At 42.6% G+C, this 121896-nt stretch overlaps 2 protein-coding genes across 2 annotated transcripts; one reads left to right on the top strand and one right to left on the bottom strand.

The window, feature by feature from the left end:
• Window positions 1-3671: 3671 nt before the first annotated feature.
• On the top strand, window positions 3672-33101 carry LOC311134530 (neuronal acetylcholine receptor subunit alpha-7-like; the record flags this gene model as incomplete). The annotated part of the gene is made up of 10 exons (XM_084168231.1): window positions 3672-3726; window positions 8175-8314; window positions 10361-10405; window positions 12967-13076; window positions 15870-15949; window positions 17309-17476; window positions 18996-19190; window positions 29759-29845; window positions 31491-31600; window positions 32535-33101. 10 exons carry the CDS (start codon window positions 3672-3674, stop codon window positions 33099-33101), a joined length of 1557 nt encoding a protein of 518 aa, XP_084024357.1.
• Window positions 33102-37748: 4647 nt separating this feature from the next.
• LOC311134424 (sperm axonemal maintenance protein CFAP97D1) lies at window positions 37749-70068 on the bottom strand (the record flags this gene model as incomplete). The annotated part of the gene is made up of 5 exons (XM_084168103.1): window positions 37749-37925; window positions 61574-61757; window positions 68350-68468; window positions 69690-69770; window positions 69976-70068. 5 exons carry the CDS (start codon window positions 70066-70068, stop codon window positions 37749-37751), a joined length of 654 nt encoding a protein of 217 aa, XP_084024229.1.
• Window positions 70069-121896: the final 51828 nt, after the last annotated feature.

The raw sequence follows: 121896 nt of genomic DNA, 5'->3' as shown, positions 1-121896 counted from the left end.
TTGCCCTGGCTGTGTGTTTCGGGTTGTTGTCATGCTGGAAGACCCAGCCACGACCCATCTTCAATGCTTTTACTGAGGGAAGGAGGTTGTTGGCCAAGATCTCGCGATACATGGCCCCATCCATCCTCCCCTCAATACGGTGCAGTCGTCCTGTCCCCTTTGCAGAAAAGCATCCCCAAATAATGATGTTCCCACCTCCATGCTTCACGGTTGGGAAGGTGTTCTTGGGGTTGTACTCATCCTTCTTCTTCCTCCAAACACGGCGAGTGGAGTTTAGACCAAAAAGCTCTATTTTTGTCTCATCACACCACATGACCTTCTCCCATTCCTCCTCTGGATCATCCAGATGGTCATTGGCAAACTTCAGACGGGCCTGGACATGCGCTGGCTTGAGCAGGGGGACCTTGCGTGCGCTGCAGGATTTTAATCCATGACGGCGTAGTGTGTTACTAATGGTTTTCTTTGAGACTGTGGTCCCAGCTCTCTTCAGGTCATTGACCAGGTCCTGCCGTGTAGTTCTGGGCTGATCCCTCACCTTCCTCATGATCATTGATGCCCCACGAGATGAGATCTTGCATGGAGCCCCAGACCGAGGGTGATTGACCGTCATCTTGAACTTCTTCCATTTTCTAATAATTGTGCCAACAGTTGTTGCCTTATCACCAAGCTGCTTGCCTATTGTCCTGTAGCCCATCCCAGCCTTGTGCAGGTCTACAATTTTATCCCTGATGTCCTTACACAGCTCTCTGGTCTTGGCCATTGTGGAGAGATTGGAGTCTGTTTGATTGAGTGTGTGGACAGGTGTATTTTATACAGGTAACGAGTTCAAACAGGTGTAGTTAATACAGGTAATGAGTGGAGAACAGGAGGGCTTCTTAAAGAAAAACTAACAGGTCTGTGAGAGCCGGAATTCTTACTGGTTATAGGTGATCAAATACTTATGTCATGCAATAAAATGCAAATTAATTACTTAAAAATCATACAATGTGATTTTCAGGATTTTTGTTTTAGATTCCGTCTCTCACAGTTGAAGTGTAAATATGATTAAAAGTACAGACCTCTACATGCTTTGTAAGTAGGAAAACCTGCAAAATCGGCAGTGTATCAAATACTTGTTCTCCCCACTGTATATATATATATATGTGTGTGTATGTATGTGTGTATGTATGTATGTATGTATGTATGTATGTATGTATGTATGTATGTATGTATGTGTGTGTGTGTGTGTGTGTGTGTGTGTGTGTGTGTGTGTGTGTGTGTGTGTGTGTGTGTGTGTGTGTGTGTGTGTGTGTGTGTGTGTGTGTGTGTGTGTGTGTGTGTGTGTGTGTGTGTGTGTGTGTGTGTGTGTGTGTGTGTGTGTGTGTGTGTGTGTGTGTGTGTGTGTGTGTGTGTGTAAGTTTGCAGAATGTCTACATTTATAGAACTTCCCCTGATTATGTGTTGAAGGAAGAATCAAAAGCGTATGTGAGCCTGCCTGAGATGGAGATGAGATAAAAGCAGCATTTTGTTCTGTGTTGATCTGTCGCTCTACGAAGAGCTTATTTTTTGGATCTGTGAGTTTACAACGTTGAGGTGATGATGAGTCATTTAAGAAGATGATCCCATTATTTCACAATGATTATGTTATGGTTTGTGCTATGCGGGATCCTTGAGACGTCCATACCCTAAACCCTAACCTAATCACAACCCTTACCTAACCATTTTACATTCCAACTTCAATGGGGTAGGGACGGCCCAAGGATTCCAGAAAGCAAGGACCCTTATGGGGATAGCAAGGACCATTATGTTATTAATCCTACGTGTATTAATATGGTTGTCAACAACAGCACCTATTTATTCCAACCTTTAATCTGTTGCTTAGTAACATTTTGACATGTCAGCGGCAGTGCATGCCATTGCTGAAGCCTGAAATTAAACTTTCCTATGCAGTTTTGTTGAAGAGCCTTGCATTGTGGCAAGAGAGTATAACTGAACAAGGGAAGATATTCTATTTTCTCTTTGCGTTTCAGAAGACATAGGCCTGGTTCAATCTTCTCTTTACCAGAGGGACCATTTTCCAGAGAATCACACCAAGTTTGTTTGATAGTTGGAAGTAGGGGGTATCCAGTTTGTTAGTCTACCCAGCAGCAGCCTCCCTCTGCTTGCAAACACAGTTTCATCCTAAGAACTGAAAACTAAAACATGCTTTGAAACACTAGATCACTCTAAACTCTAATATATTGTTTGCATTACTTTACATCTATTAATTGTGTTACAGCAGCATTATGAAAGTTTGTTTTCATACAGGTACCTGTCTGAAATGATCTTATGACTGTGGTAGCTACTCTAAAGTAAACAATTAAATGACAAATACTATCTACCACCGTAATAGCTCCGGAAGTGTTATACTGTAATCCAATATCCAGTAACAAAAAAGCATCTGGATAGTTACAATCCAAACATAAATACCTTATTTATGTACAGTATATACTTAATATATTAAAGGTGCAAATAGATTGGTCAGTGTGACTGATTTATAATTCATTCATTTACTGTTATTATTGGTATTCTCATGTCTAGTATGACATTTGTGAAGCAAAGTAAAGCTGATATTTTACCTACAGCCTTGCTATTGGTTTTGTTGAGTTAATGCATTCAACCACATTGATAGGCACTGCAGAATAAAAAAAATCCAACATGGCTTTGGGGTGTTCAAGCAATGTGTGTGATGAAAAGGGACATATGCATGGGGTTAGTGGACATGTGGGTTAATTGATCTTGAGCAGCCAAGATGAGCTATAGCCTACTTAATGCATGTTTGAGGTGGTCTCACTTCTATTGCAGGAAAATAGCCCAAAGGTTCTACAAACAGATCTCTGGGCGAGACTGTTAAAGAGCTGTCCATGGTTCTGATTAGATACAAAAGGCGCATTCTGTACTTCTACCTCAGTTTTAAAGTATGGAATTGAGTATGGAAAAGAGATGATAAAGTATTATTAGTCAGATGGTGCCTCACACTTTAAAGTTAGTTGTTTCCTTTATGGAAACACATCGTATTTTTACAGGTAGTCATTTGAATTAACAGCCCAGTACAGTGGCTTCTTTCACCTCATAAAGGATACATTTAAGGTATGTGGGATAATTCAACCGCCATAATATTTCATTTTCTCTCGCCATAATTGTTGCGATATTATTCGCTAAACCTACAGGTGATGCAGTGTTTGTGCATTTTTGCAATACACATAGGTAGTCTAGTCATACTCATATTCAATTGGGGTTATAGGCAACCAGAATAGACATAATGTTAATAGTTCCCAGTAAATTATTGTCACACTCTCCTTCTGTATGCCTCCTGGAAATATTAGCTGCCAGTGCGGTTATTCGATGAGTTGCCTCTGCAAGCACAGCACGACTAGTTCTGTCACAGCCATGTGAGTTTAGTGTCGCGATTCGCATTTTCATTTTGGAGGGCTTCAGGGAGCACCCGACCAACCCCTCGGAGCACAAATACAAATCCGTATCTTTGCATGTCAGTCCTCGTTATCAACTATTTTCAACCGTTTGCCACGCGTTGTCTGGAGTGGCCGGTGACTTTTTTGGCGTTTTTGAATTACCGGTGACTGTATAAAAGTGGTCTCGGGACTGTCACATAGCCTAGGCTATCATAGGAGGCACATTTGGTCTGTCATGCAATGGAGGCTCAGAGTTTTACCCTGTATTTACTTACCATCGTCTGCTTGTTCCACGGTAGGCTACCTTGTGCATGTGTTATCATAATGTTATTATAGTGAGATTTTGAAACCTTGCGTTAGGTGTTCATTGCCAATTACTGAGAGGGCTAGTTTTCATTCGGTTATGTGAGAAAATTAGAAGTGTTGCTACTTCTGACATTGTTTTATTAGCCTATATCTAAATAGATTTACGGTATCTTCGGTGTCCCAGTGTTGGGCCAACCATTATTCGGCCATTAACAGCATCAAGGACAAGGTCCCTCACCTGTGTTCACTTTCTCCATGAAACCCTGCGCCTTGCAGCGTTGCCATGTTAGAAATGAGAAATTCCTCATTAATGCGGCTTGCGAAGCAAGAGTCCCCACTTTAAATTTCCGACATACATAGGTATTATTATTCTTTAGCACACTACTCCTCTTACACGTTTAAGCTAAAAACGCTGTTCAAACTTTAAAACGTGCAGACTGGTCTGGATTGAGTTGCTTGCATCAAACTTTTTGGATATCTTTTATACTTTTTAAACTATTAAGCTGTGTTGTCCTCCACAAACTTTCATGGGATTTCCAGCAGTATTCTAAAGGGCCCATGGTGACGTCATGACTCCCAACATTATATTATATTCACTGTAAACAATGTAACCTTTGACACAAATTAGCTACTTTGACCACTTTTCCAAAAACGTACACAAAAAGTGTACTTCTCTGCTATTCAAATCTGAAATCGGAATTAAAATATATTCTACCAATCTAATAATATAGCTGTTTTAGTAACCGCATTAACAAATTATTTTCAAACTTTTTACAAATAACTGACATTTTGACCACTTTTCCAGCACTTTAGACAAAAACGTAAATGGTTTGACATCTTTGCTATTTACATCTGGAATCAGAACAGAATTATCTTCTACCAATCAAAAGTTACAGCTGTTTGTCAGAGTGACGAAAAGTAGCTAGCTAACACCAGCTAACCGCTCTCTCATGTCTCGTCATTAAGCAGCCCAAATGGAGCTGTTGCTATGGATACTCACACACGCAGAGAAGCACATAGGGCAGCGTAGGGAGTGAGGGACAAACGGAGACAATCCGCTACTAATGGAGGAAGTTACTGGATTTGTAATTTCGGGTTGAGCAATAGTAGGGTAGGGCCTGAACATCGCTGACATGGGTAGGGCTCGCTCTCAAATATTATACCTTTCTGCTTTTCTTTTCTTTCAAACTTCTTATCAGTTTCCCGACAGGTTAGACAGAAACTTAGAGGGTATGACTTCTTCCTCTGCTTCACTGCTATTCAAGCTGCAATGGTGATCACTGTTAGCCTAAATAGTTTATTTATTAGATAGAACTACAGCTAGTTATAGTAGGTCTACATACAAACCTATTCTTCTACATCGTGTTTCAACTACCACAAATATTATTTTAAAGAGCTGTCATCACTAGATGCACCATCATATTTCTCTCCCCAAATAATACCCTAAAATGTTCTAATTCCTTATGAGTTCCTCATAAGGGCATCTGACTTCACCTGTGTAAAACGTTTTAAACTTCTTCCGCTACCACAAAAATACTTTAAAAGGTCCAATGCAGCTGTTTTGATCCCATTTCTGGTTAACAATGAAGTACCTTTCTGTGATTATTTACAATCAAAATGGTCAAAATAAACAAAAATAGCTTCTAAGCAAGAATTTTGCTAGGACTGGGACTGGGAGTGTTCTGAGTAGGGAGGGGAAAACTGAAAACTAGCCATTATTGGCAGTTTTCAGGCCTTTCTTATTGGACTGTTAACCAATTTACCGCCTGATGATGTCACCAGGCAAGCCAAGACTCCATCCTACCAAAACAGGTAGAAATTTCAAGTGGTCTTTTGTAAATGTAAAATGTCTTTTCACACAGCTCTAACACTAAAATGGCATTCACATCATTTTCACAATGTCACAGTATTATTCCAACCTCATAGTGTGGAAGTATATACACTATATATACAAAAGTATGTGGACACCCCTTCAAATTAGTGAATTCGGCTATTTTAGCCACATCCGTTGCTGACAGGTGTATAAAATCGAGCACACAGCTATGCAATCTCCATAGACAAACATTGGCAGTGGAATGGCCTTACTGAAGAGCTCAGTGACTCTCAACGTGGCACTGTCATAGGATGCCACCTTTCCAACAAGTCAGTTGGTCAAATTTCTGCCCTGCTAGAGCTGCCCGGTCAACTGTAAGTGCTGTTATTGTGAAGTGGAAACGTCAAGGAGCAACAACGGCTCAGCCGCGAAGTGGTAGGCCACACAAGCTCACAGAACTGGACCGCCGAGTGCAGAAGCATGTAGCGCGTACAAATCGGCTGTCCTCGGTTGCAACACTCACTACTGAGTTCCAAACTGCCTCTGGAAAACGTCAGCACAAGAACTGTTCGTCGGGAGCTTCATCGTCGGGAGCTTCATGAAATGAGTTTCCATGGCCGAGCAGCCGCACACAAGCCTAAGATCACCATACGCAATGCTCACCGCCATTGGACTCTGGAGCAGTGGGAACGCGTTCTGTGGAGTGATGAATCAATCTGATGGACAAATCTGGGTTTGGCGGATGCCAGGATAACGCTACCTGCCCGAATGCATAGTGCCAACTGTAAAGTTTTTGGAGGAGGAATAATGGTCTGGGGCTGTTTTTCATGGTTCGGGCTAGGCCCCTTAGTTCCAGTGAAGGGAAATCTTAACGCTACAGCATACAATGACATTCTAGATGATTCTGTACTTCCAACTTTGTGGCAACAGTTTGGGGAAGGCCCTTTCCTGTTTCAGCATGACAACGCCCCTGTGCAAAAAGTGAGGTCCATACAGAAATGGTTTGTCGAGATCGGTGTGGAAGAATTTGACTGGCCTGCACAGAGCCCTGACCTCAACCCCATCGAACACCTTTGGGATTAATTGGTACGCCAACTGCGAGCCAGGCCTATTCGCCCAACATCAGTGCCTGACCTCACTAATGCTCTTGTGGCTGAATGGAAGCAAGTCCCCACATGAATGTTCCAACATCCAGTGGAAAGCCTTCCCAGAAGAGTGGAGGCTGTTACAGCAGCAAAGGGGGGACCAACTCCATATTAATGCCCATAATTTTGGAATGAGATGTCGACCAGCAGGTGTCCACATACTTTTGGTCATGTTGTGTATCAGCAGGTACAATTTACGCCTCTTAGAGCAAATGAGTGGAAACTGAAAGGTGCAGATCTTCTGCTCACCAATGAAGTGGAAAACTTCCTTTCAATGGTAAATGACGAGGAGAGTATTTGGACTATTTTGGTCTTTTTTTCCCAGCCTGATCTCATAGACTAGACGTAACATAGTAAAAGTAAATTCGGGACACTCACATTTAGGTAATATGTTATGTTTGGTATGGTTATACAAGACAGAAGGTTACTTAAGGCAAGGAGGGGTGGATAGGTGGGCGTATATAACGCGAATGACTAGCAACCCAAAGTTTGCGTGTGTGGATCTCATCATGGACAACTTAAGCATTTTAGCTAATTAGCAACTTTTTATTTACTTGCTACTTTGCAACTACTTAGCATGTTAGCTAACCCTAACCCTAACCTTAACCCTTTTAGCTAACCCTTCCCCTAACCTTAACCCTTTAACCTAATTCCTAACCCTAACCCCTAGCCTAGCTATCTTTAGCCAGCTAGCTAACGTTAGCGTTAGCCACCTAGCTAATGTTAGCCACAACAAATTGGGATTTGTAACATATATGTTTTGTAAATACACAACATATTGTAAGTTTAGCAAATTCGTAACATATTGTACATTTTGAAAATTTGTAACATATCATACGAATTGTAATGTGTAACATATCATATTAAATGGATGATGGACATCCACAAATGAATACATACCATACTAAATGGAGTGTGTCAAATTTACGAATATGAAATGCTCTGAGACCAGGTAATTTTTCCGGACTGCAGTACCTTGCCGTTTGAGCTGTCTTCTCTACAATGTAAGGAGGAGAGACAGACTGATGTGTCTCCAGATACGTGACGCAGATGAGACCGGATGGGGTTCAAGACCAATAACAGACAATAGAGATGATTTTGTTTGTCTTGTTTGTAGTTGTATAACTTTGTATGAAATTGCACATCAGTATCAAATTCCAAAATGTTTGCTGTATCTTAAAGCCTTGAATTTACTGAATGTGTGAAAAATGGACACTACAAAAATAAATGCTCTCTGTTATACTGTTTTATAAAGTTCTTCGGAGTTGGAATCTTATCAGATCTCTGTCCCACTGTGCACATACGTCAGGTCAATGTCTAGTTTTGATTTACATTTGGTTGAGCTTTTATTCCTTTTTCCAGACCGTAACATACAAAATGCAAAAAAAAATGTAAGCGCTGCAAACTGTGGGTGATGGGATGTCAGTGTCTTTGACGCGTGTGTGTGTGTGTGTGTGTGCGGCCATGAATGGCCCCTAGTGTCTCTACAGGGACAGCACCAGCGCAGACTGTACAAGGACCTGATGCGAAACTACAACCCTCTGGAGCGTCCCGTGTTCAATGACTCCCACTCGCTCACCGTACACTTCAGCTTCAGCCTCATGCAGATCATGGATGTGGTGAGTCTGATGAGCCATCTGTCAACACACACACACACACACACACACCCACACACTGTAAGCACGCACTGCAAGAAACACTGACAACATCACCGTAACACAGTGATGGATATATCAGATCTCCCCTCCGTGGCACCAGAGCTGATGTCAAACACACACACATACACACTCGCCCTGTGATAGGATGTGTGAGCCCCATTAACACGGCTCCCTGTGCGGCTGTGTTTCCCGGTCGGTGCTCAGCTCACCCACAGTGCTGCTGAGAGAGGCAGCAGGTCCTTTTCCCCCCTGTGTGTCTGATGCACTCCCCCCTGCCAGGGCACTGCCAGCAGGGGAGCTGAAACAACATACGGTAGCCCTCATCTCTCCACCATTACACCCAGAATCTGACAACACTATGGTCCCTGGGCCCACAGAATACTACTGTTTTTCAAAGTATGTACAGGTATGTTATTGTGGAGATAAGAAAGAGGAAAGTGAGGATGTGTTACAAAGTAGCAGTAGTTCAGGGATTTGAATCCACCCAGTCACAAGCAAACTGTCTTGGCCAAAATCATACTGTTGTGTCAGAAACAGCCTCCCTGCGTAAAATGTATATCAAACTGGTGCTATGGAACTGTCTGTGCGTACTGTAGATCTATAATCTAGATGGGAGGAAAGCACAGGCAGAGAACAGTATACATATGCTGAAATTATCACTTACCATACTATCAGAGATGGAATTGTAAGGGAGCGTGTTTCCCATGTGAAAATCACAGGCAGAGCGTTTTGACAAATGTGACATTAGTGAGTGATTAAAAAAAATCTTATTCCACCCTTTCATGCATACTGTACACTACGACACTACTCTTGCTGCTTCTTTCCTAATAGCACTGTAAGTCCTGTAAAGGCCAAATTGTGTACAGGTTTTTGTTCCAACCCATCTCTAATACACAGTTTTAAGTGATAATCTACTTCAAATACCACAATTAGTTGAATCAGGTGTGTTTGTACTGGGCTGGAACAAAAGTCTGCACCTAATTAACAGTGGTTAATGTAATAACACCATCTATTACATTAAACTTTGTAACAGGGGCCCTCGAGAACAGTTGCCTATCCCTGGTAAATAGCTACACTGAATATTTCATTGTCATTCTTTGTTTCATTCTTTGTTTCACCATTTCTACTCTCAGCTGTTGGTGGAGATTGTGTTTTGGGGGATCCCAGCTGTGTGCTGCATTGGGATTAAATGAAACCCTATTTCGTGCAGTGGGAGCCCTGCTGGATTGGGAAACATTATCCACAATTCACTACACATGCCTGCTCCCATTTACTGCTAGCTAATCACATTTTAGGGTAAAGAGCACATTGCATCCATGATTATACAATATTACAAGGATGATTTAAGATGACGTAAATCATAAAAAATATATTATGAGAAAAAACCCTGTAAGTAGACAAATATACTTTGAAAAGTTCAAAAAATAAGTTGTCATCAAATTAGTCGGTGAGTCCGTGAGCATGAGGGTCATGTTTGCAGCTACTGTAATTGGCCAGTGACCATTTATGGAGCCACACAGGTGAGCCTTCCTGGAACTCCATTGCCAACAGCTGGGGTCTGTGGCGACTGCAGCGTTTGCCCATAAACAGGAAACAAACATATGCATCCACTGGTACAAGTTGAAGTATGCCGCATTACCCACCATCCAGCACCCACAGACCAATAACCTTACCACTGTTTAACAACATTACTTAAGGTCTTTTCACCTCAACCATTGCTTTGGAGCAGCTTGTGTCTTTTAATAGAAATGCTTGGCTGGTGTTGTTATGCAGATGCAGTAGCTACCTGCTTGTGAGAAGATTTAAAATGCAGGACATTTATCAAAGTGATGTTATTCATTGTCATTTGCCCTTTATCGGCAAGCGGCCATATCTAAGACGAATTACAGCTAGCGAAAAGTCCTGTTCCAGCAAGACTTTTATTAAGTGTGGCAGGTGGAGCGACAAATTAGAATATTTTCTAGCATTGGTTGGTGACAGACATTGATTGTGTTTGTATGTTTCCAGGATGAGAAGAACCAGGTCCTGACAACCAACATCTGGTTACAGCTGGTGAGTTCTTTCATCATTCGAACCTTGAATCTAAGAGTATGTGGCATGTGAAGATTTGAGTCAAAACAGATATCAAGACACTTGTCCCCATCACCCCCCTTTCCTTCTCCCGGGAGAGTGTCTTTGTGATCATCAATCCTTCTTTAATCCAGTCAGACATTTAGGCCCACCTGTATATTAATGAACTCTACTAATGCTCCTCAATTACCAAGCAACAGAAATTTGCAGAATTATAGAGAACGTCCTTAGCAGATCTACTACGCCTAACAAGCTTGATGGATGTGTCTGTCAGCTCTGCCCTTTATCCCAAAAACTCCCCCTCCCCCTCCCCCCATCCCATCCCCCTCATCCTTGACAAACCGCCCCTCAGCTCCATCCCCAACCCTCACTGGGATAGAGGAGTGCCACTACATTAAGAAAATGTAGCCGTGCTCTCACAGACCATTGCAGATGGGCTGGCGAGGGCCAAAGGGACAGCGTCTAGAGGGACTCAGAAGAAAACTGTGAATTAAATGTCCATAATAAGTGTAAGCCTTTAGCCAAATTATTTTGTCATTTTTTTCAACTTGGCTCCCAAAGGATCTAAATGAATTGGCTTCTCCCAACCCTAGTATTTTACCTAGATAAATAGCTGTCGGAGAAAAAACTAAAAACTTGCTCAACAGCGAAAAAGGATGTGCAATGGTCGCTCTGCTTCTACTAATACTGCATTTCCCTTTTAGACACTCCTTGTGGAGTTGAAAGGTTCTGTCAGGCTTGTCTGTCAATATGGTGTCAGTTTGAATACGTTTTTGAAGTAAGTCATCAATAACCTTCCCTTTGTTTTTTACTAACAAGCACCTTTATTCTAAATAAAGTATGACAATAATAACAGTAAAGCCATGAATACAAATACTGTAAGTAAACAAGTTGTGTTTTTTTTTTTTTTGGTGGGGGGGGGGGGGTAATTCTTAAACCCATTTCATACAGCTGCTCAATTTTAATTAGCTTTCTTATCAGTAGTAGGAAATCCCAGAATTCTCACGGTCTTACGAAAGTTGTGTTTAAAATTTGGAGAAGCAACTAATCCCTTCCTAACCTCTCACACTCTTCATCCAGTGAGAAAGTTTATTTTATCCCCTCAGGCTCAGCCATACATTTCTCCAGCCCATTCTTTTTGTTAAATTGCCTCCAGTGCGAAGTAGTCTTTTAGCTTAATTTGATTTTAAGGGCTCGATGAATTACCTCGCTCCCTCTCTCAATGTTTTGGAAAGCGATCCGCCCAGGCTTTGGTGCTGGAAGTCTGTATTGTGAGGGGAGAGATGTCGCTATGCCCCGAGCTGTTGGTAGTTTTCAAATGTCAACATCCGTTACCGCAGCTCTTTAAAGGTTTCATGCTGGCAGAGGGAATGATTGAACTTGCATAAATAGCCCACAAGAGAAAAACATGGTCTACAGCGTGTATTCCCATCCCCAGCAGAAGCCTCCTCTCGGGTAATTTATTGTGCATATTTACTGCGCGCCATATTTCTGACAGCATAAAATGAATTTACATGTGGGAATTAAGGAACACTTTTGAGTGAACAGAGATTATTCACTCAGAGGTATTCACTTAGATTTGTTGGATTCCACTTCCCATACACAATTCTCCTGAAGCTGGTTAGCCACAGTGATAAAACAATGCCTTCTGCCACAGGATAAGCCCATTTATATGACCCACTTATGAAGGTAATTATGTAAGTTGAGATAATGATTAGAGAAAGAGAGAGCGAGTCAGTGAGCCTCCAACGAAACTGAGAGATGCTCGCCAGAGTGGGGTTGTGGTGTGCTGCTCAAAAAATGGCCAGAGTTATAGGCTTGTCTTCTGTGTGAGGTCATTCGGTAGAAATACGAGGTCTGGGCAGACCGCTCAAGTCTAATAATACACCTTACCGTGCCTGACCAGCCTTCAGAGTGCAAAGATATTTGACATGGATGTTTCACAGTCATTGGGTATTTGTACTTTTCTGTATGCCTCTCTCTGTTCATTAGCTAGATAACCTTATACAGTTACCCTGTGGGCAGATAATTAGGTCCAGATATACTGAGCATTTGTATCAAGTTCACAGTTCAAACCTGTAGAATGTAGAACATAAATGTCAAATAAAAGTCACAAGAAGGAATAACACAGCATGAAGACATCATTTCAGCTGTCTGTATATCAGACAATATACCACGGGTATGATGCAAAAATACTTGTTTACTGTTCTATTTATGTTGGTAACCAGCTTATTATAATAATAAGGCACGTCGGGGGCTTGCGGTACATGGCCAATATACCACAGCTAAGGGCTGTATCCAGGCACTCCGCTTCTGAACTTATTGCTTAATTGAACCGTATTGCTTAATTGAACCGTATTGCTTAATTGAACCCTATTGCACCTGGTGCAAATTATTATGTAGTTAACCTGGACCATGTCTTACAACACTTGTGTCAATCTCTACAATGGGTAAATAACATACTTGATTATAACATATTAGTGTTAAGTCTTATTATGAACTTCCCCCAGAGTGTTTGCTAACCTATCTATGTGGTCTCCTAGTACTGGACTGACTACTACCTGCAGTGGAACACCACAGACTACCCTGGAGTTACCAATGTCAGGTTCCCTGACACCCAGATATGGAGACCTGACATTCTGCTCTACAACAGGTACGTCATTCTACTCATACATCATGGTCCTGTATTGGGGGATTCATTCAGTGTGTAGGCTAGCTAGCCAGTAACATTTACTGTTATAAGTTGGATGTAAGAGAAGGTGAACCATCATCCATTTGATGCACTTATGTGTGGTGTTTTTTTTAGTCATTCGATGCCATTCATAATTGCTATTCAGCGAACTGAATGTGTTGTATCTTATATCAGAGCCATAATATGTTAAGTACAATTTGCCTGTCATGATTTATTTTTCTTTGTTAAAAACATCAATGTGATGAGAGTGCCTACGCTAGCAGCCGAGGCTAGTCGGGATATGCTTCCTTATGCTGAGCAATTGTTGTGGAGAGCGTTAGGAACGGAACAAAGCTCCATTTGCATTTAGAGAAGGAGGCCTGATCAAAGATGAGCTCCAACAACTTGTCCAATGTATTGATGTCAGTAGTGTAACGAGCGGGGGCGATAGTAGACGCAGAGAATATCGAGGTCCTGAAGAAGGTAGAGACGTTGTAGAGGAACTTTTTAATTAGCACACAATGTTCTACTAAATTGTTCTTCTGTGGAGATGATCAAAGTTATATTTTGCAGATCAGATACAGGCGACAGGTTTATTTGAGAGATATTTAAGTAAATAGAAAAGATGGATAGTTGATGTCTGAGTCAGATGCTGGTAGGCTTATCTTTTTAATGAAGGGTTGCTTTCATCTGTATTGCTGTGACTGTATCTTGCAGTTCTACGGCTAGCTGGAGTAACATGGATTTATGTTGGAGAGAAGCACAGACTGATACATTATCGGAGTGGGGGCACTGTGCAGCTCTTTTTTTGTTTGTGTGTGTGTCTGTCATTGCCATTTCTTAGTTCTGTGAAGCAGCTGAGCCTACTGAATCTGCACGTGCTCGACTCTGCTCATTCACATTCTTATGCAACCTCTTCACTGACGTGTGCGTGCGTGTGTGTGTGCGTGCGTGTGTACGGTGTAGCGTGTGTACACTGTGTTAGTCTATGCCAGGGTTCCCCAACTGCCGGCCCTCAGGAGATTTTATTTGTCCCCCAATGTTTTCTATTGCTGGACTTAAAAGACTAAAAACACCATCAAATCAGCTCCTGTGGAACGGTCGTTAAGATACTAACAGTTTACAGACGGTAGGCAATTAAGGTCACAGTTAGGAAAACTTAGGACACTAAAGAGGCCTTTCTACTGACTCTGAAAAACACCAAAAAAAAGATGCCCAGGGTCCCTGCTCATCTGTGTGAACGTGCCTTAGGCATGCTGCAAGGAGGCATGAGGACTGCAGATGTGGCCAGGGCAATAAATTGCAATGTCCGTACTGTGAGACGCCTAAGACAGCGCTACCGGGAGACAGGACAGACAGCTGATTGTCCTCGCACTGGCAGACCACGTGTAACAACACCTGCACAGGATCGGTACATCCGAACATCACACCTGCGGGACAGGTACAGGATGGCAACAACTGCCCGAGTTACACCAGGAATGCACAATCCCTCCATCAGTGCTCAGACTTTCCGCAATAGGCTGAGAGAGGCTGGACTGAGGGCTTGTAGGCCTGTTTTAAGGCAGGTCCTCACCAGACATCACCGGCAACATCGTCGCCTATGGGCACAACCCACCGTCGCTGGACCAGACAGGATTGGCAAAAAGTGCTCTTCACCTGACGAGTCGCGGTTTTGTCTCACCAGAGGTGATGGTCGGATTCGCGTTTATCGTCGAAGGAATGCGCGTTACACCGAGGCCTGTACTCTGGAGCGGGATCGATTTGGAAGTGGAGGGTCCGTCATGGTCTGGGGCGGTGTGTCACAGCATCATCGGACTGAGCTTGCTGTGCGTTACAGGGAAGACATCCTCCTCCCTCATGTGGTACCCTTCATGCAGGCTCATCCTGACATGACCCTCCAGCATGACAATGCCACCAGCCATACTGCTCGTTCTGTGCGTGATTTCCTGCAAGACAGGAATGTCAGTGTTCTGCTATGGCCAGCCAAGAGCCCGGTTCTCAATCCCATTGAGCACATCTGGGACCTGTTGGATCGGAGGGTGAGGGTTAGGGCCATTCCCATCAGAAATGTCAGGGAAATTGCAGGTGCCTTGGTGGAAGAGTAGGGTAACATCTCACAGCAAGAACTGGCAAATCTGGTGCAGTCCATGAGGAGGAGATGCACTGCAGTACTTAATGCAGCTGGTGGCCACACCAGATACTGACTGTTATTTTTGATTTGACCCCCCCCTTTGTTCAGGGACACATTATTCAATTTCTGTTAGTCACATGTCTGTGGAACTTGTTCAGTTTATGTCTCAGTTGTGGAATCTTGTTATGTTCATACAAATATTTACACAAGTTTGCTGAAAATAAACACAGTTGACAGTGAGAGGACTTTATTCCCACGCATAATAGAGAGATATATATGTGATCGTACACAAATGTAAGCAAGGTTTGAAATTATTATGTTTTAGTCAAACATTATGTCTGTTTGGGCTTCTTGTGGTCAATTTGTAGTCTACACATTTTTTGTATATATGTTCCGGACCCCTGACCATCCACTCAAGAAAAAAGTGGCCCGCGGCTGAATCTAGTTGATGATCCCTGGTCTATGCTATTTGTTTTGCACTATGCTGAATAACTATGATTTACACAGCCCTTGCGCCGGCAGTGACACTCCAGCTCTGCTGAGCGCTTTACGGTCTTGTTTTCCCACTGAAGCTACATGGTTAGGTTTTATGTGCAAATAAAGCGCTGATGGACGCTAACTGCTAATCTGTGTCCAATGCTCAGCGCTGACGAGAGGTTTGACGCCACCTTCCACACCAACGTCCTAGTCAACTCCACAGGCTACTGCCAGTATCTGCCCCCAGGTAAGACCCTACTTAATTTCTCCTAGATCACAGGGGAAGTCCATTCTCCTGATTCTCCCTGCAAAAGCCTCCACTGGTATATATGAGTGGGCCTGGAAATTGTATCAAAATGGTGTAGTGGTCAGGAAATAACCAGGTCAATTTGGTCAGAGAGGTCCCTCTGGGCCAATAAAAGAAGCCATGAAAAGTTACGGATCTGAATGATGATGCAATCACTCTGTGTTCGTTCCAAACTTCCGCTATTCATTTAGTTTTTTTCTGCTCCCACAAACAAAGGCAGTGGTGCCTGTGATGAAGAATCTCCCATATCTAATGGATTAAGTCATGCAGAGCTGATTAACTAGATTCTACACAACGCCATGCCGAATTATAAGACACACCACATGTGAACCATTGTGGGTGTGTGTTGACTGGGGCTGGCTGACACATTGTCTCTGTCTGGAAATGGAGTGCAGTGTAGTCAAATAGCTCCCTATCTGCAAATCAGTCTGTAAATCAGCTTTATGACCTTTAAGAATGTCATTACGACAGGCATTGATTGATCTCAGAGTTATGAGCGAGGCAGAAATAGGATGCGGGGGGGGGGTAATGTCTCTATAAGCTGTCACAACCCTCTCCCATGTCTACCCTAACACCTAGTTTGACCCCATCTTCTCTGACCCAGTAATGTCACCTCCGGGATGTAGCCATAAAAGTCCCTGACAGCATGTCACCAATAGGGGACCAGCAGGACCTACGTGTCAGGAAGGTGATCGCAAAGGGCACCCTGTCTGAGTATCTCCCTCCAGCTGACTGCAGCAATTAGAGAAAAACACAGGGTTGTAACTGACAGAAATCAATAGAGCCACAAACAGCTGCATCACGATAGACAGCGGAAATGAATTACTTTGGGGTCTGGATGGACGAAGAGAGGGGGGTATGCAAAACATGACAGTCGACCCGATATCAACGACTAAGTCATTCAGTTTAATAGGCCATTCACAAATGTCAAGAGAGACCCTTATTGCAGGGAAAAGTAATCCAACATAGGCAGAATGGCTGTGGTGGAAACGCTTTGCAGACGCTTAGAGATTGGGAACAAATTGAATTTCTCCGCCATTCATCTTGTGGGGGATCCAGGGTATGTAAATCAAAGAGCCCTGTCCCAATCCATCATGCTCAGGCTGCTTTGGCTCTGGCTTCGTCTTCCCCTCTCAAATCAACTGTTTTGAAGTTCCCCAGGGCTCCGTTCTTGGCCCCCTTATAATTAGGGAGAATTATTATTATATCCCTGTTTCATCCCATCTTTCCATTCTGTTGACCATTTATTGATATTTGCTTGGGTAACCGTTTATACAATTAAGCAAATTTACTGTTTAGGAATCTTCAAGAGCACATGCTACATCGACGTGCGCTGGTTTCCCTTCGATGTCCAGCGCTGTGACCTCAAGTTTGGCTCGTGGACGTACGGGGGCTGGTCTTTAGACCTGCAGATGATTGAGGCAGATGTGACTGGATACATTGCTAATGGAGAGTGGGACCTCGTGGGTAAGTACAGTCCCGAATGGCAAAGATCCATAGAAAGCACAGAGCTGGGAGTCTGACTCACAAAGTCAAAGAGATAATAAACGCATAACTGAAAGTGTGGATTATGCTCGAAGAAGTTTGAGGTTTGGTTGTATGATTACTATTGAATATATCATACCAGTTTCCTTTATGTAAGAGCTATACTGGACATGGTGTGCAAACTAGGGCAGCTCTGAGGATCCACATTCATTGGAATAAAAAAATTAAGCAGATAGCAGCCATGACTGAACTAATTTTCGAAAGACCAATTGCTTTGATGCCTCTAAAGACATCTGGTTGTTGAGGAATGGGGGGGGTCTGTCTCCAGGCACTGTTTGCCAAATCAACCGGTTTGAAATGCTCTATTATGCAACAAAGCGTGACGGGCAAGTGACATTTCGGTGTCCCTATTTTTTAATTTTTTTAAGCTGAATTCTATTTAGTGTTCGGTTAGTGATCAAACCAAATGTTGTGATGGATTAGACTGTGCAGTAAGCTGCAAAAAATCCGTTCCCGGTATAAATGGTTTTAATTGAATTTGTGATGTACATTTTGTAGCTGTGTTAATGGTGGATGTAATGACGTTCAGATGTAGACATGTCTTTTGCATGTTTCTTTCGCATGCAGAGCTCTATTCAGAATGGGTTATGTTTGCCCCTGCCCTCACCCTCCATAAATGGAACGGTCTAGGAGACCTTGGCTGCCTCCATTTTACATAGACGGAGGAGTCCTATTGGGGGCTAATGATCAACAAAGGCCTGTTCATCGCTCCCTGGGGAGCCAAAACACATTCATGTGCTTCAAAGAGATGGAAATGAAGAAATAGAGAGGGAGAGAGAGAGAAACAAAGAGAGGATGGAGCAAGAGATTATAGAATGTGTCCTTAGGAGACCAACCAATGGAGCATTGAGGCCCCACGAAATAGAAATCACAGGAAGCAATCTGCCGATTTCACCATCAACATGCCCGATTATTACCTCCTATATAGGCATATACACAATCAAAACCAATGTACTAAAGACCATAAGAGTAGTGGAGCATGTAAGAGGACTCTTTCCAATATTCACTCCCTGATGTACTTTCTTGATAACAAGAGGCTAGTCGTTGAAGCCTGTTATTGGTGTGTTCTGGCAGTGATTATGTAAGGGATAATCAACGAGGGGCTATACGTTCTCTGGAAAATAATACAAGACGTGGAAGGTGTGTTAGCGGAGTGGAACAAACCTTCCACGGAGTTGCATTATTTTCCAGAGAACGCATAGAGCCCCTAGTTGATTATCCCTTTTATACCATGGCTATAATTTAACAATGCCAATAATGCTTAACTTCCTAGCTATTGAATTATACCGTGCAATTATACCGTGCGTTATAGGGAAATAATGCACAATCTAGAATGCCCTTCAAGCCAATCAGAAATGAGTATTCAACAATGCCATGGTATAAAATAGGATGCATGTGTGTGTGCATATACTGTATGTCTCTGTCTGTGTGTGTGATGCAGAGGTCCCTGGACGGAGGAACGAACGTTTCTACGACTGCTGTAAGGAGCCTTACCCTGACGTGACCTTCACGGTGGTGATGCGCCGACGCACCCTCTACTACGGCCTCAACCTGCTCATCCCCTGTGTCCTCATCTCCACCCTGGCCCTGCTCGTCTTCCTGCTGCCCGCAGACTCTGGAGAGAAGATCTCACTGGGTGAGACTGGGGAGGGGGTGTGTGTGTGTGTGCGTGCGTGAGAGTGAGAGAGGGACTATACTCCTGCTGCCCGCAGACTCTGGAGAGAAGATCTCACTGGGTGAGACTGGGGAGGGGGTGTGTGTGTGTGTGTGTGCGTGAGAGTGAGAGTGAGAGAGGGACTATACTTGTGAGGACCAGAAGTCCCACAAGAATAGTAAACCAAGACAAATTTGACCAACTGCGGACATTTTGTTGGTCCCCACAAGGTCAAATGCTATTTCTAGGGGGTTTAGGGCTAAGGTTAGAATTACTGTTAGGGTTAGTAGCTAGGGTTAAGGTTAAGGTTAGGTTTTTGTGTTAGGGTAAGGGTACGGTTAAGGGTTAGGGAAAATAGGATTTTGAATGGGACTGAATTTTATGTCCCCACAAGGTTAGCTGCGCAAGACTGTGTGTGTGTGTGTGTGAGAGAGAGAGCGGGAGGGTGGGTGCGTGTGCGTGAAAGGGTGTGTATATGAGGGGTGTCGGTAAGGTACATGACTAAATACCATGAGGCAGAGCACAGGGTTATGCTTTTCTTCATGTGATGAAACAGGGCATGTTAGACAGTGGTGTACCGTACGATTATGGTCTGCTCTGTTGCGTTTGCATGAGTAACATACGGAATGTTTGTGTGTTTGTGTGCCGAATGTGTGGTGTCGCTGAATATTCATGTGTGTTTGTGTCCGTGCGTATGAGGGAAGTAGGTTTATAAAGTAAACACTCTTGACCGGGATTCAGTCTATGCTAGCAGGACTGACACTCAGCCCAAAGGCCGTCTGTTGAATTCTAGGGCAACTAAACGCTGTCCCTTCACTCACCGGACAACCCACTGTCTACATGTCAGAAGAAAATCCTTTATTCATCCACAATGGATTATATTTAACTCTGCATGAATATACTGTCATTACAGAACCAAACTTTATATACAGTAGAGATGTTTATGTATGTGGTATGTGAAGGTTTTTACATATATGGCTCGGTATAATTACTCCTATGCCGTTTTGACTGATGGGCTTGTACCATCTGCAGTTTACTTTTTAAAAAAGTTTCAAAAAGCAATTTTTAAAAGGTATGCCTAAATACATTATTCATGCCAGTTGACTTGGCAGCATCTGATTTCATTTATTTAGGTGGACTGGCTTTACACAGATCCCTACCTACAGTAATACACACAGGCACGCACGCACGCATACACACACACTGCCACACTGAGTTTAAAGAGCATATGTTATCATCACACAGATCGCTTGTGACATGCTTAAGCTGCATCTATAGGCTACAGGTAGCTACACTACAGTACCTAGCCTGGAAACAAACAAAAAAACGACAGTGCATGAAACACAACACATTTAGCCACTGACTATGGGCACAGCCCAGGCTAGCGCCCAATCTTCCCAGTGATGGCAGAGGGGGCCAGGTCCAGATGTGTGTGGGGTGCATCTGTTAGAGCAGTGCTGCAGGGGCCAGTCCCCCAAGACCTCTATGCTTCTGGCTGGGCTGTGGCTATGGGCTGTCTGCTTGCCTGCCTGCCTGCCTGCCTGCCTGTCTGCCTGTCTGCGTGCGTGACTGGGCTTGAGCTTGGGCTGGAGCCTCAGGCCAGGTGAACTGGAAATGTCCTCTCTTGCCTGCCCAGAGAGACCTGGAGATGATTGTGTGTTTTTGTGAATCCGAGTGTGTGTGTGTATGAATCAGCCTACTGCCAGAATGAGTTCAACTACGTATATAATTAATTAATGTTCAAATTCTGTGCGTAGGACATAGGTGTTTAACATGGGTGTGTTTTGTCTTGTAGTGAAATAAATTGTATGCAACAAACCACATCCATGTTATCGTACAATTGATGATAAATACTCTTTACAGGTACTTTTAGATGCTTCTTGTTTTCAGAGTAAGAAACAATAGACTACATACAGTGCCTTCAGAAAGTATTTATACCCCTTGACTTATTCCACATTTTGTTGTGTTACAGCCTGAATTGAAAATTTATTAAATATTTTTTTTAATCTCACCCATCTACAGTCATGGTCAAAAGTTTTGAGAAGTATTGGTCTTCACAAAGTTAGCTGCTTCAGTGTTATGAGATATTTTTGTCAGATGTTACTATGGTATACTGAAGTATAATTACAAGCATTCCATAAGTGTCAAAGGCTTTTATTGACAATTACATTCAGTTTATGCAAAGAGTCAATATTTGCAGTGTTGACCCTTCTTTTTCAAGACCTCTGCAATCCGCCCTGGCATGCTGTCAATTAACTTCTGGGCCACATCCTGACTGATGGCAGCCCATTCTTGCATAATCAATGCTTGGAGTTTGTCAGAATTTGTGGGGTTTTGTTTGCAATCCGCCTCTTGAGGATCGACCACAAGTTCTCAATGGGATTAAGGTCTGGGGAGTTTCCTGGCCATGGACCCAAAATGTCGATGTTTTGTTCCCCGAGCCACTTAGTTATCACTTTTGCCTTATGGCAAGGTGCTCCATCATGCTGGAAAAGGCATTGGTCGTCACCAAACTGTTCTTGGATGGTTGGGAGAAGTTGCTCTCGGAGGATGTGTTGGTACCATTCTTTATTCATGGCTGTGTTCTTAGGCAAAATTGTGAGTGAGCCCACTCTCTTGGCTGAGAAGCAACCCCACACGTGAATGGTCTCAGGATGCTTTACTTTTGGCATGACACAGGACTGATGGTAGCGCTCACCTTGTCTTCTCCGGACACATTTTTTTTCCGGATGCCCCAAACAATCGGAAAGGGGATTCATCAGAGAAAATGACTTTACCCCAGTCCTCAGCAGTCCAATCCCTGTACCTTTTGCAGAATATCAGTCTGTCCCTGATGTTTTTCCTGGAGAGAAGTGGCTTCTTTACTGCCCTTCTTGACACCAGGCCATCCTCCAAAAGTATTCGCCTCACTGTGCGTGCAGATGCACTCATACCTGCCTGCTGCCATTCCTGAGCAAGCGCTCCACTGGTGGTGCCCTGATCCCGCAGTTTAATCAACTTTAGGAGACGGTCCTGGCGCTTGCTGGACTTTCTTGGGCGCCCTGACGCCTTCTCCACAACAATTGAACCTCTCTCCTTGAAGTTCTTGATGATCCGAAAAATGGTTGATTTAGGTGCAATCTTACTAGCAGCAATATCCTTGCCTGTGAAGCCCTTTTTGTGCAAAGCAATGATGACGGCACGTGTTTCCTTGCAGGTAACCATGGTTAACAGAGGAAGAACAATGATTTCAAGCACCACCCTCCTTTTAAAGCTTCCAGTCTGTTATTCTAACTCAATCAGCATGACAGAGTGATCTCCAGCCTTGTCCTCGTCAACACTCTCACCTGTGTTAACGAGAGAATCACTGACATGATGGCAGCTGGTCCTTTTGTGGCAGGGCTGAAATGCAGTGGAAATGTTTTTTGGGGGGATTAAGTTCATTTTCATGGCAAAGAGGGACTGAGGCAGCAGACTTCGTGAAAATTAGTATTTGTGTCATTCTCAAAACTTTTGACCATGACTGTACACACACAATACCCTATAACGGCAAAGTGAAAACATTTTTGAAAGGTTTGCTAATTTATTGAAAATGAAATACAGAAATATCTCATTTACAATAGTATCCACACCCCTGAATCAATACTTTGTAGAAGCACCTTTGGCAGCGATTACATTTGTGAGTCTTTCTGGATAAGTCTCTAAGAGCTTTCCACACTTGGAATGTTCAACATTTGCCCATTATTCTTTTCAAAATTCTTCAAGCTCTGTCAAATTGGTTGTTGATCATTGCTAGACAACCATTTTCAGGTCTAGCCATAGGTTTTTAAGTAGACATAAGTGAAAACTATAACTAGGAAAGCAGACTGAAACAGGTTTTCCTCTAGGATATTGCCTGTGCTTAGCTCTATTCCATTTATTTTGTATCCTGAAAAACACCCCAGTCCTTAACGATTACAACCATACCCATAACATGATACAGCCACCACTATGCTTGAAAATATGGAGAGTGGTACTCCGTAATGTGTTGAATTGGATTTTCCCCAAACATAACACTCTGTATTCAGGAAAAAAAGTTTTTTAACAGTATTACTTTAGTGCCTTGTTGAAAACAGGATGCATGTTTTGAAAAAAAATGTTTTATATATATATATATATAAACAGGCTTCCTTCTTTTCACTCTGTCAATTAGGTTATTATTGTGGAGTAAGTACAATGTTGATCCATCCTCAGTTTTCTCCTATCACAGCCATTCAACTCTGTAACTGTTTTAAAGTCACCATTGGCCTCATGGTGAAATCCCTGAGAGGTCGCTTTCCTCTCCGGTAACTGAGTTAGGAAGGACGCCTGTATCTTTGTAGTGACTGGGTGTATTAATACACCATCCAAAGTATAATTCATATCTTCACCATGATCAAAGGGATATTCAATGTCTGCTTTTTTTTTTACCCATCTACTAGTAGGTGCCTTTCTTTGCGAGGCATTGGAAAATCTCCCTGGTCTTTGAGGTTGAATCTGTGTTTGAAATTCACTGCTCGACTGAGGGACCTTACAGATAATTGTATGTGTGGGGTACAGAGATAAGGTAGTCATTTCAAAATCATGTTAAACACTATTATTGCACACAGAGGGAGTACATGCAACTTATTATGTGACTTGTTAAGCACATTTTTACGCCTGAACATTCTTGCCATATCAAAAGGGTTGAATACTTATTGAGTCAAGACATTTCAGCTTTTCATTTCTAATTAATTTCAAGAAATTTCAAAAAACATAATTCCACTTTGACATTATGTCAAAGTGGAGGCCAATCACAAAAACATCTCAATTTAATCAATTTTAAATTCAGGCTGTAACACAACAACATTAAAAAAATTCAAGAGGTGGGAATACTTTCTGAAAGCACTGTATGTAAACTAAGATGTGGCATAAACATTGCTATAAGGTTTGATAGGATCTGGCACACACACATTGCTTTTCCCTAAACAATTCATCACGCTCACAGTTAATTTAGAGCATATTGAGACAGTATTATAGAAAACTACATTTTGAAGATACTTCAATTAACTACTTTAGCCAGGTCTGCCCACTCTCCCCCTCCCACCTCCTGAATCACTGGATGACTTATGGTCTTGAATCAATATCTGCTGGCAATGAACTGACTTGAAACTCGGAGTCAAACTGCAAGTAACATTTTACGAAGTGACACCACAAGATAGTGTGTGTGTGCGTGCGTCTCTGTGTGTGTGCGTGCTGTGTGGGTGTGTGTGTGTGTGTCTGTCTGCATGCGTGTGTGTGTTTCCATATGTTTTCGTATAAAATGTATCGACTGGATGCATCGAAGAATACAGTAGTGGTTAATGAGAGGAAAGCACTCTATCCATCTTGATCCTTGGATCGCCTGGCTTTATTGATCCTCAGAGTTCATTAGAAAACTTTGGGGAGTGTGCTGCTGGTGAGTCATAGCCCACTGTACACTGAATAAAATAAAGTTCTTAAATGGTTCTTCCTCAGCTCTTAAGGTTCCTTGGAGAACTCTTGCCCAATAAAGAACCTTTGGGTTAAGTGGGGGGTTCTTGATGGGGTAGCTACAGTTCTTCAGAATTCGAAAAGGTTCTTGAAATGTATGGAAGCCTGCAGATGTGTCCCTTTCATAGAACACAGCAAATTGGCCAGTGTTAACTAGTGTTGATTTTTCAGTGTAACCTTTCTAGTGTTGATTCAGGAGTTAAATTATCACTTTAAAGTGTTAAATTAACACACATTGGAAAAAAAAAATATATATATATACAGTGTTGGTGTTAATAACCATAGTTGAACCAAAACCACGCCCATCATTGTCATATTTCCCAGCATGCTCTATTGCAGGTTTGATTTTTAGAAAGGATTGTTTCAATATCTATGTACGTTTTTGCATGTACATTGATTGATTAATAAATTTTCAGCTACTGAAATATAAATAACATACATTTTTCTAAACTATTCCAATCTGTTACTTGGACTTATTGCAACAGTTACTGAAATGGGTGTTCCAGTTTAGATGCTTTAGCTATTCTCATATTTTAGTCTCCCTACCCTAGCAGTCATTCGGAATGCAGGTTGTGGGTGAATAAAAATTCAAAATGTTGGGTATCCCCCACACTGGCTGGATTCCAATTTTGCAAGCCAACATAATGTGACTTGAAGGCCTAATGTGGCCTGTAAACTATGAGTTTCAGGCCACTGTATTAGGGTAAAACTTGGCTCTCAAAATAAGGTATTGTAATGTCTGAAATAATGTAATTTTAATGATAACATATTTACTTGGGATCTAATGGTGAAGGCCATATTACTGAAAATGAATGAATGCAACAACCATGTCTCTGTCACTAGCAAACACAGTCATGGGTGGTACTGGTAACGCTCAAATTCAATCGAAAGGCACCCTGGGAAATATGCAAATAAGGCTATTCAATCCCGGTCCTAGAGGGCCAAAACTTTTCTGCTTCTTCAGAGACCCTAAAATGGTTCCACTATGGCATCGCTCTCAATAACCTTATTTGGTTATTAGGATAAGTATACAGGATAAGTATTTCGTCCCAATTTTTGTATTAGTCTCACACTGTTGGCGGTAGGTGCACCTGATTCAGCTGCCCTGCGGGCCGGGAAGGCGACGTGTTCTCATTTTGAACCATTTCATATGTCTGAAGGTGCAAACATCTTTCCCGGCGGGCCCGGGGGGAGCAAATCAAGTGCACTATAGGCCTACCACTGGCCAATCGGATGGCTCAGATTACCGTGTCTGCAGTAAGGTAGCAGGCGTGAAAGAAAGCGACTGCAAAGTTGATACTGTAAGATTTCTAAACCTTTAAAACCATGACTAGAGAAACTGTCAACGTATACAGCATAGAGCTGCTGCTTTTATGAGTGAGTTCATGTTTAAGTTTTTACTCAGCACTGTCAACACTTTTTATTCAACACTTTTAGAAACCATAAAATGCACGTTCCTCTCTACTTCCACTCACTCTACAACCAGCACTGCAGCTGCAATGAATGAGTAGGAAAGTGTATCGATAGGATTGTGTTGTTATTATTAGCGGCTTGGGTCTTTTTTAATATTGAGGAATATTTCACTTTCTCTGGTCATAGGAGTACAACATGAATTTGTGCATGAGGCAGAAAAAAATGCGATGCGACTCGAGTTTCACCATCAGCTGGAAGATGGTGTCCCTTTTTGGTCAGTGTCAGCAGAGAAAAGGGAGAGCGGAGGGACGTTGAGAGGCGGACCCTCAGTCTGCTGCCCTCTCCCAACGCTGAGACTGATGCAGGCTCCATCAGTGAAATAAAAAAAAGCTAATTGTATGCTCACTCAGATCTATTACCAGTGTGATCATATAGCCTATCTCAAATGTAGAAATATAATTTTTAAAATGTTCTGAGAAGAACAACAATGCATTGGCAGGGCAATTCAAGCAAAGCCAATATGCGGTGATAATGTATTGGGACTATAGCCCACTGCACAAACCTCATTACTACAGTACTGTTTTTAATAGGTGAATGTTGCATAGGCTTACGATGTTTAAGCATTTTGACTCGGAAAGTGATATCAACTCAAAAAAGGTGACCACTGCTCTAGAACATCTAAGTCTTCAGTTAATACAGAATTGTAACACCTTTTGATAATATAAAGTACCAGTCAAAAGTTTGGACACACCTACTCATTCAAGGGTTTTCTTTACTTTTGACTATTTTCTACATTGTAGAGTAATAGTGAAGACATGAAAACTATGAAATAATACATATGGAATCATGTAGTAACCAAAAAAGTGTTAAACAAATCAAGATATATTTTATATATTTATTTTATATATTGAGATTCTTCAAAGTAGCCATCCTTTGCCTTGCTGACAGCTTTGCACACTCTTGGCATTCTCGCAACCAGCTTCATGAGGTAGTCACCTGGAATGCATTTCAATTAACAGGTGTGCCTTCTCAAAAGTTAATTTGTGGAATTTTGTTCCTTCTTAATGCGTTTGAGACAATCAGTTGTGTTGTGACATGGTAGGGGGGGTATACAGAAGATAGCCCTATTTGGTAAAAGACCAAGTCCATATTATGGCAAGAACAGCTCAAATAAGCAAAGAGAAACAACAGTCCATCATTACTTTAAGACATGAAGGTCAGTCAATACTGAACAAGGTTTCTTCAAGTGCAGTCGCAAAAACCATCAAGCACTATGATGAAACTGGCTCTCATGAGGACCGCCACAGGAGTGGAAGACCCAGAATTACCTCTGCTGCAGAGGATAAGTTCATTAGAGTTACCAGCCTCAGAAATTGCAGCCCAAATAAATGCTTCACAGAGTTCAAGTAACAGACACATCTGAAAATCAACTGTTCAGAGGAGACTGTGTGAATCAGGCCTTCATGGTCGAATTGCTGCAAAGAAACCACTAATAAAGGACACCAAAAAGAAGAAGAGATTTGCTTGGGCCAAGAAACACAAGCAATAGACATTAGACCGGTGGAAAATTGTCCTTTGGTCTGGAGTCCAAATCGGAGATTTTTAGTTCCAACCGCCGTGACTTTGTGAGATGCGGTGTGGGTGAACGGATGATCTCCGCATGTGTATTTCCCACCGTAAAGCATGGAGTAGGTGTTATGGTGTGGGGGTGCTTTGCTGGTAACACTGTCTGTGATTTATTTAGTGTGCAAAGCTGTCATCAAGGCAAAGGGTGGCTATTTGAAGTATAAAATATATGTTGATTTGTTTAACACTTTTTTGGTTACTACATGATTCCATATGTGTTATTTCATAGTTTTGATGTCTTCACTATTATTCTACAATGTAGAAAATAGTAAAAATAAAGAAAAACCCTTGAATGAGTAGGTGTGTCCAAACTTTTGACTGGTACTGTATGATGTACTGTACAGTGAGGGAAACAAGTATTTGATCCCCTGCTGATTTTGTACGTTTGCCCGCTGACAAAGACATGATCAGTCTATAATTTTAATGGTAGGTTTATTTGAACAGTGAGAGACAGAATAACAACAAAAAAATCCAGAAAAACGCATGTCAAAAATGTTATAAACTGATTTGCATTTTAATGACGAAAATAAGTATTTGATCCCTCTGCAAAACATGACTTAGTACTTGGTGGCAAAACCCTTGTTGGCAATCACAGAGGTCAGACGTTTCTTGTAGTTGGCCACCAGGTTTGCACACATCTCAGGAGGGATTTTGTTCCACTCCTCTTTGCAGATCTTCTCCAAGTCATTAAGGTTTCGAGGCTGACGTTTGGCAACTCGAACCTTCAGCTCCCTAAACAGATTTTCTATGGGATTAAGGTCTGGAGACTGGCTAGTCCACTCCAGGACCTTAATGTGCTTCTTCTTGAGCCACTCCTTTGTTGCCTTGGCCGTGTGTTTTGGGTCATTGTCATGCTGGAATACCCATCCACAACCCATTTTCAATGCCCTTGCTGAGGGAAGGAGGTTCTCACCCAAGATTTGACGGTACATGGCCCCGTCCATCGTCCCTTTGATGCGGTGAAGTTGTCCTGTCCCCTTAGCAGAAAAACACCCCCAAAGCATAATGTTTCCACCTCCATCTTTGACGGTGGGGATGGTGTTCTTGGGGTCATAGGCAGCATTCCTCCTCCTCCAAACACGGCGAGTTGAGTTGATGCCAAAGAGCTCGATTTTGGTCTCATTTGACCACAACACTTTCACCCAGTTCTCATCTGAATCAATCAGATGTTCATTGGCAAACTTCAGACGGGCTTGTATATGTGCTTTCTTGAGCAGGGGGACCTTGCGGGCGCTGCAGGATTTAAATCCTTCACGGCGTAGTGTGTTACCAATTGTTTTCTTGGTGACTATGGTCCCAGCTGCCTTGAGATCATTGACAAGATCCTCCTGTGTAGTTCTGGGCTGATTCCTCACCGTTCTCATGATCATTGCAACTCCACGAGGTGAGATCTTGCATGGAGCCCCAGGCCGAGGGAGATTGACAGTTATTTTGTGTTTCTTCCATTTGCGAATAATCGCACCAACTGTTGTCACCTTCTCACCAAGTTGCTTGGCGATGGTCTTGTAGCCCATTCCAGCCTTGTGTAGGTCTACAATCTTGTCCCTGACATATTTGGAGAGCTCTTTGGTCTTGGCCATGGTGGAGAGTTTGGAATCTGATTGATTGATTGCTTCTGTGGACAGGTGTCTTTTATACAGGTAACAAGCTGAGATTAGGAGCACTCCCTTTAAGAGTGTGCTCCTAATCTCAGCTCGTTACCTGTGTAAAAGACACCTGGGAGCCAGAAATCTTTCTGATTGAGAGGGAGTCAAATACTTATTTCCCTCATTAAAATACAAATCAATTTATAACATTTTTGACATGCATTTTTCTGGATTTTTTTGTTGTTATTCTGTCTCTCACTGTTCAAATAAACCTACCATTAAAATTATAGACTGATCATTTCAGTGGGCAAACGTACAAAATCAGCAGGGGATCAAATACTTTTTTTCATCACTGTACAGTAGGTTTTGTCTTCTAATGGTCTGTCTGTCTCTCCCTCTCTTTCCTCCTTTCTCCAGGTATCACTGTGCTGCTCTCTCTAACTGTCTTCATGCTCTTGGTAGCTGAGATCATGCCGGCCACATCCGACTCTGTTCCTCTCATAGGTGAGTGCTCAGGGAGACCTTCATCCTCACCCTACTCCTTAATCTATCAATTTTCTAATCTGTCCGTTTCTCTAGCCATCTGTTCTTCTCAGTCATCCATTCATTCCTTTCATCAATCCATCTGTCCCCTCTGTGTCACCACATCCGCAAGACGAACCGGTCATAAATTACCCGAGGTAGAAAGAGCTGATGAAGCAGAAAAAGTGACACACTCCTTTAAAGCGAAACTGGGTGGCACCTCCAAGTTCATTTGTCACATACAGTAGGTCATTAATCGGTTGGACTTATGGGATATAAGTGCGATCACTCACCCATGAAACCTGGGGTGTATTTATAAGCACCAAATGGAGTGAAAACATACTGAAACAGGGAGGGGACTACCTGAAGTTGTTCATTAATAAATGCTTGTTTTTGTTATCCGTTGCAAAACGTTTTACTACGGTGTGCCCTAATGAATACAACGACCCTGACTACTTAGCATCTGAGACCTCCGCGGTCAAGTGGCAGGCAGTCAGGTTAGAGATTTTTTTTTTAAATTGAGTGTTATTTTCTACTGTACCAACAATTGCTGATGGGGCGCACAGTTAGTTAAGCTGAAGTGAGTTGACTAGCATGTGACAGTCTGGCAAGCAAATGGGTCAATTGATGAATGTTACAAGCAAATGAAAAAATGAGACTTGGCGTTGATTGCAGTGCCGCATGGGAGTATAGATTGCGGTCTCTTTTTATAATTTGATTAATATATATATTTTGGTATTGAGCAATGCTCAAAGCAATGGATATGCGTGTGTAATCTTTTCCGCTAATGAATCTGCAGTTCAAGCCCAATGACTCTTCATATTTTTACAATTGACAGATATCTATATTCTTAAACATATTGATATCCTCATGTCAGCTATTTCTCTGCATGCCAGCCGATTGGTTCCACAACATCTTCAAGCTATCCAATAAAGAGAGGCCAGATCCCCCTAACATGATATGATGGCCCATTTAGTCTCTGACTTGAGGAACATATTCAGCTTGCCAGGGCTGGCTCTAACCTAACAGGAGAGAAAGTTAGTTAATTTCTTATTATACTATGTCTGTCCTTGACTGAAGAGGAACATTTGCACTACCAAATTTCGATATTGCACCCTGTGTCACATGGTCTGCGTATAGGGCAAGTCGGCCTTGCAGCTTGCTGTAGCGTTCAGAAGTTAGACTAGAGATAGAAATGTAATAGAAATATAGTATTTTCTGCAGACATCCTTTATTAGCTACATTTCTATCTTCAACATTCTGAACATTGCGACTGACTGAACACCAGGCACGGTTCAAATGCTCACTTATAAATAAATTAATAATCTCAGAGGGGCTCTTTTTAGGGCCATACATCATTATGCAAGACAGTAAACCTCCTGCTGTGTGGCTCAGTTGGTAACAGCGTGGCACACGTAATGCCAAGTTTGCGGGTCCAATTCCCAAAGGGATTACATACACATACTATGTAGGCACTCACTGTACTATAAGTCGCTTTGGATAAAAGCATCTGCTCTGTGGCATATATTAACTGAATATGCCCTTGGTCTCCAGTCATAGTATATCATCTCCTATGATTCCTCTGAGTTAAGCCCTGCCTCTCTCTCTCTGTCTATTTGTATTCCAGCCCAGTACTTTGCCACCACCATGGTCATCGTGGGCCTGTCCGTCATCGCCACCGTCCTGGTCCTCCAGTACCACCATCATGACCCGGACGGAGCCAAAATGCCAAAGTGGGTGAGTCCATATCAGTCTTTCTATCCCTGCCCATTCCCGCGTTCTGCATTCACTCGGAACGCCGAATACACTCGGAATTCCGAATGCTGAAATTCCATTAAGGTAGAATTGGACCTGAAGGTTAAGGGTTCTACATCAGCGGATCAGTGGCTGCTCCTTGCTCTGAGGTGTGTGTGTGTGTGTGGTCAGGGTTAGTAGGCAGTTTGAGCAATTGGCGTGAGAGGAATGCCAATGTGGTTTGAAAAAGAAGGGAGGGGAGGAGAGACTGCTGGCCAGGCTTGAAGGGCAGATGGAAGTGAGTGGAAAGGGCACAGAACTTTGGAAACTGCCCAAAAAACATTGAAAGTTTACTTAACCTGCAGTCAAAATGCATTATGATGCAATTATAAGCCTTAATAGACATGATAAAGGTTCATACATGCTAAAGTGTTACCAGAGGTTATTCCAACACTTTTTCTAGAGCAGGAATGCTAATTTATTATGTACTGTGTGTGTGTGTGTATGTGTGTTGTCATATGTTTTCTGTGATCTGAACTTGTACATATTTTATGGAGCAGATATTAAATGAAATATATATGATATGAAAAATATTGTAGACTGATGTTTTTTCTCAAAAACATGTATAGCTACAGTATACTAAGAGAACATAATCAGAATGAAAAGCCATGTTAAAATTGTCAGCGTCTGTGTTTGAATTGGGTGCTAATGCACAATGCTTGCATAGCGATCATCTCCTGTTCATGTTTCTCGCTGGGGTTGATAATCTATTCTTGTCTCTCCTCCCCCTGGTGTACACAAACACACAAACACTGACACACGCATACACACACACACACTCTCCCTCTCTCTCTCTCTCTCTCTCTCTCTCTCTCTCTCTCTCTCTCTCTCTCTTTCTCTCTCTTGCTCTCTCTCACTCTTACACATCCCCACAAAGACACGCGTGGTGCTCCTGAACTGGTGCGCCTGGTTCCTGCGTATGAAGCGGCCCGGTGAGGAGCGTGTGCGTCTGGCCTGCAACAACAAGCATCCGCGCAACAGCCTCTCCAGTGTGGAGCTCAGTATGAGCCAGGGGACACTCCAGCCCACCAATGGCAACATGCTCTACATCGGCTTCCGGGGCATGGAGGGCATGCACTACAACACCACCCCCGACTCGGGCGTCATCTGCTCCAGGCTGGTGGGGGCGGGGGACGAGGAGGTGCTGCTACCTGGGGCCGGGTTGCCCAACTTGGGCAGCGTGGCAGGCGGCATCGGGGTGGGGGTTGCGAGCCCCGTGGACTCAGACATGTCCAAGATCCTGGAGGAGGTGCGCTACATCGCCAAGCGCTTCCGGGGCCAGGATGAGGATGAGTCGCTGTGCAACGAGTGGAAGTTTGCGGCGTCTGTGATCGACCGGCTGTGCCTGATGGCGTTCTCTGTGTTCACCATCCTCTGCACCATCGGCATCCTCATGTCAGCGCCCAACTTCGTGGAGGCCATCTCCAAAGACTTCTTTACCTGAGCGGGTTGTGTTGTGTTGGGGGATGGGAGGGATGGGGTCACTGTGTGTGGGGGGGGGTGGTATACACATATAAACACGCAAGCACACACACATACAATGTCACACGTACACACACACAATCTCACATATATACACACACACAAACACACACACACATTCCCACTTACACTCACACACGTATTGTATACTGTTTATATCCCAAACACATCTTTACCTATGTCTTATATAAGCTGATTACCCCACTCAGTATTTTCACATATTTTTCACATACATTACTGTATTTAGTGTGGCTATTATAATGGCACAATTTAGAGCAATACAAATGTTTTCATCATCTGTGGTGTGAATCTGTGGTCAATGGAAGTCTTCATCAACGATGACTGTATATTGTCCTCCCGAGTGGCGCAGTGGTCCTGGTTCGAATCCAGGCTCTGTCGTAGCCGGCCGCGGATGTAGAGCATGGCGTTTGCAACGCCAGGGTTGTGGGTTCGATTCCCACGGGGGGCCAGTATGAAAAAAAAAAAATGTATAATAATAATCATATATGCACTCACTAACTGTAAGTCGCTCTGGATAAGAGCGTCTGCTAAATGACTAAAATGTAAATGTATATATTAAGAAGCACATTGGGGATGTTCCAGAAAGCAGGATCATTGAGTTAGCTAGCTAACTGTCATAAATATTCTGAAATCCATAGTTTTGAGAAATATACACTTGAAATTGGCATAGTATATATTAACCAACAATAAAAAACGCATATTCAAGCTGAGCTAAATTAACATAAAATTCAAGAGATATATATGATTGTTAATATGTTAGCTATATAAGTTAATTATTTATTTTATTTTATCACAGGCTATTGGAAGAATACATGGGTCAAAATGTTTGTTCCAAAAAAGGTTGGTGTTTATAACTCATTGTGTAAAATGGAAAAAGTAGTTACCATTGTTTATGCCTTTCAAAGGAAGTCTCTGTAACATGTAACATTCATGCTGAGTTTCTCTCAATCTCAAGCTCGTTTCATAGATTTGCTCGAGTGAATTGAAGAGACTGCCCCAATTGCAAAATGTAGATACATTTTTTTCTTCTGCATTATAAATTCAATTCCCAAGAGAACAGCCATGCCAATAATAATTGTAACATAGTGTTTTGGATTTGTGATTTTTGTGCTATAAATTTTTTTGTTTCACAATTACACTGCTTTGTGTCACTGACCCATTTGACATGCATGGAACCTATGACATTTGACATAAGTGTTTGGGCGAAAAGCGTATAATGAGGGTGTTCAGGTGCGGTGGAGTGATCCCTAGTGTCACCCTGGATCGAAGGACAAGTTCTGCTCGACAACTTCAGGTGTGTATTCACGACGAACCAAATGGAACCAAACGGGAAGGATCAAACTAAATGTGTCCAATAGAAACTCTTGTTTTCATTGGAAACCGTTTTCCGTTGTCAGACATTTTGCTACGGTTTGCTATGTTGTGCAGTAATGAATACACCCCAGGTGATACCTCAATCTGTTTCAAAATGGTTTCATACCTTCTGAATATGACCCTGGCTTAGGTTTTCCATCGCCCTCTGTTCTCCTCAACTGTTCCTCTGTATTGTAAAAGCAATATGGGAGCCTACCGCTCTGCCCATCCACCTTTACCCTTTAACCTTTGTCTTTTATGTGCACTCACATCCATGCCCAGAATACATTTTGATCCATGCACAAAGATAAATGTATTTTTCTAGATGTCACGTGATGTGTATGAAGCCTGCATTCAGTTATTAAAGTTTATATGGATGAAGTGTCACAGGATGGAAGATTTCATTTCTTTTAACATTTTTAAGGATTCGTTTTTTCTTGGACAGAGCAGAGATAGACAGAGAGTGTGTCACAAAGGCAGTGGGCCGGATTCAAACCCACGGCGATACTGGCAAACGTGTGCTGTAGCTGGTGGCACTAACCTAGCGTTTCCCAAACTTGGTCCTCAGGACCCCAAGGGGTGCATGTTTTGGTTTATGCACTAACACTACACAGCTAAATCAAATTATCAAAGCTTGATGATTAGTTTATTATTTTAATCAGCTGTGTAGTGCTAGGGCAAAAACCCCTTGGGGTCATGAGGACTGAGTTTCGGAAATCTTGCACTAACCGCTAGACCACCCAGGCCACAGTATGCCTATTTCTAATTCAACAGAATGTAATTTAGATCTATCTATATAGAAACAGCTATCTATACCTGGCACCCACAGAACACTGATGATCGGGACAGCATTGTCTCGTGTGTGTGTGTGGATCAGACAGTGAGGGGTACTACAGTCTTCTATAATGTCACTACTTGAAACAGACAGGGTCACATTGAATCACTGCTCTCTCCTAATCCGCTCTTGTAAACCTGTTCCATATTTAATCACAGCCACGAAGCCACACTAATGACTTGTTGGAGGAGACACTTTCCTGTCTAGCACACATTCTTACAGAGAACTGTTCTCTGCTGCTCAGACAGCCAGGTACAGTGAAGTACATTAAGGCTGCGTCCCAAATGGCACACTAATTCCTATATAATGCACTACCCTATGGGCCCTGGTCAAAAGTAGTGCACTATATAGGGAAAAGGGTGACATTTGGGACATACAAGTTAATTTACCATGCTTGTTGCCAACGCATTATCATTACTGTCATGCTGTTTATGTGCATCTGGAAACAAGAATTCTCATTAATCAAACTGGTGAGAACCAGGAGAGCAGGAAACTAACATCACAATAAAAAGAGAAGACGAGCTAATAGTAAGCATTGGTTTTAGCCCCACCAGCCAACTCACAGAATGGGTTGCAGTTGTAGCCTTCCGTTTTCACACTAAAAACCAACCCAAACTGCTGGCTCTGATCTTTTCTTTCCACATTCTCCTTTTGAGTTCCTGCAACTATGGTGGATGTGTAACCAGCCCAGCCCAGTACAGCTTAGTTTGGCTCTGCTCAGTTTGGCTCTGCTCAGTTTGGCTCTGCTCAGTTTGGCTCTGTCGTCTACAGGATCAGCCCTAAAAACAAGTGAAGAAATAACCCCGGTAATTCTAACCTTTGGTTTGTTAAGTAAAAATAACAGTACCTTGAACTTGGAAAAATTTAAATTGAAACTGTTCTTTTGAATAGAGGCGTCATAGGAATTCTTCAACTCGGTGGCTTACCGCTTGTGAACATGAGGAGCACACAGACACACACACACATACACACACTCTATACAAGGCCCCTGAGGAGTGACTGTAAATTTAGGGAAGAAAAGCAAAAGTGATAAGACTTGGCCGTCGGACCCATCTACTCTCGGAGGCTGACATCACACAGATGTGTTGGTTATTAATGTCTTATTGGTAGCAAAAAGAGAATGAATGGGCCAGATGGCCAAGCCTTGGGAGGAAAACATACTAAACAATACGAGGACAGAAGCAGACATTTTGGCCCAAGAAGTGTTGTCGGCGCACTTGCCTCTTTATGAAGCCCATTATGCTTGTCGTGAAGACGACGCAGTGTGTGTCCATCCGTCTGTCCATGTGTGTATAGAGAAATATAGGAATCCACAAACCGGCAGACTGGTCCACCTGTGTGTTGGACAGGAGAGCGGTGAAGCCCTGGCAGCTGCTGGGAGAGCTAATAGTGTCATCCTGGGGTCACAGACTGGAGAAGCTGGTTCAAACATTGGCCATTCGCCCAGATGAGGAACGCTGCACTTGGCCTTGTGAGCAAGGCACTTCAACTGAATTGAACTCACTGTGGAAAAAGTAATAAACAACTAGAGGAAACCCATTGGCCCTAGAATATTTACGGTCAAAGCATCTTCCAATGCTTCCCTCACAAACAAATACTTTTATATTTAGTATGATAATGTTACTGTTCCAAAAATACTTATATAAAAATAATAGAACAGGTAACGAAAAAAGGCAGAGGTCCAAAAATGTTATCTTCCAATTAACACTGGATTTAATTATTGGACCTAGACTTGAAAAGGAGAACATCGATAGAGAGAACCCGGTTTCTAATCAATGAGTTTTGGCCCTGGGGCATTCTGTTACATATGGTAGATACATCAGGGACCTTGCTGAAATTCTAGGATTAATTGGTAACTAGTAGGAGCCAAATGGGGTGAGATGCCCCCTCGTTTGTTACCCCCTCTTCGGATCTGGATGTTTCCCCTCCTGGCAAGAAAAGTAATTTGTCTTCAGATAGGTAATATATGTTCTCTCTCTTCTCTCTCTCTTCACTCCCCTGTGTAATTAACAGAGCCCTGCTTTAGGAAATACATATTGCCCTCTCATCAAGACTCATGCATTTGCTGCCATCTAGTGGAGAAGTGCAATGTCAAGGTAGGCGCATACCACCAACTGGCACTCTGGAGTGACGTTTCCCCAAGGTACAGATCTAGGATCAGCTTCCCCTCGCCCAATCCTAACCTTAACCATTAGTGGGGAACATGCAAAACTGACCCAAGATGAGCGTCTAGGGGCAACTTAGCACTACACAACTCACTAGCACACTAACTGACACAAAACATTTCTCGCATAGCACCTCTTTATTAAAAGAGGAATTGATAGCATGAAAGAATACAACATCACAGACTCTTCATTAAAACTAAAAATAATGCTTATTTCAATTGTTTTTTCCACTTCATCATTCATTTGGAGTTTTGGAGTCTTTGTTTCCTTCTGTTTCCTTTTGCTCTTCTTCCTCCTCCTCCTCCTCCTCCTCCTCCTGGTCAGTGTTGGTGTCACTGTAGCTGTTGCTTTCTGAAGACTTCTCACTTTGTCCCGAGTCACTGACCGCAAACTTCACCCTCCGCTTGGATTTCTACTTACAGAAGAAGTAAGGGGACACGAGAACAAAGATATGCATGTAACTTCTTAGTTAGCCTGATGGTCCAGTCTGTTTGTACTTAAGTCGACCTCTCTGTGTTCCTTCATTGTCATGCCAAACATTGCTTGGCATGACAATAGTTTGCTACAGCACGTACAGTATGGGACCAGGCTAGTTCTTACCTACCAATCATTATTAGATATTCCAAACTGCAGGGCTTTCATCTCCCAGGTAGCTAGCTAGCACATTTTAGATTCCAAAAGGTTTTCCAGACTGCCACCTGATATGCTTGTTTGCATTAATGAATTGGAATGTGTAAAAAGGTATCTGCAGCCAACTAAATGATATACACATAGTATTGTTATCCTTAGCAGTTTTTTTGATATATCCTTTATATTCTTTTAAAAGGGAGGTCAATTCTCCCCTTCCTACATGCACAGGCCTCCACTCACACACAAGGAAATACATTCAACATATGCTCGATAAGTATTTGACCTACTGAGTATCACAGGAGGTTGGTGGCACCTTAATTGGGGAGGACAGGCTGGTGGTAATGGCTGGAGTGGAATAAGTGGAATGGTATCAAATACATCAAATACATGGTTTTCATCTGTTTGATGCAATTCCATTAGCTCCGTTCCAGACATTATTATGAGCCGTCCTCCCCTCAGCAGCCTCCACTGATGTGTATACCAAAAATTAGGATCACCTTCCTAATATTGAGTTGCATAATTTTGCTATTTCCTTTCTTCATTGCTCCTTTGCGTTTTCATTTTCGATGTGTGTAAGACCTGTCAATCAAACACAGTGGGTGAGTCTTTGGTAACGTGAGGTGGAAGAGGTTGTCTGTGCTTGCTGGCAACAGGGTCAGTGCTATCCGGGATCCTTGGGACGTCCCTACCCTAAACTCTAACCTTATCCCTTACCTTAACCATAACCCTTACCTAACCATTTGACATTTCAACTTCAATGGGCTAGGGATGTCCCAAGGATACCGGATAGCACGGACCCTGTTGCCAGCAAGCACAGACAACATTGATCATGAGTGTTTTAGGTTTCCATCCAAGCTAACCTTTTTGCATAATTTGTGCTCCTTTTTCACAGGCGGCCCTGTCTCCGTAGCTGATAGAAACCACAAAGGAATATCATCCCCAATGATACTACTAATATTTCTTTACTGACGAAGAATAAGAGGGCTTGTCCCTGAACTGCCTGAAGTGTTCAGTCAAAATTACAGTTACCACTAGTCACATGTTCAATAAGATGTTCTGCAAAAACAATACAGAAATGTTCTTGCTCTCCAATAAGTTTCTTCCAATCGTACAGTATGTTGGAAACTATGGAATCGGTACATCAAAAGTATCATCCCAGCTATTTTGCAATCTGTATGGCACACACATAATACCCCATAATGACAAAGTGAAAACAGGTTTTTAGAAATGTTTGCAAATTTATTAAAAATAGAAAACAGAAATACCTTATTTACATAAGTATTCAGACCCTTTGCCATAAGACTTGAAATTGAGCTCAGGTGCATCCTGTTTCCATTGATCATCTTTGAGATGTTTCTACAACTTGATTGGAGTTCATCCAAATCCAATTGATTGGACATGTTTTGGAAAGGCACACACCTGTCTATATAAGGTCCCACAGTTGACAGTGCATGTCAGAGCAAAAATCAAGCCATGAGGTCGAAGGAATTGTCCGTAGAGCTCCGAGACAGGATTGTGTCGAGGCACAGATCTGGGGAAGGGTACCAAAAAATCTCTGCAGCATTGAAGATCCCCAAGAACACAAGAATACCATTCTTAAATGGACGAAGTTTGGAACCACCAAGACTCTTCCTAGAGCTGGCCGCCCGGCCAAACAGAGCAATCAGGGGAGAAGGGCTTTGGTGAGGGAGGTGACCAAGAACCCGATGGTGACTCAGACAGAGCTCCAGAGGTCCTCTGTGGAGATCGGAGAACCTCCCAGAAGGACAACCATCTCTGCAGCACTCCACCAATCAGGCCGTTATGGTAGAGTGGCCAGATGGAAGCCATTCCTCAGTAAAAGGCACGACAGCCCGCTTGGAGTTTGCCAAAAGGCACCTAAAGGACTCTCAGACCATGAGAAACAATATTCTCTGGTCTGATGAAACCAAGATTGAACTCTTTGGCCTAAATGCCAAGCGTTACGTCTGGAGGAAACCTGGCACCATCCCTACGGTGAAGCATTGTGGTGGCAGCATCATGCTGTGGGGATGTTTTTCAATGTAAAGGGACTGGGAGACTAGTCAGGATCGAGGCAAAGATGAACGGAGCAAATTACAGAGAAATCTTTGATGAAAACCTGCTCCAGAGCGCGCAGGACCTCAGACTGCGGTGAAGGTTCACCTTCCAACAGGACAACGAACCTAAGCACACAGCCAAGACAACGCAGGAGAGGCTTCGGGACAAGTCTCTGAATGTCCTTGAGTGGCCCAGCCAGAGCCCGGACTTGAACCCGATCGAACTTCTCTAGAGAGACCTGAAAATAGCATTGCAGCGACACAACCCATCCAACCTGACAAAGCTTGAGAGGATCTGCAGAGAAGAATGGGAGAAACCCCCCAAATACAGGTGTGCCAAGCTTGTAGCGCCATACCCAAGAAGACTCAAGGCTGTAATTGCTGCCAAAGGTACTGCAACAAAGTACTGAGTAAAGGGTCTGAATACTTATGTAAATGTGATATTTCCGTTTTTAAAAAGCTGTTTTTGCTTCGTCATTATAGGGTATTGTGTGTGGATTGATGAGGGGAAAAATCTATTTTAGAATACGTCTCTAATGTAACAAAATGTGGAAAAAGGCAAGGGGTCTGAATACAGTAGGGGAAAAAAGTATTTAGTCAGCCACCAATTGTGCAAGTTCTCCCACTTAAAAAGATGAGAGAGGCCTGTAATTTTCATCATAGGTACACGTCAACTATGACAGACAAAATGAGAAAAAAATATCCAGAAAATCACATTGTAGGATTTTAAATGATTTTATTTGCAAATTATGGTGGAAAATAAGTTTTTGGTCAATAACAAATGTTTCTCAATACTTTGTTATATACCCTTTGTTGGCAATGACACAGGTCAAACATTTTCTGTAAGTCTTCACAAGGTTTTCACACACTGTTGCTGTTATTTTGGCCCATTCCTCCATGCAGATCTCCTCTAGAGCAGTGATGTTTTGGGGCTGTCGCTGGGCAACACAGACTTTCAACTCCCTCCAAAGATTTTCTATGGGGTTGAGATCTGGAGACTGGCTAGGCCACTCCAGGACCTTGAAATGCTTCTTACGAAGCCACTCCTTCATTGCCCGGGCGGTGTGTTTGGGATCATTGTCATGCTGAAAGACCCAGCCACGTTTCATCTTCAATGCCCTTGCTGATGGAAGGAGGTTTTCACTCAAAATCTCACGATACATGGCCCCATTCATTCTTTCCTTTACACAGATCAGTCGTCCTGGTCCCTTTGCAGAAAAACAGCCCCAAAGCATGATGTTTCCACCCCCATGCTTCACAGTAGGTATGGTGTTCTTTGGATGCAACTCAGCATTCTTTGTCCTCCAAACACGACGAGTTGAGTTTTTACCAAAAAGTTATATTTTGGTTTCATCTGACCATATGACATTCTCCCAATCCTCTTCTGGATCATCCAAATGCACTCTAGCAAACTTCAGACGGGTCTGGACATGTACTGGCTTAAGCAGGGGGACACGTCTTGCACTGCAGGATTTGAGTCCCTGGCGGCGTAGTGTGTTACTGATGGTAGGCTTTGTTACTTTGGTCCCAGCTCTCTGCAGGTCATTCACTAGGTCCCCCCGTGTGGTTCTGGGATTTTTGCTCACCGTTCTTGTGATCATTTTGACCCCACGGGTGTGAGATCTTGCGTGGAGCCCCAGATCGAGGGAGATTATCAGTGGTCTTGTATGTCTTCCATTTCCTAATAATTGCTCCCACAGTTGATTTCTTCAAACCAAGCTGCTTACCTATTGCAGATTCAGTCTTCCCAGCCTGGTGCAGGTCTACAATTTTGTTTCTGGTGTCCTTTGACAGCTCTTTGGTCTTGGCCATAGTGGAGTTTGGAGTGTGACTGTTTGAGGTTGTGGACAGGTGTCTTTTATACTGATAACAAGTTCAAACAGGTGCCATTAATACAGGTAACGAGTGGAGGACAGAGGAGCCTCTTAAAGAAGAAGTTACAGGTCTGTGAGAGCCAGAAATCTTGCTTGTTTGTAGGTGACCAAATACTTATTTTCCACCATAATTTGCAAATAAATTCATAAAAAATCCTACAATGTGATTTTCTGGATTTTTTTTTCTCAATTTGTCTGTCATAGTTGACGTGTACCTATGATGAAAATTACAGGCCTCTCTCATCTTTTTAAGTGGGAGAACTTGCACAATTGGTGGCTGACTAAATACTTTTTTTCCCCACTGTATATCGATGACATCCTGATCTACTTGGCTACCCTGGAGGATCACATTGTTCACGTTCGAGCAGTCCTGAAACGCCTCCTCGCCAACCACCTGTTCGTCAAGGCTGAGAAGTGCCTCTCTCATCTTTTTAAGTGGGAGAACTTGCACAATTGGTGGCTGACTAAATACTTTTTTTCCCCACTGTACATTCCGAATGCACTGTATCCGCCAGTTTTGGCCCTTTATATTGGGCAGACAGACCAGTTCCCTACCTCTTCCCGCTGACACCTGGCTCCTCCATTTTTGGGGTAATATTGTAATCAATTGGTTGTAATTTTCGATTGAGCAGACCTTCCCATACAATTCTGATATCTCCATGAAAGACATACAGTGGCTTGCGAACGTATTCACCCCCCTTGGCATTTTTCCTATTTTGTTGCTTTACAACCTGGAATTAAAATTGATTTTTGGGGGGTTTGTATCATTTGATTTACACAACATGCCTACCACTTTGAAGATGCAAAATATTTTTTTGTGTGAAATAAGACAAAATAACTGAAAACTTGAGCGTGCATAACTATTCACCCCCCCAAAGTCAATATTTTTGTAGATCCACCTTTTGCAGAAATGACAGATGCAAGTCTCTTGGGGTATGTCTCTATAAGCTTGGCACATCTAGCCACGGGGATTTTTGCCCATTCTTCAAGGCAAAACTGCTCCAGCTCCTTCAAGCTGGATGGGTTCCGCTGGTGTAAAGCAATCTTTAAGTCATACCACAGATTCTCAGTTGGATTGAGGTCTGGGCTTTGACTAGGGCATTCCAAGACATTTAAATGTTTTCCCTTAAACCACTCGAGTGTTGCTTTAGCAGTATGCTTAGGGTCATTGTCCTGCTGGAAGGTGAACCTCCGTCCCAGTCTCAAATCTCTGGAAGACTGAAACAGGTTTCCCTCAAGAATTTCCCTTTATTTAGCGCCATCCATCATTCCTTCAATTCTGACCAGTTTCTCAGTCCCTGCCGATGAAAATCATTCCCACAACATGATGCTACCACCACCATGCTTCACTGTGGGGATGATGTTCTCTGGGTGATGAGAGGTGTTGGGTTTGTGCCAGACATAGCATTTTCCTTGATTCCAATTTTAGTCTCATCTGACCAGAGTACCTTCTTCCATATGTTTAGGGAGTCTCCCACATGCCTTTTGGCGAACACCAAACGTGTTTGCTTATTTTTTTCTTCAAGCAATGGCTTTTTTCTGGCCACTCTTCCGTAAAGCCCAGCTCTGTGGAGTGTACGGCTTAAAGTGGTCCTATGGACAGACACTCCAATCTCCGCTGTTGAGCTTTGCAGCTCCTTCAGGGTTATCTTTGGTCTCTTTGTTACCTCTCTGGTTAATGCCCTCCTTGCCTGGTCTGTGACTTTTGGTGGGCGGCCCTCTCTTGGCAGATTTGTTGTGGTGCCACATTCTTTCAATTTTTTTAATGATGGATTTAATGGTGCTCCGTGGGATGTTCAAAGTTTCAGATATTTTTTTATAACCCAACCCTGATCTGTACTTCTCCATAACTTTGTCCCTGACCTGTTTGGAGAGCTCCTTGGTCTTCATGGTGCCGCTTGCTTGGTGGTGCCCCTTGCTTAGTGGGGTTGCAGACTCTGGGGCCTTTCAGAACAGGTGTATGTATACTGAGATCATGTGACACTTAGATTGCACACAGGTGGACTTTATTTAACTAATTATGTGACTTCTGAATGTAATTGGTTGCACCAGATCATATTTAGGGGCTTCATAGCAAAGGGGGTGAATACATATGCACGCACCACTTTTCCGTTATTTATGTTTTTAGAATGTTTTGAACAAGTTATGTTTTTAATTTCACTTCACCAATTTGGACTATTTTGTGTATGTCTATTACATGAAATCCAAATAAATATCAATTTTAATTACAGGTTGTAATGCAACAAAATAGGAAAAATGCCAAGGGGGATGAATACTTTTGCAAGGCACTGTATCTCACTAGGTCAGGGTTTTTTAGTCTCCAAATATCCACTATTTCTAATGTGTCCATAATATTTGTGATCTCCTTAAGGGCACGAGGATGATAGTTTGTAGAGTGATTTCCTTTACAGTCCATTGAGGTACTTAACCCTGTGTTATAGTCTCCCACTATAATGATTTGATCGTTTGTTGCCTATAAATTTAATAGAATGGTATAAATAGTTTAGAAGAAATGTGGATGATCCTGATTTGGACCATATAGATTAATCAACCAAATCGGTTTTTCATCCACTTTCATATTCAAAAGCGTCCACCTTCCTTGCGGATCATTCCTGACTGTTTGCACATTCGGATTGACATTTTTGTTAATTAGTATCATCACACATTTTTTAGATCCTTTTTCCATTACAGAAAATTATAATATCCCAGTCAATTTGCATGGTTGAGTGTCTGTGTGTAACATGAAGTAAGTGTAGCCTTAATATTCAAAATAATAATTGTAATCCATATAGTATCATCATCATAGTTGTTTTAAACATATTCATAGAAAAACACATCCCAGCATTTCCATATTAATTGACATTTCACATGATTATGAAAGAGACATTGGATTACTAGAGAGACGGCTTCACCACAGTACAAATGTATCCCGTACAAGATGTTATTCCCCAACGTCTTCCTGTTCTGATATCTACCCATTGCTTATTGTAAACATATACTGTATAGAAATGTAGACAAAGACATACAAAAGACGGACAAACAAGAAACATATTGAATTATAACAAGTTCTAGACAATAGAGAGAGAGAGGGGAGAGGGAGAGAGAGAAGAGAGAGAAAGAGAGGGCAGAGTGATCAAATGTTTATGAGTGTGCGTCCGTGTGTGTGCGCGAGAGCGTGTAATTGAGTGCGTGCGTGTGTGTGTGTGCATGTATCAACCTCATACTGTTCAGATATTTTACAGTTCCCATAATTTTTTCCGTAACCTGGTGTCCCCGTAGAATTTAGTATAACCATGTTGTTATGGAGCTGTCTTGGAAAAGCTGTCCTTCCATAAAGAGTTTGTCCACAATGAGAAAGGCACGCTGACCCCTCTCCCTCTGTTGCCTCTGAACAGGATACAGTCTCTTGCGACGTTCGTTTATCTCCCGGGGAAATTGATAATTGAGACTGAATTTGGTCACTTTATGTTCCTTCCCCTGCTTTGCATCAGCTCCTTTTGTTGGTAGTGTTCAAATTCTGCGATGATAGGTCGGGGACCCTTGGTCTTGTCTCTCTGAGCTCAAAGTCTGTGCACTCGGTGGGAAACCACCTTGTTTACAGTCTCTAGAGGAACTTTAAAGGTGGACTGCATGAACACTCTCATCGCGCCCTCTGGATTGTTGGATGCATCTTCCCGGAATCCCAGAAAAATAAAATTAAATCACCAATGCTTTGGTTTTGTATGTCTAGTAGTGAATCCGTCATCACCCTGTTTTCCCTGAGTCCATGTTGGAATCGAGGGTTTTTACCTTGGCTGTGAGTGCTTTGTTTTCTCCTAGAAGCATGAGAATTTCACTGTGACTAAACTCCAAGCTCCCCCTCAGCCCTGCTACCACCTCACACAACTTTTCAAGTGTTGCATGGATTCCAGCAACAGCACTAGCCTCTACTTCAACGGTAAGTAAATCGTCCGTGTCTGTAGATGAATCTCTTTTTTTGGTCGGGTTGGAGTTATTTTGTGAGGTAGCTGGATCTATCCGCGATGGAGTATGTGTTTCCTCCATAGCATAAAGCTGCTGGTACTCGTCGATTTCCTTCAGGATCTTGTTGATATCCAGGTTGGCTCAGAACTGCAAGCAGTTGTTGAAACCTTTTTTTTGTTGATAATCTAGAGAATTTGGCAGTGTGTCCAACCCGCTCACAACCGCAGACCACGTGTAACCACGCCAGCCCAGCACCTCCACATCCGGCGTATTCACGTGCAGGATCGTCTGAGACCAGCCAACTGGACAGCTGATGAAACTGTGGGTTTGCACAACCGAAGAAATTCTGCACATATTGTCAGAAACCGTCTCAAGGAAGCTAATCTGTGTGCTCGTTGTCCTTATCAGGGCCTTGACCTGACTGCAGTTCAGCATATATGAGATTTTTTTGTGTTATTTAAGCATTTACATTTGATTTTAAATGTGTTGTACTGGATAGTACCATGGAAATGAAATATCAAACTCACTTTGCTATTTCTTTTTCAAATTGGCAGACATTATGCACACTGAATCATGAAAATGATTATGCAATATATTACATTTTAACAACGAAAGTGATCACCGCGAAGGTAAAGTAAGTGCTCTTCCTTCGAACAACATAGCTATCTACAGCTAACTTTTATCATTGCAATAGGCCATGCAGCTACAGGTGAACTTTGAAGAGCGACTGCCTTCAAAAAGCAACGAATCCCTTTGAAAACGGCCTATGTGGCATCGATGAGTCAGAAACAGTTAGTCTAGTGTGTAAATAATATTTTAGGTCATTAAGTCAGTCTCGTCTAAAACAGAGTTTGGAACATCCGTGTGTCACAACTGGTAAATGAAGGTTTGGTTTTGATTTGACGACGTGCATTTGCCCACTAACATGGGGTGAACAGTTGCAGTGATTGCTCTCTATCCAATAGCATAGACAGTGAAACAGACCTGCCCAACAGCCCGACTTTGTTTACATAAAAAAACACAATGCACATTTTTTTTACTTGAGAAATACTGCATCAAACACCTTAATTAGATGTAAAACTACACAACTAAAACATCCTCGGCAAAAACGTCAAAATGTATTACAGATTTCATGAGTTATCTTAGAATCATTCTGGGGATTTTAAGAAAGTGAAATAGGCTTCCGCGTCTAGAGTGTCTCATGGGGGGCAAACATTGTCACGGATTCTGCCGAGGCTGCTCCTCCTCCTGGTTCGGGCAGGCTTCGGCGTTCGTCGTCCCCGGAGTACTAGCTGCCACCGTTGAATGTTTCTATGTGTGATTGCTTTTGTCTGTCTGTCACACCTGTGTCCGTTTGTGTCTGATTACGTGTTCTATAAGTGCCTGTGTTGTATTGGTTAGGTTGTGTGTTGTTTTCCGCCTGTCCGTAGTGCTGCGTGTTTTGTATTTGTTTTCTTGTTTATTTGTTATACGCATGGTTTGCGTATTGCTCGCCTCGGTTTTGTTGTTGAGGCCGTTTACTGTATTTTTTGCCCAGTGGTTTTCACAGTAAACTTTGTTGGACTAAACTTCGGTGTCCTGCGCCTGACTTCCACACTCCATACACCTCAGCCCTTGACAGAACAACACACCACTATGGAGTCAGCAGGAGCAGTGGCGGCACCCAAGTCGCTGGAGGATCGGATCAGCGACCAAGACACCATGATCCGGCGACTTGGGGCCGCCATGAACGAGGTGTCCAACACTCTGCGCCGGTTGGTTACTGGAGAGGTGCCCACGCCTTCTCACACCATCCCATCACCAACGGCCAGTCCTCCTCTCTCAGCACCGGAACCCAGTGGCGTTCGGCTCTCGCTCCCGAGGGCATATGACGGTTCTGCAGCCGGGTGTCAGGGGTTCCTCCTGCAGGTGGAACTCTACCTGGCTACCATACACCCAACGCCCTCGGGATACGAGAGCGTCTCCGCCCTCATCTCCTGTCTATCCGGCAAGGCGTTGGAGTGGGCCAACGGCGAATGGAGGGGAATAGACGCAGCTACCATCACCTACGCGGAGTTCTCCCGCCGCTTCAGGGCTGTCTTCGATCACCCACCTGAGGGGAAGGCGGCGGGGGAGCGTCTGTTCCACCTCCGACAGGGGAAGAGGAGCGCACAGGAGTTCGCCCTGGAGTTCCGGACTCTAGCGGCGGATGCGGGATGGAATGCGAGGGCCCTCATCGACCATTACCGGTGTAGCCTACGAGAGGACGTTCGTCATGAGCTGGCCTGCAGGGACACCAACCTAGCCTTCGACCAGTTGGTGGACATCTCCATCCGGCTCGACACCCTGCTGGCTACCCGCGGACGTCCCGAGTGGGGGTCGTCCATTCCACCCTCCAGCACCTCCGAGCCGATTCCCATGGAGCTCGGGGGTGCTGGCGCTAGAGAGAGGAGGAGAGAGAACCCGAGGGGGGCCATCCCCTGCACCAACTGTGGCCGTGGAGGACACACCGCGGCCAGGTGCTGGGGAGGGTCTCCTGGGAGAGGGGACAACAGGTCACGCAATGGGGAGTCATTTCAGGTGAGTAGGCGCCCCACTTACCCAGAGCTCTCTGTTGGTCACATGAGTATACCTGTGAGATTTCCACAGGTGGCACCTCATTCCCAGCATAAGGCGCTAGTAGATTCAGGCGCAGCTGGGAATTTTGTTGATCGTGCATTTTGTATTAGGTTATGAATTCCCCTTCGGCCGGTAGAAGCCCCCTTTCCTGTTTTCGCCCTAGACAGCCGGCCGTTGGGGTCGGGGCTGATCAGAGAAGTCACAGCACCACTTAAGATGACGACGCAGGGGGTCATGAGGAGATCATTCAGTTTTATCTGATTGACTCTCCTGCGTATCCCGTGGTGTTGGGGCTTCCCTGGTTAAGCGCCCATGATCCTACCATTGCGTGGCAACAGAGGGCTCTTATGGAGTGGTCTGCCCAGTGTGTAGGGAGATGTCTAGGTGTTTCCTTAGGGGCGACCTCGGTAGAGAGTCCGAACCAAGTGCCCGCAATGCGCATTCCCCCTGAGTATGAGGATTTAGCACTTGTGTTCAGCAAAACGAGGGCAACACGGCTACCACCTCATAGACAGGGGGATTGTGCGATAAATCTCCAAACAGGAGCGGCACTTCCGCGGAGCCGTGTGTATCCCCTGTCTCAAGAGGAGACAGCGGCTATGGAGACTTACATAGCCGAGTCCTTGGCACAGGGATACATACGGTCCTCCACTTCCCCGGTTTCCTCAAGTTTCTTCTTTGTGAAGAAGAAGGACGGGGGTTTGTGCCCGTGTATTGATTACCGTAGTCTCAATCAGATCACGGTTAAGTACAGTTACCCTCTTCCACTGATTGCGACTATGACAGAATCATTACGCGGAGCGCGGTTCTTCACAAAGTTGGATCTCAGGAGCGCGTATAATCTGGTGCGCATTAGGGAGGGGGATGAATGGAAAACTGCATTTAGCACCACCTCGGGTCATTACGAGTATCTCGTCATGCCTTACGGGTTAATGAATGCTCCTTCAGTCTTCCAATCCTTTGTTGACGAGATTTTCCGGGACATGCATGGGCAGGGTGTGGTAGTATACATCGACGACATCCTAGTGTACTCTTCTACACGAGCCGAGCATGTAGCCCTGGTGCGCCGAGTGTTGAGAAGACTGTTGGAGCATGACTTGTATGTCAAGGCAGAGAAATGCCTGTTCTTCCAGGAGTCCGTCTCCTTTTTGGGTTATCGGTTGTCCGCGTCTGGTGTGGAGATAGAGGTAGACCGTGTGTCAGCCGTGCGTAATTGGCAAACTCCAACCACTGTAAAAGAGATGCAGCAGTTCTTGGGTTTTGCTAATTACTACCGGAGGTTTATCCGGGGCTTTGGACAGGTTGCAGCTCCCATTACGTCCCTGCTAAAGGGGGGTCCGGTTCGTTTGCAGTGGTCAGCTGAGGCGGACAGGGCATTTGTCAAACTGAAGAACCTGTTCACCTCGGCCCCGGTGCTGGCGCATCCGGATCCCTCTTTACCATTCCAAGTGGAGGTAGACGCGTCCGAGGCCGGCATTGGGGCAGTCCTGTCGCAACGGTCCGGCATGCCACCTAAGCTCCGCCCCTGTGCGTTCTACTCTAAGAAGCTCAGCTCGGCGGAGCGTAATTATGACGTTGGGGACAGGGAGCTGTTAGCTGTAGTCCAGGCCCTAAAGGTGTGGAGGCATTGGCTTGAGGGGGCTTTCCTCATTCTAACTGATCACCGTAACCTGGAGTACATCCGGGCAGCTAGGAGATTGAACCCTCGTCAGGGTAGGTGGAACATGTTCCTGACCCGGTTTGTTTTTAAGATCACATATATCCCAGGGTCCCAGAACGGTAAGGCAGACGCCCTGTCCCGGCGGTATGACACAGAGGAGAGGTCCATTGAGCCTACTCCCATACTGCCGGAGTCTTGTCTGGTGGCTCCGGTGGTGTGGGAGGTCGATGCGGAGATCGAGCGGGCACTGCGTACCGACCCTACTCCCCCCGAGTGTCCGGTGGGGCGGACGTACGTTCCGCTCGAGGTTCGTGATCGCCTTATTTATTGGGCTCATACATCACCCTCCTCTGGACATCCAGGTATTGGCCGGACAGTGCACTGCCTTAGCGTGAAATACTGGTGGCCAACGTTAGCTAGGGATGTGAGGGTTTATGTCTCCTCCTGCTCGGTGTGCGCCCAGTGTAAGGTGCCTAGACATTTGCCCAGGGGAAAGTTACATCCCCTGCCCGTTCCATAACGACCATGGTCCCACCTCTCGGTGAATTTGGTGACCGACCTACCCCCCTCCCAGGGGAATACCACCATCTTGGTCGTTGTGGATCGGTTTTCCAAGGCCTGTCGTCTCCTCCCAATGCCGGGTCTCCCTACTGCCCTACAGACCGCTGAGGCCCTATTTACCCACGTGTTCCGGCACTATGGGGTCCCCGAGGATATAGTGTCTGACCGAGGTCCCCAGTTCACCTCCAGAGTCTGGGGGGCGTTCATGGAACGCTTGGGGGTCTCGGTGAGCCTTACCTCGGGGTACCACCCAGAAAGCAATGGGCAGGTTGAACGAGTCAACCAGGATGTGGGTAGGTTTCTGAGGTCCTATTGCCAGGACCGGCCGGAGGAGTGGTCTAGGTATATCCCCTGGGCAGAGATGGCCCAGAACTCTCTCCGCCACTCCTCCACCAATTTAACACCTTTCCAGTGTGTTTTAGGTTATCAGCCGGTCCTGGCACCATGGCACGAGAGCCAGATCGAGGCCCCTGCGGTGGATGAGTGGATTTGGCGCTCGGAGGAGACGTGGGACGCTGCCCATGTCCATCTGCAGCGGGCCATCCGTCAACAAAAGGGGAGCGCCGATCGCCACCGCAGTGAGGGACCGGTATACGCACCGGGAGATCGAGTCTGGCTCTCGACTCGAAACCTGCCCCTCCACCTGCCCTGCCGGAAGCTGGGTCGGCGGTTTGTGGGGCCCTTTAAAGTCCTGAGAAGATTGAACGAGGTGTGTTACAGGTTACAATTGCCTATTGAGTACAAGAATATTAACCCCTGGTTCCATGTGTCTCTTCTCAGGCCGGTGGTAGCTGGCCCACTCCAAGAACATGAGATAGGAGAGACCCCTCCGCCCCCTTTGGACATCGAGGGGGTCCCGGCGTACAGAGTCCGGACCATCTTGGACTCGAGGCGCCGGATGGGTGGTCTCCAGTATCTCGTGGAGTGGGAGGGGTACGGTCCGGAGGAACGGTGCTGGGTGCCTAGGAGGGACATCCTAGATCCATCCCTCCTGACGGAGTTCCACCATGGGCATCCCACGCGCCCGGGTCCGCGTCCTCCTGGCCGTCCCCGAGGCCGGGGTCGGCGCACGGCTGGGGCCGCGCGTCAAGGGGGGGGTACTGTCACGGATTCTGCCGAGGCTGCTCCTCCTCCTGGTTCGGGCAGGCTTCGGCGTTCGTCGTCCCCGGAGTACTAGCTGCCACCGTTGAATGTTTCTATGTGTGATTGCTTTTGTCTGTCTGTCACACCTGTGTCCGTTTGTGTCTGATTACGTGTTCTATAAGTGCCTGTGTTGTATTGGTTAGGTTGTGTGTTGTTTTCCGCCTGTCCGTAGTGCTGCGTGTTTTGTATTTGTTTTCTTGTTTATTTGTTATACGCATGGTTTGCGTATTGCTCGCCTCGGTTTTGTTGTTGAGGCCGTTTACTGTATTTTTTGCCCAGTGGTTTTCACAGTAAACTTTGTTGGACTAAACTTCGGTGTCCTGCGCCTGACTTCCACACTCCATACACCCCAGCCCTTGACAAACATCATTAACCAAACGTGGAATCAGTCAGAAAACACACCTCCAAGACTGAAATCTCGTTTTTCAAATGAGCAACAGAAAAACACACGGGCCAATCGGTGTGTTCAGTGGCTCTTTAAGCTAAATTATTTATTTACAGTCTGTGTACGGCATACATTTTACTATTCCATACAACTCAATGGTAAAACGGCCTGTTTCCACAACAATAATATCCTACACTAAATTCCTTAAGTCTTTTGAAGTGTTAAGCAGATGAGACAGTACCTACAGTATTAATCAACACAGCATGTACAAGTCCTCATGTATATACACAGTCATGTTTGCAAAAGACCCAAGTTGCCCCAACACTGAATCCTCATCATCATAATCATCATCATTCAAGTGTTCATCATCCCCAAAACCTCAGTGATGATAGACAGTAGGGCTATTGCATGTCTCATGCAGTAATGGGCAGAGCAGAAAAACTGTCCTCAATTCAGAAAAGTAAGGGAAATGCACTCAGAATGTTGCTGATGATGTTGTCAGGGTTACCCTCATTGGCTGATGTGCAATAAACAGACACTCCCATGAACACCTGTGTGCGCCATTTCAAGTGCAAGGTCATGTCATTTGTCTCTCAGGTTTTGCCTATGCTCTTCACTGACCAGCCTATGTCTTGGTTGTAATTGTTGTCCTGCATGCCTCTCCAAAGGACTTGAATTGCCCTCACATACAGTGGGGAAAAAAAGTATTTAGTCAGCCACCAATTGTGCAAGTTCTCCCACTTAAAAAGATGAGAGAGGCCTGTAATTTTCATCATAGGTACACGTCAACTATGACAGACAAAATGAGAAAAAAAAATCCAGAAAATCACATTGTAGGATTTTTAATGAATTTATTTGCAAATTATGGTGGAAAATAAGTATTTGACTCCAACTCTGTGAGCAACCATGAAAACGTCTCTACAGGATCAGATGACACCTTCTTCAATGCCAGTCTGATGTTGTCCCTGTCAGGACTTTTCATCGACTCAACACATTGCCGCATGCCCAGGTGCTTCATTATGCTCTTGCTTGTAGCCTTGGAAGCTGTAGCTGTGACGGCCAGTACAGGAACTGGTAGGAGTGACCGCAGCTCGCCAACCATTGCACACCACTTCAGAAAAGTTTTGTCTAATCTTGATTATTGTCCAGTCGTGTGGTCCAGTGCTGCAAGGAAATACCTAGTAAAGCTGCAACTGGCCCAAAACAGAGTGGCAGGTCTTGCTCTTCATTGTAATCAGAGGGCTGATATAAATACTATGCATGCCAGTCTCTCTTGGCTAAAAGTTGAGGAGAGACTGACTGCATCACTGCTTCTTTTTAGAAGAAACATGAATGTGTTGAAAATCCCAAATTGTTTGCATAGTCAACTTACACATAGCTCTGACACATACGCTACCCCACCAGACATGCCACCAGGGGTATTTTCACAGTCCCCAAATCCAGAACAAATTTAAGAAAGCATACAGTATTATATAGAGCCATTATTGCATTTAAGTCCGTTCCATCTCATATTGCTCAAATAAACAGTAAACCTGGTTTCAAAAAGCAGATAAAGCAACACCTCACGACGCAATGACTCTCCCCTATTTGACCTAGATAGTTTGTGTGTATGTATTGATATGTAGGCTACGTGTGCCTTTAAAAAAAAAAATTGTAGTTCTGTCCTTGAGCAGTTCTTGTCTATTAATGTTCTTTATTATGTAATATTTCATGTTTGTGTGGACCCCAGGAATTGTACCTGCTGCTAATTGTAAACAGCAGCTAATGGGGATCCTAATAAAATACCAAACATTTACAACAGCAAATTTCAATTAAAAAAATATATAATTTCTGCGTTTTCGTCTTTTGAGCTTCTAGTCATGAAATTTATGCAGCCTACTCAATCACTTTTTATAGCTACTGTTTACAGGCCTCCTGGGCCATATACAGCGTTCCTCACTGAGTTCCCGAAATTCCTATCGGACCTTGTAGTCATGGCCAGTGCTTAATTTGTCAATTTGGAGGTGCCAGAACAAAAAATGAGCCCAAGAGGGGGGTGACCCAGTGTGCTCTGAGGTACTAGAACGCATGAAAAAATAGCTCCTTTATAAAAAAGCATTGCATGCATTATCATGCTTTTGTGTCCTGGCATAGATCAGTACAGTAGAGGCGCTTGCAGAAGTTACATACGAAGAATAATCACAGACCTCTTAGCAAAGAAGCAGAAAAGGGTATTCTTCCCATCCATCAGGCCCTGGTTGAAAATGGGGCTTTGATCCCATGCCCAAATTCTCCCTGTAACACCCCTATTTTACCTGTTAGGAAGCCATCTGGTGAATATCGTTTAATGCAAGATCTTAGAATAGGTAATGATGCTGTTCACGCAAGAGCACCCCTGGTTCCAAACACAGTTACTATTCTTTCCCAAGTTCCCCTGGGAGCGGTTGTTTTTCGGTTATAGATTTGGCTAATGCATTTTTCAGCGTCCCTATTGACCCTGGGTCACAGGATTGGTTCTCTTTTACGTTTCTTGGGAAAAAATAGACTTGGACGGTGATGCCACAAGGCTATGTTGAATCACCTACCATTTTTGCCCAGGAAATAGTGAGGAACCTGGAAGGTTTTATTCCCCCTGCAGGTAGTACTGTGGTTCAATACTTTGATGACCTGTTGGTCTGTTCCTCATCTGAGGAAATCCGTCATTAAGATACTAAGGCATTGTTGATTTTCTTAGCTGAAAATGGTCATAAAGCTTCCCCCTCTAAGATGCAGTTGTGTAGAAGTTCTGTTAAATGTTTGGGTTATGACATTACTTCAGAGGGTTGCACACTCTCTAAAGTGTTACACCCTGATCTGTTTCACCTGTCTTGTGCTTGTCTCCACCCCCCACCAGGTGTCTCCCATTTTCCCCATTATCCCGTGTGTATTTATACCTGCGTTTTCTGTTTGTCTGTTGCCAGTTCATCTTATAAAGATAGGCTTGAGGTGATAAAGTCCCTGCCTAAACCTGTCACTAAGCAGCACATTATGTCGCTGTTGGGAGTGGCTGGCTACTGTCGCCCATGGTTGAAAGACTATGTGGAGACAGTACAGCCTCTGCAGGATTGTATTTATGGCAGAAAGATGGAAATGTCTGAAGTGGTGGAATGGACACCTGAGGTTGAATTAGCCTTGATTAAGTTAAAGCAGGCTCTAATGTCGACCCCCTGTTTGGGTTTGCCTGACCACACCAAACCATTCCATCTTTTTGACTCTGAGAATCATGGGTTTATGTCTGCTGTGTTGACACAATACCACAGAGTTGGCTATAGGCCTGTGGGGTACTACTCTAAGCGTTTAGACACTGTTATCCGAGGCATGGTTTCCTGCCTCCGCTCTGTTGCTGCGGCAACTGAGGCAGTTTTGGCATGTTCTGATATTGTAGCAATGACTGAGCTGATGGTGCATGTTCCCCATGCGGTTCATGCCATTATTACACAGGCTAAAACTGCCCATCTTACACCTGCCAGATTGCTAGATTATCAGAACAGCCTGTTATCAGAACAGCCTCTACTCTCTTCCCTACAGCTGATGCCGGTGAAGAACATGACTGTGAATTGACAATTGAGGTTGACTGTAGCCCTAGGCTTGACCTAAAAGACGTTCCTCTTTTGAATTCGGACTTTGAGTTTTTTGTGGATGGCTCTGCCCAGCGAAATGACAAGGGTGAACCTTTAGTAGGCTATTCTGTTGTCACCGCTGTTCAAACTGTGGAAAGTGCTAGACTTCCCCCTAACTTGTCTGCTCAGGCAGCAGAGTTATTTGGTTTAACCAGTACATGTATTTTGACTAAGGATTGCTCTGTTAATACCTACACTGATAGTAGATATGCATTTGGTATTGTGCACAATTTTGGCATGTTGTGGAAGAATAGAGGATTTTTTACTTCGTCTGGAAAAGCTATTACTCATAGTGATCTTGTCTCCTCTTTGCTGATGGCCATTCAGCTCCCTTCATCTATTGCAGTGGTTAAGTGCCAAGCACACACTTCTGCAAAGGGCAGTGTTTTTCAAGGGAACGCTAAAGCTGATTGTGTGGCCAAGCTGGCTGCTTCCTCTTCTGTTTCCCCCCTTCTACAGATGGCAGCAGTTCCTGTTCCCACTAACCCCTTCTCTCCTAATGATGTTGTTGTTTTGCAGGCAGCAGCTTTTGCGACTGAGAAATGCAGTGGGCTGAACACTGTCACAAGGGCACCTCAGGTATATGGCTTGATGATTCTAATAGACCTGCCATGCCCCGTTGTACTTTACAATATCTTGCTAAGTTGTCACATGGTCAAGACCATGTGTCAAAAGGAGGGATGGTGGATCTTGTAAATAAATATTGGAGTGCAGCAGGATTTACTGTGTTTGCCCCCCAAAAATTGTAAGAAGTGTGTGATCTGTATGACTAATAGTATCCCCGTGTCCCATCCCAGGCCAGATGGCCCCTTTGAGCACTTGATGATGGACTCCATTGAGTTGACCCCTTGTGAGTGGAACAATTATTGTTTGGTGGTTGTTGACATATTTTCAAAATGGATTGAATCTTTTCCTTGCAGGAGAGCCACAGCGGCAGCTGTGGCAAAGGCTCTTCTGAGAGAGATCATACCAAGGTGGGGTCTACCATCAAAAGTCTCCTCTGACAATGGTCGACATTTTGTGAATGAGATTGTTCAGTCCCTGTCAGAGGCTTTACAGGTTGATTTGAGAACCCATTGTGCCTATCATCCTCAATCTGTGGGTGCGGTAGAATGGGCAAACCAAACCCCCAAAACGAAATTGATTAAACTGATTGGTGAAACAAGCCTGACATGGGTGAAAGTGCTTCCATTGGCACTGATGAGCATGAGAGGCAGATCCCACACAGTGACTGGTCTCTCTCCCCATGAGGTGCTGACAGGGCGACCCATGAGAATGACTAACACGCCATTTCCTCAAAACAGGTTGACATTGCAGGGAATGGAAGAAGACATGGTAGCATACTGTGTCTCACTTAACAATGTTCTTAAGACTCTCATCCCATGGGTGAAGGCTTCTCTGCCCAACCTATCAAGAGGAACTGAGCATTGTCTGTGCCCTGGAGACTTCGTGGTGGTAAAAGACTACAGAAGGAATAGCTGGAAGGATCCTTGTTGGAGAGGACCATATCAGGTTTTGCTGACCACCCCAACTGCGGTAAAGGTAGCTGAGAGGGACACCTGGATTCATGTCTCATACTGCAGATGAGTTCCTGCCCCTGAGGAGGATGGCAGGAGTCCCATCCCTTAGGCTGTGTGGCCTGCCTGTCTGGATCTGCACCATTGTGTTGATTGGAACAGTTGGTTGCCCTCCAGTGGGTGACCGATCAGGTGAAGATGAAAGTCCCGAGCCAAAGGGACCACTGCAGACCCGGAGTAGTGGTCCAGAAGGAGAAGTCAGCCAAAGGATAAGAAAAGTAAAAAAGGTCAAGATGAGGGAGGGAATCTGTTCCTCCCTCTCAAGATGAAATGGTGGCAAATGTCACCTCAAATAAGACTTCTTGTTGGGTACCTGGGTTGGGTCCAGTGGGAGTAGGTAAGGGTCTCCCATATGTAGGGGTTCCCTTAGGGGTTGACTTAACTATTCAACTGTCCTCAATTTTGTCATAGGTCAATTCCCTCCCCAAAGAATCCCTACCCCATGACTTATTTTGTGACGTACAATGTTATTGTCAGCCTTGTATATCCTAGACCAAACAATTGCAGTAACCCACCCATCCCTATCGTAGGATCCCTGGTATCCCCCTGGTGTATAGAGGAAATGGGAGTAACCATTTGGGTGAAAATGTTTGTAACTTTACTATGTTGGTTAATGGTAGCAATAACTGCTCTCTTGAAGTACATGATTCTGTTACAGGAGCACCAGGAAATGTGAGTTATACTATTTCTGTCTACAATAAGTATATCACACTGAAAGGAGCCCCAAATGGTACCTACTGGTTGTGTGGCCGATTTGCTTATTATAGTTTACCACCTATGCTACCAGTCAAATGTTTGGACACACCTACTCATTCAAGGGTTTTTCTTCATTTTTAATATTTTCTACATTGCAGAATTATAGTGAAGACATCAAAACTATGAAATAACACTTATGGAATCATGTAGTAACAAAAAAAGTGTTAAACAAATCAAAATATATTTTATATTTGAGATTCTTCAAATAGCCACCCTTTGCCATGATGACAGCTTTTTACACTCTTGGCATTCTCTCAACCAGCTTTTCTTGGGCCAAGAAACACGAGCAACGGACATTAGACCGGTGGAAATGTATCCTTTGGTCTGGAGTCCAAATTTGAGATTTTTGGTTCCAATCGCCATGTCTTTGTGAGACACGGTGTGGGTGAACGGATGATCTCCGCATGTGTATTTCCCACCGTAAAGCATGGAGGAGGAGGTGTTATGGTTAGGGGGTGCTTTGCTGGTGACACTGTCTGTGATTTATTTAGAATTCAAGGCACACTTAACCAGCATGGCTACCACAGAATTCTGCAGCGATACGCCATCCCATCTGGTTTGGGCTTAGTGGGACTATCATTTGTTTTTTAACAGGACAATGGCCCAACACACCTCCAGGCTGTGTAAGGGCTATTTTACCAGGAAGGAGAGTGATGGAGTGCTGCATCAGATGACCTGGCCTCCACAACCCCCCGACCTCAACCCAATTGAGATGGTTTGGGATGAGTCGGACGGCAGAATGAAGGAAAAGCAGCCAACAAGTGCTCAGCATATGTGGGAACTCCTTCAAGACTGTTGGAAAAGCATTCCAGGTGAAGCTGGTTAAGAGAATGCCAAGAGTGTCCAAAGTTATTATTTGTAAGGAAAACAACAACGAAGGCAATTGCGAACGCCAGCCAGAAAATGTGCCAGTTCGTGCAATACTGTGCAAATGTCTGCATACTTGATCTGCGGAAACACTGGGGAAGTGCTTGGGCTCTCATTGAAGAGAGAAGTTTGTCTGGCTCAGTAAAGCCTCAAACATAAATTGTCCGCAACACTGAAATGGGCTACTTCTATTTTTAATTAAAGAGGAGGCGGAACACACCTCAATTCAGACAGTTGTTAGAAAATAAATATTGTTTGAAAATAATTTGAAATTGACAAATTGAAACATAGCCTATAGATAATTAGCAATCAGCGCGTGTTAATAGTCCTGTTGCGTAACAATCACATTTTGGAACAGTGAGTGCATTCTGACATCACATGCATAAAACAACTCATGCTGGGGTGACCGTTAGAGATATTTGTAACTCACGTGTGAAAAGGTTAAAACATTACTCATTGCTTCAAGCCATACCTTGCCACACCCACCAAACAGGATCAAACGTACAGTTGAAGTCGGAAGTTTACATATACCTTAGTCAAATACATTTAAACTCAGTTTTTCACAATTCCTGACATTTAATCCTAGTAAAAACTCCCTGTCTTAGGTCAGTTAGGATCACCACGTTATTTTAAGAATGTGAAATGTCAGAATAATAGTAGACAGAATGATTTATTTAGCACATTCCCATTGGGTCAGAAGTTTACATACACTCAATTAGTATTTGGTAGCATTGCCTTTCAATTGTTTAACTTGGGTCAAACATTTTGGGTAGCCTTCCACAAGCTTCCCACAATAAGTTGGTGGAATTTTGGCCCATTCCTCCTGACAGAGCTGGTGTAACTGAGTCATGTTTGTTGCTCGCACACGCTTTTTCAGTTCTGCCCACACATTTTCTATAGGATTGAGGTCAGGGCTTTGTGATGGCCACTCCAATACCTTGACTTTGTTGTCCTTAAGCCATTTTGCCACAACTTTGGAAGTATGCTTGGGGTCATTGTCCATTTGGAAGACCCATTTGCGACCAAGCTTTAACTTCCTGACTGGTCTTGAGATGTTGCTTCAATATATCCACATAATTTTCCTTCCTCATGATGCCATCTATTTTGTGAAGTGCACCAGTCCCTCATGCAGCAAAGCACCCCCACAGCATGATGCTGCCACCCCCATGCTTCACGGTTGGGATGGTGTTCTTCGGCTTGCAAGCAACCCCCTTTTTCCTCCAAACATAACAATGGTCATTATGGCCAAACAGTTCTATTTTTGTTTCATCAGACCAGAGGACATTTCTCAAAAAAGTACAATCTTTGTCCCCATGTGCAGTTGCAATCCGTAGTTTGGCTTTTTTATGGCGGTTCTGGAGCAGTGGCATCTTCCTTGCTGAGCGGCCTTTCAGGTTATGTCAATATAGGACTCGTTTTACTGTGGATATAGACACTTTTGTACCTGTTTCCTCCAGCATCTTCACAAGGTCCTTTGCTGTTGTTCTGGGATTGATTTGCACTTTTCGCACCAAAGTACGTTCATCTCTAGGAGACAGAACGCGTCTTCTTCGTGAGCGGTATGATGGCTGCGTGGTCCCATGGTGTTTATACTTGCGTACTATTGTTTGTACAGATGACCATGCTACCTTCAGGCGTTTGGAAATTGCTCCCAAGGATGGACCAGACTTGTGGAGGTCTACAACTTTTTTTCTGAGGTCTTGGCTGATTTCTTTTGATTTTCCCATGATGTCAAGCAAAGAGGCACTGAGTTTGAAGGTAGGCCTTGAAATACATCCACAGGTACACCTCCAATTGACTCAAATTATGTAAATTAGCCTATCAGAAGCTTCTAAAGCCATGACATCATTTTCTGGAATTTTCCAAGCTGTTGAAAGGCACAGTCAACTTAGTGTATGTCAACTTCTGACCCACTGGAATTGTGATACAGTGAATTATAAGTGAAATAATCTGTCTGTAAGCAATTGTTGGAAAAATGTATTGTGTCATGCACAAAGTAGATGTCCTAACTGACTTGCCAAAACTATAGTTTGTTAACAAGAAATTTGTGGAGTGGTTGAAAAACGAGTTTTAATGACTCCAACTTAAGTGTATGTAAACTTCCGACTTCAACTGTAGGTCAAAGTCTGTTCAAGAAAGTTTTGGGGAAACGTGTAGTTCAGTACAAAATGATCTGCAACATAGCAAACGTTCAAGCGAACTGAACGCACCTCAGTTTTACAAACAGGAATTCAGGTCAAGTCAGTTTTGCCTGAATCAATTAATGCATGAAAATTCTGCTTCCGGTTTCTCGCCTATCTCAGAGAGGAAAACAATGTTCCTATAAAGGACTTGTATCACATTGATCGCACCTGTTTGTTGGCGACTCCACGAGGGTAACGAGCGATGTCATCACGTCTGCGCTCCACCCTCTCCCAGTCGTCCAACCAGAGCTGGCGACGGTAGTCAGATTCACGGGCCGTGATTCGCTGGTAGATGGCCTGGTTCTGACTAGTCACCTGCAGCAGCTCATGCCTCCTCTTCTCAGCGTTCAGACTACAGGACCGAGAGAGAGACCCAGAATGTTTAGTTCTGTCTTCCACGCATCACTATGTATGCTCAGTGTAAACTACCATCATCCAAGGTACTATGACTTTAGCCAAAGGGTCTGGACCTTTATGGCACAGGAAGTAGTGCACTCATCCTTGACAGAATTTCCTATTGAGCATTTTGTATAGGGCATTGTAACACTTTTAAAGGTATACTCAGTAGAATGGCGTTACCATGAGCAGTACCACAGATATTGTGATGAGCGAGATGCAAGACTTCGCTCTCACACAGTCACACAGCATATCTGCATATGTGCACGGAATCGCTTCACGCTGTTACAGTGTGGTAGCAACGGGACCAAAACAGTGGAGAAGTTTAGTCTTGCGTCAATGCTCTTAGTTGTTGCGGAAATTAACCCACTATACTGTTTACTTTGTTTACCAGCTCAGTGGCCTAGTGGTTAGACTGTCCGCCGTGAAATTGGGGAAGGTTGTGGGTTCGATCCCTGGCCGAGTCATACCAAAGACTCTAAAATTGGACCTGATGCCTCTGCTTGGCACTCAGCATTAAGGAGATGGATTGACTAGCGTCCCTGGGGTGTATTTGTACAGCAAGCTGCCTCACGCTACAGAAACAGGAGATAGGCTTATGGCCCGTTCTGGCTCGGACAAGGCTTACTTGTTATAACACTTTGCTTCAAACAGCATCATGCTGCCTGCTTGTAATGTTTTTATAGTTATAGATGTTTATGGGCAGCGATTAGTACTTATGGCATGCATTATAGAGCATTATGCATAGATCATAACGCATTATGAATGCGCTTGTAATGCATTATGAAAAGGGTATTCACAGGAAGTGTCTAGCAGGAAGCATGACTATCCAAGGGAGTCAGCCAGCCCAATACCAGGTACTGTTCACAGACAGCTCCATCTGCAGCTCAATAATTCAACAAGGGGCCATGTCAAGATTGGTTACATTAATGATTTGATGAGGCAACAGAAGAGTGCACTGGCAAAAATAATTTTCGGAAATCGAGTACGCTTTAAATACCAGGATGTTCTACTCATTTCGGTTTTTCATCTAGTAGAATTTGCTGCACACTTTTCGGGAATTTCTTTTTTTAAATGATCACGTCTATTTAATTGTAACGTTACATATCTGAAAACAGATCTGCAGCTGCATACCATGCCTTTAGCTAGCTACCTGCTTTAGTAGGACTATAGGAGTCCAATAAGACTGGTTCCAAAATCTGATAGGATTTTTCTATTGGATTCTTGTATTAGGATCCTATAAGTTAAAATCCTATAGAATAGAATCCAATAGGAGTCCAATAGGACTGGTTCCAAAATCTGATAGGATTTTTCTATTGGATTCTTGTATTGGAATTCCATAAGATCCTATAAGATTCAATACTATAGGATATAATCCCATAGGAGTCCAATAGGACTGGTTCCAAAATCTGATAGTATTTTTCTATTGGTCATACATATCATTGGTTTTGTACCATTGATTTTGTCATACCCACTGGCGGTCTTAGGACTTCTACCATCATACTCAAATGGCAGGGAAAATTTGGAGCGGTCTCTGTATAAAAGTTGCTGGCCTCACACCTATACATGGATTTGAGAGTCAACTACCACTCAAATAACAGCCAAACCTTGTCAGTGTTTATTTCCTATGGCGGGCCGAGATTCGTTGTCCGCACCCCCACAAAAATCGAATTAGCATAATAAAAAAATCCCCATAAAAATCTGTCAGTTTAAGCTACAGATATCTTTTGCATTGGATGTGTCTCAATCCACCGCATCCACCGATGTCACACTTCTGCATCTGCGGTGAAAGGTGACAGAGCTAGAGCGGTGTTTGTCAGACCATGAGACATCCCGAAAATCGGTCTTCTCACAAAATCGTCTGTAGCGTCCAAACGGATTTGGTCAAGACCCCACAAGCATCTTGGGACTCGTCTAAAGTTGGTACAGCCGATTTGCCAACTTCTGTCTGTAGAGTCCGAACAGTTTGGGCTACACACCCCTCTGTCGAAAGGTGAGACTCTCACAAACACGTACAGTACCAGTCAAGAGTTTGGACAAACCTACTCATTCAAGGGTTTTCTTTATTTTTCCTATTTTCTACATTGTAGAATAATAGTGAAGACATCAAAACTATGAAATAACACATATCGAATCATGTATTAACCAAAAAAGTGTTAAACAAATCAAAATATATTTTATATTTGAGATTCTTCAAATAGCCACCCTTTGCCTTGATGACAGCTTTGCACACTCTTGGCATTCTGTCAACCAGCTTCATGAGGTAGTCACCTGGAATGCATTTCAATTAACAGGTGTGCCTTCTTAAAAGTTAATTTGTGGAATTTCTTTCCTACTTAATGCGTTTGAGCCAATCAGTTGTGTTGTGACAAGGTAGGGGGGTATACAGAAGATAGCCCTATTTGGTAAAAGACCAAGTCCATATTATGGCCAGAACAGCTCAAATAAGCAAAGAGAAATTACAGTCCATCATTACTTTAAAACATGAAGGTCAGTCAATACGGAAAATTTCAAGAATTTTGAAAGTTTCTTCAAGTGCAGTCGCAAAAACCATTAAGCGCTTTGATGAAACTAGCTCTCATGAGGACCGCCACAGGAAAGGAAGACCCAGAGTTACCTCTGTTGCAGAGGATAAGTTCATTAGAGTTACCAGCCTCAGAAATTGCATGTGTAGTTCCCACCATAAAGCATGGAGGAGGAGGTGTGATGTTGTGGGGTGCTTTGCTGGTGACACTGTCTGTGATTTATTTAGAATTCAAGACACACTTAACCAGCATGCTACCACAGCATTCTGCAGTGATACGCCATCCCATCTGGTTTGGGCTTAGTAGGACTATCATTTGTTTTTCAACAGGACAATGATTTGACATTGGGCTATTTATCAAAAGTTATTGTCAACGGGAAGCAGTGACAGTTCATTTTCAACTACAGTTCATTTTCAACTAATGTTTTAGGAATATAAATTGAACTTTCAACGTCCAGTTCCAATAGTATTCTACATAATTAGGTAAAAACTGCTGAATGTGTCTAAAAACATGATGTGATTGACTTATTTTTATGATCTACCAGAAATCATGAAAACAGGTTTGACTCGCCTATAATAAGGTACATATATTCAGCAATAACAAACAAGATAAACATTTCGCATCTGCTATAGCAATACAGTGACTCAAAAATGACATAGAAATGGCAACAACTTAGCTAGCTAGCTAGATAGTCAGCTGACAGGCTAAATGTGTCTAACAGTAGTCTCTTAGCCAGCATAAAATCGAGTGCACAAAATGCTATATAATGACGAAAATATGACTAAAACATTGACTTTGTCAGGAAACAAATACTGTACTCACAGTTTTGCATTCACACACAGTGTAGCTCAGTTGGTAGAGCACGGCGCTTGCAACGCCAGGGTTGTGGGTTCGATTCCCACGGGGAGACAGTATGAGATAAATGTATGCACTCACTAACTATAAGTCGCTCTGGATAAGAGCGTCTGCTAAATGACTAAAATGTAAATGTAAATGAATGATAAAACAGTTTGAATAATAATGTTAGAAAACTGGAGATTCTCTGCAAAGGTTGAGAGCTAAACTTGGGAGTTAATTAACACTGTACGCTTGTGCTAGCTGTGATGTCATCAGTCTTAAAACATTTGACTACAGTGGGCTAAATCAGGGTCATACAGTGTTTCTTGGTGTTCTTAAACAAATCTACTTTGCCGCAAAAGTATACACCTCACACACATGGTTATGGGCTTAAAAAAAGAAGACACCTGTACAATGTCAGATATAGAGTTGAAATGTATTCAGTTTTAAGTTTGCATCTCAATATTACACTTTATATACATCACAGAAGACTGAAATATAACAAAACTGTTTGACATAGAAACTGGATTTTTTCATTTAAAAAAAGAATCATGTTTATTAATTATGAAATAATGAAAAATATTAGTAACATTCCACCCATGAGGCCACTAGGTCATTTGACTGCAGGAAAAGGCTACAGGGACAGGCTTTCTTACAGATGAATAAAACAGAAATGAATATAGAACTGCTGTTCTGGTCAACGAAAATGTTATAATTAATGTTGTTGTATTGTACTGGAACTAATGACAACAAACTATAATTTAATGGGTTCAATTAAGAAAAAAAGTTATAATAGGATTTTGATTGGGGTGCCAGAATCCTAGAAGACTAGTCCAATAGGAAAAACTCCAGGCCCCAGAAAAGACACGTACAAATTTTGCCAGACCACTTTTGAACCTGTGGTGCCACCTCTGCCTTTTGTTAATAAAATACTTTTCCTGCTTACAGATGCCTCTGTACGTAATAAATTATAGTTTTTAATCCCGGTGCTGAGTTAATGCGAGTTAATATGTAGCGGCTAATTGTATAGCTAGTAGGCTATGTGTTTTTAGAGCGACTGAGGTGAATGAAGCTACAGCAACCAATGTGATAATGGCTGGGGTAATTTTTGCTTGTTACTTAAACAAATATCTCTCTGATCTTTTAACTTATCTCTTGAATCTTAAAAGCCCTTAAAATATCTTAAAAACCCATCTAGGGAATGGTGCAGTAAATCAGTGTAAAGTAGTCCTAATGGTGATATTATGGTGCAGTTTATGTTTATCTCACTGTTTAATATACAGTGAGGGAAAAAAGTATTTGATCCCCTGCTGATTTTGTACGTTTGACCACTGACAAAGAAATTATCAGTCTATAATTTTAATGGTAGGTTTATTTGAACAGTGAGAGACAGAATAACAACAACAAAATCCAGAAAAACGCATGTCAAAAATGTTATAAATTGATTTGCATTTTAATGAGGGAAATAAGTATTTGACCCCCTCTCAATCAGAAAGATTTCTGGCTCCCAGGTGTCTTTTATACAGGTAACGAGCTGAGATTAGCAGCACACTCTTAAAGGGAGTGCTCCTAATCTCAGCTTGTTATCTGTATAAAAGACACCTGTCCACAGAAGCAATCAATCAATCAGATTCCAAACTCTCCACCATCGCCAAGACCAAAGAGCTCTCCAAGGATGTCAGGGACAAGATTGTAGACCTACACATGGCTGGAATGGGCTACAAGACCATCACCAAGCAGCTTGGTGAGAAGGTGACAACAGTTGGTGTGATTATTAGCAAATGGAAGAAACACAAAATAACTGTCAATCTCCCTCGGCCCGGGGCTCCATGCAAGATCTCACCTCGTGGAGTTGCAACGATCATGAGAACGGTGAGGAATCAGCCCAGAACTACACGGGAGGATCTTGTCAATGATCTTAAGGCAGCTGGGACCATAGTCACCAAGAAAACAATTGGTAACACACTACGCCGTGAAGGACTGAAATCCTGCAGCGCCCGCAAGGTCCCCCTGCTCAAGAAAGCACATATACATGCCCGTCTGAAGTTTGCCAATGAACATCTGAATGATTCAGAGGAGAACTGGGTGAAAGTATTGTTGTCAGAATGGAGCTCTTTGGCATCAACTCAACTCGCCGTGTTTGGAGGAGGAATGCTGCCTATGACCCCAAGAACACCATCCCCACCGTCAAACATGGAGGTGGAAACATTATGCTTTGGGGGTGTTTTTCTGCTAAGGGGACAGGACAACTTCACCGCATCAAAGGGACGATGGACGGGGCCATGTACCGTCAAATCTTGGGTGAGAACCTCCTTCCCTCAACATGTCAATGACCCAAAAACACACAGCCAAGGCAACAAAGTAGTGGCTCAAGAAGAAGCACATTAAGGTCCTGGAGTGGCCTAGCCAGTCTCCAGACCTTAATCCCATAGAAAATCTGTGGAGGGAGCTGAAGGTTCAAGTTGCCAAACGTCAGCCTCAAAACCTTAATGACTTGGAGAAGATCTGCAAAGAGGAGTGGGACAAAATCCCTCCTGAGATGTGTGCAAACCTGGTGGCCAACTACAAGAAACGTCTGACCTCTGTGATTGCCAACAAGGGTTTTGCCACCAAGTACTAAGTCATGTTTTGCAGAGGGGTCAAATACTTATTTCCCTCATTAAAATGCAAATCAATTCATAACATTTTTGACATGCGTTTTTCTGGATTTTGTTGTTGTTATTCTGTCTCTCACTATTCAAATAAACCTACCATTAAAATTATAGACTGATAATTTCTTTGTCAGTGGGCAAACGTACAAAATCAGCAGGGGATCAAATACTTTTTTCCCTCACTGTATGTGTCAGTGTTGTAATTACAACACTCCCAATCCAATAAACAATTCAATAAATAAATGCAGAACTGAGTATCAGTACACCATTCTGTGAGGCATTATCTACAAAGAGGATTTGATGGATGGACAAGCCTTAAAAATCGTTTCATATTCCACCATATGTTTTCTTTTGACAAAGAATGTCCACAGTTAGTCGTCAAATACTCATTGATCCTATGAATAATGGACTCGACGTTATATAATATCACTGTACAACACAAGAGTATTACATTTCCTATAGAGAGTATTACCATGACACAGTGTCTGAGAGGTTTTTAAAGGTGACTTAACCGTGAAAGGTGAGTAGCCCGTACCTTCTCTCGGGATAATGGTTCCTGTGGTCGACCAGACCTTTGGACCGCACAATGTCAGACAGCTTGGAGGACAGGTGACGGTTGTCTCTCTCGATTGTGACCAGCCTCTCATCTTGTAACTGATTGATAAAAATAGACGTTGTAATGGCAGACATATCTCATTCGAAATATGTCAGATATTGACATTTAACCATATGTCACTTCAGGTGCCAGGTTATATTTCACTATATTATGACATTCTAACCTTGTTGGTAATGACTGTGCTATCAATAGACATTTATGACTGATATATGCATACATTATAATGGTTCAGATATTGAATGCCTACATTAGACACATACACATTGTAGTTGTAATGTAGCGGTTTTACAATTACAGTAGCGGTTTTACAATTACAGTAGCGGTTTTACAATTACAGTAGCGTTTTTACAAAAATGTTATACCCTTGTCTATGGCCATTTGTATGGCTATGATAGATGAAAATATATGTTTGTCTGTATACATGCTTTCACTTTATCTACTGTACTTCTTTCATATACAATCTGCAATTAAACTAAACGTTCTACTGCAATACTTTTTAACCTATAGTAACAATAATGGTGTGATAACACACTGAGTATACAAAACATGCTCTTTCCATGACATAGACTGACTAGGTGAGTCCAGGTGAAAGATATGAACACTTATTATGTCACTTGTTATATCCACTTCAATCAGTGTAGATGAAGGGGAGGAGACAGGTTAAATAAGTTTTTTAAGTCTTGAGACAATTGAGGCATGGATTGTTTATGTGTGCCATTCAGAGGGTGAATGGGCAAGATGAAATATTTAAGTGCCTTTGAACGGGGTATGGTAGTAGGTTCCAGGCGCATCGGTTTGTGTCAAGAACTACAACGCTGCTGGGTTTTTCCCTTCTGTATCAAGAATGGTCCACCACCTAAAGGACATCCAGCCAACTTGACACAACTGTGGGAAGCATTGGAGTCAACATAGGCCAGCATCCCTGTGGAACGCTTTCGACACCTTATAGAGTCCATGCCCCAATGAATCGAGGCTGTTCTGAGGGCAAAAGGCAGGGTTTGCAACTCAATATTATGAAGGTTTTCCTAATGTTTGGTATACTCAGTGTATGTGTATTGCGCTTTTCCATATACTTTATAAACAAATATATTACAATGATTTTTCAACCACCACTGTAAGGCAACATCATCAGCCCATTGTAACCTGTGTGTGTGTGTGTGTGTGTGTGTGTGTGTGTGTGTGTGTGTGTGTGTGTGTGTGTGTGTGTGTGTGTGTGTGTGTGTGTGTGTGTGTGTGTGTGTGTGTGTGTGTCCACTGACCTGGAGTTTCTTGAGTTTCAGCTGAACATGTGCAGGTGTTCTAATGCCCTTAGTGTCCACAATGGGCCTGGCCGTGCTCACCTGGAGGTGATGTTAGGTTAATGTTAGGTTGTTTTGGAAGTTAATGATGTAATCTATTGTTGATTTACGTCATTAATTTGGTGTGTGTAAGTAATGCCTAGGCTGATAATTAACACCTTAATAAATATGCACATGCACGCACATGTATTCACTTGTGTACTCGTCTACAAACACACAAACAAACGGACACACACTTATCTCATACCTTATTCCTATGCTCCTCATAGCTGGTCTGGTCCCACTTCTTCTGCAGGTACTTGTTCGTTGCAGGTTTCAGTGGTTGGTATGCCTTATGCATGTTTCAATTGTGTAGCTCTGGGCTTTCTGGCACTACAGGGCACCTGCCCATAAACCCCCCCCCCCTCCCCCCACACACACACACAAACACACACACACCCCACTCTCCAAGCAGGAGGTCCGACTAAGGCTCGCTCGGCCTAAGGCAGTTACCATGGCGCCATGACTCACCTGTATCTCCCTCACTAATGCTACTGTTTCTAATGTGGGCAGATTGGATGTCAATTAATTATTAGTGGACTGACTTACTCCCCACTGACTTAAATAAAGAGCTGCTCCAATCCAAACACAGGTCCTGAAGGCAATGGCTGCCACTAACATCAATGTCTGTTTAAGAAAAAAAAATTATAAAAATGTATGCACTCACTACTACAAGTAAATCTGGATAAGAGCGTCTGATAAATGATTAAAATGTTAAAGGTTTTACAAACTGGAGGCTAATTAATCAAAAGTCTCAGTTAGAGAGCTTAACACTTGACACATCCACATGACTATGGATGCTATATTTTGTTTAAAAAATAGATTTATGTACCTCAAAATGCATAAGTTGTTTCCACAAAATGCCAAACGGTGAAAGCAATTTCCAATCTAGATTGCTTGAGCACATTTTCCCAAATCATTATTCTCCTTTTCAAAATCGCTACTGTAAGAATATAGATTCTGTTGCAGTTTGGGGTTGTTGAATGAACCAGATCTTAAACCATTAATTTATTTTTATAGCTATGAATCGCTGTGCTACCATTTGTACACATATTGCATTCATATGAAAGCTGTACAGTTATACTGTATGATGAGACCAGTATAGAAGTCCCATCAACCAATACAGCCTCATCATATGCAGAGGGTCCTGACATGTTATTTTCAGTGTTATAGGTTGTTTATGTACAGTTTTAGGAATAGGTAAGTGTTGTAGGCCACAGCCAAACATTACATTTCCACTATATACATCCCACCCCTAGGTGGCAGCAGCCGGCGCCAGCAGGTGCTTGGAGACCATCAGCAAGGCTTGAGAAGAAGTGACTAATTATCATATGTACAGAAACTGCTGCAGTGTTACAATTGTAAAAAGTTTGGACACGTGGCAAGTGTTTGTCGAAGGAATACATATTTAGCAGTTGAAGGGTCAGATGAAGCATGTTGTTGTAATTGTGATGGGAATCACGTTCCCGAGTTCCTGGAGTGCCCTGTAAGTATGAACGAGGTCGCAGTTGCTAGGATCAGGGCTATCCAGCAGGTCTCCTATGTTGAGGCAGTGAAAATAACTGAAGGAGTGAGTAGAGATGAGATGGTAGTGGATGTCCCACAGTCTGCAGTGAATGCCATGCAGGAGAAGGATCCCGACACACTAACAGTGAAGACTTTATTGCATTTATAGAGCAAGTGATAAATTGCACTAGTCAAACAAACAAAAATCTAAGAAGTTAGACATCATTGTGAAGGCGGCAAATAGATTTCTGGATCTCCAGGACTTTAAAGCCATAATGTTACAGAGAATTCCTGGTGTGGTTGGGGCCCGGCGTCTGATGCACTGGGTGAATGGAGAAAAATAAAGTCTGTCGGGCCTGTTTTTTTTGATAAAGAGCAAATATCTACGCATATGAAGCTTGGTTATGTAAGATACGGCGTAAGAGCTTTGTCCCCAAACCACTTCAGTGTAAGAATTGTAAAGGATTTGGCCATGTTTCAAGTGTGTGCGACGAACAGAGTATACTGAAGAACGATGTGTAGAAGGACGACGGTGTTGCAATTGTGGTGGGGATCATGATCCTGAGTTCCTGGAGTGCCCTGTAAGGGTGAAGGAAATTGAGGGGGCAAAAGTTAGAGCGGTCAATCAAATCTCCAACGTGGAAGCGATTAAAAGCATTGAGAAAACGAGTGACGCTAGTGAAGATATGGTAGTCGATACACCACAGCCTGTAGTAAATGTTTGCTGCCAGACAAAAGATACCCTGTGTGTTTAAAAAAGTGGATTTTGTTGCGTTCATTGCCACAGTTATGAACTGTACAGAGCAAGTCTCAAAGAAGGCAAAGAAACTGGACATTATTGTGGCTGTGGCAGAAAAGTTTTTGGGACTCAAGGATTTTACATCTGAAGACCCACCCTCCCAGGTTCCCCTTGAGCCTGTGTAGGGATCAGATCTGTTTTATTTATTTATTTTTAACAGAAAAGTTGTTTGATTTAGTTTATTTTATAAATGTTTTGGTAGTTTTTGGGGAATCCTGTTTCCATCCCGCATAGTAGGTGGCAGGATGCACATTAAACTGTGTGATCGCCAATATACCACAGAAGAAGAAGAAGGTGTAAGTGATTTGCAGGTTATTGAACCAAGTAGTCTCTCTTTCCGGTGGGGTCTTCCTGCGTTTGTTTGAAACCGTTTTGTTATGGGAACATTCGAACCAAAACCCACAGCGGGGCAGGTGGCTTCGTCGCATCATTCTCTGATTGTCGTCAAGTACAAAAAGCAAAAACCGTAATCCGGTAGCTCAGAAATTGAACCTGACGAGAGTGAGGATGAATTACCTGTGGTGGCATGTGCAGAGAAGACCGCCAAGTTCGAGCCTCGCCCTGATGATGACAAAGATGATTCTGACCCTGTGGGAGTGAGATTTTTTGGAGAGAATGGATCCTTGCCTTCTGGCTGATCCATATGTGGTGTCAGGTTGGGTGGAGAAGTGGTTGGGGACTGTTGAATCAGTGAAAGTAACTAAAAGTGGACTTTTTGGTGTTTCTTCCGCCCAGGGGGAGCGGGTGCTCCGCACCAAACTTCTTGGGACAAGACCTGTGACTTGCTTTGCTCTCCAGAGCGGGGCGCCGTTAAAAGAAGTGTGAAATGGGGTGGCATTAAGTGTTGAGGAGGATCAACTGAAATAGAATATTCCTGGTGTCTGTGACGCCCGCCGTTTGGTGTGACACAGACCCGGTGGAGAGCATGGTGTAGTGTATTAGGATTATGTCTTTGTTAATGTTTTTCATGTGGAACTGAACGGATGTTTAACTTAGTTCAAAAGTAGCCATTTGTAGGGTGACGCCCCAGGGGAGACAGGTGATTGGACAGCAGAGGGAGCAACCCATATTTTTGCATTGTTTATAAGTATATGCTGGAGGCAGAGGGGGTGAGAGCAGACATTACAATTCGAGGACACTGCTCTCCGGGTGTCATGACATCCGTCACTTATGCTGAAATCTTGTGATATGAATAAAACTTATGATCAAAGGTTCAGTATGAGCGGACTCCTTTGTTTATCAGCAATAATTGCCAGCATTTACTCGATACTACAAATGGCGTCACGAAAAGGGAAGGACTGCATCTCTTTGTTCCATTCATTGCCGCCAAGCTAACTCGTTCTGAAGTCATGGCTAGATAAGGGTGAGTTTTTTTTTTTTCCTCACCGCTTTGGGAGTTTGTTAGTTTGGATGCTATTTGAGTGTGTACTGGAGAGATGTACCGTTAGAACCGATGTGCTTTATGTTGCTTTATTGCTGAGAACTGGGGGTCTGGCTAATCATTATACATTTCTTTGCACTGGTAGACAGTGCAAAAGAGGGGAGAGTAGGCTTGGAATTTTAGAGCAATCTATGGTAGTGAATGAGGCAGATATTGAGGCAGATAATACAAGGCAGATGTACAAGGCAGATATACGTATACAAAATTAGGGCATTGTGAATCTGAAAAGACCTCGAAACGAGGCCATCATAGGATGGGCCATAAAATCCTCTAACGCATTAGGTGTTGGAGGTCAGTCTGGGACTGGTGTTTTTGGAATATATTCAATTGCATGTTACCGCTCAGCGGGTGGTTGACGAAGCATTTTGTTTGATGTAACCTCTCATAGGATATCCATGAACTCACGGCAGCATAAAGTTAGTGGTAAAGGAAAAATAATTTAGGCACAATGCAGGTTCTTGTTTTTTTTTTTTTTTTTTTTTTTTTTTTTGGGGGGGGGATGGATCATCTTAATATTGCAGATAGATTGTATCTTCTATCAATGTAATTGTCTGCATCACTTCCAATCCCCCATGTTTTTTTTTATTTTTTATATATATATTCCCCTTTATTACTTTTCAACCCCACCATCCTTTCCCTACTTGGAGTAAATTAGTGAACAACAACGCCCAGGCCTCTACTTCCGGTCTATACTTACTATCTACACCTTATGGACAGAGTTAATTTTACAATAATTCTATATCTATATATATATATATATGTATATATATATATATATATATATATATATATATATATATATATATATATATATATATTTATTTATTTATTTTTTTGCTCCTGAACTTCTTCTACTCTCAACCTCTCCGATCATTTTCATGATGTCCATCCGGTTTGCTTCTAAATGCCATATCTTTCTAACTGTGCTCTTTCCCAAAAGCTCCCAACATACAACCTATATACTTATTATGGACACAGTATGCTTACATTATTAGCTATCTTTGTTATTATTTGTTGTTATTTGTTATTAGTCCCATCCTTCAACTCTATTCAATACCTCCCATCTATCTCTTAACACCATCCATATAGGATTTCTATTTGCCATATATATTTCAACCGTACTGTGATGTTTTACAAAAGTTCTGAACATTTCTATTCTCATTGCTTCTACAGATTGTGAATTAAAAATAAACATTTTTGCTAAAAGTATTATTATATTATTGATTGATTGACTATGACTTTTCAGATCACCCAGTAATGCTATCTGCAAGGTTAGTTCCAGGTAAATATTGCAATCCTTTAGCCATTCCTGGACCTGTGTCCAAAAACAAGCTACAAATGGACAGAACCAAAACAAATGATCTAATGATTCTATCTCTTCACAGCAAAATCTGCAGAGCTGGGAAGATTGTATCCCCCATATAAATAACATTCTATTGGTAGCAAGAATTTTATATAATAATTTAAATTGAAAGATTCTAATTTTTGAATCCGGTGTCGTTTTGCGTGTCAGTTCATAAACACTATGCCATGGGATCGGTACGTCAAAGATCTCTTCCCAACTATTTTGCAATCTATATGGGACTGCTGTCAATCCTTTGGTCCTTAAGTGAAACTGATATACTTTTTTATTTATCACAGTTTTCCTTAACCAATTATGTTCTTTAATGCAAGGCCGACAGACAAGTTCCTTACTTTCTCCCCCTTCAACTTTCCTCTTCCACTTTTGCGGTAAGGCTGCAATTATTTGGTTGTAATTTTGGGTAGAGCAGACATTTCCATATGTTTTTGTTAGCTGCATGTGCGACATAACTCCACCAGTCCTACCGATGATATCATTTACGAAGATTATACCTTTTTTAAACATTCTGTCAAAAAATAAAGGTTTTTTGTCAATTAGTATATTTGAATTTAACCACAATATTTGTTGCATTATTTGTTCTGTCGTTTCTGGAGGATTAAATTGAAATTGCAACCAACTTTCTATGGCTTGTTCTATGGCTTGTGACATTTGGGAGATTATTTCCTTTTCAAATAACTGAAAGTGAGAGGTTGTAATCTGAATAAAGGGAAAAAGGCCTTTCTTGAACAGTGGGTGAGACAATCTTACTAATATGCTTGAGAACCAGTTCGGATTTAAGTATAACTTTTGGATGACTGAAGATTTTAGTGATAGGTCTAATGCTTTAATATTTAATAATTTCTGTCCTCCGAATTCATATTCATTATATAAATATGCTCTTTTAATTTTGTCTGGCTTGCCGTTCCAAATAAAATTGAATATTTTTTTCTCATATAATTTAAAAAACTGTTTGCTAGGCGTAGGCAAGACCATAAGCAAATAGGTAAACTGGGATAATACTAAAGAGTTAATCAGGGTGATTTTTCCACAAATTGACAGGTATTTTCCTTTCCATGGTAGTAAGATCTTATCTATTTTTGCTAACTTTCTATTAAAATTTATTGAAGTGAGATCATTTATTTCCTTTGGGATATGTATTCCGAGTATATCTACATCACCATCAGACCATTTTATTGGTAAACTACATGGTAATGTAAAAATTGTATTTTTTAGTGATCCAATACGTAATATAGTACATTTGTCATAATTTGGTTTTAATCCAGAGAGGTTAGAAAATGTATCTAGATCCTCTATGAGGCTGTGGAGGGATTCTAGTTGTGGATCTAAAAGAAAACATGAATCATCTGCGTACAATGACACCTTTGTTTTTAAGCCCTGTATTTCTAATCCTCTGATATTATTATTGGATCTGATTTTAATAGCTAACATCTCGATGGCCACAATAAATAGATATGCCGATAGTGGACAACCTTGTTTCACTCCTCTTGACAGTTTAAAACTTTCTGAGAAATAGCCATTATTTACTATTTTACACCTAGGGTTACTATACATGATTTTGACCCATTTTATAAGAGATTCTCCAAAATTGAAATGCTCCAGGCATTTATATATAAATTCCAGTCGAACTTTATCAAATGCCTTTTCGAAGTCTGCTATGAATAGCAGGCCTGGTTTCCCATATTTTCCATAGTGTTCTATTGTTTCCAATACTTGCCTTATATTATCTCCAATGTATCTTCCATGTAAAAAACCTGTCTGATTAGAATGAATAATATCCGACAATACCTTTTTAATTCTATGTGCTATACATTTTGCTAGGATTTTTGCATCACAACACTGAAGTGTAAGTGGCCTCCAATTTTGTAAATGGACTGGATCTTTATATTTTCCACTTGTATCCTGTTTCAGTAATAATGAGATCAGACCTTCTTCTTGAGTGTCAGATAATCTACCATTTACATAGGAGTGGTTAAAACATGCTAATAACGGTCCTCTTAGTATATCAAAAAAGGTTTGGTATACCTCGATTGGTATGCCATCCAACCCTGGAGTTTTCCCGGACTTAAAGTCTTTAATTGCATCCAGAAGTTCCTCCTCTGTAATTTCACCTTCACATGAGTCTTTCTGTGTGGCTGTTAATTTGACATTATCAATAGAAAAAAAATCTCTACAATTAGCTTCAGTTAGAGGAGATGGAGGCGACTGAAAAGAAAACATATGCTTAAAATACTTTGTTTCTTCCTTCAAAATATCATTAGGTGAATTATGGGTGACTCCGTCAATTGTAACCAGTTTCATTAAGTTCTTTTTGGTAGCATTCCTATGTTGAAGATTAAAAAAGAATTTTGTGCATTTTTCCCCATATTCCATCCAGTTTGCTTTATTTTTATAATATATTACACTTGATCTTTCTTGAATAAGTTTTTCCATTTATTTTTGTTTTTCCTCTAATTTATTCTGAGCCTCTATGTTACAGTTTTTATTGCCATCTATCTGTTCTGTTAGACTTTCTATTTCCTTTCTTAGTATAAACTCTTTTGACCTAAATTGCTTTTGTTTTCGAGATGAGTGTCACGCCCTGGTTCTGGGGACTATGTTATGTTGAGCCAGGGTGTGTAAGTCTATGTTTAATTTTCTATGTTGGTCTGAGTGACTCCCAATCAGAGGCAACGAGTGTCAGCTGGGTGTCTCTGATTGGGAGCCATATTTAACTGCTTGTCTTGCACTTTGTGGTTTGTGGTTTCTTGTTCCGTGTTCAGTCAGTGTTACTGTGGACTTCACGATCGTGTTTTGTTTGTACTTGTGCTTTAACTAATTAAAGTCATGTTCGTTTCACACGCTGCGCCTTGGTCTACTCCTTCTCGTCAAGACGATCAGGACAGAAGAAACCACCTTAACCAGACCAAGCAGCGTGTTCAGGAGCCATCGCTGGCAGATCTCCGTGGCAACCTCGACTGGATCAAGCAGCGGGACGAGGAGAGAGGATGGACGTGGGAGGAGATGATTGCGAGTCTGGCAAGAGGGAGGAGAGACCCCCAGGAAATTTTTAGGGGGGGGCTCACGACGTCGGGCCAGCAGGTGTACGGGTTAGAGCGGTGCAAAGCGTTGGCAGAGAAGGCCGCCAGGTTAGGGGGGCCACTGGGCACAGAGGAGAGGGAAAGTGTGGAGGCACGGCGAGAGGTACTGGGGTGTGTTACCAGTCCGGTCCGGCCCGTTCCTGATCCCTGCGTGGGGCCAGTGGTGTGTGTCCCCAGTACGGTCCGGCCTGTTCCTGCCATTCCCACCAAGTCAGTGGTGCGCGTCGTCAGCCCAGCCCGGCCTGTTCCTGCCATTCCCACCAAGTCAGTGGTGCGCGTCGTCAGCCCGGCCCGGCCTGTTCCTGCCATTCCCACCAAGTCAGTGGTGCGCGTCGTCAGCCCAGCCCGGCCTGTTCCTGCCATTCCCACCAAGTCAGTGGTGTGCGTCGACAGCCCAGCCCGGCCTGTCCCTGCTCCACGCACAAAGCCTACGGTGTGCGTCGACAGCCCAGCCCGGCCCGTTCCTGCTCTCCGCACCAAGTCTGTGGTGCGTGTCGACAGCCCAGCCCGGCCTGTCCCTGCTCCACGCACAAAGCCTACAGTGTGCGTCGACAGCCCAGCCCGGCCTGTTCCTGCTCTCCGCACCAAGTCTGTGGTGCGCGTCGCCAGCCCAGTCCGGCCCATCCAAGCTTCCCGCACCAAGCCAGTGGTGTGCGTCGTCAGCCCTGTCCGGCCCATTCCTGCTCTCCGCACCAAGTCTGTGGTGCGCGTCGCCAGCCCGGTCCGGCCCGTCCAAGCTCCCCGCACCGGGTCAGTGGTGCGCGTCGTCAGCCCGGTCCGGCTCGTTCCTGCTCCCCGCACCAAGTCAGGGGTGCGCTTCGTCAGCCCGGTCCGGCCCGTTCCTCCTCCACGCATCAAGCCAGGGGTGTGCGTCGTCAGTCCAGCACAACCCGTGCCTGGGTCATGTCCGGAGCCGGATCCGCCGCCGAGGCGGAGTGCCCACCCGGTCCCTCCCCTGTTGTGGTTGGTTGGCGCGGCCGGAGTCCGCGCCTTTGGGGGGGGGTACTGTCACGCCCTGGTTCTGGGGACTATGTTATGTTGAGCCAGGGTGTGTAAGTCTATGTTTAATTTTCTATGTTGGTCTGAGTGACTCCCAATCAGAGGCAACGAGTGTCAGCTGGGTGTCTCTGATTGGGAGCCATATTTAACTGCTTGTCTTGCACTTTGTGGTTTGTGGTTTCTTGTTCCGTGTTCAGTCAGTGTTACTGTGGACTTCATGATCGTGTTTTGTTTGTACTTGTGCTTTAACTAATGAAAGTCATGTTCGTTTCACACGCTGCGCCTTGGTCTACTCCTTCTCGTCAAGACGATCAGGACAGAAGAAACCACCTTAACCAGACCAAGCAGCGTGTTCAGGAGCCATCGCTGGCAGATCTCCGTGGCAACCTCGACTGGATCAAGCAGCGGGACGAGGAGAGAGGATGGACGTGGGAGGAGATGATTGCGAGTCTGGCAAGAGGGAGGAGAGACCCCCAGGAAATTTTTAGGGGGGGGCTCACGACGTCGGGCCAGCAGGTTTACGGGTTAGAGCGGTGCAAAGCGTTGGCAGAGAAGGCCGCCAGGTTAGGGGGGCCACTGGGCACAGAGGAGAGGGAAAGTGTGGAGGCACGGCGAGAGGTACTGGGGTGTGTTACCAGTCCGGTCCGGCCCGTTCCTGATCCCTGCGTGGGGCCAGTGGTGTGTGTCCCCAGTACGGTCCGGCCTGTTCCTGCCATTCCCACCAAGTCAGTGGTGCGCGTCGTCAGCCCAGCCCGGCCTGTTCCTGCCATTCCCACCAAGTCAGTGGTGCGCGTCGTCAGCCCGGCCCGGCCTGTTCCTGCCATTCCCACCAAGTCAGTGGTGCGCGTCGTCAGCCCAGCCCGGCCTGTTCCTGCCATTCCCACCAAGTCAGTGGTGTGCGTCGACAGCCCAGCCCGGCCTGTCCCTGCTCCACGCACAAAGCCTACGGTGTGCGTCGACAGCCCAGCCCGGCCCGTTCCTGCTCTCCGCACCAAGTCTGTGGTGCGTGTCGACAGCCCAGCCCGGCCTGTCCCTGCTCCACGCACAAAGCCTACGGTGTGCGTCGACAGCCCAGCCCGGCCCGTTCCTGCTCTCCGCACCAAGTCTGTGGTGCGCGTCGCCAGCCCAGTCCGGCCCATCCAAGCTTCCCGCACCAAGCCAGTGGTGTGCGTCGTCAGCCCTGTCCGGCCCGTTCCTGCTCTCCGCACCAAGTCTGTGGTGCGCGTCGCCAGCCCGGTCCGGCCCGTCCAAGCTCCCCGCACCGGGTCAGTGGTGCGCGTCGTCAGCCCGGTCCGGCTCATTCCTGCTCCCCGCACCAAGTCAGGGGTGCGCTTCGTCAGCCCGGTCCGGCCCGTTCCTCCTCCACGCATCAAGCCAGGGGTGTGCGTCGTCAGTCCAGCACAACCCGTGCCTGGGTCATGTCCGGAGCCGGATCCGCCGCCGAGGCGGAGTGCCCACCCGGTCCCTCCCCTGTTGTGGTTGGTTGGCGCGGCCGGAGTCCGCGCCTTTGGGGGGGGTACTGTCACGCCCTGGTTCTGGGGACTATGTTATGTTGAGCCAGGGTGTGTAAGTCTATGTTTAATTTTCTATGTTGGTCTGAGTGACTCCCAATCAGAGGCAACGAGTGTCAGCTGGGTGTCTCTGATTGGGAGCCATATTTAACTGCTTGTCTTGCACTTTGTGGTTTGTGGTTTCTTGTTCCGTGTTCAGTCAGTGTTACTGTGGACTTCACGATCGTGTTTTGTTTGTACTTGTGCTTTAACTAATTAAAGTCATGTTCGTTTCACACGCTGCGCCTTGGTCTACTCCTTCTCGTCAAGACGATCGTGACAATGAGTACTGAATTGCATGGCCTCTAAAGGCACATTTAAAGGTGTCCCATACAATAAGGGGATTCGCTGTACCTATGTTATGTTGGAAAAAGTCAGTTATAAATTCCTTTGTTCTAATTATAAATAAATTATCATCTAATAGGCTTTGATTAAATTTCCAATATCCTCGCCCACGTGGAAATTCAGTCAGAGTAATGTATATGCCTATTATATGATGGTCCGACCGCATTCTGTCCCCTATCAACACTTTTTTTACTTTTGGTGCCAACGAGAATGAGATAAGAAAGAAGTCAAGACGACTAGCTTGATTCAGTCTCCGCCATGTATATCTCACTATATCAGCATATTTAAGCCTCCATATATCTACTAGTTCTAATGTATCCATGACATTCACAATTTCCTTAAGAGCATGTGGGTGATTGTTTGTGGTGTGATTTCCTTTACGGTCCATTGAGCTATTTAAAACAGTATTATAATCCCCCACCATAATAATATTGTCTTGAGTTGCTTGCAGGCTTGATAATTTATTATATATATTGTCAAAGAATTGTGGATCATCATTATTTGGTCCGTAAAGGTTAATGAGCCATATCTGTTTATGGTCCAATACCATATTTAAAATAATCCATCTACCTTGCGTATCTATTTGGACAATTTGCACATCCGGATCGAAATTACTATTAATTAATATCATCACCCCTTTTGAATTTCTTTGCCCATGGGAGAAGTATATTTCCCCCCCCCCCATTCTTTTTTCCACGCTACTTCATCTCGAATTGTTGAATGAGTTTCCTGTATACAATAGATATTATATTCCTTCTCTTTGAGCCATGTAAATATTGTTCTTCTTTTGTTATTATCAGCTAAGCCATTACAATTATAACTGGCTATACTTATTTCACCATACACCATAATGAGATACAAGTTTCAAGTCTATTTATCATTATAGATGTTTGTAAATTTACCAATAAAAAATAGCGTAATGATTGAGTGTCCATATAGCTGTACCGTGATATTTGCATTGCTACGGAGTAACCCTTCAATTGTTCTCCACTAATTCCCCCGCTAAAGCCCCTCCCCATCCCAAGTTGAGCCGTCATCCCAGTGATCAGCATCCCACCCACGTCCCTCCGTATCCCTAAGGCCCCGAGAGGCCAGGACCCATCCATCGAAAACAGCACACAGTGCCACCCACAAAACAGAAGCAGGTTAACCGCCAAAAGCATTTCCAATGCTTTCACCTCTATATATATATATCTATATAACTATTATTATTTTTTTAATAATGCATATCCTATTTTCCATCATTATCAATTAATATGCGTAATAATGTTGGCAGTTCACGCATAGGATTCTAACATATAACCAGGATTGCCATTGTATTACGTTTAATTCATTGACAAGCAATTATTATCCTAGCAAATAATTCCCGCGGTCCATCCCATACCCCCCCTCCCAACATCCCCCCCCCCCCCCCCACAACAGATGCCAGACAAGCACACATGCACATACTCACATACTCCAACACACTCAACCCCCCTCCTCCACAATCCACCATAAAATCCGATACTCAACGGCTGTTATATCCCAGAGCCCAACTCGAGAAATAACTTGATCTACGAGTGCACATACAGTTAAAGCTGATTGAGAAAGCATGCAGATTGAGCAGAAATTGATAACAATGTGAGATTTGATTAATCTACTTAATCTATGTCAAGTCCTAGGTGATGGAGATCAGATCCACCCTCTTCACCTGAGACACAAACACTCTGATCCCCTGTTGTAACCATTTTCCCAAGCATCTCCATGCGGTCAGACCTTTGATTATTTTGTGCCACCTGGGCCACAATGATAAACCCCCTCTCTGATTGTCCGAGTGTGACCCCCTCCCCATGGGTTACTGCAGCCAGTGTTGCCAGCACTGCCACTACCTGGGTGGGCGTACCCCACCGGAATCCCCACCGGCTAGTTCTTGTTGCATGTTGCACGCCACATGATAAATGCTAATGCTAAATGCTAATGCTAAATGCTGATTGTGTTTCATGCCACATTGTACATAAAGGCTAATGCTAATGCTAAATGCTAATGCTAATTGTGTTGCATGCTACATGCTAACGTGTGACCTTAGAGGGCCATTGCGATGGAATAAAGCCTCTTAAATTATGTTTGTGTGTGTAGAATTCAAGTTCTATGCGTTGTGAGCTCTGTTAAGTGTTATTGTTTGACTATAAGGGGTAAAAGAGAGGAGCTGTAGCAGAATGCTAACGTTCTGTTGTCTGGAAGTCGTATCGTTGAATGTATTGCGCATGCGTTTAATTTTACGACACTACACTACAACACGTTGGAGTTTACGGCACGGGATTATGACACGTTTGATTTTACGGTACTAAACTACAACACATTGTTTACTAAAACTACAGCACGGGGGATTTTGGGTAAATTGGTCATACCTCTGTTGGACTGTGCTGCAGGGGGAGACAGAGACACAGACGAGAGGGAACAAAGAGAAAATATTTGAAAATGAATGGAATCTTCTAGTTGTTAAAGCGGCTGTTGGTTAAAGATGAAACCGGTTTTGTGACCTATTGAATTGATAAATGAGAGAGATATATGTTGACTGATTAAAATAAATAAAATAAAATGACGGATTAAAATAAAATAAAAATGTTATTGAGCTATCTATATTTATTCCTGAGTTGATTCTTAGAGCGAATGTGAACGAAGGAATATTGAATGCTGGAAATAACTCAGTGATTGCATAAACTGCTAAATTCTTTTTCTGTTTCTATGCTCTTTTGTCATATGAGAGGCGATAGGACGAGAGGAGAGAGAGAGAGAGAAAGAGAGGAGGGGCTGGCGTGTACGTGACGCGACAGAGGATCGAGTCAAAAGGTTTCTTTGGTGCTATTCTGTTTACAAAATCTTCCCCTACAGGATATTTGATATTATGACAATTTCACAGAGGCTTGGCAACAGACTGATCAATTTGAATAAAATTTGCATTTTGGAGTTTCTGTGCATCACTTGGGTTGATTGGGGTTGTGTTGGAAATCGAGTACTGACATTATTCTGTAAAATTAAGATAATTAGGTGCTTATAGAGCAAGGGGGTTTATAGGTATTGTAGTGATTGTAGGGTTAGAGGGCTTTATTTTTAGGATTGCTGTGAAGTTGACTACTTGCATTTACTTTCCTGATGGGTTGTGGTAAGATAGCCACTAATTGATAAATTGGTAAGATAGGATATAGAAATAAAAAAAATGTTTTAATTATTCATAATTGTTAATTGATTTTTTAATTGATTTTTTATTTTAATTAAAGATATTTTTTGAATAAAAATTTTAATAGAATTGTTTTAATATTCATATTTTTGTTGATTGTTTGGTTTATATTAATAATTAAAGGGGGGAAGCCATAGGCTATATAGTCTAAAATAAAATAATTCACAATAAAGGAATATAAAAGGGTTGTTACAATGGGGAAAAACGACATCAAGGCTATGAAGGTAATTACACCTGTTGATATAGTACAAAATAGTAATCCTTTAACTAAAGTATTGCTAGGTTATCCGGCAAATGAAACAAAAGTTGCCCTTCATTCTCAAACAAAAACTGATAAAAGATTCCAGCGATAAGATAAACAAAGGTATAGAGAAAAGGCTAAAGGAAGAGAAGGCGACAGAAAAACTAATGGCAGAAGTTAGTACACCTTTCTCACACACGGATTCAGCAAAAAGACACCCACCTTATGAGAAGGAAGTAGAGCTTAGGGATGTTTATCCTCAGCTTCCAGTGATCATCCAGGAGGGTGATTATTGCATCAGAGATGAAGATGAACGAATAATAGATAGAGGACAAGCAGAAACGACCAGAAAGATGAATCCAAAACTCCAGAAGTAAGAAAAACCGAGATGTCTGGAAACTAAGAGAAGAATACAGTGAGGCCAAGGAAAAAGGCCACTAGTAAGAAGATGATGGAAGATGATATTTCGAGGACAGAACTTAGAATATAAGCTGTTGAAGAATCCTGATATGTCAACAACAAGAAAGAACAGGACGAAGAAACTCTCAGAAAACTCAATCAAATACAACTGGTGAGAAGGAGAAGAGAAGCTTTGGTTATGAAGAATCAGGGTGAACCAAATCAACAATCACTGCTACAGCTTCAACTGAACAAGGTCAAATGCAATTGTACCAGCCACCAAGGGCGGTACCAGGTGTTTCATATCCACAGCCAGTTTCTGGACAGACACAGAATTGGAGAGGAAGAGGACGAGAAGCCTTAGAAGGAGGAGGAAGATTTCAGCTACACTTCCAGCAACTTTCAGAAGAGTGTTATAATTGTGGACAGGTTGGTTACTTTACCTGTGAGTGCAATGGGCCAGGAGGAAACAACATAGGACATTTCTGAGGAAGATAAAGGAGCAAGTGAAGATCACCTGTTCTCTAGGTGAACCCTTCAAGGATTCTAGAGTGCCTAGAAGATATGAAGGGGGGTGTCAGCTGATAGCATCGATTAGAGAAGAAGAGAAAATATCTAACAATTGAAGTAAAAACAAAGGACTAGGAGAGGTGAATAGTGGAAAAGCTTTTATCTGTGTTCAGCCTAAAGAGGTTAAACATCTCACTATGTAAAATTAACTAATTAGGATAGAGATTTGAGGTAGTAAAACAGCTAATTACTCTTAAGGAACCAATTGGGCTCTGCTATAAAAATCAAAGAGAAATTAAAATAGACATACTAATATTAGAACATATACCTATTGCATTGTTGGGAAGAGATGCATTGTGTAAACTGTACAATAAGATGTACACTAAACGGCTGTCTGGTAGAAGATTTTAAAAGAATAGGGTTTTTGGGAATCATATTTGCTTGAAAAGATAATATCATAGGAAGGATGAAAAATAAAGTTAAAAGGGGTGACTGTTATTCTGGGTTACATTCCTACACCAAGAGATTTCAGGCTAGGCTAAGGGATGTTTAGTCGTTTGCCAAGTCTGTGTGTAAAGAAGTCAGAAGCAGGTGGGGACTTCCCAATCACATATTCTAAAAATTGGTGGTAAAGGATTTTGTGAATAAATCAGTGGAAAAAGGTTTTTAAAGGTTAGGAGAAAAGATTAGATTAAAAAAGTTAGGAGAACTAGGGTTGAAGGAGCTCTATGGTAGTAAGCTAAGTTTCAAAGTTAGTAGTAAAAGAGAGAACAGTGGTGAAGGACATTTTAGAGTTTAGTGGGAAGATAGATATGGTAGGAGTTTAGATCTCTTAGGAGCAGATGCATTGAGAAAGTATGCGTTGCTGAATGATAAGAGAAGATTGAGGGTGATTGAGTATCTATACTTACAGTTCCCAGCAGGAAGATCAAGGTAATTGTAGGTGTATTTTTTTATAATCAAAAGTTTGAAAGTCAGGGATTAGAGGTAGGACTGAGAGCTAAAAAAAAAAAAGTGACACTAGTGGTGATAGAGGGAAATACAAGTAAGGAGTTAAAAGTCTTAGGGAAAATAGATGAAGTAACAACAATGACATTAACACTTCAGCATATTAAAACAACAGTGAGAAGCAATTTAACTCTTTCAACATTGATAGTTATTAAAGCCATAAATATATCGCATTTGATTATAAGGGAACCAATAGCTCCAGCACCAATTTTAGGGGGAGAAAGACTGTTATTAGGGTTAGGATGGGGACGTTCCTCCCACATGGAGAGATAATTATGGAGAAGAAGTATTGTTGTCAGGACCAGAAGTAGAAGCTGTTGCACCTAGTCAAAGGAGGTATAGTTTGTACAACGATATGAAGTGGAAGAGGGTTATGAGTGATTGTTCATTTATTTTGCGTAATGTTACAGAGAAAGATCAGGGAGAATATGTGTGTACTTATCTAGTGCAAGCATTAAAATTTGTTCCGGTTAAGAATTATTGGTTAAAAGGCTATGTAATTCGTAAAGTGACGCTTATAATGGAAGAGTTGAAGTCTGTTGAAGCTTCCACAGTCACCGAAGGATTCAGGAGGAGTATATTACAGTAGTCACTCCAACAGTAAATAATACACAGAGGATATCGGTAGCTTTCCCACTAGAAGTAGTTAAGGGTGTTAATACATCAACTAAATCAACTACTTTAATGGTAACTTTGAAAGGGATTAATGGTACGACGGCAGTAACAAATGTAGGAAGTATGACACAGACACAAACAACGACTTTTCTGAAATGATACGGATGGAGAGTGCTGTCAATGGTAGTAAGGATAGGGTTAAAATAGGAGAGCAGATAGTGGTAGAGAACAATATAGATTCATCTGAAATAGTGAAGGATACTATCATGGAGGTACAGGATGAGGTCTTTGATTTTAATGACAGACAAGGAGAGGTATCTGATCAGTACCGCTCGTTAGGGAAGAGAGAAACTAAATGGAAGGCATGTGGTTTGATTCTTCTGTTGTGAAAATTAAAGATGGATGGGCAGGTAGGAATCTTTGGTTCCAGCAGCTAGCTCATTCTGTAAGATCAGGGAGGAATCTTGAGGGTCCATGTCTGTTGAGAATTCCAGCACCAGACACGTGGGGTTCGACCTCTATCAAGTATGTGTCAATCTTATGCTTTGTCATGGCTGTTGTATCAGCAACAATCAGTAACAGATAAAATAATGTTGTTGTCAAAACATTTGTTTACGCCTAGGTTTAGGTGTTCTTGGTTAAATGAATTACCCTATGTGAATTTGTTAGATGGGAAGGAAAATCAGGTAACAGCGAACCCTGATGCATTGGTTGTGAAACCATTGAGGGCTAAAATTTGTTTTTGTTCTAATAAAACATATGATGTAAGGGGTATGTTTATGGGAATATCAGATTGTGATGATTATATGATAACTTTGGGTAAGCATGACCTTAAGGGTAGTAATGAGAAATATAATGTTACTTTTTATGTTCCAGGTAGTAAGAACAGCAAGACTTTGATGGTGAAAGATTAGCTTTTGCCTGACAATGTGACTATTGGGAATTTTAGAGATATTTGGAGGGTTTGTGGGGATAAAGCATATATATTCTTACCCTATGGATGGACAGGATGTTGTTACATGTCAACGTTGAAGCTTCCATATGAGGTTTCTACCATTAAAAGAGGGGTAGCACCGGACACAGATAAATCTGAATCTAGGTTTGGAAGTAGGGTGAAAAGGGACATGGCGACATGTCATAGTCTTGAAGCCTATCATTGAAGGATAAGTCTAAGAGAGAAGGGGGGACTTTTTCCATTGTATGGTGTAACATTTTTGGCAGATCATATTGATAATATTACCTATACTTTGATTCCAGATAGTTATAGATGCATTGAAGAATATAAGGGATGCGTTTGGTAGATCTGAAGGAGCTGGATGGTCAGCAAAGACTTGGTTGCAAGATCAGTTAGGCCCAGTAGGAGCAGTGATGGATTACATTTTAATGGCAGTTTTGATAGCACTGTGTGTGATGTTTGTAATTTGTTACTGACCTTTGAGAAAGCTATGATATTGAGATAGGTTGGAGTAGTGATGCCTGGAGACAACACTCAGATGCCGTTGTTGACTGTTCCTGATCTGGATGAAGAGGGACAAGTGGGACTGGATGGAGTATTGATGATAAATATCCTTTTTGATTTTTTGATCATTTTTCAAAAAAAAATCAATATTAGTGTGATTTTAGTATGATGTTATGAATCAAAGGGGGTAAGTGTATGAATGAATCACATTATCCTATTTCATTATTCTATCATTTATATTGATTCATACATCATTTATATATAATTTTTATATTCTTAGTTGATATTGATGTTTAATTTGAAAGTGTTGTTTTGCAAAAGATACTGTTTGGTCTTTTCTTTTCTTCCAGAAGCATTTGGGGGAATATGTAGAGATTGAAATACTCAAACAAGGACAATATGAAGGGACAATATGAAAGGAGAATGACTGGAGGAGATGGAACAAGGAAGGTGTGGAAAGGTTCCCATTCCATCATCAACGATGCATTGGAAGAGGAGACTACGGGGGAGATGAAGTGTAGTGGACTACATTCCAGTGTCTGCAATGAAATATAGACATATTTGCATGTGTAATACATAATTTGTGTCATATTCTTAGGTATTAATTTTTGTAGAATGATATTTGATGTTATTGAATACATGTGGGGAACTTAGATGTTTTTGTTTATTTCGTGAATGCTTAGGGACAGGGAGTCTAGGCAGGGATAGAGGTCCACTATAGGGTCCGATGGGTTGACCAGCCTGAGAGTGGACATTTTGGATAGTATTTTGTTTGCAGGGGCTTACATGTGTATTTAATTGCATCATAGTTTCAAATGCATTGATAAAGATTTATGAATTCATCGGGAGTACCTAGGTGGTTGCCTGGGGCAGAGGGACCGTGAGAGAGAGAATTTTACTGTCTTGATTGATGGATGGATTTGGAACGAAGGTTGCCAGACAGTTTTTCGCTCTCACACTCCATAAAGATTTGTTCATGTTTCATAGTAATGTATTCACACTTCATAAACAGTTATTCATATTTCATGGAAAGGTATTTACACTCTAGAGAAGAATGTTTTTTGGTTTAATGTTAAAGATACTCAATAAGATAAATTGTTACTTGTCATAATCCTGTTTTGTTTGTTTTCGAGACTTTTAGTTCGTCTCGAAGGGGGGAATGTAGTGTATTAGGATTATGTCTTTGTTAATGTTTTTCATGTGGAACTGAACGGATGTTTATTTTAGTTCAAAAGTAGCCATTTGTAGGGTGACACCCCAGGGGAGACAGGTGATTGGACAGCAGAGGGAGCAACCCATATTTTTGCATTGTTTATAAGTATATGCTGGAGGCAGAGGGGGTGAGAGCAGACATTACAATTCGAGGACACTGCTCTCCGGGTGTCATGACGTCCGTCACTTATGCTGAAATCTTGTGATATGAATAAAACTTATGATCAAAGGTTCAGTATGAGCGGACTCCTTTGTTTATCAGCAATAATTGCCAGCATTTACTCGATACTACAATGGTGAAGCAGATAAGACACTGTCTGTCCTGCTGCGTTTTGATGCAGAGTCTTTACCCGACAAAGTCAAGTTAGGATGTTATCCCGTGAGAGCTTGTCTCGTACCCGTTACGGTGTTTTAGGTGTCAAGCTTATGGTCATGTTGTAGCAATTTGAAGGAGGGAGATTCCTAGATGTAAGAAGTGTACAATAGGGCATGAGACAATGGAATGTGCAGTATAGGTGAAAAAATCTGTGTGTATTGAAGTCCCAATGCAGCCGTTTTTATATCAATATAATTTCTGGGTAATAATTAAGTATCTTACTGTAATAGATTTCCATTAAAATTGGCAAAATAATTTTGCTAAAAACTATTTATTAAGCAAGAATTTTGCTAGGATTGTCTGGTCTGAGTGGAGGGAAAAACCAGCTGTTTTTGGCAGAGGTTTGGAACTCTCTTTGTTATTGGTCTATTAACCAATTTGCTGCATGGTGATGTCAGCATGCAAAGTTGAACTCCCGCCCATGCAAACCAGCTGATTAGAAGGTCCTGAGTAGATTGCATTTTTTTACCCACACATTTACAGTGTTAGTTTCATCAGCTGTTGTACAATATGATACAAAACACAGGAAATACTGAATTTTGACTGCACTGGGCCTTTAACTGTAGGGGTACCCATGTTGCCCGAGATCAAACATGTCCAGTGAGAGAAAGGCAGGTTGAGGTTGCCAGGGTCAGAGTAGTACAGAACGTGTCGTATGCTGATGCAGTGAAGAAAGTAGTAGAGAAAGATGGGTCCAGGATCCAAGAGGCTCCCTTTGAGTAGGCCGAGGCCAATTGCGTAATAGGAATAACATGTGCTTCAGTAAGGTGGCTATCAACTGTACCGCAGAAAGGAAACTTAAATCACAGAAAACAGATGTTGTGGTGGCAGCTGCAGAGAAGTACTTGGGTGTAAGAGATTTTACTGCAGAAGAGTTACAAGGTGTGTTACAGAGCGTTTACATTATACAAGCGGCACTCACCTTGCAACGCTAGCCTCATCCTATGTGGGTGCTAACAAGCAACCTAGGTACTGCTACATATCAACAGTTACGGTCTACCAATCCAGAAGGGGTTGGAAGCTATGAAGCTATGTTGACCTTCGATTGGTCACTAGCATTGCGATATCACGGACGATTTTAATAAAGTTCAGTTTTACCCAACTTTAGTCCCGCACTGTTCAGCTCCCTCGCCCATGCTCGCATCGCTCAACGGTCCTCCTGCCCGATGTTTCACCACGCGTGAACGCAATGTAAATGCACACATGCCTCCAATGCTAATGATGTAATCATCTGACAATGACTTGACGGTGTGCATGAAGGTACCATTGAAGATGTGTTCCCTCAGTCACATTTGAGATTAACTCAACTATGTATAACGGTAATGAATATTTCAGCTGAAGGTGATGCTGATGGAGTGTTTTCTGTAATCGCTTCTGACAAATTATCATCAGCTAGCAACACCCTCACAGCGATGTGTGTGTTTACAGTAGATCCCAGTTGACAGGGAAGGAAAATCACTCAGTAGGTAGCTGTCTGAGGAAGTCTCAGGACAAATAACTCTCCTACTTCAGACACCTTGCAGTTAAGTGTGTGTGTGTTTTCTCACAAAACAGTAGCAGTGAAGCGGTAAATGAGTTTTGGCTCATGCTTAGGTGGAAACTGGTTCATATATTTTTGTCAGATTTTGACAGATGTCGGCTATGTTTCGCTGTGTTTTTCCTTTTCTGATCTATTAACTGTGTATTCATCAAGGCTGTGAGGGAAAACATCTGTATAAAAGGCTGTTGACAAGGTGAAGGCAGGTTGAGCATCATGATGAGTAACGTGAACATTTTAACATCTCAAAACTAATTTAATCATTCACCGCATCTGTTTAAAATCAAATAAAAAAATTGAATCAAATTACATATCATCAAAGCTCATCAAAGTTTATTGGTCGTGTACACAGAGTTGCAGATGTTATTGCAGGTGCAGCGAAATCCTTATGTTCTAGCTCCAACAGTGCAGTAATGTCTAGAAATACAATAACAATACACACATATTCCAAAAAGTTAATAAATATCAGAGCGAGCAATGTCAGAGTCCGGAATATATATACAGTGGGGGGAAAAAGTATTTAGTCAGCCACCAATTGTGCAAGTTCTCCCACTTAAAAAGATGAGAGAGGCCTGTAATTTTCATCATAGGTACACGTCAACTATGATAGACAAATTGAGGGAAAAAAAATCCAGAAAATCACATTGTAGGATTTTTAATGAATTTATTAGCAAATTATGGTGGAAAATAAGTATTTGGTCACCTACAAACAAGCAAGATTTCTGGCTCTCACAGACCTGTAACTTCTTCTTTAAGAGGCTCCTCTGTCCTCCACTCGTTACCTGTATTAATGGCACCTGTTTGAACTTGTTATCAGTATAAAAGACACCTGTCCACAACCTCAAACAGTCACACTCCAAACTCCACTATGGCCAAGACCAAAGAGCTGTCAAAGGACACCAGAAACACAATTGTAGACCTGCACCAGGCTGGGAAGACTGAATCTGCAATAGGTAAGCAGCTTGGTTTGAAGAAATCAACTGTGGGAGCAATTATTAGGAAATGGAAGACATACAAGACCACTGATAATCTCCCTCGATCTGGGGCTCCACGCAAGATCTCACCCCGTGGGGTCAAAATGATCACAAGAACGGTGAGCAAAAATCCCAGAACCACACGGGGGGACCTAGTGAATGACCTGCAGAGAGCTGGGACCAAAGTAACAAAGCCTACCATCAGTAACACACTACGCCGCCAGGGACTCAAATCCTGCAGTGCTAGACGTGTCCCCCTGCTTAAGCCAGTACATGTCCAGGTCTGTCTGAAGTTTGCTAGAGTGCATTTGGATGATCCAGGAGAGGATTGGGAGAATGTCATATGGTCAGATGAAACCAAAATAGAACTTTTTGGTAAAAACTCAACTCGTCGTGTTTGGAGGACAAAGAATGCTGAGTTGCATCCAAAGAACACCATACCTACTGTGAAGCATGGGGGTGGAAACATCATGCTTTGGGGCTGTTTTTCTGCAAAGGGACCAGGACGACTGATCCGTGTAAAGGAAAGAATGAATGGGGCCATGTATCGTGAGATTTTGAGTGAAAACCTCCTTCCATCAGCAAGGGCATTGAAGATGAAACGTGGCTGGGTCTTTCAGCATGACAATGATCCCAAACACACCGCCCGGGCAACGAAGGAGTGGCTTCGTAAGAAGCATTTCAAGGTCCTGGAGTGGCCTAGCCAGTCTCCAGATCTCAACCCCATAGAAAATCTTTGGAGGGAGTTGAAAGTCTGTGTTGCCCAGCGACAGCCCCAAAACATCACTGCTCTAGAGGAGATCTGCATGGAGGAATGGGCCAAAATACAAGCAACAGTGTGTGAAAACCTTGTGAAGACTTACAGAAAACGTTTGACCTGTGTCATTGCCAACAAAGGGTATATAACAAAGTATTGAGAAACTTTTGTTATTGACCAAATACTTATTTTCCACCATAATTTGCAAATAAATTCATAAAAAATCCTACAATGTGATTTTCTGGAGAAAAAAAATCTAATTTTGTCTGTCATAGTTGACGTGTACCTATGATGAAAATTACAGGCCTCTCTCATCTTTTTAAGTGGGAGAACATGCACAATTGGTGGCTGACTAAATACTTTTTTTTTTAAATTACAGACCTCTACATGCTTTGTAAGTAGGAAAACCTGCAAAATCAGCAGTGCATCAAATACTTGTTCTCCCCACTGTACGTATGTATGTATGTGTGTATGTATGTGTGTGTATATGTATGTGTGTATGAATATGTATATATATATATATATATACAGTGGGGAGAACAAGTATTTGATACACTGCCGATTTTGCAGGTTTTCCTACTTACAAAGCATGTAGAGGTCTGTAATTTTTATCATAGGTACACTTCAACTGTGAGAGACAGAATCAAAAATCCAGAAAATCACATTGTATGATTTTTAAGTAATTAATTTGCATTTTATTGCATGACATAAGTATTTGATACATCAGAAAAGCAGAACTTAATATTTGGTACAGAAACCTTTGTTTGCAATTACAGAGATCATACGTTTCCTGTAGGTCTTGACCAGGTTTGCACACACTGCAGCAGGGATTTTGGCCCACTCCTCCATACAGACCTTCTCCAGATCCTTCAGGTTTCGGGGCTGTCGCTGGGCAATACGGACTTTCAGCTCCCTCCAAAGATTTTCTATTGGGTTCAGGTCTGGAGACTGGCTAGGCCACTCCAGCACCTTGAGATGCTTCTTACGGAGCCACTCCTTAGTTGCCCTGGCTGTGTGTTTCGGGTTGTTGTCATGCTGGAAGACCCAGCCACGACCCATCTTCAATGCTCTTACTGAGGTACATGGCCCCATCCATCCTCCCCTCAATACGGTGCAGTTGTCCTGTCCCCTTTGCTGAAAAGCATCCCCAAAGAATGATGTTTCCACCTCCATGCTTCACGGTTGGGATGGTGTTCTTGGGGTTGTACTCATCCTTCTTCTTCCTCCAAACACGGCGAGTGGAGTTTAGACCAAAAAGCTATATTTTTGTCTCATCAGACCACATGACCTTCTCCCATTCCTCCTCTGGATCATCCAGATGGTCATTGATAAACTTCAGACGGGCCTGGACATGCGCTGGCTTGAGCAGGGGGACCTTGCGTGCGCTGCAGGATTTTAATCCATGACGGCATAGTGTGTTACTAATGGTTTTCTTTGAGACTGTGGTCCCAGCTCTCTTCAGGTCATTGACCAGGTCCTGCCGTGTAGTTCTGGGCTGATCCCTCACCTTCCTCATGATCATTGATGCCCCACGAGGTGAGATCTTGCATGGAGCCCCAGACCGAGGGTGATTGACCGTCATCTTGAACTTCTTCCATTTTCTAATAATTGCACCAACAGTTGTTGCCTTCTCACCAAGCTGCTTGCCTATTGTCCTGTAGCCCATCCCAGCCTTGTGCAGGTCTACAATGTTATCCCTGATGTCCTTACACAGCTCTCTGGTCTTGGCCATTGTGGAGAGGTTGGAGTCTGTTTGATTGAGTGTGTGGACAGGTGTCTTTCATACAGGTAACGAGTTCAAACAGGTGCAGTTAATACAGGTAATGAGTGGAGAACAGGAGGGCTTCTTAAAGAAAAACTAACAGGTCTGTGAGAGCCGGAATTCTTACTGGTTGGTAGGTGATCAAATACTTATGTCATGCAATAAAATGCAAATTAATTACTTAAAAATCATACAATGTGATTTTCTATGATTTTTGTTTTAGATTCCGTCTCTCACAGTTGAAGTGTACCTATGATAAAAAATTACAGACCTCTACATGCTTTGTAAGTAGGAAAACCTGCAAAATCGGCAGTGTATCAAATACCTGTTCTCCCCACTGTAATTATTTGATACATCAGAAAAGCAGAACTTAATATTTGGTACAGAAACCTTTGTTTGCAATTACAGAGATCATACGTTTCCTGTAGGTCTTGACCAGGTTTGCACACACTGCAGCAGGGATTTTGGCCCACTCCTCCATACAGACCTTCTCTAGATCCTTCAGGTTTCGGGGCTGTCGCTGGGCATATCGGACTTTCAGCTCCCTCCAAAGATTTTCTATTGGGTTCAGGTCTGGAGACTGGCTAGGCCACTCCAGGACCTTGAGATGCTTCTTACGGAGCCACTCCTTAGTTGCCCTGGCTGTGTGTTTCGGGTCGTTGTCATGCTGGAAGACCCAGCCAATACCCATCTTCAATGCTCTTACTGAGGGAAGGAGGTTGTTGGCCAAGATCTCGCGATACATGGCCCCATCCATCCTCCCCTCAATACGGTGCAGTCGTCCTGTCCCCTTTGCAGAAAAGCATCCCCAAAGAATTATGTTTCCACCTCCATGCTTTTGTTGGGATGGTGTTCTTGGGGTTGTACTCATCCTTCTTCTTCCTCCAAACACGGCGAGTGGAGTTTAGACCAAAAAGCTATATTTTTGTCTCATCAGACCACATGACCTTCTCTCATTCCTCCTCTGGATCATCCAGATGGTCATTGGCAAACTTCAGACGAGCCTGGACATGCGCTGGCTTGAGCAGGGGGACCTTGCGTGCGCTGCAGGATTTTAATCCATGACGGCGTAGTGTGATACTTATGGTTTTCTTTGAGACTGTGGTCCCAGCTCTCTTCAGGTCATTGACCAGGTCCTGCCGTGTAGTTCTGGGCTGATCTCTCACCTTCCTCATGATCATTGATGCCCCACGAGGTGAGATCTTGCATGGAGCCCCAGACCGAGGGTGATTGACCGTCATCTTGAACTTCTTCCATTTTCTCATAATTGCCCCAACAGTTGTTGCCTTCCCACCAAGCTGCTTGCCTATTGTCCTGTAGCCCATCCCAGCCTTGTGCAGGTCTACAATGTTATCACAGTTAATACAGGTAATGAGTGGAGAACAGGAGGGCTTCTTAAAGAAAATCTAACAGGTCTGTGAGAGCCGGAATTCTTACTAGTTGGTAGGTGATCAAATACTTATGTCATGCAATAAAATGCAAATTAATTACTTAAAAATCATACAATGTGATTTAACCAGCATGGCTACCACAGCATGCTGCAGCGATACGCCATCCCATCTGGTTTGCGCTTACTGGGACTATCATTTGTTTTTCAACAGGACAATGACCCAACTCACCTCCAGGCTGTGTAAGGGCTATTTTACCAAGAAGGAGAGTGATGGAGTGCTGCATCAGATGACCTGGCCTCCACAATCACCCGAGCTCAACCCAATTTAGATGGTTTGGGATGAGTTGGACCACATAGTGCAGGAAAAGCATCCAACAAGTGCTCAGCATGTGTGGGAACTCCTTCAAGACTGTTGGAAAAGCATTCCAGGTGAAGCTGGTTGAGAGAATGCCAAGAGTATGCAAAGCTGTCATCAAGGCAAAGGGTGGCTGCTTTGAAGAATCCAAAATTGTTTAACACTTTTTTGGTTACTACATGATTCCATATGTGTTATTTCATAGTTTTGATGTCTTCACTATTATTCTACAATGTAGAAAATAGTAAAAATAAAGAAAAACCCTTGAATGAATAGATGTGTCCAAACTTTTGACTGGTACTGTATATATACACACACAGTGCCTTTGGAAAGTATTCAGACCCCTTGACTTTTTCCACATTTTGTTATGTTACAATCTTATTCTAAAATTGATTAAATAAAAAAACATCCATATTCCTAGGTGTGGGTACATGTAGACAGTACACCTCTTGCAAATTCTTTCATGGCCCATAGAGGGTGTACTCCACCATCGCTTTCAGTTGAAGCACAAGGCAGCCATGTTTTGCAGCTGAGTGAATAGGAAAGCCTTTGGCAGATTTCTCCCAGAGCAAACCAACCACTAAACAACACTAACAAACTATCACTCAAAGATCTGGTGCTGCTTCTGTTCCTTAAGGTTTATCTCTCTAGACTTGTCTTGTCTCTATGTATCTACTTATGTTATTGTGGACTTGGCAAATAAAATAGCAAGGCAAAACCATAGCGTCTGAGAGAGAGAAAGAGACAGAGGGAGAGTACTGATGTCTGTCCTTGATTCCTTTTTAATCAATGAGGTTAAGCTCACTGTGGCTTCAATCTGTGTTTGGTTCTTTCTACTATAGAACACATACGCACACATGCACATACACAAAAGCTTTTCGCTACATATCTCATACAGCTACTGTATATCTGCAATAAGTCGTAATTCTTTAATAAGGATGAATGTTTATTGGCTCATTTCCTGTCTCATTTCCTTCTCGGTTTGCCTTGAAAAAGAGAGGAATAAAAAAATGTGGTCATCATGACAGTTCAGACATCTGCTACAACCACATAAAACCCTGCCCACCCCCAACCCACCCACATCCTCTCCCCAACCGCTCTCCTTTCCCCTACTGTCGCTCTGTCTCTCTCTACCTCTCCCCCACCTCTCTCTCTCAAATTAAATTAAACAAGTGCTTTATTGGCATGAATGAGTGGTTGCCACTGTTGTCAAAGCAATGTACACTGAGTGTACAAAACATTAGGAACATCTTCCTAATATTGAGTTGCACCCCCTTTTGCCCTCCGAACAGCCTCAATTCGTCGGTGCATGGACTATACAAGGTGTCGAAAGCATTCCACAGGGATGCTGGCACCAATGCTTCCCACAGTTGTGTCAATTTGGCTGGATGTCCTTTGGGTGGTGGATCATTCTTGATACACACGGGAAATTGTTGAGTGTGAACAACCCAGCAGCACTGCAGTTCTTGACTTAAACCAGTGCGCCTGGCACCTACTACCATGCCGCCGTTCAAAGGCACTTAAATACTTTGTCTTGCCATTCACCCTCTGAATAGCACACATAAAAAATCCATGTCTCAATTGTCTCAAGGCTTCCAAATCTTTCTTTAACCTGTCTCCTTCCCTTCATCTACACTGATTGAAATGGATGTAACAGGTGACATCAATAGGAAATCATAGCTTTCACCTGGTCAGTCTGTCATGGAAAGAGAACATTTTGTACACTCAGTGTATATGAAGTATTACTTAAATGAACAATATGTTTGAGCAACAATAATAATATATTATCAACAAAAACAATTATACATGGAAAGATAATACACGAAAAATTTAACAAACGGCAACAAATAAAAAATGTTATCTACAAGGGCTCATCTGCTATTGTCTCTTTCATATTATGACAGGCCAGGACATAATCTGCAGCAAGATCTACAGTCTCTACATTTTTTCCTAACATAATGCTAATTTTCTCCTCAACAAGAAATCCTGCAAATCTTAAATACCTCTGATTAGCTAGGTTTCCATCCTATTTACGACAGATTTTCATGTGAATATTCTCAAATCTGCCTAAAACAATATGCACATTTTCCCACCAGAGATGTCTCCATCAAAATGACTTTTTGCAAATAAAAGGCTCAGCGTGATCACATAAAAATAACTTTTGCCGTTAAATTCCCATCTACCAAATGAAAAATACAAGTTAAATGGGTTTCCATTGCGTTTTCAACTCTACTAATGTTTTTGTCACAAAAACTGTTGCGTTATATTGCAAATTTGCCCACTCTGGTCTTGGCACATGTGCTGTAGCCAACAGCTCGCAGATACAGTGCGGGTAGGTTACCTACATTATGAGATTATTATGGATAACAGCGATTTTATTTATATTTGTCAAAGGCAACCAAGCATCAATCATCATGTCACCAAAATAAGACCCTCTATATTTATTGGAAAGGTGCATCAAGCTCATTACCTAGCACATTCACCACCCTGTGAATGTGCTACTTGGTTTCCCAAGTCGTAGTGGGAGAACCACACAACATATCATCACTCCAAGTTTACTTCAATATGATGGTTATTATATCAATATTTGCGCATGTAGGCGTGGTTATTGAGTCATATTTGGAGCAGGGGAGTAGGAAGTGATGCTCATTCTCTACTTTACCCAACCCACAGTGCTTACATAGTCTTTCTTCTCTGACCTTTCATGTTTTTCTATGGCGTCCTGTCTCTATTACCAGGCTATGGTGACTGAGTCTGTACATTGTTAATGTCTTCCTTTGTTTGAATTCTGTGATTTTGGCATGGTGTTGTGCTAACTTGATATCACTATTTAGAATTTGGTAACATTGACGTTTGTGATTAAATTCAATTGAATTTTGCCAATAATTAGGGTATGTATATTCTTTCGAGATTCCTATTTGTTAGAATTGTATTACTTGTGGTTGCATGGTTGAGTTTCTCTCTCTAGCTCTTGCTCTCTACATATTGACCCAGACTAAGGTATTTAAATACTGCACAGTGATATTCTGCCTGGGGATAAATAGGTCCTGTTTCAGCGTAATTACTCCTCTTTACATAGCGGCCACAATGATTCTGGGGCGGAAAGACATCTCGCTCTCTCAAGCTAGCATACTGCCGCTCATTCACAAAACACACACATTTACTGCCCATCAGGCAAAACTGCATGCAACATCATTATGACACATTTTATGACACCATTGTCACATTGTAGACTTGTTATATAAGGATGTTTTGTTAATGTCTTTTTAGCAACAAGAATGGTTGTGTTTTTATTCACAGGCATCAAATCAATTGTTGAGATGTAACTCCAGCTGCTCTTTTATTGTGTGTGTGTGTGTGTGTGTGTGTGTGTGTGTGTGTGTGTGTGTGTGTGTGTGTGTGTGTGTGTGTGTGTGTGACATACGTGATCGCTTTCCTGTTCTTGGTTTTTCATTGTATCATACATATATTTATAATCATTTTGGTGTTGATTGTGGCCGGACGTATAGCATTTGAATGGGCTTTCTGACCACCCGTTCAATGTGTATGAGTGTGTCTTCAATATGCACATGCCTGCTCCAAAGTACAAGCACAAATTTGTATTTATTTATTTGTATTTATTATTTATTTAACCAGGTGAGTTGACTGAGAATACATTCTCATTTACAGCAATGACCTAGGGAAAGTTACAAAAAATAGGCCTATTGAAAATACATACAGTACCAGTACACACCTACTCATTCAAGGGTGTTTCTTTATTTTTTACTATTTTCTAAATTGTATAATAATAGTGGAGACATCAAAACTATGAAATAACACATATGGAATCATGTAGTAACCAAAAAAGTGTCAAACAAATCCAAATATATTTTATATTTGAGATTCTTCAAATAGGCTCCCTTTGCCTTGATGACAGCTTTGCACACTCTTGGCATTCTCTCAACCAGCTTCACCTGGAATGCTTTTCCAACAGTCTTGAAGGAGTTCCCACATATGCTGAGCACTCATCCCAAACCATCTCAATTGGGTTGAGGTCAGGGGATTGTGGAGGCCAGGTCATCTGATGCAGCATTCCATCATTCTCCTTCTTGGTCAAATAGCCCTTACACAGCCTGGAGGTGTGTTGGGTCATTGTCCTGTTGAAAAATAAATGATAGTCCCACTAAGCCCAAACCAGATGGGATGGCGTATTGCTGCAGAATGCTGTGGTAGCCATGCTGGTTAAGTGTGCCTTGTATTAAAATAAATCACAGACAGCGTCACCAGCAAAGCACCCCCACACCATAACACCTCCTCCTCCATGCTTTACAGTGGGAAATACACATGCAGAGATCATCCGTTCACCCACACCGCTTCTCACAAAGACACAGCGTTTGGAACCAAAAATCTCAAATTTGGACTCAAGACCAAAGGACAAATTTCCACCGGTCTAATGTCCATTGCTCGTGTTTCTTGGCCCAAGCAAGTCTCTTCTTCTTATTGATGTCCTTTAGTTGTGGTTTCTTTGCAGCAATTCGACCATGAAGGTCTGATTCACACAGTCTCCTCTGAACAGCTGATGGTGGGATGTGTCTGTTACTTGCACTCTGTGAATCATTTATTTGGGCTGCAATTTCTGAGGCTGGTAACTCTAACGAACTTATCCTCTGCAGCAGAGGTAACTCTGGGTCTTCCATTCCTGTGGCGGTCCTCATGAGAGCTAGTTTCATTATAGTGCTTGATGGTTTTTGCGACTGCACTTGAAGAAACTTTCAAAGTTCTTGAAATGTTCCGTATTGACTGACCTTCATGTCTTAAAGTAATGATGGACTGTCATTTCTCTTTGCTTATTTGAGCTGTTCTTTCCATAATATGGACTTGGTCTTTTACCAAATAGGGCTACCTTCTGTATACCACCCTTACCTTGTCACAACACAACTAATTGGCTCAAATGCATTAAGAATGAAATAACTTCCACAAATGAATTTTTAACAAGGCACACCTGGCAATTGAAATGCATTACAGGTAACTACCTCATGAAGCTGGTTTAGAAAATGCCAAGAGTGTGCAAAGCTGTCATCAAGGCAAAGGGTGGCTATTTGAAGAATCTCAAATATTGATTTGTTTAACACATTTTTGGTTACTATATGATTCCATATGTGTTATTTCATCGTATTGATGTCTTCACTATTATTCTACAAGGTAAAAAATAGTAAAAATAAAGAAAAACCCTTGAATGAGTAGGTGTGTCCAAACTTTTGACTGGTAGTGTAGTTAACATGCAAAAAACACAACCCCCCAAAAAGATAAATCATAGAATCCTAAAAACAAAAACAATATTCCCTAAAAAGGTCCTCACATAGCTGTCTGAACTGCTTTAGAGGCACCAATCCATTACGTTTCAGCTAATTCTGTAGACCATTCCACAAGCAAGGTGCAAAATAGCTAAAGGCAGATTTACCTAACTCTGTCGAGATCAAAGGGATCTTTAGAATCAGCAATTTCTGAGACTGTGCCTGATAGCTTGTATTTCTGTAGGTTAACAGAGAAGTGAGGTACAGTGGTAGTTTATGCAAGTGGGCTTTATAAACAAAAAGCATGGAATGCATTGATCTATGAGATGTCAAAGATGGCCAGCCTACTTTCTGATACAGAGTGCAGTGATGTGTGCTGAAACTATCACCCAAAATAATGATAAACTGCTTCCAGAGGCTTCAATACCAGTGGCAGATGCATTCATGTACAGTACCAGTCAAACGTTTGGACACAAGGGTTTTCTTTATTTTTACTATGTTTTACATTGTAGAATAATAGTGAAGACATCAAAACTATGAAATAACACATATGGAATCATGTAGTAACCAAAAAAGTGTTAAACAAATCTAAATATTTTTCATATTTGAGAGTCTTCTAATATCCACCCTTTGCCTTGATGACAGCTTTGCACACTCTTGGCATTCTCTCAACCCAGTTCCTACATTTGAATAAAAAAATTGATTTTATCAAATAAAACTATGCTACATTTAAATCTGGGACCCTCAGGATGACAAATCAGAGCAAGATTACTGAATGTAAGTACATTATTTACCTTTAGAGGTAAATGTATCAAACCAGTTGCTGTGATAATTGTTGTTGTTGTTGTGCACTCTCCTCAAACAATAGCATGGTATTTTGTCACTGTAATAGCTACTGTAAATTGGACAATGCAGTTAGATTAACAACAATTGAAGCTTTTTGCCCATATTGGACATGTCTATGTCCTGGAAAGTTTGCTGTTACTTACAACAGTCATGCTAATCACATTAGCGCACGTTAGCTCAACCGTCCCGTATACGGGACACCGATCCCGTAGAGGTTAAATTTAGTCTCTAAAATCAATAGATCAATATATCCCCAAGCAACTGGGAGAGAGTGAGTGGTCAGTTATGTACAATAGCGAACCAATCAGTTGGTAAAGCAACGCTGCGACACCAACCCAACAAGGCATGGCTTCCCTCGGAGGAAAAGACGGGGAACATCTAACTTGGAGATGCAAACGAGAGTAATGAACAGATAAAGGACTCCAGGAAAACATAGCTAATATGCTGTTGTAATCTGTTGTTAAAAAAGTTGATTTGCTCGAAAATAAAGTTGTCTAACGTGTCAGACATGCACATTCAAGGCATGCATATGCACGTACAAGACAACAAAATGTGCCTTCTGGAAACAAGATTGCAAACTCAAGAAGATGAACTGGACCAGCAAGAAAACAGAATAAGACGAAACAACATGAGAATATTGGAAGACGAGGAAAAAGGAGACCTTTCCAGCTACGTGGTCAAGCTGATATCAGAGGAACTTGACGTGGATATATCACCAGAGGATCTGGAATGATGCCATTGGATCGGCATGAAACAGAAGAACTCTAAATACCCTTCAATGGTAATCTTCAAGCTGTGGAACAATTTTTTATTTCACCTTTATTTAACCAGGTAAGCCAGTTGAGAACAAGTTCTCATTTACAACTGCGACCTGGCCAAGATAAAGCAAAGCAGTGCGATAAAAACAACAACACAGAGTTACATATGGGGTAAAACAAAACATAAAGTCAAAAATACAACAGAAAATCTATATACAGTGAGTGCAAATGTAGCAAGTTATGGAGGTAAGGCAATAAATAGGCTATAGTGCAAAATAATTACAATTAGTATTAACACTGGAATGATATGCAAGAGATGATGTGCAAATAGAGATACTGTCAACAAAGTCAACATTCTGATGGCACAGGGGGAAAAGGAGATCCAAATCCACGGCCAGTCCATTCGATTCGTCCAGGACCTGTCTGCTAATCTGAGAAAAAAACGCAAGCAATACATTGCGATCAGACAGTCACCGGAGGAAAAAGGAATCAAGTCTCAACTCCTCCCGGCAGTGCTGTGGGTATGGAACACAAAAGGTGGAATTCACAAGCACCGATGAAGCCCTAAACAGGCTGCAAGAAACATTTCAAGTTGAAGGAGGAGAGCCCACTGCCCTGAGGAGAGGAGGAAGCGGGAAAAAGCGATAAGCACACTAGGCTACATACAGTGATGCCCAATACCAGCTTATCATAAGTTGAGAAAATATTATTTCCCCCTCCCCCAATACAATCTAAACTCTACTGTCCCCAAGTAACTGTTCTTCTCCAGGAAGTAACGATAGAAGTAGCCGATGCCAATGAGCTACATGGACACTGAAAAGACAGTATGTCAATAATTATTTAATGGATGTGTGTGTGAATGTGTCTGTGCATATGAATGGGAGTGTGAAGGAGGGTGAATATGAATGTGTAGGAGGGTCAGTGGACATAGCCACCGGGAGTAGGGGTGCTAAGGGTTCTGCAGCACCCCCTGAAAAATAGGAATACAAATGTTTCCAAAAATAAAGATGTTGAAGAAAATATTTTTCACAAAAGTAGTGCACTGGACCTTTACTAGTATTAGCGGACTGATATAGACTTATGTAGTGCGGTCAAAAACATTTTCGCTTTGGCAAAAAAAGGTAGTTGTATAATTAAGAACAGTATCTTGCAGGATTCAAGAGTTGTTGCCCTTTCCCTTTCTCTGTGATTGATATTCTAATGGAATCTAGAAAGAACAAAACCCTGTCCTCAAACATTTACATCAAAAGGTGCAAAAACACAAAACATCCAAATCAAATTAAATATTTTTCTTGATCAAATAACATGGAAAATAATCACATTTTATACAATATTAATTTACCATCCTTACAAACCACTTGTAAATGTACAGTACATTACTGTATTGTACATAGGCTGGTCATCAAGTTTTGTAGACTTTCCATCACCATGAAGAAAAACAATTCACAATACAGTAATTGAGTACATTGAGACATCAAGTGGTTTGTGACGATGTGATATGTGGCTCAGTTGGTAGGCCATAGCGCTTGCAATGCTAGGGTTGTGGGTTTGATTCCCACGGGGGACAAGTATGAAAATGTATGCATGCACTCACTACTGTAAGTTGCTCTGGATAAGAGCGTCTACTTAAAAGGAATGAATAGACTATTTCAGTTTTCACACAGAAATAAGTTGCAAAGTATATCAAGAAACTGGAAAACATTTATCAAGCAAGTATTTTTATATTCCACAAGTATTATCAGATTAACTGTTTTGTACAGATAATTATCAGACTCAAGTTAAGTTTCAAATGCTGGTAAACACTCAAATACATTTAGTTTTCCCAAAAGTAGTGCACTGGGCCTTTACTAGTCCTGTATTGGTGGACTGATATAGACGTCTTCAGCACAGGCATTTTTTTCTGTGGGAGGTGATTATAAGCTTGGCTTGGGTGGGTAAGGATGGGACGGTGGGACAAGCTTGGCTTGGGTGGGATACAGGAGCGAGAACTGGGAGGGGGAGGGTGGAGAGGGAAGGTTTGGCTTGGGAGAGAGAGAAGGAAGGATTTAAGTCTCAACTCCTCCCGGCAGTGCTGTGGGTATGGAACACAAAAGATGGAATTCAATGTCTTTTTTTTTATTTTGCCTTGCAAACCTGCTGTAAAATGAATAAGAATTCTAGACAGATTAGGAGAGGATGTCGAGTCATTATTATTCCTTGTTTGTCATTATAGCTAACATTCAGTGGTGGTTATTGGTAAGAGTGGAGAGGGGCTTCTCTGAAGTATTCAGACCCCTTCCCTTTTTCAACATTTTGTTACGTTACAGCCTTATTCTAAAATGGATTAAATGTATATTTCATCACTCTACACCAGTGGAGGCTCCTCAGAGGAGGAAGGGAAGGTCCATCCTCCTCAGTGAATTTCATAAAAATTAAAACATTTAAAAGTTATCCTTTTTAGATAAAACTATACTAAATATAATCACGTCATCAAATAATTGATTAAAACACAATATTTTGCAAAGAAGGTCTACAGTAGCCTGTAGGGTAGCACCATTGTGTAGCCGGAGGACAGTTAGCATCCGTCCTCCTCTGAGTACATTGACTTCAATACAAAACCTAGGAGGCTCATGGTTCTCACCCCCTTCCATAGACTTACACAGTAATTATGACAACTTCCGGAGGATGTCCGCCAACCTATCAGAGCTCTTGCAGCATGAACTGACATGTTGTCCACACAATCAAAGGATCAGAAAATTAATATTGTACTGAAAGCATAAGCTACAGCTAGCTAGCACTGCAGTGCATACAATGTGGTGAGTAGTTGACTCAGAGAGAGAAATAAAATAGTTGAACAGTTTTGAACATATTCATTTCTTCCTAAATGAAGGAGAAGCAAGAGAGAAATATATATATAGAGAGAGTGTCATTTTTTTTCAGTTTCACTTACTTAGCTAGCAAATGCAGCTAGCTAGTTTAGCCTACTGAAACACCCTGCTCAAACAGAGGGATGCTATGTTAGCTAGCTCGCTATGACTATCCAACACAACACTGGAACTCTTCCAAGTCAAGGTAAGCTTTTGGTTTTACTAATTTATTGCCACCGGGGCCCGCCGGTGTAATTGCTTACTGACTGTACACTGTAACGTTACTGCATGATTGTAGTGGCTTTACTAACGTGTTAGTTCTATTAGCTATGCTGACTATGACGTTACCTTTGCTAATATGGTGTCAACAATGTAGGCTGTGTGTAGCGGTTTGGCTTGGAAAGGTTTTTTCGCCTGGTCACATACAGCTGATGTGTTGTGCATTGAAGTCTACAAGTGAAGGGAAGAGGTGAAAGGAGGAGAGCGCATAACGTAGACGCGAGAAGGAATACAACGTGGCTGCTATGAAACTGTGAACTGTGTTTATGCGTGATCAATGGTGTATTCATTCCACCGATTCTGTTGAAAAACATTTCTCAAGCGGAACAAAACGGGGATAAAGTGTATGTAAACTTCTGACTTCAACTAGTCTACCATAATGTTGTTGTTATGCTGGCACAGTTCAATTGTCATTCAAACTGTACAATAGAGTATACTTTTTATTTTTTTTGTCTTACAGACAACACCGTGTACTGACTGGGCTTCTTCTTGGAGTGGATTCTTGTTGGAGAGAAACAGAATGAATTTGCCTTCGTGTGTCATTGTAGCAGAACTGTATCCCTCTCAATGGATTGGACATTATGCTGGATTGCAAGCAGAAGATGACTCAAGAGGAGCTGAATGGCAGTTTGATCATGACAACACTCCCACAGCTGTACAAATATTCCCTGAACTTTACTACACTGATCATACTGTATTTTCTTACTGTATGTTTCTTTGTGAATGCCAATTTCATTATGACCACCTCTCCCATCATCTGCTGATCACCAGTTCTTAGCTACAGATTGTTACACAAGATAATGTGATTTAACCAAAGATTTTTGGTTTCCATTACTGGGAGTTACAGGACAGGTACTGTTTAGTGTAGCACAGAGAATTTTCAACCAACCTTAACTTGGTGATGCTGTCTGTTGTGGAAACAGGAGTCTCATACAATGTCTGTGTCCAGTTGCAGGGGATCCGTTTGAATTTAGAAAATGCTCCGTTATTAAAATAAATACTTGTTTTGCTCCATGAAATATTGCAACAATGTGTACGCCACCATCTTATCTATTTCAAGTCTTCTCTCATTGATCGAGACAGGTGGGTGTCCATATTACTTTTACCATATAACATTCTTGTTGAATACCCAGTTCTCTTTTTGAGTTAGCAATAAATATTGTACACTCCACTGTATTTTAGAATTTGACCCCACATTTTTTGAGGGATATATTTGAATATCTAACATCTGTTTGATGCTACAGAGCCCAGTACAGCTTATATAAATATCTTCGGTGAATCCATAAAGGCAGACAAAACTCTACCGGAAGTGGTGTAGGGCTCATAGACCTTAACCAGCAACTGTTTGGACCTCTTGCAGAATATTTGCTGGTACTGCACGTCTCCTGGAAAGACATGGTTGTGGTGTTACCATTTTCAACTTTTTGTGGAAGGTACTGTACGTAGGACAACACTCCTTTGTTGGTAAAGGTGTCAACCGATTGGGACCTACGTGTTTCAATACAGACTAGTGTATTGTTTAGAGCCAATGAGGGACATTGGGAGCTGCATTTGAGAGGAAAGATCAGTCAACAAAATGAATGGGCTGGGGGGCTGCAGAAGGTGTAAAAAGTCTTAGGAGGGTAGTTCTTACACAGTATTTATTGATATGTATATAAAATTAAGAAATTGCAATACATTTACTGTCTCTAAGCACAACCCTGCAAAACCAAAACTCCCTTTCTCATCTCAAAGACCAACACTATATATATAAAAGTTGGTTATTTCAGCCACTCCCGTTGCTGACAGGTGTATAAAGTCGAGCACACGTCCATGCAATCTCCTTAGGTAAACATTGGCAGTAGAATGGCCTTACTGAAGAGCTCAGTGACTTTCAACGTGGCACCGTCATAGGATGCCACCTTTTCAACAAGTTAGTTCGTCAAATTTCTGCCCTGCTAGAGCTTCCCCGGTCAACATTTAGTGCTGTTATTGTGAAGTGGAAACGTCTAGGAGCAAGAACGGCTCAGCCGCGAAGTGGTAGGCCACACAAGCTCACAGTGTTGAAGTGCATAGCCGAGTGCTGAAGCGCATAGCGCGTAAAAATCATCTGTCCTTGGTTGCAACACTCACTACCGAGTTCCAAACTGCCTCTGGAAGCAACGTCAGCACAATAACTGTTCGTCAGGAGCTTCATGAAATGGATTTCCATGGCTGAGCAGCCGCACACAAGCCTAAGCTCACCATGCGCAATGCCAAGCATCGGCTGGAGTGGTGTAAAGTTCGCCACCACTGTACTCTGGAGCAGTGGAAACACGTTCTCTGGAGTGATGAATCACGCATCACCATCTGACAGTCCGACGGACAAATCTGAGCTTGGTGGATGCCAGGAGAACGCTACCTGCCCGTATGCATAGTGCCAACTGTAAAGTTTTGTTGTGAAGTTAAAACCGATGGTATCGCATCACTTCTCAGCTGTCATCGAAATGGATTCCCCATCAGCCTGAAAATCCCCCTGGTAATCTTTGGTCACCGTAAGCGTCATTCTTGATAGCCACAAGCCACTGTCAGCATCGGGGTAAATCTCTGGTAGGTAGAATGGTGAAAGATAACTCATTTTCATGCTCGTTTGTAATTAGCACAGCCAGACACAGAACACCACACGGGCATGATGACGAACGTTAGTGAATATAGTCATAACTATATGCCGTGGCAGAGCCAGGGTGAAATGTCCCTTTAAACCTTTTAATGTCTGATTGTTTTTGTTTCCTTGCTTTGGCAATGTAAACACGTTTCCCATGCCAATAAAGTCCCTTTGAATTGAGAGAGAGAGAGCGAGAGATCCCCCATCTGTTTTTGGTGAATTTAACAATCCCGCTACTCATATGGCCTGCCGAGTCATCGATCCAAATACCCTCCACCACCAGATTAATGAGGAAGGGCCCATTACACACACACACACACACACACACACACACACACACACACACACACACACACACACTACATCACATCACAGATGAAGATAAGATACTAGAGTTGGAAAGAAAAGAGGCGGTTAAATAGAGAAAGCAACTAGAAAGAGAGAATGGATAGAAGGTAGGGGAGGAAAAATTAAAAGAGGCATGAGAAAAGAGAGAAATCGATCGGAGGAGAAAACCGTATACCATTCCCACACCTCACTGTGGGACCAGCATAGATTAAGAGCTGAGATCTCTGATATGAAATCAGTTTTAGGAATTGCCGGTTAAAAGTTTGTATCCATATCACACTACTTACATTTGAATTTAGTCATGGCCTCTAGCATTTCTTAATAAACCAAATCTAAAACATGTCCAAATCAGGAAGTGCAGTCGCCCTTTAACAACAGTAGGCTTCCTAAACAGGGAGAATCACTGATCTTGGATCAATTTTAATAGTAGGAATCCAGATCAGGTCACCCCTCTCTACCTGCACTACCCATTCAGTCTCAATCACCATCTCCATGTTTCCCTGCACATTGTACACAGCTCACCCACAGTGAAGAACACGACAAAGTCGCAGCCATTTCCATTTTGACTCTTATCACAGTACTGGAGTTTCATTCATAATGACTTTTCTCCACAATAAAGAGGAAATTCAATTATAGCCCATAGCTCTGGCATACTGTGCAGCAACTTATAATTAACACGAATAATTGTGGGTTGAAATAAATACATTTGAGCTACGGGAGAGAGGATGGCTTATCTAGCTACTGTAATGTCTGTTCGTTTCGGGGTGTGTTTGTTGGAGTAGGATACCTCAGATGTATAGAGAATATACATACACAAGTGTGTGCACATTTTTGTATACTGTATATTCTCTATCCATTTGACGTACTCCAACACACACACGCATGCACACATGCAGTCTGCTTACATTGATCCAAGCCAAGGCTGAAAGCAGGCCAATGCCCCTGAGAGTTACAAGAGAACCGATATTCACTCACAGTCTCACAGAAGGCTCCACACAAGGCTACAGTGCCTTGCAAAAGTATTCATCCCCCTTGGCGTTTTTCCAATTTTGTTGCATTACAACCTGTAATTTAAATTGATTTTTATATGGATTTCATGTAATGGACATACACAAAATAGTCCAAATTGGTGAAGTGAAATGAAAAAAATTAATTGTTTCAAAGAAATCTAAAGAATACATAATGGAAAAGTGGTGCGTGCATATGCATTCACTCCCTTTGCTATGAAGCCCCTAAATAAGATCTGGTGCAACCAATTACCTTCAGAAGTCACATAATTAGTTAAATAAAGTCCACCTGTGTGCAATCTAAGTGTCACATGATCTCAGTATATATACACCTGTTCTGAAAGGCCACAGAGTCTGCAACACCACTAAGCAAGGGGCACCACCAAGCAAGCGGAACCATGAAGACCAAGGAGCTCTCCAAACAGATCAGGGACAAAGTTGTGGAGAAGTACAGATCAGGTTTGGGTTATAAAAAAATATCCGAAACTTTGAACATCCCCATTAAATCCATTATTAAAAAATTGAAAGAATATGGCACCACAACAAACCTGCCAAGAGAGGGCCGCCCACCAAAACTCATGGACCAGGCAAGGAGGGCATTCATCAGAGAGGCAACAAAGAGACCAAAGGTAACCCTGAAGGAGCTGCAAAGCTCCACAGCGGAGATTGGAGTATCTGTCCATAGGACCACTTTAAGCCGTACACTCCACAGAGCTGGGCTTTACGGAAGAGTGGCCAGAAAAAAAGCCATTGCTTAAAGAAAAAATAAGCAAACACGTTTGGTGTTCGCCAAAAGGCATGTCGGAGACTCCCCAAACATATGGAAGAAGGTACTTTAAGATGAGACTTAAAATTGAGCTTTTTGGCCATCAAGGAAAACGCTATGTCTGGCGCAAACCCAACACCTCTCATCACCCCGAGAACACCATCATGCTGTGGGGATGTTTTTTATCGGCAGGGACTGGGAAACTGGTCAGAATTGAAGGAATGATGGATGGCGCTAAATACAGGGAAAATCTTAAGGAAAACCTGTTTCAATAGTTACGCACGCTCAAGTTTTCCGTTTTTTTTTTGTCTAATTTCTTGTTTTTTATCTTCAGAGTGGTAGGCATGTTGTGTAAATCAAATGATACAACCCCCCCAAAAATCAATTTTAATTCCAGGTTGTAAGGCAACAAAATAGGAAAAATGCCAAGGGGGGTGAATACTTTCGCAAGCCACTCTATGTCACCCTCTGTAGCTGGGAGAATGCTCATGTGCCTCTATCGTTCTGTCTCTCGTTCTCTTTCTGTCTCTCTCACTCTCTGTCTCTCTCTGTCTCTCTCTGTCTCTCTCTCTTTTCACCAAAGGTCATTCAAGATTTGTCTATAATTCAATTAATTGAAAATGTCATGTTGAAAAAACAATAAGAGGAAACGAATATATAATTGTTGGTAAAAACGAGCAAGTAAAACTTATACTATAGGTATATCTGCATTATTACCTTATATGGACAGGTTTTAATGTTAGACACCTAATTAGCTTAAATATTTTCACCTGTCAGTTAGCCACATGTGATCTAGAACAACCACTCAGAAACACATAATTGGACCATTAACAGTAAGGTTAATACTAAAGGTTATTGGTAATTAGTGCCAGTTGGATCAAATACAGACAAATATTATCTATATTTTTTAAACCTACTGTAAGATTTAGATTTATCAATCCATGTGTTTTCAGGTAATTCAGTTGGATAAGGTTTCACCACACCCTGTATTTGTGACCCACACACCAACCCTCTCTCTGTGGTCATTGTTATCACAGAGCTGGAGGCATATGCTGCAGACAAAGCAGGGACCTCCCCCACCCCAGTGTGCTGTCCCTGTGTTGATCAGCATAGAGAGACTAATGATGGGCAGGTGATCCCCCCCCCAACCCCCACTGACTCCCAGTCAGCCCCCACGTGTGCAGACCCTGGATTCAAAGGTCAAATCTCTCCCACCCCCCAAGCCACCGAAACCGCCATACTTCTGCCGATATTGAAAACCAATCAGGACCTTCCTTCAGGCAATTTGTGGTGGTGGGTTGTGTGTTGAGTATAAGTGGGATAGGAATAGGAAATGGGGTGAGGGGGAAGGTGTTTGTGAGTAGGGGGGTTTGGGTGGTGGGTGGTGGGTGGCAGTGGGGAGGGGGACACTGCTGATTCTCCATCTGTCCGACGAGGACCTTAGGGAGGCAATCTGTTATTTTCTAAAGCCCCTGTCGATGGTGAGAAGTTATAGAGGCTCTTTCCGGCCATTTACTGCTTGATGTTGTTCATTTATAAACATGAAAAGTCCCCTTTCCTCCGGTAAACAATTTGACCCTGCGGACGGCAGGTCACTGTTATTATGTGATAAAGATTTGAGAAGGTGATGTGCAGTCTACCTCTCTCAGCAGTTTGGTGTCAGTGCTGGGTCATGCTAAAGCAGGGCTTTTCTTCCACAACAAAATAACAACAACACCTGAAACAGGGAGGGACCATCTGGATTTGTCCTATAAGAAATGCACATTTTTGTTTTCCATTTTAAAACATTTGCCATTGCGTTCCCTAACATGACCCAGGCATCACAGCCTGCTCAATCTAACAGAATGACCTGTGATGATGTTATTGACACTACTAACTAGTCACCTTTTACATAATATTAGCTGCCTGCTGTGTGGTACAGTATGCCATTGATACTGATGCAGTTTTGAGGCACAATCAGTAGAGATTGTGATAAACAGTTAAAATGAGATGACAATGGTATGTATCTCTGTAGCACAAGACACACACACACACACACACACACACACACACACACACACACACACACACACACACACACACACACACACACACACACACACACACACACACTGAAATGTAGAGTCCTCCCTGTGGTCTGTTATCTGAGAGATCCTGGGGCGGAGGAGTCTAATACTGGGCTCAATCACAAGACTCTGCTGTGCTGTGTATGTCTCACTGCGTGATGTCATTCTGCTGAGCACGCACACACACACACACACACACACACACACACACACACATACAGTACACACACACACCATCTATTTTTGTGAAGGCTCTGGCAGTCAGGACCTCTGGCTGATGAGTCTGTTATTTTCTTGAGTGGTAATGTAGGTATTTATATGTAGAGAAGATGTCCACCATCGAGAGAGAGAGGTACAGTGTTAGAGAGAGAGGGGAGAGAGAGAGAGGCTACTGCGTCTACAGGTCTGAGGCCACAGACAGCGCTGTTTCCTCCCCCTTCCTTTCTCTCCCTCTCCTCCTTCCTCTCCTCTATCCCCCGGCCTTGCTTCATCCTTCTCTCCCGTCCTCTCTCTCGTAGATATTAGCTAGGTTTCCATTAACTTGTCCAGCCATTTTTTGGGGACATTTAGAAAGTTCACATAGAGAATAGATGAGACAATTGCCTGCTACACTGTGTTTCCATTGAACTAACTTGTGTCGGAAAAAACAGCTGGATGTAATGATGTCACACCTAAAAAAAAAAAAGAATATTATTTCGCAAAAACCTACAGTGTTGAATACAAATGAACTGGTTAAAGTGTTGCCATTACCCATTTAGGCAAAATGCGCATTAATAAATTGCCGACAGCCTATATGCCCCAACACCTTTCTTTTTCATGTCTCAGGTAGCCCACGAAAGCCAGCACAGATAGAATGCAAGAATTGACTAATATTTGCCATATTCTAATAATTATCATGTGCCAACGTATCGCCACAGTCTGTGCCATGGTGAAACTTGCACTCATGTAGATCTGAAATAATTGGATGGTGAAACTTGCATCCAGCCAACCAGAAAAGCTAGGTGAAGCAATACCCATTATTTATTCGAAAAATACAGGTTCCATCATCATTCGTAATAAAGAAAGTTAGACAAAAGGAAAATCCATCCCTGTCGAATGGATAAAAATGTTGTCTGTCACCTACAGTTGAAGTCGGAAGTTTACATACAGCTTAGCCAAATACGTTTAAACTCAGTTTTTCACAATTCCTGACATTTAATCCTAGTAAAAATTCCCTGTCTTAGGTCAGTTAGGATCACCACTTTACTTTAAGAATGTGAAATGTCAGGATAATAGTAGAGAGAATTATTTATTTCAGCTTTTATTTCTTTCATCACATTCCCAGTGGGTCAGAAGATTACATACATTCAATTAATATTTGGTAGCATTGCCTTTAAATTGTTTAACTTGGGTCAAACGTTTCGGGTAGCCTTCCACAAGCTTCCCACAATAAGTTGGGTGAATTTTGGCCCATTCCTCCTGACAGAGATGGTCACTGCGTCAGGTTTGTAGGCCTCCTTGCTCGCACACGCTTTTTCAGTTCTGCCCACACATTTTCTATAGGATTGAGGTCAGGGCTTTGTGATGGCCACTCCAATACCTTGACTTTGTTTTCCTTAAGCCATTTTGACACAACTTTGGAGGTGTGCTTGGGGTCATTGTCCATTTGGAAGACCCATTTGCGACCGAGCTTTAACTTCCTGACTGATGTCTTGAGATGTTGCTTCAATATATCCACATAATTTTCCTTCCTCATGATGCCATCTATTTTGTGAAGTGCACCAGTCCCTCCTGCAGCAAAGCACCCCCACAGCAAGATGCTGCCACCCCCGTGCTTCACGGTTGGGATGGTGTTCTTCGGCTTGCAAGCAACCCCCTTTTTCCTCCAAACATAACGATGGTCATTATAGCCAAACAGTTCTATTTTTGTTTCATCAGACCAGAGGACATTTCTCCAAAAAGTACGATCTTTGTCCCCATGTGCAGTTGGAAACCGTAGTCTGGCTTTTTTATGGCGGTTTTGGAGCAGTGGCTTCTTCCTTCCTGACCGGCCTTTCAGGTTATGTCGATATAGGACTCGTTTTACTGTGGATATAGACACTTTTGTACCTGTTTCCTCCAGCATCTTCACAAGGTCCTTTGCTGTTGTTCTGGGATTGATTTGCACTTTTCGCACCAAAGTACGTTCATCTCCAGGAGACAGAACGCGTCTCCTTCCTGAGAGGTATGATGGCTGCATGGTCCCATGGTGTATACTTGTGTGCTATTGTTTGTACAGATGAACGTGTTACCTTCAGGCGTTTGGAAATTGCTCCCAAGGATGAACCAGACTTGTGGAGGTCTACAAAAAAAATGATGAGGTCTTGGCTGATTTCTTTTGTTTTTTTCCATGATGTCAAGCAAAGATGCACTGAGTTTGAAGGTAGGCCTTGAAATACATCCACAGGTACACCTCCAATTGACTCAAATTATGTAAATTAGCCTATCAGAAGCTTCTAAAGCCATGACATCATTTTCTGGAATTTTCCAAGCAGTTTAAAGGCACAGTCAACTTAGTGTATGTAAACTTCTGACCCACTGGAATTGTGATACAGTGAATTATAAGTGAAATAATCTGTCTGTAAACAATTGTTGGAAAAATTACTTGTGTCATGCACAAAGTAGATGTCCTAACCGACTTGCCAAAACTATAGTTTGTTAACAAGAAATTTGTGGAGTGGTTGAAAAACGAGTTTTAATGACTCCAACCTAAGTGTATGTAAACTTCCGACTTCAACTGAATATCTGCTGTTTCCGTTACACATGTCACAATTATTATTTTTCCAACATTGCTTTTGTCTAATTTACATGGGGCAATGCAAACCTGCTTAGTGTCTCTCCTCCTGCCGTTCCAGTGCTGTGTGGCCCAGATGCCATTTTCAGAGGAATTGATTTTCCCCTCAGTTGGCTTCATTATCTGTTGTGTGCAGCAGCAAACCCCCTCCTTCTCCTTCCCTCCGTCGTTTTTTTCCATCAAGGAGAGGTCACCCAGCTTGTGACTGCAGCACAGGCGAGGGTACAGTGAGCCGTGGCTGCAGAGCTCCAAGGCTCCAGTGCTGCAGACTGGGGAGAGGAAGGGACAGGCTGAGCCCAACTGCAGACTCATAGAAGCGTGAAATAAGGAGATAGAGAGCCTATCTGCCACTACCAATGACTCAATCCCTTCTCTCATGCAGCCCCCTAGAATCTACAGTAACTGTCGTTTTATGAAACGGCCATGGCCCCTGTTGTAAATTCTTATGTCCCTGTTTCCCAGGCTTCATTGTCTTTTGTAGCTGTGGTTCTGGGGATACACTGGTTTTAGTGTATGGGAAAGTTGTGTGTGTGTGTGTGTGTGTGTGTGTGTGTGTGTGTGTGTGTGTGTGTGTGTGTGTGTGTGTGTGTGTGTGTGTGTGTGTGTGTGTGTGTGTGTGTGTGTGTGTGTGTGTGTGTGAGAGAGAGAGTGTGGTTTGTCCCAAATGCCATCCTATTCCCTATATAGTGCACAACTTTTGACCAGGGCCTATAGGGCATTGGTCAAAAGTAGTGCACTATGTAGGGTGTAGTGTACCATTTGTGATGAACCTGTGTGCAGAGAATTAATTGAGCATGTGGTGCTGCCAAGCGATTAGTTAGTGAGGAGGGGGTCTTTACCGCCAGCTTAGGCTTCATCCCAAATGACACCCTATTCCTTACATAGTGCAATACTTTTGACCAGGTCCCTATGTAGTGCACTAAGTAGAGTGCCATTTTGGACGCAGATTTAGAGTGGAGGTTCTGGAGAGCATTGGGATTCAGGCCAGCTTTTTAAAATCGGAAACAGTGCAACACTGAATAATAATTAACCTGGACTGCATATATCAACATAAATGCATAACATTTTAAATTGCTAATTTCCCTAATACTCTGTCCACCGTTTCTTTCTCCTCTTACAGTGACACAGTTGTATATTGTGTCCCAAATTGCACCCTATTTCCTATATTGCACTACTTTCAACCAGGGCCCATATGGCTCTGATCAAAAGTAGTGCACTATTTAGAGAATAGGGTGACATTTGGGACGCAGTCACAGCGAGGGTCAGAGATGACAAAACTGTGACCCCATCTTGTTTCTCGTATTGACAGAGGGGAGACCCAGTCAGATTCAGCCCTCCCTTCTCCCTCTGTGACGGATGACTGGAAGTGTTTTCCTCTGCATTGTTCTCTCCATCCATCTCTCCACTGGTGTCAGCAGGGGTCCACTGAGGGAATGACTGGGTGGCTGAATGGTTATTTATGGCCACAACTCAGCCTGTGAGTTCTAAACAAGAACAGCTAGCAGCCATTGGGGACAGAGATCGCAAAGTACTGTTTTTTAAATATAGTTTCATTTTATTCGTACCCATCTTGAGGTGGTGTATGTGTGCTGCAGGCGGCAGTGTTACCCACTGGACCAGCTTCAGGCATGCAGAGTGCATGGTTTACTGCATTCAAATAATGTGGGAGCCACATTTTGTTACCCAAATGTGGCTGAATGCAATACATGTTATGTTGATGTGTTTGGTAACAGTAGTGTAAATGTCTGTAACTGCAATGTAACTACATTTGTAAAGTGGAATATAATATGGAATCTGCAAGGGGACGAGATCCTGTCCTGCCGACAATGCCAGATGTAACAGTGTAGGGTGAAGTTGCCCCTAGACACTGATCTTGGGTCAGTGTTGTATTTCCCCCACTAATGGTTAAGGTTATGATTGGGAAACTTCACCCCCGAGCAGATGTAATGGACCACTGGTCCAGTAAAACTCCAATAAAACCCTTAACTTGGATCAATATAATTTAAGAGCTTGTACTTGTGCATGTGACATTAAAAACTTGAAACTTGACTGTAAACTATCAATGATTATTTTATGCCACAGTGTATCACTGCTGAGGTTTTTGGACATTTTAAAGGGCATAGAGATATACCACAAGGAACTCACTTGTCTGTTTGTGTCCCAAAGGGCCCTGATCAAAAGTCTAAATAGGAAACAGGGTGCCATTTGGGACGAAACCCATATAACTCCAAAAAGTATTATATCTATGGGTAATAAATCAACATCCACTCCGTGTTCTAGCCCTATGGCCTCCGTAGAAGATTTCAAGTTATTTTATTGTACTTGCTACCTACAGACTATTGAAGTCATTGAACAAGGTACTGATGGTGCAGAACAGCAATTTGACTTGTGGAACAATTTATAAGGCAACAATGAACTGTGAAATAGAGTACTGAAGGTTTGACTTCCACACAATCTCCTCTTGCCAAGAAACACAGCGTGTCCTGATTCTCTGTGGTAGAAGGCATGTGGCGGTTTGCCATTCGCTGCAGCAGAGAGAGATGGAAAGAGACAGGAAAAGAGAAAGAGAGAGGGAGAGGGATAGAGGGATAGAGGGAGCAATTTCCTCCTCAAGTCTGCTTTCAAATTAATTCGACCTGATGGCTTAAAAAGAAGAAAGTGAATTCTCTGCGAGCTCCTCTTTAGCTCGATATAACTCACTGCTGAAAGAGCTCATCTAGGTCCAGATATGCCTTTCTAATTGTCTGCAGACTCAAGATAGTGGAGCACAGGCCAGCAATGAAAGATATTGGGAAGGTTGCCATAATTATTTGGGAGGGTTGCCATGGGCGAAAGCTTTCACAAGCAATCAGAATGATACTCTCCGAGCATGACCGGTTAGTTGCTTTTATCTTTCCCCTCAGGCTTTCTGTGCCCATTTGGTGGTACATTTGAGTAAAAGTACAGTATGTGGGTGTTTCTCATAACACCAGTTTTAAACATGTCTGTAGCAAACTGAGTTACAAAACCATGATGCATCTGCAAAAATCAACTATCTTTCTGAAGACTAAGATGTCTAGTTTTTGTGTGTCTTATTTTGATTAATGTTACATTTTCACCAGAATCTGTTACATTTTCACCACAAATTCTCATTACCGAAATGCATCCGGATTAAATTCTTGGGTCATTTCATTGTAGAAAAACACAACTTATTTGAATAAAACACAAAATATGTTGCTTTAATTTGTCCATAAATCATAAAAATGGTGTACTAGTTGAGGTTTACATTAAACTATAATATTTATGTCTGTGGACGTCTCATTACGTAACACTTTTTCAAGTTTCTGTAAAAACTCCAATCAGATTTCAAATAAAGTTTTATTCATCCATGATTTATCATCTAGAGGAGTAGTCCGTAATTAACGTATTCGCTTATATGCCTTCAGAATGAGGTTCTTATTCTCAAATACCCCCTTTACACCACTTCTCAATACCGAAAAGGCAATAAATCTCAAATTGGGAAAAAGTCAGAGAATCATTACATTACCAACATGGAGGCAAAAATGAATATAGTTTTTGTGATGTGGTAAATTGTTTGCTGACTCATAATAATCGGTCTCCTATTATTTGCAGATTGAGCATTACCAAAAAACGAATTTCGCATTACCACATAATTTTTTGGTCCGTTTCAGTAATGAGAACCTTAATTTCGTTAATGATAATAAGCTAATTCTAATAAATAGTATATGGGTGTGATGTGCTGGTAAATTTACTAGGATCACCTCTTAAACCTCTATTGTATACAGTAGATTTATTTTTAATGAAACAACAGTTAATTGATTAAGAAGATGGCGCCGACAGACATGGCAGCTCTGCTTCTAGCTCCTAAGCAACTTTGCAGTATTTTGTTTTTTTGTGTGTTATTTCATGCATTATTAGCCCAGAACGTTTTTTTGTGTTATTACATACAGCCGGAAAGAACTTTTGGATACCATCCACTGCTTCCGAGTATATTACTCGCTAATGTTCAGTCTCTGGACAATAAAGTAGATGAGCTCAGGGCGAGGATCTCCTTCCAGAGATACATCAGGGACTGTAACATACTCTGTTTCACGGAAACATGGCTCTCTCCGGATATACTGTCCCCGTCCATACAGCCAGCTGGGTTCTCAGTACATCACGCAGACAGGAATAAAGAACTCTCCGGGAAGAAGAAGGGCGGTGGTGTATGTTTCATGATTAACTACTTATGGTGTGATTGTGATAACGTACAGAAACTCAAGTCCTTTTGTTCACCCGACCTAGAATACCTCACAATCAAATGCCGACCATATTACCTCCCAAGATAATTATCTTCGGTTATAGTCACAGCCGTATATATTCCCCCTCAAACCAATACCATGACAGCCCCGAAGGAACTACACTGGACCTTATGCAAACTGGAACACATATCCTGAGGCCGCATTTATTGTAGCTGCGGACTTTAACAAAGCAAATTTAAGGAAAACACTATCGAAGTTCTATCAACACATTGACTGTAGTACTAGTGCTGGAAAAGACATTGACATATACACGGACACGGTGACTGAGTTAATAATGAAGTGTATAGGGGATGTTGTTCCCACTGTGACTATTAAAACCTACCCAAACCAGAAACCGTGGATAGATGGCAGCATTAGCGCAAAACTGAAAATGCAAACCACCGCATTTAACCATGGCAGGGTGACTGGGAATATGGTTGAATACAAAACAGTGTAGTTATTCCCTTCGTAAGGCAATCAAACAGAAAAATCGTCAGTACAGAGACAAAGTGGAGTCGCAATTAAACGACTCAGACACAAGACGTAAGTGGCAGGGTCTACAGGCAATCACGGATTACAAAGGGAAAACCAGCCACGTCACGGACACCGATGTCTTGCTCCCGGACAAGCTAAACACCTTCTTCGCCCGCTTTGAGGATAACACAGTGCCACCGATATGGCCCGCTCCCAAGGACTGTGGGCTATCGTTCTCCGTGGCCGACGTGAGTGAGACATTTAAGCGTGTTAACCCTCGCAAGGCTGCCGGCCCAGACGGCATCCCTAGCCGCGTCCTCAGAGCATGCGCAGACCAGCTGGCTGGAGTGTTTACAGACATATTCAATCTCTCCCTATTCCAGTGTGCTGTCCCCACTTGCTTCAAGATTTCCACCATTGTTCCTGTACCCAAGAAAGCAAACGTAACTGAACTAAATGACTATCACCCCGTAGCACTCACTTCTGTCATCATTAAGTGCTTTGAGAGGTTAGAGGGATCATATCACCTCAACCTTACCTGACACCCTAGACCCACTTCAATTGGCTTACCGCCCCAATAGATCCACAGACGATGCAATCGCCATCACACTGCACACTGCCCTATCCGATTTGGACAAGAGGAATACCTATGTAAGAATGCTGTTCATTGATTATAGCTCAGCCTTCAACACCATAGTACCCTCCAAGCTCATCATTAAGCTCAGGCCCTGGGTCTGAACCCTGCCCTGTGCAACTGGGTCCTGATCTTTCTGATGGGCCGCCCCCAGGTGGTGAAGGTAGGAAACAACACCTCCACTTCGCTGATCCTCAACACAGGGCCCCCACAAAGGTGCGTGCT

The sequence above is a fragment of the Coregonus lavaretus genome, assembly GCF_964263955.1.
Source record: "Coregonus lavaretus genome assembly, chromosome: 9".
Lineage (NCBI taxonomy): Eukaryota > Metazoa > Chordata > Actinopteri > Salmoniformes > Salmonidae > Coregonus > Coregonus lavaretus.
Note: the sequence above shows the minus strand (reverse complement) of the source record. Positions and strands in the feature narration are given on the sequence as shown.